At 42.2% G+C, this 144,179-nt stretch overlaps 4 protein-coding genes across 11 annotated transcripts in view; 1 reads left to right on the top strand and 3 right to left on the bottom strand.

The window, feature by feature from the left end:
* Positions 1-39,089: 39,089 nt before the first annotated feature.
* On the bottom strand, positions 39,090-66,559 carry LOC112253082 (wings apart-like protein homolog). 2 transcript variants are annotated; one of them, XM_024424983.2, is made up of 20 exons: positions 65,559-66,559; positions 65,084-65,469; positions 63,719-64,439; positions 61,849-62,153; positions 60,765-60,886; positions 52,302-52,397; positions 51,824-51,988; positions 51,039-51,175; positions 48,041-48,152; positions 47,567-47,800; positions 47,378-47,489; positions 46,877-46,974; positions 46,623-46,699; positions 46,305-46,477; positions 45,985-46,100; positions 45,420-45,707; positions 43,953-44,166; positions 43,752-43,840; positions 41,117-41,212; positions 39,090-41,018 (listed from the first exon to the last, which is right to left on the bottom strand). In XM_024424983.2, exons 2-20 carry the CDS (start codon positions 65,445-65,447, stop codon positions 40,953-40,955), a joined length of 3,585 nt encoding a protein of 1,194 aa, XP_024280751.1. In that variant the 5' UTR covers positions 65,448-65,469; positions 65,559-66,559; the 3' UTR covers positions 39,090-40,952. The 2 variants fall into 2 exon arrangements, with proteins under 2 accessions (XP_024280751.1, XP_024280750.1); XM_024424982.2 differs by having other exon boundaries at positions 66,230-66,559.
* A 2,499-nt stretch (positions 66,560-69,058) lies between these two features.
* LOC112253081 (serine protease HTRA1A-like) lies at positions 69,059-102,708 on the bottom strand. Its single transcript, XM_024424981.2, has 9 exons — positions 102,069-102,708; positions 90,309-90,408; positions 89,547-89,751; positions 74,769-74,963; positions 74,647-74,679; positions 73,945-74,059; positions 73,638-73,695; positions 73,280-73,375; positions 69,059-69,695 (listed from the first exon to the last, which is right to left on the bottom strand). Exons 1-9 carry the CDS (start codon positions 102,526-102,528, stop codon positions 69,527-69,529), a joined length of 1,431 nt encoding a protein of 476 aa, XP_024280749.1. The 5' UTR covers positions 102,529-102,708; the 3' UTR covers positions 69,059-69,526.
* A 6,467-nt stretch (positions 102,709-109,175) lies between these two features.
* LOC112253080 (pleckstrin homology domain-containing family A member 1) lies at positions 109,176-138,718 on the bottom strand. 7 transcript variants are annotated; one of them, XM_024424977.2, is made up of 13 exons: positions 138,580-138,718; positions 128,149-128,359; positions 125,693-125,749; positions 125,539-125,584; positions 122,842-122,939; positions 122,329-122,460; positions 122,048-122,188; positions 121,857-121,925; positions 115,946-116,010; positions 115,776-115,839; positions 115,534-115,623; positions 115,119-115,189; positions 109,176-111,168 (listed from the first exon to the last, which is right to left on the bottom strand). In XM_024424977.2, the coding sequence occupies exons 2-13, from the start codon at positions 128,287-128,289 to the stop codon at positions 110,943-110,945; spliced, it is 1,200 nt and encodes a 399-aa protein (XP_024280745.1). In that variant the 5' UTR covers positions 128,290-128,359; positions 138,580-138,718; the 3' UTR covers positions 109,176-110,942. The 7 variants fall into 7 exon arrangements, with proteins under 7 accessions (XP_024280745.1, XP_024280746.1, XP_024280741.1 ...); XM_024424978.2 differs by having other exon boundaries at positions 109,176-111,165; XM_024424980.2 differs by having other exon boundaries at positions 111,033-111,428.
* Positions 138,719-142,163: 3,445 nt separating this feature from the next.
* The window catches only part of vkorc1 (vitamin K epoxide reductase complex, subunit 1), a 2,996-nt gene continuing 980 nt past the window's right edge, over positions 142,164-144,179 (top strand). The window contains exons 1-2 of the mRNA XM_024424972.2: positions 142,164-142,461; positions 143,510-143,619. Of these exons, the coding sequence (XP_024280740.1) occupies positions 142,274-142,461; positions 143,510-143,619 (298 nt within the window). The 5' untranslated portion in view covers positions 142,164-142,273. The remainder of the gene's footprint in view (positions 142,462-143,509; positions 143,620-144,179) is intronic.

The raw sequence follows: 144,179 nt of genomic DNA, 5'->3' as shown, positions 1-144,179 counted from the left end.
ACAGGGCTTTTTTACTAGGATTAAATATCAGGAATTGTGAAAAACTGAGTTTAAATGTATTTGGCTGAGGTGTATGTAAACTTCCGACTTCAACTGTATCTACAACTTTAAATAAAATGACAAAAACAAGGTGGTGGGGGGAGGTGCAGTTACTCCAGGGGGCTAGTTACCCCTACTACCCTACATGTGTTGTTCTGCCTACATATCTCAGTACATAGTTCTTACCCAGCACTCCACAACACACTCAGTTTAGGAACACGTTGGGCGAGTCTAAGTAGTAAGGCGAAAGCAACCGACTGTAGACGGAAGTAGAGGAGAGAAGTCAGGGGAGGTGCATCAGCGACAGCATAAAGTCAGACACTGATGTAGTTTTCCAACAGCAAGGCTCAGTGCCACATGGCAGTGTTACCATTGTTTTAAAAGTTTTCCTTTGTAATGTTAAAATAAGCATGTCTCCAACACACACAAACTGTAAATACATGTGTGTACATTGTACTATCAATTGGGAAGAGAGACTCCAATATCACATTCAATTGTACATATCCACTGTATAAATGACTTGCGGCAAAATTGGTTCCAGTCTCAGTCACATTTGCATGTTTTAAACGAAACACCCTAATGATTGGTTGACAATAGAGCCTCCCACAATGCAAGCGATGTCTGCAGGACGAAGTTAGTGAACAGCAACTGCAGAACTTTGTAGTCGACTGCAGTCAAAACTTCATGACCTTTGATCACGTGGTTTTTGTAAAGTTTATCCCATAATGTAACACACTTCTGAAGGCACCTACAGTCCAGTTGAAGCTGAAAGCTTGATAATATTAAAAGGCCCAATGCAGCTGTTTTTAAATCAATATAAAATCATTTCTGGGTAACAAATAAGTACCTAACTGTAGCCTAATAGTGTTCTATTTTTTATAAACATCGCTTTATAGCTGAAAATTTCTCAAGCAATAATTTTGCTAGGACTGTCTGGAGTGGTCTGAGTGGGGAGAGCACCTGAAAGCTGAAAATGAACTGTCATTGGCAGAGAGATTTTGAACTCTTCTCTTATTTACCACCTGGTGATGTCACCAGGCAAGCTGAAACTCCACCCATGCAAAACCTGCTGATTAGAAGGTTCTGTGTAGATAGTTTCTGGTTGAAAATACAATTAGAAAATAACAATGATCACATTATTCACACTTTTACAGTGTTAGTTTCATCAGCTGTTGTACAATATATTACAAAGCACAGGAAGACTGCATTTTGACTGCATTTGGCCTTTAACTAACACTTTGACCATATTGCATCATGGTCCATGTGGAAAAACATGGATATTCCCTGGAGATCAAATCAAATCAAATTTATTTATATAGCCCTCGCACATCAGCTGATATCTCAAAGTGCTGTACAGAAACCCAGTCTAAAACCCCAAACAGCAAGCAATGCAGGTGTAGAAGCACGTAGATGTTGATCCTGTACCTCACTGTAACAGATTAGCACACTGCTAACAGATAAATGAAAAAACATATTAAAGAGAATTCAGAGGATCCCTCTGAGTGTAGTTTGCACTTTTCAAACGTCAACAGAACACACACAGGAAACAAAAATGTATCATTGCTCCCCTCACCTAGAGCCCCTCTACTTCTGGACGTGTACTACATATTTAAACTGCATACTATGTACTCATCGTCGCATACTATTAAGCACGTAGCCTGGCTGAGTAGGTGGTGCGGGCAGAGTGCGGGTAGATTTTTCCAAAGTCAACAGACAATGAATTTCTCTAAACTCTGAATAGAATAGTATAGGCCTACTCAGGCTGGTTATAGGCAGACTATTACATACAACCTATACTGTAGCCCATATAGCCCATCCATCCTATCTAAAAAGGACAGAAGACACAAACAGATATGGTTCCATTTAAACATATTAGTGAAACCAAAGTGTTGTAACATACTGTATATAAATTAAATCAAATAGCCTAGTACACACTAAAACTTTTCAAATGTTGCACAGAAAAACGGACAGTCGGGTACATCGCAAATTCAGAACCACTGGACAGCAACATAATAAACTAAAGCACTAATAATTGGGAACGAGATCAGAATGACTGCTAAGACTTGATTTATAGAATAATTAAAAAGATAGCCTTGCTTACAAGACTAAAACAATCTGTTCAACTCAAAAGGCCTGATTAACATGACATCTATAACGCAGACACATCTAGAGTCCCTGGTGCCGACACATTCACAAATCAAAAGATGGTTTAGTGTTTAGTTTAAAAGCTCTGACGAAGGCCAAGAGAGCAAGAAACACATTTCAATGAGAAAACAGAAATTCACTTTGAAAAAGTTGTTTTTAAAGATGTAGCCTACAATGCAACACTCATGACCATTAAATTGATTTTTGGTTAAAAAAATAAATAAAGAGTTCCCAGCACATGATATTCCCAGGCAGCCTCCCATCCAAGACCTAACCAGGCCTGATACTGCTTAGCTACCGAGATCAGGCGTGTTCAGGGTGGAAAAGCCACAAGCATATTGATTTTACCCATTTTCTCCCTGAATTAAGACCTTGGCTCATTGCTGCAACTCCCCAACAAACTTGGGAGAGGCGAAGGTCGAGCCATGCATCCTCCAAAACATGACCCGCCTGGCATCGGCACTTATCACACTGCTCTCTTAACCCGGGAGTCAGCCACACCAATGTGTCAGAGGAAACACTGTTTGACTGATGACCGAAGTCAATTTGCAGGTGCCCTGCTTTAAAAACCCGCTAGAGCGCGATGAGCCAAGAAAAGTGTACATTGATATATTCTTTCTACAGCTTATTAGCGTACACCTAATATGTTCCCCGTTGATGCTTATTATGCATTAAGGTTGAACCAAAAAATGTAACAAATACGAAATTAAATACAAAACAATTAAATATGTGAAATTAAATTAAACAATACTGTATATTGATACTAATATTATGTACAATATTAAATTATGTTTCTATATGATAACAATAGCCTAATATATTTAATATGCCATAACCTATTGTTTTTTTAATAGTTTCACTAATTCATTCTAGTTCACTTAATCATTATGACACACCCCTCACTATTCTCATTAGTCTGCATAACCTGGTTCAAGTATTCATGACATCACCCCGAAGAAGGCACAGTGATGCTAAAAACAATTACTAAAAACAACAAACGCAATGCGTCCATAGAAACCTTCTGTACGATTGTTGAAAAATGATGTAGGTGACCTGCTGAAAGACAAACAGAAACACAAATCCTATGATAACCTGAGTAGAGACGAGAGAATGGTTCTTAAGGATATAAAGTCAGATCCTTAGATTATCATAAAAAATGTGACAAAGGAGGATGAATTTGCAAACAAAACAAATGTGACTATGTGAATGAATGTCGCCGACAACTATCTAAAGGTGACTTCTATCGCAAACTGAATTATGACCTTACCCTAGAATTCCAGCATAATATCTCATCCACAGTGGAAAGCTGTTTGGATTCAGGATAAATCACCAAAAAATAGGTTGATTTCTATGTGAAATTTCCCAAGATATCAAATTTCTATACAGTCGCTAAATTACACAAACAAGTGTGTCCTAGACCCATTTTAGCAGCAGTCGACTCTGTGACATCCAACATTTCTAAATTTGTGGATTACCACATTAAACCAATGGTTGAGAATCTCCCATTTGAGAATCTCCCATTCTCCCATCCCACAGAGAGACCCTTGCTCCGTCTAATGATTGCATCTTACAACTTACTGAACTGGTATTGTCCAATAACTACTTCATCTTTGAGTCAGACTTTTTCCTTCAAATTCGAGGTGTAGCCATGGGCTCCCCCTTTCCCCCCCAACTATGCAAACCTGTATATAGTACAATTTGAGGAAGCACTCCTTTACAAAACAGACACACACCCTACTTTCTAGAATCATCCTATGGAAAAGATACACAGATGATGACTTTGTGCTCTGGGAAGGAAGTCAGCAGAAACTAAATTAATTCCAACCTCTACTAAACTAGAGCTCTGAATACCTCAAATTCACCATGCAGATGAGAGAAAAATAAACTACCTGGACTTATGTATTATCAAAGAGAATAATGTATAATGCATCATGACTTATACACAAAGCCCACAGACCGCAATACCTTGCTATGTGTGGATAGTATGCATCCTCTTCCCCTCAAGAATGTTATACCATATAGCCAGTTATGCAGGGTTAAATAAATATATGGCTACCAGACAGATTTTGACAATAATGCTAAAAAATGACAGATGAGAGGCTACAAGACAGATGAGAGGCTTCAAAATGAGAGGCTACAAGGACAAAACTCTTGATGCTGCAATGATAAAAATATCTCAAAAACCAAGAGGAATTACAAAAAACTCAACCAAAGAAAAACAATGCAACCGTATTTCGCACTAAGTACACCAAGAATTCGGAGAAAATTAAAGCAATCCTGAAAAAGCACTGGCATATTCTACAATCAGACAAAAAAATCTCACACCTCTTCCCCCCACTGGTGGTCTAAAAGCATGATCGCAATATTGGAGATAGCTTGGTGAGATCTGACATGCCCCCTGAGCCCACTCAGACACTCTTGACACCTATTCCAAATGGGAACTACAAATGTGGTTCATAAGCACAGTGCAAAAGCACTGTAAAAACATCCTTCAGACACCCACATACAGGTCTAAAAATCCCTGTTAGGGGTATCATCTCATGCAAGACCAAGGGAGTAATCTCATTGCCTGTTCATGTGGGAAAGCCTACATAGGACAAACGAAAAGACAATTAAAACAACGCATAGCTGAACACCGCAGCTCAATCAGGTGTAAGAACATTGACTATCCAGCAGCAGCTCACTTTGTTGAAGCTAACCATCCCATCTCCTCCCTCAAATACACAGGCATTGAGTATGTTGCTCTATCAAGGAGAAGAGGTAACATTGAGATCCTACTACTACAAAGGGAGGCTTACTGGATATCCTATCTAAAGACATTGACCCCTATTGGTCTGAATATTGACTTTGATCTCAGGCCCTAATAAACAATGATTTATTTTATGAACAAGTCTTATACATTTATATATTTATATATTTTCTACAGTTTATTAGCATACACCTAATATGTTCCCCCTGATGATGCTTATTATGCATTAAGGTTGAACCAAAAGATTACATGTAACAAATATGAAATCCGAAACAATTAAATATGTAAAATTGAATTAAACAATAATGTATGTTGATGCTATCATGTACAATATTATATTATGTTTCTATATGATAACAATAGCATAATCATTATAATAAACATTTTTTTTAACAGTTTCACTAATTCATTCTAACTAACTTAATCATTATGACACACCCCTCACTATTGTCATTGGTTGCACTAATTGCACTGTTTGTCTACATAACCTGGTTCAAGTATTCATGACATCACCCTGAAGAAGGCACAGTGATGCTGAAACATTGGTAAATACCCAATAAATTACTGTGAGTTTATATACGGAGTGTGCAACTCTCTTTATTTTGCTAGTTTATTCACCTTTAGTCTGCACTTCCACACAAACACATTTTTCTGGGTGTGCACCAGCTCCTGTTTTTTAATGAACAATTAATAAAATACTAGTAATATTAGTATTTTATTATTTGTTCATTAAAAATACATTGTTCTTTCCCCACTTTGATATTGGAGTATTTTGTGTTGAACATTGATTAGACATAACAATTCAATTTAAACAAACTTTGTAATATGTACAAAACATTAAGAACACCTTCCTAATATTGAGTTACATCCCCTTTTGCCCTCACTAAAGACTCAATTCGTCAGTACATTGACTCGACAAGGTGTCGAAAGCGTTCCACAGGGATACTGGCCCATGTCGACTCCAATGCTTCCCACGGTTGTGTCAAGTTGGCTTGATGTTTTGGGTGGTGGACCATTCTTGAAACACATGGGAAACTGTTGAGCATGAAAAACGCAGTAACGTTGCAGTTCTTGACACAAACCGATGCGCCTGGCACCTACTACCCTACCCTGTTCAAAGACACTTAAATCTTTTATCTTGCCCATTCACCCTCTGAATGGCACATATACACAATCCATGTCTCAATGCTAAAAAAATTCTTCTATTTTTTTTAACCTTTTTTAAAACTAGGCAAGTCAGTTAAGAACAAATTCTTATTTTCAATGACAGCCTGGGAACAGTGGGTTAACTGCCTTGTTCAGGAGCAGAACAACAGCTTTTTACCTTGTCAGCTCGGTGATTCGAGCTTGCAACCTTCCGGTTACAAGTCCAATGCTCTAACCACTAGGCTACCTGCCGCCCCAGTTCTATAACCTGTCTCCTCTCCGTCTACACTGATCGAAATGGATAAAATAAGTGACATCAATAAGGGATCATAGCTTTCATCTGGTCAGGTGGAAAGAGCAGGTGTTCCTAATGTTTTGTACACTCAGTGCACCTTGATTATATTCACTCCCTTGAGTAAAGACGTGTTGGAAACATACTTGGCATCGATTAGTTATGAGTCTTTGTAGGTAAGTCTCTTAGCCAGAATAGATTTCAACCCTAAGCTTTCTTACAGCTGAAGTGGGGTTGGACAGGCTTCAAACCAAATCCAATTTTATTGGTCGCATACACATATTTAGTAGATGATATTGTGGGTGTAGCGAAATGCTTGTGTTCCTAGCTCCAACAGTGCAGTATTATACAGTGCATTCGGAAAGTATTCAGACCCCTTGACAGCCTTATTATAAAATGTATTAAAACAAAATTGCTATCATTCTACACACAATACCCCATAATGACAAAGTAAAAAACAGTTTTTTTTATACATTTCTGCAAATGTATTTTAAAAAAAACTGAAATATCACATTTACATAAGTATTCAGACCCTTTACTCAGTACTTTGTTGATGCACCTTTGGTAGCAATTACAGCTTCAAGTCTTCTAGGGTATGACGCTACAAGCTTGGCACACCTGTATTTGGAGAGTTTCTCCCATTTTTCTCTGCAGAACCTCTCAAGCTCTGTCAGGTTGGACAGGGAGCGTCGCTGCGCAGCTATTTTCAGGTCTCTTCAGAAATGTTTGACTGGGTTCAAGTTCGGGTTCTGGCTGGGCCACTCCTGGACATTCAGAGACTTGTCCCAAAGCCACTCCTGCGTTGTCTTGGCTGTGTGCTTAGGGTCATTTTCCTGTTGGAAGGTGAACCGTCACCCCAGTCTGAGGTCCTGAGCGCTCTGGAGCATGTTTTCATTAAGGACCTCTCTCTACTTTGCTTCGTTCATCTTTCCCTCGATCTTGACTATCCTCCCAGTCCCTGCCGCTGAAAAATATCCCTACAGAGTGATGCTGCCACCACAATGCTTCACCGTAGGGACGGTGCAAGGTTTGCTCCAGATGTGATGGTTGAAATTCAGGCTAAAGAGTTCAATCTTGGTTTCATCAGTGTCACATTCTGACCTTTATTTCCTTTGTTTTGTCTTTATGTAGTATGGTCAGGGAGTGAGTTGGGGTGGGCAGTCTATGTTTGTTTTTCTATGTTGGTTTTTGTGTCGTTAAGTTGTCTCTGATTGAGAATCATACTTAGGTAGCCTGGGTTTCACTGTTGGTTTGTGGGTGTTTGTTTCCGTGTGTATGTTTGTCACCACACGGTACTGTTTCGTTTTTTGTAGATTTCACATAATTGTTTATTGTTTTTGTTCGAGTGTTCATTTGTCTTTATTAAAAAACACTATGAACACTTACCATGCTGCATCTTGGTCCGATCCGTATTCCTCTTCAGACGAAGAGGAAATCTGCCGTTACAATCAGACCAGAGATTCTTGTTTCTTATGTTATTAGAGTCCTTTAGGTACCTTTTGGCAAACTCCAAGCAGGCTGTCATATGCCTTTTACTGAGGAGTTGCTTCTGTCTGGTCACTCAACCTCATGGCTTAGTTTTTGCTCTGACATGCACTGTCAACTGTGGGACTTTATACAGACAGGTGTGTGCCTTTCCAAATCATGTCCAATCAATTGAATTTATCACAGGAAGACTCCAATCAAGTTGTAGAAACATCTCACGGGTGATCAATGGAAACAGGATGCACCTGAGCACAATTTAGAGTCTCATAGCAAAGGATCTGAATACTTATACAAATAAGGTATTTCTATTTTAAATTTTTAATACATTTGAAAAAAATTCTAAAAACCTGTTTTCGCATTGTCATTATGGGATATTGTATGTAGATTGCTGAAGATTTAAAAAAAATCAATTTTAGAATAAGGCTGTAACGTAACAAGATATGGAAAAGGTCAAGGGGTCTGAATACTTTCCGAAGGCACTGTAGGTATTCCTCTTGTCCAGATGGCATAGGGCAATGTGCAGTGCAATGGCGATTGTTTTAATTAAAAATAATAATAATTTCACTTCACTTTATTTAACCAGGTAGGCCAAAGGAGGAATAGGCTTTGGGGGTGACCAGTGAAATACACCTGCTGGAGCGCATGCTACGGGTGGGTGATGCTATGGTGACCAGTGAGCTGAGATAAGTCAGGGCTTTACCTAGCAAAGACTTATAGATGACCTGGAGCCAGTGGGTTTGGCGACGGATATGAAGCGAGTGCCAGCCAACGAGAGCATACAGGTCGCAGTGGTAGGTAGTATATGGGCTTTGGTGACAAAACTGATGGCACTGTGATAGACTGCATCCAATTTGCTGAGTAGAGTGTTGGAGGATATTTTATAAATGACATCGCCGAAGTCAAGGATCGGTAGGATAGTCAGTTTTACGAGGGTATGTTTGGCAGCATGAGTTAAGGATGCTGTGTTGCGAAATAGGAAGCCGATTCTAGACTACATTTTGGATTGGAGATGCTTAATGTGAGTCTGGAAGGAGAGTTTACAGTCTAGCCAGACACCTAGGTTTTTGTAATTGCCCATATATTCTAAGTCCAGAGTAGTGATGCTGGACAGGCGGGCAGGTGCGGGTAGGTGTATGCATTTAGTTTTACTTGTATTTAAGAACAGTTGGAGGCCACGGAAGGAGAGTTGTATGGCATTGAAGCTCGTCTGGATGTTAGTTAACACAGTGTCCAAAGAGGGCCAGAAGTATACAGAATGGTGTCGTCTGCGTAGAGGTGGATCAGAGTAACACCAACAGCAAGAGCGACATCTTTGATGTATACAGAGAAAAGAGTCGGCCAGAGAATTGAACCCTGTGGCACCCCCATAGAGACTGCCAGAGGTCCGGACAACAGGCCCTCCGATTTGACATACAGAACTCTGTTTGAGAAGTAGTTGGTGAGCCAGGCGAAGCAGTCATTTGAGAAACCAAGGATGTTGAGTCTGCCGATAAGAATAAGGTGATTGACAGAGTCAAAAGCCTTGGCCAGGTCAATGAATATGTCTGCACAGTATTGTCTTTTATCAATGGCGGTTATGATATTGTTTAGGACCTTGAGCGTGGATGAGGTGCACCCATGACCAGCTGGGAAACCAGATTGCATAGCGGAGAAGGTACGGTGGGATTCAAAATTGTCGGTGTGTTAACTTGGCTTTCGAAGACCTTAGAAAGGCAGGGTAGGTCTGTAACAGTTTGGGTCTAGAGTGTCTCCCCCTTTGAAGAGTGGGATGACCGCAGCAGCTTTCCAATCTTTGGGGACATCAGACAATACGAAAGAGAGGTTTAACAGGCTAGTAATAGGGGTTGCCTAGTTTTGCTGATTTGTATGTGTCCAGATTTTGCAACTCTTTCAGAACATCAGCTATCTGGATTTGGGTGAAGGAGAAATGGGGCAGGTTTGGGCAAGTTGCTGTGGGGGGTGCAGGGCTGTGGACCGGGGTAGCCAGGTGGAAAGCATGGCCAGCCGTAGAAAAAATGCTCATTGAAATGATCAATTATCATGGATTTATCGGTGGTGGCAGTGTTTCCTAGCCTCAGTGCAGTGGGCAGCTGGGAGGTGCTGCTCTTATTCTCCGTGGACTTTACAGTGTCCCAGAACGTTTTGGAGTTTGTGCTACAGGATGCAAATTTCAGTTTGAAAAAGCTAGCCTTTGCTTTCCTAACTGCCTGTGTATATTGGTTCCTAACTTTCCTGAAAAGTTGCATATTGCAGGGCCTATTCGATGCTACTGCAGTATGCCACAGGATGTTGAGTCATCTGTGGAACTATTGGGGCGGTATGCAATGGGTCTAGGGTGTCGGGTAAGGTGGAGGTGATATGATCCTTAACCTCTCTGGGATCGCCAACAGCCAGTGAAATTGCAGGGCGCCAAATTCAAAACAACAGAAATCTCATAATTAAAATTCTTCAACCATACAAGTATTTTACACCATTTTAAAGATACACTTCTCGTTAATCCAACCACAGTGTCCGATTTCAAAAAGGCTTTTCGGCAAAAGCAGAACATATCATTATGTTAGGTCAGCAACTAGTCACAGAAAGCATTCATCCATTTTCCAACCAAAGAGAGGTGTCACAAAAAGCAGAAATATAGATAAAATTAATCACTAACCTTTGACGATCTTCATCAGATGACACTCCCAGGACTCAATGTTACACAATACATGTATGTTTTGTTCGATCAAGTTCATATTTATATCCAAAAACCTCAGTTTACATTGGCGCCATATTCAGAAATGCCTCCAAAACATCCAGAGAAATTGCAGAGAGCCACATCAAATAACAGAAATACTCATCATAAACTTTGATGAAAGATACATGTTTTATATAGAATTAAAGATAAACTTGTTCTTAATGCAACCGCTGTGTCAGATTTCAAAAAGCTTTACGGCAAAAGCACAATATTCAATAATCTGAGAACAGTGTTCAGCCACAAAAGCAAGCCATACAGTTAGTTACCCGCCAAGTTGTGGAGTCAACAAAAGTCATAAATAGCATTATAAATCTTCACTTACCTTTGCTGATCTTCATCAGAATGCACTCCCAGGACTCCCACTTATACAAGAAATGTTCATTTTATTTGATTACGTCCATATTTATGTCCAAATACCTCTGTTGTGTTCGTGCGTTTAGTTCACTATTCCAAAGGCACAATGCGCGGGCGCAAAATTCAGACGAAATGTCAAAAGAGTTCCGTTACAGTTTGTAGAAACATGTCAAACGATGTTTACAATCAATCCTTAGGGTCTTTTTATAATAAATCTTCAATAATATTCCAACTGGACAATAGCGTATTCATTACTGAGGAAAAAGAGGGAACAGCGCGCCCGAGTGACCGCGCAGTAAACGACTGATTGGCCTCAGCTTAGTCCACTTGTTGAAACAGCTCTTATTCGACACCCTTCCACAATAGAAGCCTCAAACAACTTTCTAAAGACTGACATCTGCTGGAAGCCTTGGGAAGTGCAATCTGGCCGCATAGACACAGCATATTGGATAGGCAATCACTTAAATAAAACTACAAACCTCAGATTTCCCACTTCCTGGTTGGATTTTTCTCAGGTTTTCACCTGCCATATGAGTTCTGTTATACTCACAGACATAATTCAAATAGTTTTAGAAACTTCAGAGTGTTTTCTATCCAATACTACTAATATACATATATTAGCCTCTGGGACAGAGTAGCAGGCAGTTTACTCTGGGCACCTTATTCATCCAAGCTACTCAATACTGCCCCCCTGTCACCAATACGTTTTTAACTAGCCTCTCAAAGCACTTCAGAGCACTTCATGATGACATAAGTAAATACTACGGGGTGATAGTCATTTAGTTCAGTTATATTCACTTTCTTGGGTACAGGAATAATGGTGGACATCTTGAAGGAAGAGGGCGCCAATGATCATAATAATGGCGCCAGAGGGGATGGCTGCAATTTCATGGGCTCCTAACCAACTGTGCTATTTAAAAAAATGTATTTGCATTGTTTGTAACTTATTATGTACATTAAGTTGCTGCTACCGAAAATAGCTTCTGGACATCAGTGATTACTCACCTCGAACTAGACTAAGGTCTTTTCTTAAAGGAGTCTGACACGAAGGATATGGCCAAATCCCCATAATTTGTGTAAAGAAAAGACGGCCATACAAGGGGTGAAGGTCGGGGTGCCTTGTGACGATTTGTAGTAAAGTGATTAAATTGCCACTACAATCGGTTCTATTGTTCTATCACTGGAAAACAAAATGGATGATCTACGGTTGAGACTATCCTACCAACGGGACATTAAAAACTGTAAAATCTTATGTTTCACAGAGTTGTGGCTGAACGACGACAAGGATAATATAGAACTGGCTAGGTTTTCCATGCATCAGCAGGACAGAGCAGCTACGTCTGGTACAACGAGAGGCAGGGGTGTGTCTATTTGTCAATAACAGCTATACAGCTATAACGCAATAACGCAGACAAACTTAAATCCGTTTGACCTCATTTCTACGAGCATGTCACATGTGCCACCAGAGGAAAAAAAACTCTAGACCACGTTTACTCCACACACAGAGATGCATACAAAGCTCTCCATCGCTCTCCATTTATCAAATCTGACCATAATTCTATCCTCCTGATTCCTACTTAAAAGTAAAAACTAAAACAGGAGGTTCCAGTGACTAGCTCAATACGGAAGTGGTCAGATGACACGGATGCTACGCTACAGGACTGTTTTGCTAGCACAGACTGGAATATGTTCAGTGATACATCCAAAGGCACTGAGGAGTAAAACCACCTCAGTCACCGGCTTCATCAATAAGTGCATCGACGACGTCATCCTCACAGTGACTGTATGTACATATCCCGACCAGAAGCCATGGATTACAGGCAACATCTGCACCAAGCTAAAGGCTAGAGCTGCCGCTTTCAAGGAGCAGGACACTAATCCAGATGCTTATAAGAAATCACGCTATGCCCTCAGACAAACCATCAAACAGGCAAAGCATCAATACAAGACTAAGATTGAATCCTACTACACCGGCTCTGGCGCTCGTCAGATGTGTCAGGGCTTGCAAGCTATTACGGACTACAAAGGGAAACCCAGCCGTGAACTGCCCAGTGACGCGAGCCTACCAGACAAGCTAAATGCCTTTTATGCTCACAACACTGAAGCATGCATGAGAGCACCAGCTGTTTCGGACACCTGTGTGATCCCACTCTCTGTAGCCAATGTGAGCAAGACCTAACATTAACATTCACAAGACCGCGGGGCTTAAAGGTTTACCAGGGCATGTACTCAGAGCATGTGCGGACCAACTGGCAACGGTCTTCACTGACATATTGAACCTCTCCCTGACCGAGTCTGTAATACCTACATGTTTCAAGCAGACCACCATAGTCCCTGTGCCCAAGAATGCAAAGGTAACCTGCCTGAATGACTACCGCCCCGTAGCACTCAGATCAGTAGCCATGAAGTGCTTTGAAAGGCTGGTCATGGCTCACATCAACACCATCATCCCTAGACCCTAGACCCCCTCCAATTCACTTTCCGCCCCAACAGATCCACAGATGACACAATCACAATCGCGCTCCACACTGCCCTTTCCCACCTGGACAAAAGGAACATCTACTAGAGAATGCAGTTCATTGACTACAGCTCAGCGTTCAACACCATAGTTCCCACAAAGCTCAGCGCTAAGCTAAGGACTCTGGAACTGAACACCTCCCTCTGCAACTGGATCCTGGACTTCCTGATGGGCCACCCCCAGGTGGTAAGGGTAGGTAACAACACATCTGACTCGCTGATCCTCAACACCGGGGTATCTCATGGGTGTGTGCTTAGTTCCCTCCTGTTCTCCTTGTTCACACACGACTGCATTACCAAGCACGACTCCAACACCATGATTAAGTTTGCTGACAACACAACCGTGGCCTGATCACCGACAATGATGAGACAGCCTATAGGGTGGAGGTCAGAGACCTGGCAGTGTGGTGCCAGGACAACAACTTCTCCCTCAATGTGAACAAGACAAAAGAGATGATTGTGGACTACAGGAAAAGGAGGGTCGAACAGGCCCCCATTAACATCGACGGGGCTGTAGTGGAGCGGGTCGAGAGTGTCAAGTTCCTTAGTGTCCACATCACCAAAAAAACAATCATGGTTCAAACACACCAAGACAGTCATGAAGTCATGAAGACAGTCATGCACGACAACACCTTTACCCCCTCAGGAGACTGAAAATATTTGGCATGGATCCCGAGATCCTCAATAAGTTCTACAGCTGCACCATCGAGAGCATCCTGACCGGTTTCATCACTGCCTGGTATGGCAAATGCTCTGCATTTGTAAGGCGCTACAGAGGGTAGTGCATACGGTCCATTACTGGGACCAAGCTTCCTGCTATCCAGGACCTACATACTAGGCTGTGTCAGACGAAAGTCCAAATAATTGTCAGAAACCAGTCACCCAAATCACAGACTTCTCTCTCTATTACCTCACGGCAAGTGGTACCGGAGCACCAAGTCTAGGTCCAAAAGGCTCCTTAAAACTTCTTATGGCTGGGGGGCAGTATTGAGAAGCTTGGATGAATAAGGTGCCCAGAGTAAACTGCCTGCTGCTCAGGCCCAGAACCTAAGATATGCATATTATTAGTATATTTGGATAGAAAACACTCTGAAGTTTCTTAAACGGTTTGAATGATGTCTGTGAGTATAGCAGAACTCATATGGCAGGCAAAAACCTGAGAAAAAAATCTGGGGGAAAAAATGGGAAATCTGTGGTTTGTAGGTTTTCAAGTCTTTGCCAATCCAATATAAAGTGTCAAATTTGGTCCGATTGCACTTCCTAAGGCTTCCACTAGATGGCAACAGTCTTTAGAACCTTGTTTCAGTCTTCTACTGTGAAGGGGGAGCGAATAAGAGCTGTTTGACTAAGAGGTCTGGCAGAATGCCATGAACTAAGTCATGTGCGCGGCCGTGAGAGTGAGCTGCATTCCTTTCCATTTCTAAAGACAAAGGAATTGTCCGGTTGGAATATTATTGAAGATTTATGATAAAAACATCCTAAAGATTGATTCTATACATCGATTGACATGCTTCTACGAGCTGTAATGGAACTTTTTGACTTTTCGTCTGGACTAAGTGCCTGCGCCTCGTGAATTTGGATTTGTGAACTAAACGCGCAAACAAAAAGGAGGTATTTGGACATAAATTATGGACTTTATCGAACAAAACAAACATTTATTGGAGAACTGGGATTCCTGGGAGTGCATTCCGATGAAGATCATCAAAGGTAAGTGAATATTTATTAAGCTATTTCTGACTTCTGTTGACTCCACAACATGGCGGGTATCTGTATGGCTTGTTTTGGTGCCTGAGCGCTGTACTCAGATTATTGCATGGTGTGCTTTTTCCGTAAAGCTTTCTTGAAATCTGACACAGCGGTTGCATTAAGGAGAAGTATATCTTTAATTCCATGCATAACTTGTATTTTCATCAACATTTATGATGAGTATTTTTGTAAATTGATGTGGCACTCTCCAAAATCACCGGATGTTTTGGAAGCAAAATATTATTGAACATAACGCACCAATGTAAACTGAGATTTTTGGATATAAATATGAACTTTATCAAACAAAACATACATGTATTGTGTAACATGAAGTCCTATGAGTGTCATCTGATGAAGATCATCAAACGTTAGTGGTGAATTTTCTCTCTATTTCTGCTTTTTGTGACTCCTCTCTTTGGCTGGAAAAATGGCTGTGTTTTTCTGTGTTTTTCTACACAATCGCATGGTATGGAACATCCCAGTCCATGTGATCAAAACAATCTTGAAGCATGGATTCCGATTTGTCAGACCAGCATTGAACAGTCCTTACCACAAGTACTTCCTGTTTGAGTTTCTGCCTATACGAAGGGAGGAGCAGAATGGAGGCATGATCTGATTTGCCGACGGGAGGGCGGGGGAGGCCCTTGTAGCCATCCTGGAAGGGAGAGTAGCATTGGTCGAGAGTTTATGAAGCATGAATGGTGCAGGCAATGTGTTGATAATACTTTGGTCGTGTTTTTCCTCAGATTAAGACACTGCGGAGCCGGCGCAAGATATGGCTATGAAAATGTACCTCAATATAGGGATGATCTCAACTGTTACTCCAAGAAGATTGAATGACTGCTAGTTTTGTAGCAGTCGTTCAATCTTTTCGGTGTAACAGTTGGGATAATGGGACAATATCAGAGTACAATACATTTCTCATCCCTGGATTGAAGTATATTGTCCGAGTCATATTTCACGCCGGGTCCATTGCGTCTTAATCTTAACAGGAAGTCTGTCCAACCACAGTGCAGCTGTAAGCAAGCGTAGGAATCTATTCTGGCTAGTAAGACTAAGAGCTATCCATATCTGGAATGTGCAACATTTGCCCATTATTCTTTTCAAAGTTCTTCAAGTTTTGTCAAGTTTGTTGTTGATCATTGCTAGACAGCCATTTTCATGTCTTGCCATAGATTTTCAAGCAGATTAAGTCAACTTGGCTACTCAGGAACATTACCTGTCTTCTTGGTAAGCAACTACAGTGTAGATTTGGCCTTGTGTTTTGGGTTATTGTCTCCCAGTTCCTGGTGGAAAGCAGACTGAACCATATTTACCTCTAGGATACCTCTTTCCTTATGTTTGTGGGGGAATTTATCTATAGGAAGGGAAGAGATCCTTCAAACAACAACTTTATTATAAGATTTGCAAAGCTGGAACAGTTCAACAGTGCACAGTTAAGGTACAACAAATTATAGTTGGATCTCAGCTTTATAGAAAAAGTACAACCTCTTTTATCTGGCCGTCATTGTAAATAAGAATATGTTCTTAACTGACTTGCTTAGTAAAATAAAGGTTAAATAAAATAAAAAATATACGTGGTAGTTAGCAGATGTGTGGAAACGGGCAGAGCATAGTGTAAAATGCGATTTGGTTTGTCCGTGTAGATTAAGAAAGCCTGAGGTGATAGCGCAAGGGCTTAAACGTATAACTGCATTTTGTCACAGTTCACACTATAATGTGTTCCTTCCTGCAAGGTTCCACACAGCTGACTTCCTGCAGATAGTAAACCCACGGGATGTTTCACATGCTGTGGTCGCACCTAAACGGATCTTAGCTATATGCCCAGTCTTATGACTAAGTCACACAAAGACAAGTTTGTATCAAGTTAGAAAAAACGCTAGCATATAACAAGAGATTATTCTTTAAGCAGTAAAACACGAGATAGCATGACTAATTACGTAACTTTCCACAACATGTTCCATTCTGTTTCTTATTATCCTGAAATACTACCAAGTCCTTGCCTCTGACCAACATACCCATAACATGATCTAGCCACCACCATGCTTGAAAACATGTTTTGGAATATTTTTATTATGTACAGGCTTCATACATTTCACTGTCATAATGGTTAGTGTTGTGGAATAACTACAATGTTGTTGATCCATCCTCAGTTTTCTCCAACCACAGACACTTTGACATTATGGAGTATTTTTTGTAGGTCAGTGACAAAAACTCACAATATAAACCATTTCAATCCCTATTTCTAATGCAACAAAATGTGAAAAACATCCAAAAGGTGAATACTAATGATAGGTACTGTTCTATACAGTACTTAAGATTAAACAGATAATAGAAGAACAGGATGTTGTGATTTAACTTCTGTGTTTGATCACAGTGTCCAGCCACGTGTCTAGCATGGTAACGGCCTGATGTGGACCACAGTGTTCTAAATCAGGTGGTTACCATGACAAACACATGCTACTGGGTCTCAGTCCACTTTCAGCTTTCTGTTGTGAGCAAGATATTTGCCGCCACTGTGTTGCAGCTCTTATGGAAATAGCAGCATGGTCGATCCGGCGTGTGCAGCAGCCGTACAGCATTTACTGCGATGAGGCCACTTCAGAAGTCAGGGCATTCATTCTTCTTGCACTCCGAGAAGCAGAGTAGAGCTGTTGTGAAGGAAGTTGTCAGGGAAGGGAGTTTGTGTTTATACAGGACGTACCGCCCCACCTACCGTCAACCAATTATGTCAATGCAGATTGTTCAAAAATGTGGGAGGAGCACGGCATCGCCATACAGAGCTTGTTTGACTTCCCCAAGCCGCCAGAGTCTCCGCAATTAAGTCACATCCTCCATACGGAGCCTCCGGAGTTTAAAAGGGTCTGCATGGTCAATCGATGTCTACAGTGGCTGTACAGCATTTACTGTGATGTGGCCTCTGCAGAAGTCAGAGCATACATACTTCTTGCGTTTCGTGGGAGCTGTTATACACATTGAATAAATTGGTCTCTAGCACTCGTAATGATTTAGGGCTATTAGCTATAGTCATCCAGCTAATTACAAGCAACTGGCTAAACAAAAAGACAAGACCTTACCTATTCTGAGATGCTGGAGTCCGTTTTCCGGTGCTTGACATAGGAATTTAGCCAAGATAGCATGAAGTAAAAGCATCAAGTTCCTTAGGGCGCCGCACAATTCTCTCAGTGTTGTCCAGGTTAGGGTGGGTTTATGCAGGGGGTATTTACTTGGCTCACGACGCTCTAGCGACTCCTTGTGGATGGTCGAGCGCCTGCAGGCTGACTTCGTTCGTCAGTTGAACAGTGTTTTCTTCTGACACATTGGTGCACCTGGCTTCCGGGTTAAGCGGCCGTGTGTTAAGAAGCGCGGCAGCGCGGGTCATGTTTCAGAGGATGCATGACTCAACCTTCGCCTCTCCCGAGCATGTTGGGGAGTTGCAGTGATGAAACAAGATTGTAATTTGGGAGAAAAAGGGGGTAAAAAAAAAAAAACTTTGACTACCACCACCGATTTTTGTGTGCTAGCTATGCCACCAGCTTATACGAACGGCAGTTAGCAGTCACTTTTTCTAAACCTGAAAAGGGACAACTTCTAAGTGCTATGCAGTGAAAACTCCAATCCTAATCTAGCGCACCTGATTCTCATAAATAGCTGGTTAATAAACACAATCAGGTCAGTTACAACTGGGGTTGAAGTGAGAGCCCTGTTCGATTTCCTCTTCTATTAAAATGTAATGTAGAGTATATATATTAGTCTATGCATTCTCACCAGCATGTATGGGATTGACTTGCAGCTTACTTTTCCAAGAACACAGGGGACTCAATAATCAGTGTAAATATACATGCGTCTTTAACTATGTGTTGCCCAACTCCTCGAGTACCCCCAACAGCACACATTTTTGTTGGCGCGCAGGACAAACATACCTTATTCAACTAATTTAGAGCTTGATGATTACTTGACAACTTGAATCAGGTGTGCATGTCCAGGGCTACAATAAAAATGACTACTGCTGAGGGTACTTGAGGACTGGAGTTGGGAAACACTGTTCTAACTCAACCACAGCAAGTCTTTATGAGTGTGTGAGTTGTGCTTGACGTCTCGATCCTTCAACACAAGATGCACCTGTGATCATTGAAGTTTGTATATGAATGTACAAGCGCAGTATTTTTGGTGTGATAAATAAAGCTCTTGTGTTATGAGCTCCAGTCAGTCCCTTGCCTGGTGTGACCCAGAAACCCATGGCTGAACCACCAACTGTAAACATTGTGCTGAGTAACCAGAACCTATGGGATTTCCTAATTAGGCTGAGATAAAATAAAATAAAGAAAACATAATTGAGAGAGGGGAAAAAAAGGGGATAGAGGCAACAAACGGAGAACGTAGAAGGAGAGATAAGGGAAGGGAAGAGGAAGAGTAAGCCACCTCAGAGACTTCTCAAGAAGGCAATAACATGGGATAGATGGATGTTATGAAGCCTGGCCACAGGCGGGCTCCAGGCATAAGAAATGTGTTTTTAGAACTCAGTCTGGGTCTCAAATTACTGTTGAGAGTTACAATAGTAGAATACACAAGGTGCAGTTATGAAATGTGGTTGACAGTCACTCAATTGTCACTCACTAAACATTTTTTGGATTGGTAAATTAGTCTAGCCAGCTTTCTAAACTTAATCATGGACAAATTACTGACCAGGGATGAAGGGCACATACCCAGGGGCCCTGACCTCCAGGGGGCCCCATTAATTTTGTTATCCACTCCCACCCAGATATGCTTTTAACATGGCATAACTCATGGCAAAAAATTGTGAATTTCTGGAAATGTGCCAATATTTGCCAATCTCGCTTAGGGCCCCAAAAAAGGATTGAGCCAGCACTGCCTGGCCATGTTCCAACACAGAGTTCTGGGTACCTGCCTGTCATCATGCCAGCTCTACTCTGGGTCTTCCATGGATGTTGATCCAGAGAGGCCAGGCAGCAAGCCTGTGTCAGCTAACTCAGTAGAGGTAATGCATGTCTAGACCATAACCACAACCCCCACGGGCCCAACAGCCAATGAGTCCAGAGATTGCTGTGCCTCTTTCACTCTGGCAGCTCAGCATCTGAGGGGACGCTCTAAAGGCTCAGAATGAGAGGAAAAACAAAGACAAATCTAGAACATTTTATGTTGGAATATAGCTTGCTATTTCCTGATGTGTATTCAGCACGAGCACACCAACACAAAGGAGCCTATCTCGAACTGTCGGACATATTATATTATATCACTTAGGAGTCTAGGCGCAATTTGGATTTTGTCCACTAGTTGGCTGCAGTGCATGTGCAAAGTTTTAGACTGATCCAATGAACCACTGCATTACTGCCAAAATGTGCCGTATTGGTCAATTGATAAATCTTCAAGTACATAACTATAGAGAACATACAAGAATGATATGGTAATAAAAAATGTCAGTTTACACACTCCCAAGAATGTCATAAATGGTGAATAATTAGCTTCCCTACAGAAAAGACACTAACCTTCACACATCTAGATGGGAGGGGGGGACACAGCAGGGGTTCAAACTGTAGAACCCAGTTTCTATATTTGAATATAAAAACAGATTTTATCAAACAAAACTATGCTACATTTTTATCTCTGGGACCCTCAGGATGACAAATCAAAGCAAGATTACTGAGTGTAAGTACATTATTTACCTTCAGAGGTGAATGTATCAAACCAGTTGCCGTGAAAAAAGTTTGTTTTTGTGCACTCTCCTCAAACAAAAGCATGGTATTTTGTCACTGTAATAGCTACTGTAAATTAGACAGGTCAGTTAGATTAACAAGCATTTAAGCTTTCTGCCCATAAGTCATGTCTATGTCCTGGGAAATGTTTTTGTTACTTACAACGTCATGCTAATTACATTAACGCACGATAGTTCAACCATCCTGTGGGGGGGACACCAATCCCATAAAAGTTCATCCAGAGAGATCCTTACCTTTTCCTCAATTTGACAGTCTCGTCATGGCATTTGTAGTTCTTTATGAGAGCCACATTAGGATGTAATTGGGGGGGGTAAATACAGGTAACTATATTGATAAATGCAGGAGTGTAAAGTACTTAAGTAAAAATACTTTAAAGTAGTACTTAAGTTGTTTTGGGGGTGTATCTGTTCTTTACATTTTTGCCAACTTTTACTTCACTACATTCCTAAAGGAAATAATATACTTTCTACTCCATACATTTTCCCTGACACCCAAAAGTACTCGTCCAATTCACACACTTATCAAGAGAACATCCCTGGTCATCCCTACTGCCTCTGATCTGACGCACCCATTTAACACAAATGCTTCATTTGTAAATGATGTCTGAATGTTGGAGTGTGCCCCTGGCTATCCGTCAATTTGAAAAAACAAGAAAATTGTGCCGTCTGGTGTGCTTAATATAAGGAATTTTAAATGGTTTATACTTTTACTTTTGATACTTAAGGACATTTGAGCAATTCCATTAACTTTTGATACTTTGGTATATTAAAAACTTTTAGACTTTTACTCAAGTAGTATTTTACTGGGTGACTTTCACTTTTACTTCAGTCATTTTTCTATTAAGGTATCTTTACTTTTACTCAAGTATGAGAACTGAGTACTTTTTCAACCACTGGATAAAAGCCATATTGTCCTAGAGAGATTTACACGGTTATCAAAATGTCACGCCAGGGTAAGCCTACAGGAAACACAGCTCTTACTGTAAGTGTTTCTAAAATCCCCTATGGGAAAAATGAATGGTGGAAAAACAATTGGAACCATTTCCCTGTTTGACCGCTAGGTTTTATGGCTATTATGACTCATACTGTGGTACTCTATTCCTAGAGTTGTAAGTAGATTTAATTTCTTCCTGGTATGGTACGCTACCTTCTATGTGCACCAAAAACATGTGGTGGCCTAAACAAAACATATAGAATCCCTATTAATTTAATACAATCTCTGTGGTCCTAATAGTAAAGATTTGTCATTTAACTTTGAAAATCTATTACCTTTTAATGTTTCATTAACAATGTTTTCTTTGGATTGTAATTTGTATTTTATTTGACCTTATTTTGACAAACAATCATGGCTCCTCTAAGCCTGACTACTTGCACACGTTAAAGCACAATAACATAGAATGCCAGCTGCCGATAAACCCCACAGAAGAAGGGGTTTTCCCGCAGGCACTGTTTTCCCGCAGTTCTAATGATGGTGAGGGCCGGTGTTCGGCAGGCGGGAGTGAAAGACACCGTGTGCTAGCTTAGCCAGCTGGTCCCAATGAAGACTCCAGTACACAGCAGGTGGGAGGCGACACCGTGTGCTAGCTAACGAGAAAGGTAGTTAGAAAATGGTGTCACTAACTAGCATGGTAGCACACTGTGTCACAGCCTCCCCGCCTGCTGTACTAGCGGGAGGCGGGGCAACCGGTAGACAGTGTCCTTTGCCCCCGCCTGTCGGGCACTGTTTTCTCGCAGTTCTGTTAACGACGATGAGGGCAGGTATTCAGCAGACAGGAGCAAAGGACACTGTCTATCAGTGTCGCTCCCACCAGCTAGCAAGGAGGACTCTGGTAGGCGATGGTGAAGAAACTATGGAGTGCTCAAGGGTAGGGGGGGGGGGTCATGTAGGAATCTAATTCATGTAGGAATATAATTGTGGTCTGCAGATGCACACTATTGAAAAAATGGCCCTGTTACTGTCAAATCACACCACATTGTGGAGCATATTACACACATTTGAAATGAACAGCCTTCACCTCAGACAAGGGCCAAAGCTTCTTGATCATTCTAAAGCCCTTGAACCTGATTCTATGCCCTACAACTCACACAGAGCAAATCAGAGTGGATTTTCACCCAAACCCCAGTTCACTGGAGGCGGAAAAGTATCATTGCCTCTGAAGCAACAACATGAAAGATATATTCTCATCTTTGATGCCTATTGGATTTTGCAAGCACAATGCATTTCAAAGGATCTGCCTGGTGGAGGACTATTTTAGTTATTCTCTGGAATGGCTTCAGGTACAGACAACACACCTACAGTGTGAGTGTTATGATAGATAGATAGATAGATAGAGAGAGAGAGAGAGAGAGAGAGAGAGAGAGAGAGGGAGGGAGAGGGAGTGAGATGAAGGCATACAGTTGAAGTCGGAAGTTTACATACACTTAGGTTGGAGTCATTAAAACTAGTTTTTCAATCACTCCACACATTTCTTGTTAACAAACTATAGTTTTGCAAAGTCAGTTAGGACATCTACTTTGTGCATGACACAAGTAATTTTTCCAACAATTGTTTACAGACAGATTATTTCACTTATTATTTACTGTAGCACAATTCCAGCGGGTCAGAAGTTTACATCCACTAAGTTGACTGTGCCTTTAAACAGCTTGGAAAATTCCAGAAAATTATGTCATGGCTTTAGAAGCTTCTGATAGGCTAATTGACATCATTTGAAGTCAATTGGAGGTGTACCTGTGGATGTATTTCAAGGCCTACTTTCAAACTCAGCGCCTCTTTGCTTGACATCATGGGAAAATCAAAAGAAATCAGCCAAGACCTCAGAAAAAAATTGTAGACCTCCACAAGTCTGGTTCATCCTTAGGAGCAATTTCCAAACGCTTGAAGGTACCACGTTAATCTGTACAAACAATAGTACGCAAGTATAAACACCAAGGGACAACGCAGCCGTCATACCGCTCAGAAAGGAGATGCGTTCTGTCTCCTAGAGATGAACGTACGTTGGTGCGAGAAGTGCAAATTAATCACAGAACAACAGCAAAGGACCTTGTGAAGATGCTGGAGGAAACAGGTACAAAAGTATCTATATCCACAGTAAAACAAGTCCAATATCGACGTAACCTGAAAGGCCGCTCAGCAAGGAAGAATTCACTGCTCCAAAACCGCCATAAAAAAGCCAGACTATGGTTTGCAAGTGCACATGGGGACAAAGATGGTACTTTTTGGAGAAATGTCCTCTGGTCTAATGAAACAAAAATAGAACTGTTTGGCCATAATGACCATCGTTATGTTTGGAGGAAAAAGGGTGAAGCTTTCTTTCTGAAGACCACTGTCCCAACCGTGAAGCACGGGGGTGGCAGCATCATGTTGTGGGGGTGCTTTGCTGCAGGAGGGACTGATGCACTTCACAAAATAGATGGCACCATGAGGTAGGAGAAATATGTGGATATATTGAAGCAGCATCTCAAGACATCAGTAAAAGCTTGGTCGCAAATGGGTCTTCCAAATGGACAATGACCCCAAGCATACTTCCAAAGTTGTGGCAAAATGGCTTAAGGACAACAAAGTCAAGGTATTGGCCATCACAAAGCCCTGACCTCAATCTTATAGAAAATGTGTGGGCAGAACTGAAAAAGCGTGTGCGAGCAAGGAGGCCTACAAACCTGACTCAGTTACACCAGCTCTGTCAGGAGGAATGGGCCAAATTCACTCAACTTATTGTGGGAAGCTTGTGGAAGGTTACCCAAAACATTTGACCCAAGTTAAAGAATGTAAAGGCAATGCTACCAAATACTAATTGAGTGTATGTAAACTTCTGACCCACTGGGAATGTGATGAAAGAAATAAAAGCTGAAATAAATCATTCTCTCTATTATTCTGACATTTCACATTCTTAAAATAAAGTGGTGATCCTAACTGACCTAAGACAGTGAATTTTTACTTGGATTAAATGTCAGGATTTGTGAAAACTGAGTTTAAATGTATTTGGCTAAGGTGTATGTAAACTTTCGACTTCAACTGTACAGAAATGGTACTGAGCAATCAGCATACATCACACAGGGTTTCACATTTCAGTCAGAGATTCTGCCACCATGGAACAAGAGAGGAGAGGTTTTCCATCATATAGCGCTCTGGTCATCTTCATTGGCTCCAGTCAATGATTCCTTAATTGGTTTACAGCAGGTTTTAGAGAAATACTCTACCTGAGTGATCCCTGTTGTGGTTGGGATAGTAAACAGGAAGTTAACAAGCAAGGAAAGTAAATAGATGCTTTATATTCCTAACCTTGATCCATATCTACATGTTTCCCATCTTGGATCAAAACACATGTTATATTTAGTGCATCTCTGAAGGTTTACTCGTGTCTGAATCAGCTCAGTGGGAGGTCCACACCACTCTCACCCTGCTGAAACACAACAGGGATCATAGCAACATCGAATGGCAGATAAAATACACGAATACAGCCCAGGACGACTAGCGTACTATCACTGTTGTGATGCCCCCATAGTGCAGCGGACCAAAAATTAGATGCCACATCCACCCAGGAGGGCGGAAGGGTCCCAGGACCACGTGGTCCAGGCTGGGCTGGTGATGCTATGATGGAGAGGGTAATTAAAAGTGGAGAGAGAGCTTCATTAATACTGTATGAGAGAGAAAGAGGATGTAAATTTGATGTGAATCTGAATCCCCAGTGTTAAGCATCATTCCCTCTGTCGTCCCCAGCTCACTATGGACACACACTCAGGGGACCAGACAGCAGGGGTCAGGCTGTATACAAACACACCCACACACAAAGCCAAGTGTGTTGTTCCTCATAAACAAAACACCCATGCATGCACACACACACACCTTGATTAACCTTCTCCCGATTTTCCAATGAATAAAGCAGATAAACAAGCAATACTTTTTTTCTCATTTCTATTTGCCCATCTATGTTTCGTTTGTCTGAGATGGAGCGAATGAGAGGAATTGCATATGTGAGCAGGCGTAAAGGGGGAATAGATAGACGCATGAGAGAAGCAGAGTTATCTGTTCCTCCTGATGGTTAATTTGTTCCATGTGAAATACTTTTTTTGTGGTTCAGGTGTAGTTGTGCCTGAAGGGGGTGTTAAATTGGGCTAGACAGAATTAAGAAACTCTAACTGAACTTTCCATACTCTATGAAGCAGACTTAATGGAACCAAAAGCTTAGCAAGAAAGAGAGTCACGCATTGTTGTTTTCAGATTTCCAAGCAAAGGTTTTAGTCACGCATGACTCCAGGAGCAAAGGAGTTTAACATTGTTGACCTGTGCTACATGATCCCTTTATGCCATGTCAAATACCAGTATCTTCATTTCTATCTTCCCTTTACTGCCTAGCCCGTTAGAAGACCATTATTCTTCCTCCACCAAACTTTACAGTGGCACTATGCATTGGGGCAGGTAACGCTTTCCTGGCATCCGCCAAACCCAGATTCGTCCGTCGGACTGCCAGATGGTAAAGCGTGATTCATCACTCCAGAGAACGCGTTTCCACTGCTTCAGAGTCCAATGTGGGCGAGCTTGACACCACTCCAGCCAACGCTTGGCATTGCGCATGGTGATCTCAGGCTTCTGTGCAGCTGCTCGGCCATGGAAACCCATTTCCTGAAGCTCCCGATGAACAGTTCTTGTGTCCTGACATTGCTTCCAGAGGCAGTTTGGAACTCGGTAGTGAGTGTTGCAACCCAGGACAGACGATTCTTACACGCTTCAGCACTAGGCGGTCCCGTTCTGTGAGCTTGTGTGGCATATCACTTCGCGGCTGAGCCGTTGTTGCTCCTAGACATTTCCACTTCACAATAACAGCTCTTACAGTTGACAGAGACAGCTCTAGCAGGGTAGAACTTTGATGAACTGACTTGTTGGAAAGGTGGCATCCTATGCCAGTGCCACGTTCAAAGTCACTTCAGTGAGGCCATTCTACTCCCAATGTTTGTCTATGGAGATTGCATGGCTGTGTGCTCAATTGTATACACCTGTCAGCAACAGGTGTGGCTGAAATAGCTGAATCCACTCATTTAAAGTGGTGTCCACATACACTATATATGCAAAAGTATCTATACTCACATTTCTATGTGAATTTGGTTGGGCTGCCCAAAATGTTACATATTGCAGCTTTAAAGATCTCACTCATATGGATGCCTCACTCCCCCTACGTGACTTCCATACTAACTACAGTACAACCTACCACCCAGGGGGTGGCTGACCCTGCTCTGGAGAGCCTCTGGGTATGAAGGCTTTTGCTCCAAGCCTTGCACAGTATAAGGTGTGTTAGAGCAGGGCTGGAGCAAAAGCCTGACCAAACACAATGCAATTTTTCTGTAAACAAATTAACTACTTTCAGAATGCTTGTAGAGAAGGTTACTCAACACTGACACAAATGATTAATGATTGGTTGAAAGAAATTGATAGTAAGAAGATTGTGGGAGCTGGACAGTTAGATTTCAGTGCAGCCTTTGATATTATTGACCATAACCTGTTGTTGAGCAAACTTTTGTGTTATAGCTTTTCAACCTCTGCCATATCGTGGATTCAGAGCTATCTATCTAATATAACTCTTTAATGGAAGCTTCTCTAATTTTAAACATGTAAAGGGTGGTGTACCCCAGGGTAGCTCTCTAGGCCCTGTACTCTTTTCTATTCTTAACAATGACCTGCCACTGGCATTAAATAAAGCATGTGTGTCCATATGTGCTGATAATTCAACCATATATGCATCAGCAACCACAGCTAATGAAGTCACTGAAACCCTTAACAAAGACTTGCAGTCTGCTTTGGAATGGGTGACCAATAATAAACTTGTCCTGACATCTCTAACACTAAGAGCATTGTGTTTGGTACAAGTCATTCCCTATGTTCTAGACCTCAGCTGAATCTGGTAATGAATGGAGTGGCTGTTGAACAAGTTGAGGAGACTAAATTACTTGGTGTTACCTTAGATTGTAAGCTGTCATGGTCAAAACATATAGATTCAATGGTTGTAAAGATGGGGAGAGGTCTGTCTGAAATAAAAGGAGGCTCTGCTTTTTTGACACCACAGTCCAAAAAGCAAGTCCTGCAGGCTCTAGTTTTGTCTAATCTTGATTATTGTCCAGTCGTGTGCTGCAAGGAAAGACCTTGATAAGCTGCAGCTGGCCCAGAACAGAGCGGCACATCTTGCTCTTCATTGTAATCAGAGGGCTAATATAAATACTATGCATGCCAGTCTCTCTTGGCTAAGAGTTGAGGAGAGACTGACTGCATCACTTAATTTTATAAGAAACATTAACGTGTTGAAAATCCCAAATGGTTTGCATAGTCAATTTACACACAGCTCACACACACTTACCTCACCAGACATTCCACCAGGTGTCTTTTCACAGTCCCCAAATCCAGAAAAGTATTATATAGAGCCATTATTGCATGGAACTCCGTTCCTTCTCATATTGTCAAATGAACAGCAAACCTGGATAAAAAAAAGAGATAAAGCAACACCTCACGGCACAACGCATCTCCCCAATTTGACCTAGATAGTTTGCGTGTATATATTGATATGTATGATACGTGTGCCTTTTTAAAAATGTATTTAGTTCCGTCCTTGAACTGTTCTTGTCTATTAATGTTCTGTATTATGCCATGTTTCAAGTTTTGTGTGGACCCCAGGAAGAGTCACTGCTGTTTTCGCAACAGCTAACAGGGATCCTAATAAAATACCTGCATGCCAGTAGCTCTCCAGGAGGAAGGTTGAAGGAAGGTTGTCTAACCCCTGCTAGTTTAGCTGGACAGGAACCTCCCTCTGCGTGGCCTCCCTCGGTGTGGTTGTCTCACTCCTGTGTGGTTCAAGGGTGGCTGGTAGCACCTTAATTGGGGAGGACAGGCTCATAGTAATGGTTGGAATGAAATTAATGGAACAGTATCAAACACTGTTTCTGTGTGTTTGATCCCATTCCATTCACTCCATTCCAGACATTATTATGAGCCATGTCCTCCCCTCTCAAGCCTCCTGTGGTGTGGTTGTTTCCTCTGCCCCTAGGCACAGCAACTTCACAGGGCACCTAGCCAGAGGGGAGGATTAATATTAATTCCCTTTGAATAACTCAAAGATTCAATTATGCAAGATAATGCAAATAGAAGGTCTTTCAGGTCTGTTTTTCTTTTCAGAAATCCACCTCTTTAAATAGCATGCCCCTGTATAACGCTGACACATCTGTGTCTCCTTCAGTCATGCAGTTTTCTCTTTCTACTTCCTGTGTGACATGGGGCTGAATGGGCCTTTCTGTGATGTGTCTGGTGTCATAACTCTCCTGTAACGATGTGAAGGATCAGGTAACAGTGGGTCCACTCTACAGCGTGCTCTCGCTAGAGAGAGCGGGAAGTCGGCTGTTTTATGACGGTCGTAAAAATTCACTGCCTCTATGCTCTGTAGTGTTTGAGATTGGAATGTAAATTGTGGAACACAGAGAGACAATTGGATGTCAAAAGTTTGAATAATTAAACAATATTTCTATTTTTGAGAATGTGGGAGTGGTCTGTGGACACTTCTCATGAAGGACAGGAAACCCAATTTACTGTATCTCTGTTTGTGCACACTTATCAATTATCAGGTTTACATCTAAATGTTGTTAAACAAATGTGATTACATATAAAACTATTTGTGAAAAGATGAAATGTGATGTTAGCTTTCTAAATGAGAGTATGGATTTTCATATAAAGTTTAACCAGTCAGTGGCCACACCCCCGTGAGCCACACATTACATCAGGCATCATGGAACCGCCCTTTTCTACTCCAGAATAAAAGGACTCATCACAACATTTACATTTAGTCAAGATAGGGAGTTCCCACATTAAAATGGCTGGAACGCTGACATTTTCAACAGAGAATAAGTAATACTCGATGCCAAAGAGACCCACAGTAAGCCGGACGTCTCGAATGGTTAAGAAGACCAAAAAATATGGAGCTGACGCTACATGTTGAAATGGTTAAGAACTACAACTCTACCAAAGGAGAAGACCAGAGAACACCAGGGACTTTTTCTTTGTATCATGTAGCACCCAATGTATAACTAATTGTGTGTGTGATTATGTAATTCTGTGATTGATTATGTTAGTTAGTAAGTAAACAATTTAACCAATTTGTATATTGCTGATTCATGTTTTAGGCTAGAGTTTGTGCAGATAACCAAGGGTTTGAGACGTTCAAGAATATGACTGATGAGGTAATAATACTATATTAATACAAGAGTGTACCTGATAAGATATAAAAAAATATATTTTGAGTTATATTCGGAAATTGAAACTCTATAAACATATTCCCGTGGTGCCCCGACTTCCTAGTTAATTAAAGTTACATGATTAGTTTAATCACATAATTAAATTACACAGAGAATTGATTTGATAAGATACAGTCTTCACATTTAATGATAGTCAACAACACGATATTTGATGCTCCCATGTGAGGAATCTAAGATAGAATGAGGCATTTATTTTGATTCAGCCTATATAAATTGAAAAGCAGATTGCATTATACACCCGTATTATGTTAAACTGCAGGGGAGTTGTAGACAGGAATTATTAGTTGTGTGTGTTTCCCCATAGAAGTTGTGCTGGTGTCATGTATCTGATAACGTCTTATGAGTTGGTAAAGTTAGTGACAACATTTCTAGTACTTGGATAACAATCCAGCTAACTACAGAAATTTGAGAAATAGACACCTTGGGCCAAACATGCTATTTCTGTCTCCTGTGTTTCAGAACCGGGTAGACTCGGTCGTTATTAATTTCTCAAACGAGAACACAGAGCCAGCCGATTGAAATTTGCGGAGATATTAGCTTGACAAAGCGATAATTCTCTGTCCCTTGCGGTTTCAGTAGCGTGAGTAGCCTCTGTGTACTTCTTTGTTTACTGCGCGTTCGAACAGCCATTTTGTTTTTCCTGTGTCACGTTGAAATTCCTCCCTCTTGGGCGATGGAAGTCCCGCCCTTTGTATTTCTGTTTGACTTCAGCTTTCTGTGATCAGTGACCCCTGGCTGTGAAGAATCACCAATATATATTTTTTAAATAATTATTTAGGTGACACACAACATATACCATGTTTAACAAGTGGTTACTTATGATATCCAGCCAATCTCAAGTTATTGGATATCGATGTCTCATTCAATTAAACTAATTGGTAAAATTGCCAGACTTACCTTTTTCAAATGGACATGTTAAATAATATCCAAATCGATTGGTTTCTACAAATGAGACAATTTAAACTTTCCACATTAACCTTGATACAGCAACACTCTCAGGTTAATTAAAGTTTAATTCCCAAATAGCCTATACAGGTTTGATTTATCATTAACATTGATTAATCAGTCAAATTTGCTTTTGCAAAGCCCATTCAGTACCACCCAGCACTGAAGGAAGTCCCGCCTTCGTGGGAATTCCATGTGGCTTTGGCCTTAGGGCTAAGTGACCCTAGTGGTGACATTTGAACTACTGGTTACACTTATGATAATTCAGACAATCTCAATTGATTGGATATCATCGTCTCATTCAATTTAATACATTAATACGTCTAATAATGTGGAAGCTATCAGAGGGAGTGGTCCCCACTCCACCGCTAATTAGTGAACCCTCACCCATAAAAGGACTGATCTCTGACCTCAGCAGCAATACCACCCCTAACTATGCCATTAGCGGGAAAAACTACAGCGTGACTACCCAATCAAGCAACCGGAGGAGTCCGGTACTCAAAAGAGTGAAGATGATAGAAGGTTTCAGACTTTGCCTCCCTCATGTGTCCCTCGATCTTCTCCTCTTGGCCTTTCGGCCCCAATTTCCCCACAGGATGCTGCCAACCCTCTCCGCCCGGTCGACGCGGAACGCCTTGACAAACTCGTCAAGAATTTACCCACCTTTGACCCCGTTCCGGGTCAGCCAAACGATATTGAGACGTTCCTAGCTGACATAAAGGACGCATTGGATGGCTACCGGAATGCTACAGGTTCTGGCAGGGTTTACCTGTTGTAGCGAACATCAAATAGACACGTGACATGTTTCATTCGTCTTCAACAGCAACACATGCTAAATGACTATGCTAAACTTGCCACAGCCTTGAAATTAGAATTCAGTGGTTCTGCAACTCGCAAACACAATAGCTCACTGGCTAACACTGTCAAAGAAGATCGCAATTAACATCCACAAGCTTACTATCATAGGCTTTGTTCAGCTTACTTTGGCCTACTCACTGAAACAGGAATGGAAGAGCTGTTACCACTGAAACAAATGTTTCTGTCGAACATGTATCCCACCTTCATTACCTACTTGGAACCCTACAGCCCAAGTTTGCTTGCATATCTTATAACTCAGAGAGCTAGCAAGCACAGCTTTTGAGGCATCAAAAGCTTGAAATGCTAAGAGCCCTGACTACTCGGTTTTGAAGTTTGACCAGGAGCACTCACTCCAGTTAGAGGGTGTATTATCAGGTATTGGAGCATTGAGAGATGATGCACAACAATGGTTTCTATCACGAAACCACGACTCCAATAACAACCGAGATCGAAATAACAGTAATGTATGTCGCCATTGAAATGACTACCGCTACAATCGACCTGTTCGCTACCGTCATGCACCCAACCCACACAAAGTGTCAAGGCACAAGGGTAACCAAGGGTTAAAGGACAATCAAAACGTAGACCAATGTCCTCTAGAAGTTCCAATACATGATGAACTAAAGTGAGAAGAAATAGAGAAAAGGGTAAAAGATAAGTTACAAGGACTAGATGGGGATTTGCCGGACACCAGGTCCGCAGGAATTAACACCCTTAGCAAGGAAGTTAAAAATCTAATTTCTCCCGCTCTCACTCGAGACTCTATCCAGCAGGACATATAACTTGTTTACCCTGTGTATTTTACCAGCCTCGAATCTGAACCCCTGCTACTCGGAGCAGACTTGATGGATTGGTTACTCACACTGATGGATTGGAAAACCAACCATGTATGGTCACAAGACACAGTGCCTTCTCCACTGACCACACTGGCTTCCCTTAACGCTAGCTGCAATGCAGTCATCAACGAGGGGGATCTGTCAAAAGCACCCCTTGATATAAAGACGTTTCGAAACATCTTGGTGCTGAATCCGATCCAAGGAGATATTACGATATCTCGACACATTCAATCAGCCAATCTGATTGACAATTATTGTCATGATTTTGAGCCAGCAGTCTCTGTGAATGAGCAACTTCCCTCCTCCTTGCAGTCATGCAATACTGTAGTTGAGATGAACTTCTCTTGCCCTTCGGACACTTCCACAAGCACTGCGGCCGTCTCAGCAAGTAAAACATTGACGCGCAGAGTATACTCTGCTTCCAATGATACATCTTCCGCTTTGTTGGGGACTGTCACCCCTTACAATGACACTAATGGTGTCAGTCCCGCAACTGACCAGATGACTCCCACTGGTGAAACAGTTTGCGATATCACAGACAGATATCCTCATCTCAGTTAGCAGGGACTGAAGAGGTTGCCACACGTGGATGCTGTGGTGACTGACAGGCCTCGACAGCCACTGAGCATTTTGAAGCACATACACCTGGAGATTTGGTTGAAAGGTTACGGCCATTCTCATAACGCAGATGCTGACAACTTGCACATAGGGTCCGCCAGAGAAGATAGCAAATCTAGTTGTAAACTCCCCTATAAGAACAGTGAGGAGCAGACAGTCCCCTAAACGGGATAACCTTAGAACACATCTAAGATATTACTAAGATGTACGGACACTAGTTGTAAAAGAAGTCCAGTAGATGTTCCACCTCCAAGACAAATGGCAAAAATAATCATGCCTTGTCATGTGTAGTTTCATCTACAATGCAACTAGTAAAATGTTCTAATCATGTGTTCCAGTAGGATAACATTTCAGAATAAATTGGTAGGATAACTGGTCCCCTTGAGTACCAGTATCAATGCCAGCATAGTCAGTCCAGCAACAATCAGTAAGAGGATTAGAGCTCTCACAAGTCAAATTGCTATTGATAACAGCGATAGAGGAGTTAGTAGCCACTCAGATGGCAACACGTGTAAGGGAATCTCCAGAACACTCTTCTGATAGTTAACACACATGCAACTAATAAATAGAACCCTCCATTCAGGAGGAAAGTTATCAGAAGTCATGAACCATGATCACACCGCGTACAATTGGTGAGGTTAGCTCCTCCGTGGATAACATAGCTATGAAATTGACTCCTTTATACCTATCACCACTACAATGGTGTAAGACACATGAACTTGTAGTAAAATTACTACAGGTCCCCTTTACACATCTTGAGGTCGACATCAATTCTTACTGACCTCCAGGCAATGACCTGGAAATGATCTGATGACGTCAGACTCATTCTGAACAGATTACAGCCTACCCGAATACTTGGTTCCTTTCCCTTGGTATGTGCGCTTGTGTAAGCACAAACACACATGTTACATTTAATGAAGATTTATGCTCGGATCACTTAAGGGTCAGAACAAAATACCAACCTTAGTAAAGTTGAAAATGTACTCTAAGTCCTTTTGACTCTACAGCTACAGTACTCACCAGTTTCCCCACAGAGATCCATAGGTCATCCCTGTAGACTGCCCAAAGCTGGGTCCTTACAGCTGTAGACTTATCATGTAGTTATCATCTTAAAAGTGCCCTAAGCAAAACACCACAAATTAGGAACACCCTAGATATGGCTTTAGACAATGCCATTATAGGGCCATTTTGCCCAGACTTGAATGTATATAGAACACAGTCAAATTAGATGAAGAAGGTGTGATAACTATATTTTGTATATGTTTTGTTTATGCTTTCATTCCCTTTGACACTTAGGAAGTGATAGAGCCATAAACAAGTCCCCCATACAACCGTCACTTAGTGCCATAATGCCGCTCATTTGGGAAGAAATGTAATTATGTATTTCATGAGTGTGTGTGCGTTGTTAACATCTGCCTAAGTTACTGCCTAGATCAACCAGCCTGGACTAAAGGGTCCAGAAAGGCAATCCCAATCCGGACATCCACAGCCCATCCTTGTGGCGGCCTGCTCCATTTGCAGAAATCCTACCCGGGTTGACCACCAGAGGGGAACTGCAACGGCAATCACCAACCAGACATCCACTGCCCATCCTTGTGGTGGACCGCTCCGCTCTCAGAGAGCCTACCAAGGTCAACCACCAGAGGGGGACCGCAACAATGATCCACAACCAGGACATCACGTGGTCATTATTTTTATGTTGGTTTGCAACTTGCAGGATAAACACAAGATTGAACCCACCAGAGGGGGACTGACATAACTCTCCTGTGACGATCTGAAGGATCAGGTTACAGTGGGTCCGCTCTACAGCGTGCTCTCTCTCATAGAGGGTGGAGAGCGGGAAGTCGGCTGTTTTATGGCGGTCGTAAAATACGCTGCCTCTATGCTCTGTAGTGTTTGAGATTGGAATGTAAAACTGTGGAACACAGAGAGATATTTGGACATCAAAAATTTGAATAATTGAACAATATTTATATTTTTGAGAATGTGGGAGTGGTCCGTGGACACTTAAGGGACAGTCATGTCAAGTGTTTCATTTGGTGATCTCGTGAAGGACAGGAAATCCACATTACTGTGTCTATACTTGTGTACACTTATCAATTATCAGGTTTACATCTAAATGTTGTGAAACGTATGTGATTACATATGAAACTATTTGTGAAAAGATGAAATGGGATGTTAGCCTTCTAAATGAGAGTATGGATTTTCATATAAAGTTAGTCAGTGGTCACTTGTCAGTGGTCACAGTGAGCCAGACATTACATCAGGCATCATGGAACCGCCCCTTTCTACTCCAGAATAAAAGGACTCATGACAACATTTGCATTTAGTCAAGATAGGGAGTTCCCATGTTGAAATGGCTGGAACTCTGAAACTTTCAACAGAAAACAAGTACTACTCGATGCCAAAGAGACCCACAGTAAACTGGGCGTCTCAAATGGTTAAGACCAAAAAATATGGAGCTGACGCTACATGTTGAAATGGTTAAGAACTACAACTCTACCAAAGGAGAAGACCAGAGAACGTGGAGATCATTCCCACGTTGAAATGGCGAAGATATCTACAAAGAATAATTATTGACTGCAGCTGTTTAAATACTTTAGTCTGGTAAATGCATCCGATTCTAAGAACAATTCCGAATGGTACTTTGAAGTATCAATTCTAACTACGGCACTGTGACTTCTGGGGAACGCAAGCAGAGACTTTTCTGTCAACTCTCTCCAGCAGATAGACCGGCGACCACAGAGAGAGACAACAAGACATACGCTCGTAAATATGTCAACTGTAATTTCTTTTCAAATCAGCGGTTGTTCATATTCAAAGTATTAGCAATTTCTATGAGTGTAGTTATCAGCTATGAGTTTCCCGCTCTTCAGCTGTCCCCATCCCCTTTCCTTTGTATACCAAGCCGTCATATCGGTTTCATATAGTTTAATCGCATAATTAAATTACACATAGAGAATTGATTTGATAAAATACAGTCTTCACATTTAATGATAGTCAACGACACAACACTCAATAAAGGTGGGCTGGCATCTTAGGGGTATTACCAGTGCTAATGCAAAATAATACAACTAATATCTGGCTCTGGCTTCTAACCCAGCTCAATATCAAACATTCCAGCGCTGTCATCATCAAGGTGCATCCCATGGAATGTCCTGATCAGAGCAATTCCCTGGGTATCACAGAAACTTCTGACACTCAAGAGTGCCCCAAGGTATGTTTCTGACTGTCAGCCTCTCTGAAGTCAATAAAACCACAGCTATTTTATACTGTCAAGCTAGTAACTGGGTCTTCAGATGTGGTCTGCTGGCAGTCAATCAGAAAATTCTCCAGAACATGGCAGGGTAAATTAAACAGACAGCGGAACATGGAGAAGAGAGACCCCTTGAGAAGGGATCAAGAGAGAGAACGCGTACAGAGAGACAGACATTGATTGAGAAATGGAGGGAAACAAATATCATAAGCAAAGAAGAGGAAAATAATACTCAGAGAGGGGGAGAGCAGGAGTGAGACTACTTAGATTGCAGTGTGCACTCTCTGGTCCTGTGTGTTATTGTACAGTACATGAACTCGCCCTGAAGTTACATCTAGGGGATAGCATTCATGTTCACACCTTACACTCTAACTTTAAAAATGACAAAGTCTCTCACCTCTCCCTTTAAGTCCCTATCCACACCCTTAGCGTCAGGGTCAACTGTGTAAAAACATTTACAATCCTACTGGGATTATATCAGAGGAATAGGATTTAGGTTGATCCACCGTACTGAATATAAAGTCTGAATGTACAAGTTTGTAAGCATTCCCTGTTTTACTATGCATTGAAACCGTACGTGTTTTCAATCCCACAGGTAATCTGCTATGGCTGAACCAAGACACTCCATTGGGATCAGTTAGAGCATGGGTGACAGAGCATGGGTCGTCCATCTCCCATCAACACGGTCATGCGCGTGTACGCTCGAGCACACACACACCCTAACATCCCTCTTCTTCTCCACTGAATTAAAGACAGACTCACCTCCGAAGTGGGACATAGAAAAATAGAAACAACCCCAGCCTGGCTCAGATAGCTACCTAGCCCTCTATTAGACATCTGGCTGGTCTGAAGACATGAAACAACCCCAGCCTGGCTCAGATAGCTACCTAGCCCTCTATTAGTCATCTGGCTGGTCTGAAGACATGAAACAACCCCAGCCTGGCTCAGATAGCTACCTAGCCCTCTATTAGTCATCTGGCTGGTCTGAAGACATGCAACAACCCATTACAATGCAGGTCACACACACTTAGGAATACAGATAGGCTAGTGGCTCTTTCTGCTGTGCCAGTCAATTATTTAAGGTGCAAGATTAAAGAGGAGCCCCAAGTGTGTGTGTGGTGATGGTTGTGATGAAATAGTATATTTTTCACTGGTTCCCAGTGTATACTTCTGTGCAGGTGTATATCTTCTTAATTTGGCGTTTCAGGAGTGGGGTGGTTTTAATCACTCCAAAGTTGGCGTTTCGTGAGTGGTTTTAATCACTCCAAAGCTAGCATAGCATTATAAGAGCCTGTGGGAGAAATATCAGGCAGCACCACTGACGAGGAGACTCCTGCATGTGTGTGCACAGGCGCGTACGAGAAATACACTGAGCAATTATTCCAGTGTCAACAATGGTGTCTCCACCTGTTCACCACTATATTGAGGCACAGATGGTCAGTACTTCAGTGCTCATGCCACCTGGTGGTCATTCTGGCCAAATGAAAACCACAGAGAGAGAGGTGGCAGAGATATAAACACAGGAAGACAGACAGATTGGGAGACTGATCAATAGTATAGAGAAATTATAGCCGGATTTACATTTAGACCAACCGGAAAGGAATTAACAATCCAATTAGCCTCTGGCGAATACACCCCCCCCCCTTTACTCCATTTATGTGTATTCACATTTTATACACTTAAAGTAAACAGCAACCATCGCTTCTGATAGTCAAATTGAAATTCAGAGTAGAGCTCACTCTCATGTCTACCTGAAATTCAAACATATTCATGATGAGCTATGAAAAGAAATAACACTTGGAACTCTGGGCAATCCCTTCCATAGACATACTGCCCATCTTGACATTGCACTGAAACCATACATTTTCACAGCTTATGTTGGCATGTCTTGTCAGGTTCAGACATAATCATGTGTCCTGTATGTCTCCCATCTATTGACACCACTGTTATAAATGTCAGGTTGCCAGATATTCAAACAATTCTAAAGTGTTTTGTTGGTTAAAGAGGCTGGGGTATTAACACACGTCTCTATTAAAACAGCTGTCTGTCAAGCAGGAACAGGAGTCTAGAATGTCAATATGTGGTGCTTTAAGTATAAAATGCTTGTTTCTATTGTGCAACTCAGTCCGAGTCTGTCAGGGTGAATGAACAAAGAAGGGGGGGAGCAACACACACTCCCAGAAAGCACTCACGGGGATAAACAGAATACAGTCATGCATACAGTGTCTTTACACGACTACCTCAAGTTCTATGTATAAATGTTTGCCTCCTGAGGCTAAGCCAGTCAGTATGTTAATAGCAGAATGAATACACAAGTATTTCTCACACAATACCAGACATGAGAAAGATACAGTGGTGTACTGAAAGTAACTTTATATTTGAGTTACAATTATTTACATGTAATCAAAGACAACGTCCTCAAAACCGGTACAAACTTTTTCCGTCCTGCAGCGGTCTTTGTATTTTTTTGCTTTTACTTCAAAATGACAACTCAGAAATATTGTAGAAAATAAAAATAATCAGCTTCAGAAAAGTAGTCTAGCATTCTAACATCCACTAACCACTATTTACAGGTGTTTACATTCTGAAATTCATTTCATTATAGAAACCGTTTAACAACCAAACGGAAGCAAACAGAAAAACGGAACGGACCTAACTGAATTTGTCCAATAGAAACCCTTGTTTTGTTTGTAAAAACATTTTGCAACAGAATCGTCATTATGAATACATCCTAGATTTGCAACTCAACTTGCAGGTAACATGTCTGTTCAATTGCAGCTCTACAAATCAGAGCCAAATGAAATCTGTATGGCAGTCATTCAATCAGTATCTTATTGGAGCACAGGACTAGTTAGAGTAGCTGAAAGGAGGTTTAGGGGTACTGGTTCACCGCTCAGAGTAGGAAGGTCATGTCCAACATGATGACTTAAGACACAAGGGGCAGTAAAGAAACACTACCTACAGCCCTGTCCAGAGGCTACCACCACAAGCAGATCGGAAAGGATAGGTATAAGCAGTATGGTAGTTACTTCACTTTTCCCTCCGATAAACTAGGTAGAATTGTCACCATTTTACTATCCAGTGCTCACAGACTTGGGGGTGCCTAGGGGGGTTGGGGTTAGGACAGGGATCACCAACGCAGGGTACTAGGTGTGCAGGCTTTTGATAATTACTGCAGGGCTGGATGCAACCTGCACCCCCTGTCCAGGACCAGGTGGTGAACCCTGGGCTTGGTTCTGGATCAGCGCTACTTGAAGTGGTAAGATACAATGCCCACTAGAGGAGGCTGGTGAGGGGAGAACGGCTCGTAGTAATGGATGGAGTGAATGGAATGGTACCAAACGTGTGGCCATTCCAACCATTACCATGAGACCGTCTTCATTTAAAGTGCCACTAACCACCACTGACACCCACAGTATGGGCAAACAACAATGTTCAATGAGGATTATGCCAGTTGGCCGAGGTTTGGTTATTATTAATGTTAGTCCGGTTTACCAGGGTTTCTGGGAGTGTGATGAAAACCGTACAAACAGCAGTTAATATATCCAGCCACTTCAAGTGATGTGTTAGGTGGAACATGTAAAAGGTAAGGAACTGTAGAGACTTGAAGCATCTCACACAGCATAACCACAATCATAAAAACGACCAATTGCAAATTTAAAACACAAAACTCAGTTTGACTGTAAAGTCAAATTTGGAAGGGCAATGAGTAAAACAATTTTTTTAAAGTATTCAAGTGCCATTATTTAAAAACAAATACTTAAATAACATCAGTCATCCTGAACTGATGATTTCTTAAAATGTAGAATGATGTTACATTACATGACCTTGTGAGAATAACTTAAACAAGCATTGAAGAAAACTCCAGAAGATTTCAACTTGACCGCGAGCTTATGCAAATGGTCATAATCAGAACTGAAATTTAGCGGGGCTTTCTACAGTTCCCTTCCCTTTTCTACAACCATCACAGTCCATTGTGTTCGTGTGGTGTGTGTCTTGTTCTTCAGAATGAGAACACATGTTGAAGCAATGCCGGGGACACTGTTGGGACACCGATGATCTCTGGTGGATTCTCTGTACAGCCCGTCCTGCTGGGGATGCCACATCTGACATAACCTTGCTAAGGTTGCCAGATCTGGTGGGACCCTTGTTGGGTTGCCAGATCTGAAAAGATGTCCCCTTATCTGCACTCAAGAGTGCAAAGAAGAGTTCACTAACAGTGGTCCAGATAGTCTATGACACGAGAGATGGACTTATGCCCTGTGGTGCCAAATGCACACTGAAAAAGAGATTGGAGAGAAAGTTAGCTTGTATTGTGCTCCTATGTAAAAGGAGAAAGAGATGCTAGGTCATTATCAAAAGACGTCGCCTACTTACAGTAAGGTTCATGAAATTTAAGAACTTCTTCAGCATTTCTGTCATTATTGAGAAATCTCCCTTGGGAAGGTTTTCCCGCACAGTTGTCACATTAACCTGAGGAGAGAGAATGAAGCAAATACACATTAAGGGGCAAAATTTCCCTCTCTCAAAAATACGCAACCAGCTGAAATAACTAAGCAATGACAAGTTATTTTCAGCTCACCTTTCGGTGCATCTGCACAGATCTTGGTCAACTCTGCACCGATGTAGGTTGAGCAGAAAATGACTCACGAGGTGTTTAGGGGAGAAGGCTACTAGCTTTCCCACGAATTTCCATTTATTGATGGACTACAACGGTACTCAAGCTTTGAACTACGCTTTTATGTTACCTATATTAGTCAAAAAATAGTCATATAAATAGTTTAAATTAATAAAAATAAAAAACTTTGTGCTTTTATGTATTCTGCAATTGTATTGTGTCATATTAAGTGTAATAGTTTAACAGCCTTTGACAGACTCAAGCTCTCGCAAGTGAAATCTAATGCAGCATATATGCAACTGAACTGCAAATGAACTGGAATCAGCGATCAGGTTCTTTTTTCTGCTTCCTCTCATATTGTTATTTGTTTATCAGCTAGGACAGAGGTAAAGGGGAAAGAGAGAGAGTTGCTGAATAAGTGTTCCCGGATTCGATCACATGCTGCAGTGGTATAGGAGTTCGAGGCAGTGGCTTAGACCACCATAGGCCACGATTGGGTTATTCTATTCACCATGGACAAAGTAGAGCACTGCAGTTGCCTTTACTTTTCACTTACTTGTTATATATATATATATATAATTATTATTTCACCTTTATTTAACCAGGTAGGCAAGATAAACCTGGCCAAGATAAAGCAAAGCAGTTCGACACATACAACGACACAGAGTTACACATGGAGTAAAACAAACATACAGTCAATAATACAGTAGAAACAAGTCTATATACGATGTGAGCAAATGAGGTGAGATAAGGGAGGTAAAGGCAAAAAAAAAAGGCCATGGTGGCGAAGTAAATACAATATAGCAAGTAAAACACTGGAATGGTAGATTTGCAGTGGAAGAATGTGCAAAGTAGAAATAAAAATGAGGTGCAAAGGAGCAAAATAAATAAATAAAATAAATACAGTAGGGAAAGAGGTAGTTGTTTGGGCTAAATTATAGGCGGGCTATGTACAGGTGCAGTAATCTGTGAGCTGCTCTGACAGCTGCTGCTTAAAGCTAGTGAGGGAGATAAGTGTTTCCAGTTTCAGAGATTTTTGTAGTTCGTTCCTGTCATTGGCAGCAGAGAACTAGAAGGAGAGGCAGCCAAAGAAAGAATTGGTTTTGGGAGTGACCAGAGAGATATACCTGCTGGAGCGTGTGCTACAGGTGGGAGATGGTATGGTGACCAGCGAGCTGAGATAAGGGGGGACTTTACCTAGCAGGGTCTTGTAGATGACATGGAGCCAGTGGGTTTGGCGACAAGTATGAAGCGAGGGCCAGCCAACGAGAGCGTACAGGTCGCAATGGTGGGTAGTATATGGGGCTTTGGTGACAAAACGGATGGCAGTGTGATAGACTGCATCCAATTAGGTTAGTAGGGTATTGGAGGCCATTTTGTAAATGATATCACCAAAGTCGAGGATTGGTAGGATGGTCAGTTTTACAAGGGTATGTTTGGCAGCATGAGTGAAGGATGCTTTGTTGCGAAATAGGAAGCCAATTCTAGATTTAACTTTGGATTGGAGATGTAGGTCTGGAAGGAGAGTTTACAGTCTAACCAGACACCTAGGTATTTGTAGTTGTCCACATATTCTAAGTCAGAGCCGTCCAGAGTAGTGATGTTGGACAGGCAGCGATCGGTTGAAGAGCATGCATTTAGTTTTACTTGTATTTAAGAGCAATTGGAGGCCACGGAAGGAGAGTTGTATGGCATTGAAGCTTGCTTGGAGGGTTGTTAACAGTGTCCAAAGAAGGGCCAGAAGTATACAGAATGGTGTCGTCTGCGTAAAGGTGGATCAGAGACTCACCAGCAGCAAGAGCGACATCATTGATGTATACAGAGAAGAGAGTCGGTCCAAGATTATTGCCATCGTCTTTGACAAGATTCAATTTCTCTTCCTGATATTTTGCAAGGGGAAAATACTAGCACTGCACAGATAACACTATTAGCAAAAGGCTCTAAGGAAAACGCCACTCTAAGAGACCTACCATCAAGACAGAAGAATGGCACTGGTTTGCAGTAGCCTATACAGATGTAGGATCTTAATTTGATCAGCCTGTTGCAGGACAACATTCCTGTAATTTAAGAATTGTAGGCTATTTGAGGTTTAAAAAGGCTTCTGAAGTTTATAATTTCCACTTTGGAATTCAAGACATTTTCTGTAATGGAAAATCAAATCAACCACTAATGTCCAAGTATAATCCACATTTCCTGTTGCTACAGGATTATTTTCTTGCTGTAGCAAACTGGTTCAAATTAAGATCCTACATCTGTACTTCAAATCTGCAAACTTAATCAAGCCCTTTATTGATTAGTTGAATCAGGTGTGTTAGTGCTGAGATGGAACAAAAGCCTGCACCCCCAGTGCGAGGAATGAGGAACATGATTGTCGCTAGTTTGCCGGAAGCTTACCTGACTGCCCTGACATAGACAACCCAGGAGCAGAGCTGTGTAGGAAGCCACAATGCTGTCCTCCATGTGCTTCCCAGCATGCTGCAGAGCTACACCACCACAGAGAGAGAGAGGGTGAAGGAGAACAACACTCGACATGGAGTAGTGATACTATTGGAAACTGTTACAAAAAAATAATTTTACACAGACCCACATCTTTACCTTTGTTGAGATCCAGCTCCTCGTCTTCTTCGTCTTTCTTTGTGTCCTTTTCCTTGTCATTCTCACCGTCGTTGGTTTCTGCAGCGACCCACTGGATCTCGCCCGATGTCTCCTGCCACTCCCCGCTCTGGTCCTGGGGCTTGGGAGGTTCGCTGATGAGGTCATCAGTCTGCGCCTCAGCCAATATGGCTGCTCGCTCCCGCTCCAAGAAGAACTGTGGACGGAGGAAAAGACAGTCAAACTCCTCCCAGACAGACATTAGCTTGGTTGCCGTCAAATTTCTTTACAGAGGAAGAGAACATGATGCTCGTGAAATCTGCATGTCAGTGGTAACAATTAGTTGAAATCCACGACGGCCTAATTATTGTTTTCTGGCACATTCATTCATTTCCTTTAGAGTGTTTCACAGTCTATTTACTGTGCTTTGACAACTGAACAGCAAGTGTTGACTAGTTTATAAAAAGGTGTCCAACTGACTGAATAAAGTCAATCTCCTATATCCCTTTACCATTGTTAAATCATGCAAAGTAGTTATATGTCCACATTATCGCATTGGGGCAAGTAAACCAAAGGATTTCCTAGGAGGTCGGGTTTTGCCAGACAGTGATGCTAAAAGTGAGTGACTCGTCTAGTCGGTCAGTCTGACCTAACGATCGCGTCGGCGAGAGAGACGTTTATTTGGCTCACTACTTTGCATAGGCTCCTGATGTGCCTAGGCTTTTTGGTGATTATCTGCAGATAAAATATGACAACATTCAATGAAGATGGTGAATCATCATTGCAGGAACAATAGGTAGAGGAGAGCCTCATTCTGGTCCAAATTTGATCATTAGGGCCCTCATGAAATCCAGGCATTAAAACAGAATTCAACAACATTCAAAAATGTATTGACCTTAGTAGGGAATAAACTAAATGTAAATGTATAGATAAGTGATCTGAGAGCAAAAACCTGACAAAATATAGAAATTTGGGAACCTGGAAAAAACAAAACAAATTTGACAAAACTAAACGGGATCAGGCAACAAATAAACAGATTTTATAGGGCCCTACCTAATGATCTATTGAAATGAATTAAATCAGAACGATATAACACTTCACTAAATATTCCTGATCATATAGGCCTAGACGATATCCAAAATAACTAAAAATACACGTAATTCATACATTTTTCAGTAATTTAAATTGTAAAAAGTAATGCCTTTCGACAATTCACAACACATTTTCCAATCTGGGAGGTAAAGTCAATAATGTCGCTGTGTATTTCTGATGGAATCAAGGCATTAGAATGTACCAGAGGACACCAAAAGAGCTCATTCGGCAAAAAGGAATTCAGCCGGGGGCTACGCTATGTACTTGTGGAAGACGCAGACAAATGCACAAGAGTAACTCAATTACCCGTGTTTTTCAATCTTCTTGCTACAAATTCCCTTCAAAATTATTCTGAAGTAGTAATAACAGAACTATTACCTGCACCAGAGCAGCCAGGGCACTTGAAGAGGAGCCCTTGGTCTTCTTCTCAGCCTCACCCTCTGTAAGGGCTGCTGTAGCTGGATCTGTGGAGGCTAGGAATTGTTCAGGGTTCTGGGTCTCTTCTCCCCCTGCCTCTCCCTGGATGCCTTCAGGGGTCTGGGTCTCTTCTCCCCCTGCCTCTCCCTGGATGCCTTCAGGGCTGGTTGAACTGGTGAACTCCATGTCCACCAGACAGTGGCGGTTTCTGGCACTGTACTCCACCAGGTTAATCAGCAGACCCAAGCCCTGTACCAGCGTGCACACACACACAGGAGGAGAGGAGCGATGCTGTTAAAAAGGCTCAAGGACATACACTTCATTGAGACCCATAATAAAACATTGAGCACAAACAACCTGCAATTACTACATTGAAGCTTCGGTTTTAATTACTACCTAGGCATTCATTAAGTGGCACTTCAATGAAGTGGGTACACAGGAACCACATGTTTCAAAGATGGGTACAAGTAACTGGATTTGTGTAATCATTTCCATGCAGGCCTACAACACACACAGCGCCTCTCACCAGGACTCTGATGTCAAAGCGTTGTTCCTGAGGTATGTAGCGTGGGACCCGTAGGACACAGTTGAGTGCTGTGATGATGAGCCGGTCCTGCTCTCCAGTCTTAGTGCTTCCCCACTCTAAAAAAAAACCACAGTACAGTCCAGAGTTACCTCTCTGCCGCCACCCTGCAGCTAGCTGGGGTGTGTTATGAGGACTCTAGCACAGCTGGGATGCGATCAAAAGAGACGAGGAGCAGAGAAACAAGGCACTAGGATTGGGAACGCATTGCGCTAGCTACAATGTTGCTCGATGTAGAGGTCATGTTGATGCAGTGATATTACCATTGTCGTGGGTGAGATTGAGTAGCACCCCTATGACTGCCCTCATGCAGTCCTCAACGGCCTTGCCCACGTTGCTGAAGCTGCAGTGGGGCAGCGCCGTGCCTGACGAACACAGAGAGCTGTTCACCTCCCGGCTGTAGCGCTGAATCATGTCCTCACAGTACCGCAAACCTCTGAGAGACATGAAGCAAGAGAGAGAAATGAAGCAAGAGAGAGAAAGCGAGATGGCGAGCGATAGAGAGAACGCAAGATGGAGCGAGCGAGCGATGGAGCAAGCGAGCGTGGGTGTCAAAAGATTAGCATGCGTTTCAGTCTCACCTGGCAGAGGACACTATGAGCTGAGAGTCCTTGTAGGCGATCAGGTAGCCCTGGTTCTCTGGGTTCTGGACAGTCACCTGCAATGGAAGGACAGAAAGACACACTAGACTGATGTTGAAATGCCTTTTCAATTGTCAAATCAAAGCTGGTCACATGAAGCAGAGAGTGCAGAGTCAATGTACTTTCCCCTCTTGTATTCAATGAATGGATTTCAAACCTCTGAGCCTGCCAACACTCCTTGATGTTGTACTTACACTGTCCAGTACTCTTAGACACCTCTCTGCCCCCCATAGCGATGACACCAGCTTCTCCTTGTCTTCCTCTTGGCTCAGGTTCTGAACACATTCTTTCACTGCAGAAGACAATAATTCACATGTATGCCAATAACTATGTTCTAACAAAGTTAAGATGGCCTAGATAAGATGCAACTTATGAGACTTCCTAAGTGAACATATTATTATTATTATTACTATTATTATTATTATTAAGTAGTGACTTGTATTTATTTGATCATGAATGTTGAATAAAACAACAAATGCAAAATATTCAAATAGTTGCAGCTATTTCAATGTTTAACAGTATATGAAAAGTGTATTTCCCAGTACTGACTTTTACATGAGTCCTTTTTATTGCTGTAGACTTCACTGCCAGATGAGACCAACTCAAAGTAAAAGGGACAAATCAAACATTTCATAACCTACCTGGCAGCCTTAACAAAAAATAAACTCAAGTCAAAACTGTTACAACACACACACCTTTATCTACAATGTGGTCCAGGCCTCCCAGTAAGCGCAGCTCCTCTTTGAACCAGTCCCCGGCCCTCTTCGAGGTCAGAGACAACAGGGTCTCCATGGCCAGGTGACACGACTGTAAAACAAACAAAGTGCTATAGAAATCCAACTCACCATCATCAATACAAAGACATTCTGATTGACCCCGCGTACCGTGATGTTCTCCAAGTCCAGGTGCTTGTTGTGAACCGTCTCACATAGCTTGCGGATCTTCTCCTTGACCTTGGTCATCTCCTTGGCAGTGAGCTGGTCCTGGTGGTGGCCCGAGTGGTCGTGCTCCAGCTCCAACAGTCTGATCATCAGCTCCAGACTGGCCCGGTCCAGGTCCATGTTTAACCTGTCTCTGCTTAGGATGTACATCAGAGAGGCCGTACACAGGGCCAGGTTCTGGAGAAGAGTGAAGGGAGAGCGGCGAGGGGACACAATCAGTTCAAAAGACCTTAAATATTCTCCTTGTTTATTAAAATTCAGGTTCAATAGCAAAATGTGAAGTGTCTACAGGACAAATAGGTCATCGCCACAAATAAGCTGAGGTAGATTTATTGAAATACACTGATTTTGTTACCATTAGTTTGGGTCAGTTACTACAGTTTGAGTCAATTGTGGTTGTAGACGTCAGATTCCTACCGGATGCAGCGGGGCATCATTCAACATCTTGAAGACCTGAGCCACCTTCCCTCTGGCCCGTAGGTGCATCCGGAAACTGGGCATTGCACACCTTGCGGCTAGACTGATTATACTAGAGAGAGGCGCAAGAGAGGGGGAGAGTGTTTGAAGATGTTCGGAGGAGAAGAGCACATAAAAGGATTAAGTGGACAAGTAAAAATAATGAAAGATTCTTAAATATATATATATATAAAAAATTGCTCCATGTTGTCCTCTTGGATTGAGCACTCAGTGCCTTCGGAAGGTATTCAGACCACTTGACCTTTTCCGCATTTTGTTACATTACAGCCTTATTCTAAAATGTATTAAAATTGCACCCCCCCTCTCAATCTACACACAATAAGCCATAATGACAAAGCAAAAACTGGTTTAAAAATATATATCACATATACAGTTGAATTCGGAAGTTTGCATAAACTGAGTTTAAATGTTTCACAATTGCTGACATTTACTCCTAGTAAAAATTCCCTGTCTTACATCAGTTAGGATCCCCACTTTATTTTAAGAATGTGAAATGGCAGAATAATAGTAGAGAGAAGGATAGATTTCAGCCTTTTTATTTCTTTCATCACATTCCCAGTGGGTTAGAAGTTTACATACACTCAATTAGTACTTGGCAGCATTGCTGAACTTGGGTCAAAAATTGTTGAACTTGGGTCAAACGTTTCATGTAGCCTTCCACAAGCTTCCCACAATAACTTGGGTGAATTTTGGCCCATTCCTCCTGACAGAGCAGTTGTAACCGAGTCAGGTTTGTAGGCCTCCTTGCTCGCACACGCTATTTCAGTTCTGCCCAGGAATTTTCTATAGGATTGAGGTCAGGGCTTTGTGATGGCCATTCCAATACCTTGACTGTGTTGTCCTTCAGCCATTTTGCCACAACTTTGGAAGTATGCTTGGGGTCATTGTCTATTTGGAAGACACATTTGAGACCAAGCTTTCACTTCCTGACAGATGTCTTGAGATAAATATATTTTTACTCCTCATGATGCCAGCTATTTTGTAAAGTGCACCAGTCCCTACTGCAGCAAAGCACCCCACTACATGATGCTGCCACCTGCGTGTTTCACAGTTGCGGTGGTGTTCTTCGACTTGCAAGCCTACCCCTTTATCCTTCAAACATAACGATGGTCATTATGGCCAAACAGTTCTATTTTTGTTTCATCAGACCAGAGGACATTTCTCCAAAAAGTACAATCTTTGTAGCCATGTGCAGTTGCAAAACGTAGTCTGGCTTTTTATTGGCGGTTTTGGAGCAGTGGCTTCTTCCTTGCTGAGCGGCTTTTCAGGTTGTGTCGATGTAGGACTCGTTTTTACTGTGGACATAGATACTTTTGTACCCGTTTCCTCCAGCATCTTCACAAGGTCCTTTGCTGTTGTTCTGGGATTGATTTGCACTTTTCGCACAAAAGTACATTCATCTCTAAGAGACAGAACGTGTCTCCTCCTGAGCGGTATGACGGCTGCGTGGTCCCATGGTGTTTATACTTGCTATTGTTTGTACAGATGAAAGTGGTATCTTCAGGCGTTTGGAAATTGCTCCCAAGGATGAACCAGACTTGGAGGTCTACAATTTGTTTTTCAGAAGTCTTGGCTGATTTCTTTTAATTTCCCCATAATGTCAAGCAAAGAGGTGCTGAGTTTGAAGCTAGGCCTTGAAATACATCTACAAGTACACCTCCAATTGACTCAGATGTCAATTAGCATATCAGAAGCTTCTAAAGCCATGACATCTTTTTAAAAAGGCACAGTCAACTTAGTGTATGTAATCTTCTGACCCACTGGAATTGTGATATAGTGAATTATAAGTGAAATAAATCTGTCTGTAAACAATTGTTGGAAAAATGACTTGCACAAAGTAGATGTCCTAAACGACTTGCCAAAAGTATAGTTTGTGAACAAGAAATTTGTGGAGTGGTTGAAAAATGAATTAATGACTCCAAACTAAGTGGATGTAAACTTCTGACTTCACATTTACATAAGTATTCAGACCCTTTAGTCAGGACTTTGTTGAAGTACCTTTGGCAGCGACTACAGCCTCGATTCTTCTTGGGTATGCTTGGCACGCCTTTATTTGGGAAATATCTCTCTTTCTGCTCTACAGATCCTCTCAAGCTCAGTCAGGTTGGATGGGGAGCGATACAGCACAGCTATGTTCAGGTAGCTCCAGAGATGTTCGATCAGGTTTAAGTCTGGGCCACTGAAGTACATTCATACACTTGTCCTGAAACCACTCCTGCATCGTCTTGGCTGTGTGCTTAGGGTTGTTGGGTTTGGGTTCGTGGTCACCTCCCTTACCAAGACCCTTCTCCCACGATTGCGTAGTTTGGCTGGGCAGCCAGCTCTAGTTAGAGTCTTCCGAACTTCTTCCATTTAAGAATGGAGGCCACGGTGTTCTTGGGGATCTTCATTGCTGCAGAAATGTTTTGGTAACCTTCCCCAGGTCCGTGCCTCGACAAAATCCTGTCTTGGATCTCTATGGACAATTCCTTCAACCTCATGGATTGGTTTTAGCTCTGACATGCACTGTCAACTGTGGGACCTTATATTGACAGGTGCCTTTCTAAATCATGTCCATTCAATTGAATTTACTACAGGTAGACTCCAATAAAAGTTGTATAAACATCAAGGATGATCATTGGAAACAGGATGCAGCGGAGCTCAATTTCAAGTCTCTTAGCATAGGGTCTGAGGAACTGAATACTGCTTTTTATTTTTTAAACATTTGCAAAAAATTCTAAAAACCTGTTTTCACTTTGTCATTACGGGATATTGTGCATAGACTAAATGAAGAAAATTCCTCAATGCATTTTAGAATAAGGCTGTAACACAATAACATTTGGAAAAAGTCAAGGGGTCGGAATTCTTTCCGAAGGCACTCTCTGTGTGTGTGAATATGGAAATGTTAAATAAGAGCTCTTTTTGCCAAGGTGGACAATGTTGAGTGGGTTTATTTTACCTAAGGCATCGTGTGTTGAGTGGCTGGCTGCTCTTCAGGCCTGTCTCCAGGTACTCAAAGTCATCAGTGAACTCCTGGTTTTCACCAAACTCTACCACATCGTTGAAGTGCTTCACATTATGCACAACCGTGTACAGCTACAAGGGGGAAGAGATAATGACTGACATTTACACAAGAAAATGGCACTGAACATTGAGCAAAATAACCATGATTTAAAATTGTTATCTAATGCAAGTGTCTGTGTGCATGTGTATCTGTCCAAAGAAAAAAAATATATAACATTTTCACAGCATGCAAAGCGGCTCCACTCGATTAGTTCCATTAGCTGACTGGGATAATACTCCCTTATCAATAACTATGTGTGTGTACGCAGGGCACCAGAGGTTTTCTAAGGCGAAGACACTGCCCAACAAGATCGATTCGGTTCAGTTCCTCTTGGTAAGGGGGATGTGCAACCAACTGTCTGGTCAAGAGCACAAAGACAAATCTGCTAGTTGTGGCTAGGCCTTAATGAAACAGCATGCTCCTCAGGAACCCTCCTGCCCATACTGTGTTTAAAATTAACAAAGACAAGCTTTACACGGCGCTCTAAAATGGACATCAACAGTCTAAACTGTGTTTGGAATGAATAACGAGAGTGGCCTGCGGGAGAGAAAAAAATAATCCATACAAGCACACAAACGCAAATTGTGAAAATGGCAGATAAGTGGTCGGGTGATGTTAACAGTGCAAAGATCATGCCGACTGTTGAGGGAGTGAAGCGTCACCCAGCATGCCTGGCTCACCTCCTTGTGTTCCTTCCTGCATTTGAGAGCTGTGACGATGTCCTGGTAAGGCTGAGTGGGGATGGTCACAGACTTGATGACTTTGGGCGGTGGGGGAGGCGCTTTGAACAGACCGTCGTCTTTGTGAGAATTGGTGTCCTTGCTACTTCCGCTCGATATGCTGGCCTGGAGAGGGGAATAAATCAAAAAGCAAAGTTAGAGACAAACAAAATCTAGTTCTAGGTGCCCTTGGACAATCTAAAATGTCTCCTATTGGGACATTTTCAAAGTCTTGACTAAGCAGAACACAGCTAATATGAAATCTCAAGTAGGTGACGCTGCTATTTGGGCAATGCATTATTTCTAGGACAACGCATTGTTAGACAACGCATTGTTATTGGCTTACTAGAGATCGCAAATTCAATACAGGGTGTGCGTGCGTGAATCTGTGTGTGACCAGTGTAAGGCAGAGCCCTGGCAGTCCTAGAGTAGTTCTCACCGGAGCAGTGTGTGCGCAGGCAAGGGGTGGCAGGGGAATCTCCTCAGGCTCAGGCTGGTTCCAGTGGCGAGCATTGTACACAGCTTTAGCAGGGGACTGCACAACACACAACCACAGGAATAGGGTAAGTACAGTAGCACTGGGAATGATTACAGTACAGCTTTCAGTAGTAGTAGAAAGGATTCATGATGAACTAGCAAAACAAACCTAGACTTCCTCAGTTTTGTGAAACAGTAGGTACTAGATAAATCTGACTTATTATTAGCCTCATCACAATACCATAGGAGCTAATAGCAGAGAATTGTATAATAAACAACTTCATAACGTCTAGACTTATGAAGCTACGTGGCTCGTTTCATCAAGTTGCTTTCTGAAGACTCCTGGACAAAAACGGTCACTTCTTTTCACTTTGACCAAAACAGACTTCCGAAATAAATACATTAGTCCCCGAAATTGCACCTTGGGGACATTTAAGTTCATCTTATACTATTATCCTATCATCTCCACGACTCAGGAAGCTCACTTTAATAAAAATTCTATCCATTTGGAGAAAAAAAACATTAGATCGGCTATAAAAGTGGTGAGTTTGTGATAGAAGGAATACAAACATCAGACATGCTTTATGTTTTAATGATACCGAATAGGTCTACCTAAAAAATGGGTATGTTCAGACACTGCATTCTAATGGAAAACTATCCATTTTTGAAGTCGTCTAGTGCAGGGTTTAGCAAACTCGGTCCTGGAGCCCCCCCTTTGTGCACGTTTTAGATTTTGCCCTAGCACTACACAGCTGATTCAAATAACCAACTCATTATCAAGCTGTGATTCTTTGAATCAGCTTTGTAGTGCTCGAGCAAATAAAAAACATGGACCCAGGTGGGCCCCAGGGCCAAGTTTGGGAAAACCTGGTCTAGTGCATGTCCTGAATATGACTTGCCTATATTGAGAGGTGTTGTGATTAACACAAACCATGTGTTTGGTTTTTTTTAGCTATGAAACCAGCAGACCGATTGGTATCAAAAAAACATTACTTGCATCATTTCTCACCACCACCACCACCATTCCTTCCCCTCACCACCACCACCTTCCCTTCCCTTCCCCTCACCACCACCACCACCACCACCTTCCCCCTTCCCTCACCACCACCACCACCACCTTCCCTTCCCCTCACCACCACCACCTTCACCTTCCCCCCTCACCACCACCACCTTCCCTTCCCCTCACCACCACCACCTTCCCCTTCCCCTCACCACCACCACCACCACCACCACCTTCACCACCACCACCTTCCCCTCACCACCACCTTCCCTTCCCCCACCACCACCACCTTCCCATCACCACCACCACCTTCCCCTCACCACCACCTTCCCTTCCCCTCACCACCACCACCTTCCTCACCACCACCACCTTCCCCTTCACCACCACCTTCCCTTCCCCTCACCACCACCACCTTCCCTTCCCCCACCACCTTCCCTTCCCCTCACCACCACCACCACCACCTTCCCTTCACCACCACCTTCCCTTCCCTTCACCACCACCTTCCCTTCCCTTGCCCTTCACCACCACCTTCCCTTCCCTTGCCCTCACCACCACCTTCCCTTCCCTTGCCCTCACCACCACCTTCCCTTCCCTTGCCCTCACCACCACCACCTTCCCTTGCCCTCACCACTCACCCACCCCTTCCCTTGCCCTCACCACCACCCCTCACCACCACCACCTTCCCTTGCCCTCCTCACCACCACCTTCCCTCACCACCACCCCTTGCCCTCACCACCACCTTCCCTTCCCTTGCCCTCACCACCACCACCACCATCCACCCATGGTTGGAGAACCTGGTGGAAACAGTACCTGTCAACACATTTTGGACACACCTACTCATTCAAGGGTTTCTTTATTTTTACAATTTTCTACATTGTAAAATAATAGTGAAGACATCACAACTATGAAATAACACATGGAATCATGTAGTAACACACATTTTGGACACACCTACTCATTCAAGGGTTTCTTTATTTTTACAATTTTCTACATTGTAAAATAATAGTGAAGACATCACAACTATGAAATAACACATGGAATCATGTAGTAACAAATCAAAATATGTTTCATAGTTTATGTATTCATTATTATTATTCTAGAAAATAGTCCAAATAAAGAATAAAATAAAAATAAAATCCTTGAATGAGTACGCATCCAAACTTTTGACTGGTACTGTGTGTGAGATATATATCACACACACTATAAAATATTAAGAACCCTCCTAATATTGAGTTGCACCTGGTCAGTATGTCATGGAAATAGCAGGTGTTTGTAATGTTTTGTACACGCAGTGTAAAGTACTCCTATTTGTTCTGGACTCCAAGTGAATCGGCAAATCAACCAATCCCTCATGTCCACAGACTAATCCATCTTTCCCAGTCTATCACAATTGTGCTACATCTTGTTTTACTGTGATGTCCCAAGGGTCTTGAAACACTATTTGTACCTTGTCTACAGATATTGCCCAACAAATAAATATTTTACCTAAGATAATCATATATAATCATATTTTCCATGAATAGACTGTGGTTTTTCAGATCTAACAGTACTGTTTGTAGGTTCATCTGAACACAGACATTAACAACCACTGCTAGACCTGACTGCAAATGCGAGCTACCGAAAGACAGTACAAAAAGAGATGATCTATTGATTCTGTTTCTTCATTGCAATCTTTTCACAGAGCTGACTGTTCAATGCCCCATACATTGCACATTATTTGTGTGTAGCGGGAATTTTAGTTTAAATTGAAAAGAATGGATTGATGCGTCAAATGTTTTGTATCAGTTCATATTGTGACATGAAATCTGTTCCAACTGTCTTGAATTTTAAGCTGTATGTTGTCAAACCTCTCAACCTGAAGTGAAACTGATATATTTTATGATTCACACTAGTAATTTTAAGCCATGCATGGTTTTTGATTGGCGGCAGACAACCTAATTAATTCCTTTCTCTTTTGAGTAATTGCCTTTTCCATTTTTGTGGCAGAGCTACAATGATCCGTTTATATTTTTGCATGTTCCATCAAAACAAGTATGTGAGTAAAGTATGTCAGACCCAAAAAAAGAATGACGGAGCTGATGGAAAGAGCAAATGTCTGTAAACCTTTCAAATGTCGACAAAACAAAATACGCTAGATATGGGTGGATAATTTGTCGTCTGTGAAATAGATCATGTGACAAATGGCAGCGGAAATAATTTATTACTTAATTGTTGATAGAATAACTAATGTCTTGGTAAATTACTCAGACCCCTTCACTTTTCACAAAAAAAAATCCTCAATCTACAAACAATACCCCATAATGACAAACCTGTGGTAAATTCAATTGATTGGACAGGATTTGGAAAGGCACAGACCTGTCTAATAATGTCCTACAGTTGACAGTGCAAGTCAGAGCAAAAACCAAGCCATAAGGTTGAAGGAATTGTCCATAGAGCTCCGAGACAGGATTGTGTCGAGGCACAGGTCTGGGTTAGGGAACCAGAAAATGACGAAAGCATTGAAGGTTCCCAAGAACAGTGACCTCCATCATTCTTAAATGGAAGGTTGGAACCACCAAGACTCTGCCTACAGCTGGCCGCCCGACCAAACTGAGCAATCGGGGGGGGGCCTTGGAGGTGACCTCTGTGGGGATGAGAGAACATTCCAGAAGGACAACCTCTGCAGCACTCCACCAATCAGGCCTTTATGGTAGAGTGGCCAGGCGGAAGCCACTCCTCAGTAAAATGCACGTCAGCCTGCTTGGAGTTTGCCAAAGGCACCTAAAGACTCTCAGACCATGAGAAACAAGATTCTCTGGTCTGATGAAACCAATAATGAACTATTTGGCCTGAATGCCAAGTGTCACGTCTGGAAGAGACCTGGCACCATCCCTACGGCGAAGAAAGTTAGTGGCAGCATCATGCTGTGGGCATGTTTTTCAGTGGCAGAGACTGGCAGACTAATCAGGATTGCGGGAAAGATGAACGGCGTACAGAGAGAGATCCTTGATGAAAACCTGCTCCAGAGCACTCAGGACCTCACAATGGGGCAAAGGTTCTCCTTCCAACAGGACAACGACTCCAAGCACATAGCCAAGACAACGCAGGAGTGGCTTTGGGGACAAGTCTCTGAATGTCCTTGAGTGGCCCAGTCAGAGCCTGGACTTGAACCCGATCGAACATTCCTGGAGAGAACCGATAGGCCCCAATAAGTACACAGACGATGCAATCGCCATCACACTGCTGTCATGACTGGCCTGTGAGGATCAAGTTACTGTGGATCACAGTTCTACAGAGATCTCTCTCACTCCCGCAGAGGGGGAGAGGTATAGAGGGATTGAGGTCTGTGTCTGAGTTTACAGCCCAAAACTAAAGAACATCAAAGGAATGGCTTGATTAGAGTGTCTAGTTTGAGAAACAGACGCCTCACAAGTCCTCAACTGGAAGCTTCATTAAATAGTACCAACAAAACACCAGTCTCAACTTCAACAGTGAAGAGGCGACTCCGGGATGCTGGCCTTCTAGGCAGAGTTGCAAGAAAAAGCCATATCTCAGACTGGCCAACAAAAATAAAAGATTAAGATGGGCAAAAGAACAGACACTGGACAGAGGAACTCTGCCTAGAAGGCTAGCATCCCGGAGTAGCCTCTTCACTGTTGACGTTGAGACTGGTGTTTTGCGGGTACTATTTAATGAAGCTGCCAGTTGATGACTTGTGAGGCGTCTGTTTCTCAAACTAGACACTAATATACTTGTCCTCTTGCTCAGTTGTGCACCTCCCACTCCTCTTTCTATTCTGGTTAGTGCCAGTTTGCTCTGTTCTGTGAAGGGAGTAGTAGCAGATCTTTAGTGTCTTGGCAGTTCCTCGCATGGAATAGCCTTCATTTCTCAGAACAAGAATAGACTGACGAGTTTCAGAAGAAAGTTCTTTGTTTCTGGTCATTTTGAGCCTGTAATCGAACCTGCAAATGCTGATGCTCCAGATACTCAACTAGTCTAAAGAAGGACAGTTTTATTGCTTCTTTAAAATCAGCACAACAGTTTTCAGCTGTGCTAACATAATTGCAAAAGGCTTTTCAAATGATCAATTAGCCTTTTAAAAATTATAAACTTGGATTATCTAACAAAACATACCATTGGAACACAGGAGTGATGGTTGCTGATAATGGACCTCTGTACGCCTATGTAGATATATTTAAAAAATAATATCAGCCGCATCCAGATACAATGTCTCCACTATCTGATCAATTTGATGTTATTTTAAAATGGACCAAAAAAATAAGTGCTTTTCTTTCAAAAACAAGGACATTTCGAAGTGACCCCAGACTTTTGAACAGTAGTGTACATATTACCTCGACTAACCGGTGTCCCCGCACATTGACTCTGTACCGGCACCCCTTGTATATAGCCTCGCTATTGTTATTTTACTGTTGCTCTTTAATTATTTGTAACGGTTTCTTCTTTTCTACATTTTTTCTTAAAACTGCAGTGTTGGTTAAGGACTTGTAAGTAGGCATTTCACTGTAAAGGTCTACACCTGTTATATTCGGCGCATACGACAAATAACATTTGATTTACCATGCACTGGATAGATACAGCAGGTGTAAACGGTACAGTGAAATTCTTACAGTGCAGAGTACTGTTGAGGAACTGTTGCTGAATTGACTGTTGTTCAACTGTTGCTGTATGACTCAGCTACTGTGGCTGGTGCAGTACCTACTCATTATTGGAATTAAAACAAATCTGTTGGTCCTCTTAACTGGCTTAATCACTCATTTTCATGGTCAATCTAGGCATGTCAATTATGAAATGGTGCGACTTTCCGCTTGATTTGGTAAAATGTTTGAGTGGAGGAGAGAAGTTCTTGTGACGTTTCTGAAGAGTCATGTAATTAGGCCCGTCCCATTCATCTGCCTGGCAAAAAAAAACACTTTTATATATCCAGTGAAGCAAAGCAGACGTGATCCTGTCATTGATTCCAGCACAATTATCCCTTCAAAAGAGAATGTTCTCTGGCTGCTCACTCACCCTTGAGTGCTTGAAACATATTGAACATATCGTCCCCAAAGTGACAGCAATTGTTGCTCGTATCAGTGTTACCTCATGAGCACAGCTACACACACAAACAAAAATCTCCATCTCTCACACACACACACACAGAAACAGACTTTGTAACTTCCTCATAGGGATGTGAATGGTTAACCGTTAAATCGATTAGCCGCCGAAGATGCATTTGACAGGTTATCGGTCTATAGGTTAATTTGCATAATGATGTGTATTAAATTGGTGCGTGTGTATTTTCATTAGTCGCTAAGGATCTTAGTTGTCACACGCGCACAGCATACAGAGCCTAGTTTGAGGAGAGGAACGGCACAGCACCTGTCAGACAGCACCAGAGCACCTCCTTAAAAAGCTACCACAGGAGTAAAACATTATTTTATAAGCACCAGTCATTGTGCAATGTGCCAATACCAACAATTCTAAATGCAATAGTGTTAAAAACAGATGGCCACGATTAAAAATAGCCATATTTATTTCTCAACGTAATTCAAGCGCACCTCTCATTCGAGTGCATAGGCTATAATCAACGGTAGGCAGACTATCAGCGAGTCACCCACCACTTTGCAACTTGAGCTTGAGGCAGTATAATTGTTGGAAACCTAAATAGTTAATTTTACTTCAACTAATGAGGCATGTCTTTCTTACCTTGCTTCAAAGTAGCCTAGCGAAATCCAACTAGAGAAATGTGGAGGCCATTATTATTATTTTAATAAAGACATCATTTCTCTCCTGTTCTATTGGTTTTCATATCAACTTTTTCGTTAGTCCAGAAGCACCATCCTAGTCATATTAGCAACCCATCCGAGTGGTTGCTATTAGATTCTCCATCTTCCTAAGTTTAACGCTCGCATTAGCTGCACTGTTTAGAACTGGGTTTTCCAGCTAATTGCATTTTTTTATTGCCGTTTTATTAGCGGTTTCATTCCAAGAGTTGCATGTTCAATAATAGGCTATAGCCTTTTGACTAAGACGATAGGCTTGCTATTGTCCGTTCCTTGTATTTTTATTTTTTTTTTTTTTTTTACCTTTATTTAACTAGGCAAGTCAGTTAACTTCTTGGATATAGGGGGCGCTCTTTTAATTTATGGATAAAAAAAAAGTTCCCATTTTAAACAAGATATTTTGTCACGAAAAGATGCTCGACTATGCATATAATTGACAGCTTTGGAAAGAAAACACTGACGTTTCCAAAACTGCAAAGATATTATCTGTGAGTGCCACAGAACTCATGCTACAGGCGAAACCAAGATGAAACTTCAAACAGGAAATGAGCAGAATTTTTGAGGCTCTGTTTTCCATTGTCTCCTTATATGGCTGTGAATGTGCCATGAACGAGCCTAAGCTTTCTGCCGTTTGTCCAAGGTGTCTGCAGCATTGTGACGTATTTGTAGGCATATCATTGGAAGATTGGCCATAAGAGACTACATTTACCAGGGGTGCGCCCGGTGTCCTTTGTCTAAATTGGTGCGTAATCTTCAGCTGCAGGCATTTTCCCATGGAATTCAGAGGAGAAAGCACACTTCCACAAACGATATCATCGAAGAGATATGTAAAAAACACCTTGAGGATTGATTCTAAACAACGTTTGCCATGTTTCAGTCGATATTATGGAGTTAATTTGGAAAAAAGTTTGGCGTTTTGATGACAGAATTTTCGGGGTTTTTTGGTAGCCAAACGTGATGTACAAAACGGAGCGATTTCTCCTATACAAAGAATCTTTTTGGACAAAGTGAACATTTGCTATCTAACTGAGAGTCTCCTCATTGAAAACATCCGAAATTCTTCAAAGGTAAATGATTTCATTTGAATGCTTTTCTTGTTTTTGTGAAAATGTTGCCCGCTGAATGCTAACGCTAAATGCTACACTAGCGTTCAATACTGTTACACAAATGCTTGTTTTGCTATGGTTGAAAAGCATATTTTGAAAATCTGAGATGACAGTGTTGTTAACAAAAGGCTAAGCTTAAGAGCTAGCATTTATTTCATTTCATTTGCGATTTTCATGAACAGTTAACGTTGCGTTATGGTAATAGCCTTGAGGCTATAGTCACGATCCCGGATCGGGGATGGCTCGACGCAAGAAGTTAAGAACAAATTCTTATTTTCAATAACGGCTTAGGAACAGTGGGTTAACTGCCTGTTCAGGGGCAGAACGACAGATTTGTACCTTGTCAGCTCGGGGATTTGAACTTGCAACCTTCCGGTTACTAGTCCAACGCTCTAACCACTAGGCTACCCTGCCGCCCCATGCATGCATAGCAGGCTATTTTCTGTGGGTCGCCTAATTTTACTGTTGGGAAGAAACAGAACTGTTTGTTGACCAGTTAACGAGGTTAGGTTAGCTGGCAGCAAAACAGACAGAAATGTGCATCTCTCCTCCCTCACCTTTTTTGGTCCACTGAAGATCTTCCTGCCAATGTCCTTGGATGTGTCCCCTTGTTTTCCTGAACGACCCTTCTGCTCTTCAGACCCACCAAAGTTAGAGTCATCAGAAAACTCCAGAATATCTGAGTGGGGGAGCAGCACAATGAGGTTAACAGTGTATTTCTATCAGGTTGGTTCCATCTACAATAGAAATCCAGTTACATGGTGAAGGAAAACTGACAGTAAGCAAAGCATGAGCCTAACAAACTATCATTGTTCGCGCACACACACACACACAAACAACAGTCGTGAAGAGGGCACGATAATGCCTCTTCACCCTCAGGAGGCTGAAAAGATTTGGCATGGGCACTCAGATACTCAAGAGGTTCTAAAGCTGCACCATTGATAGCATCTTGACTTGCTGCATCACCACTTGGTATGGTAACTGCTTGGCATCCGACAGCAAGGCGCTACAGAGTGTAGTGCGTATGGCCAAGTACATCAATGGGGCCGAGCTCCCTGTCATCCAGGACCTCTATACCCAGGCGGTGTCAGAGGAAGGCCCTAAACATTGTCAAAGACTCCAGCCACCAAAGTTATAGACTGCGCTCTCTGCTACCGCACAGCAGGTGGGGCCAATGCAACAAGTCTGGAACCAACAGGACCCTGAACATCTTCTACCCACAAGCCTGCTAAATTATTAGTCCAGGTAGCTATTGGTTAACTATCTGCATTGCACAAACTTAACTCATCACATACGCTGCTGCTACTGTTTATTATCTATCCTGTTTCCTAGTCACTTTATCCCTACATATGTACACATCTACCTCATACCCCTGCACATAGACTCTGTACTGGTACCCTGTGTATACAGCCAAGTTAACATTACTCATTATGCATCTATTCCTTGCGTTATCATTTTTTTCTCTTTGCGTTGGGAAGGGTCGTAAGTAAGCATTTCACTGTTGGTCTACACCTGTTGTTTATGAAGCATGCAACAAATATTTGATATTTTGACAGTATGACATAGCCTCTCTCACCTGTTTTTCATACAGCTAAAGCCTTTTTTACCTATAGACAAACAAACATCAACAGTATATATCACCTGTATTGCTGCTGCTCTGGCTGTCCTGAGAGTCGCTGGGCTGAGGGCTATGCACACTAACAGCCATGGCTGCTACCGCCACTGCTGCAGCCTCCTTGGCCTTCCTCTTCACTTTGACATGGGTGCCATCCTCTTCGTCGCTGTCGCTCTCGCTGAGGTCGTCAAAGCCAAAGTACTTGATCTTGTAGCTGCTGCCGCCGGCCGTGGGGTCCGCACCATCCTCCCCCTCCTGGTCACCCTTGTCCTCAAAGCCGAAAAATTCCAGCTTGGTCTCCTTCTTGGATTTACTCTGGGTGGTGCGGAACCTGATGTTACAAGAGGAGAATCATTTAATTTCAAATCAGCAGCTGACATGGAACACATGAAAACATAGTCAAAGGATTCAAATGTCTTCTAAAAACAAAAGAGGTGCTTAAATTGAGAGAACAGAATCACCTAAGTCTCAATGTAGTAGAAAAATTTGGTAAACCACATATAGAAAACAATTATAGGGGCAAACTAAAGTAAGTGGGTATAAGAGACATTACGTGCTCAACGGTAAATGTATACCAACTTTCAAAAGTTTGGGGTCACTTAAATGCCCTGGTTCTTGAAAGAAAAGCACATTTTTTGTCCATTAGAATAACATCAAATTGATCAGTAATACAGTGTAGACATTGTTAATGTTGTAAATGACTATTGTAGCTGGAAACGGCTGATTTTTTATGGATTATCTACATAGGCGTAGAGGCCCATTATCAGCAACCATCACTCCTGTGTTCCAATGGCACGTTGTGTTTGCTAATCCAAGTTTATAATTTTGAAAGGCTAATTAATCATTAGAAAACCCTTTTGCAATTATTTTAGCACAGCTGAAGGCTGTTGTGCCAATTTAAAGAAGGCGACTCTGGGATGCTGGCCTTCTAGGCAGAGTTGCAAAGAAAAAGCCACATCTCAGACTGCCCAATAAAAGATTAAGATGGGAAAAAGAACAGACACTGAACAGAGGAACACTGCTTAGAAGGCCAGCATCTTGGAGTCGCCCCTTCACTGTTGACGTTGAGACTGGTGTTTTGCGGGCACTATTTAATGAAGCTGCCAGTTGAGGACTTGCGAGGTGCATGTTTCTCAAACTAGACACGCAAATGTACTTGTCCTCTTGCCCAGTTGTGCACCAGGGCCTCCCACTCCTCCTATTCTTGTTAGAGCCAGTTTGCGCTGGTCTGTGAAGGGAGTAGTACACAGCGTTGTACGAGATCTTTAGTTTCTTGGCAAATTTCTCACATGGAATAGCCTTCATTTCTCAGAACGAGAATAGACTGACGAGTTTCAGAAGAAAGTTTTTTGTTTCTGGTCATTTTGAGCCTGTAATCGAACCGGCAAATGCTGATGCTCCAGATACTTAACTAGTCTAAAGAAGGCCAGTTTCATTGCTTCTTTAAATCAGCACAACAGTTTTCAGCTATGCTAACATAATTGCAAAAGGGTTTTCTAATGATCAATTAGCCTTTCAAAATGCTAAACTTAGATTAGCTAACACAACATGCCATTGGAACACAGGAGTGATGGTTGCTGATAATGGGCCTCTGTATGCCTACGTAGTATTCCATAATTGTTTTTAAAGAAATCTGCCATTTCCAGTTACAATAGTCATTTACAACATTAACAATGTCTACACTGTATTTCTGATCAATTTGATGTTATTTTAATGAAGAAAAAATCCAATTATTTTCTTTCAAAAAAATGGACATTTCTAAGTGACCCTAAACTTTTGAACAGTAGTGTACATTTGTACAATATCAAGCAAGTAGTACCAAGCATGTCATGAAGGACCAGTGGGAGGGAGGAGTTAGAGTGTACTGTCTGGACCACAGCAAGTGGAGTCGTTTACCTGTTGGGTTTGGCTGGAGGTACGTCTGCCTTCTTCCTCAGCCGTCCCACCTCCCCCAGGTCAGTAGGGGGTGTGCTGGTGATGAGCTCGTCCATGCTGCGCTCTATGGAGTCCTGGATGGTGACGTTACACACCGACAGGCAGGATGGATGCAGCACCGTGTAGTCCCGTACCCGACCCCTGCCAGCAGGTTTGGCCACCGTTGTGCTAGCATTAGCACCGCCGCTACCGCTGGCAACGGACACACTGTTGGACTTCAGTGCAGCCCGAACGCTGGCGGCTACAGGCAGTTTGACGTCGCAAGCAGTAGAAGCATCTGGAACGTCAGAGGCCTTGTTGGGTTTGGGACGGATGTATTTCCTAGTGTTGCAGGGCCTGAGGAGGAACGGGGAGGGGGGAAGGTTGTCAACAACAGGCTCGGCCGGGGCCTCCTGTTGAGCACTTTTCATCCCAGCTGAGAGCCCATCCTGGGAAGAAGAGAACTGTGAGTCTCCGCTAAACCCTGGTGCCTCAGCTGAGTCTTTTTCCTGGAGAGGGTCCATACTAGTGGAGGAGGTAGAAGACCTCTGGGTCCCTATTAAGCTCCATTCCACATAGGGGTCCTTGGGCACAGTCTTTGTAACAGAGGACTGAGCAATAGGCTTCTGGTTACTGTCCGATTTACTTCTGTACAAGGACTGGCTACTCTTTTCTGCACCCTCATTAGACAATGTTTGCTTGCCTGTGAGCACAAAGCAGATGAAAGAGCAAGTTAACAGAAGGAAGCATTATACATTCTACACAAGCATTATATTGTAAAATACAGTTTCAGACTTTGTTCAACACGGGTTGTTTGGTTTGTATCATTTCTAAATCAGGTATTCTAAATGAAATGGGTACAGACCTGAGACAATAGTGTTACAGTAAAGCCTGATCTCTCTTTAGAGAGCTATCAGGGAGAGACAAAGACGAGATAAGCTGACACAGAAGCTGCCAGCAGAGTGTAACAAGCTCACAAGGGAGCCCTTCACTTTATCTGCTCCAGAAATATCCACACACCACCGCTCTCATCATAAGCAATATCACAAGGATCAAGTGAAGCAGTTGTCCTTACATAATAAAAAACGCAACAACAAAAAATGAAATACAAGAGACATGCATGGTGTTCTTTAGCTACTGTAGACATACAAGTATTCTACAAGCACCTGTGGAAACATGTTCCCACCAGACACAACGCACACATCAGCTCTACTGAAGGTGGTTGGTGCTGCAAAACACTAGCACTTTAAGACAGACACAGGCTCAAGCTAGACTTTTGAGTGCCTCCTCCCATGAAAACATGTTTAAAGCCAACAGTAAGTCAGTTTTCTTGCATCCAGTTCTTACCTGTAGCTGTGCTGTTCCTACTGTTATCCACTGGGACTGTGGTTGTAGCAGGTGGCGTATTACTGGCCTCACCTTCAGCTGGTTCAGACTGGGGCACACTGTGGGAGGTGACAGGATTGGACTCATCGTCGCTGTCAAAACCAAAAGGATCCTCTGAGCTGTCATCATCCTCAATGCGGGGCCTCTTGAGTAACTCGACTACCTCAGGCTTTTGAAGGGGCCGCTTGGAGCCCAGCTGGGCCTTGTAAGTGGTTTCTCCCCATTTGGTGCTCAGTGTGGCCTTCTTGTTGGAGAAGACCTCATCAAATTTGGAGTTGGCCTCCCCTCCCTTACGGCTGTAGGTTTTACCAAATCTGGATGTCATGTTGATGTATGTTACATATTCTCTGTGGGTGTAACACGAGAAAACAATAACTTTAGTTAACTAGAACAATATTTATCTCATGCAAAGCTGGTGGGTGGTGTGAAGGCCTACCTGCAAAATAGATTGGATGTTGTTTTTCCCTGAATACAGTTTATAATGTAGTAGCTGATTAAATCAAACGACTAGCTATCCGCTTTAGCTCTGCCGCTGAGGTTCGAGATTACGTTGCTAATAAATTAGGTGTGATGGGGGTCATTGCAATGATGGATTCACTAAAACCACAGTAGCTACCTACAGCATCTAATTAGCCGACTAAGCTCAAGCAATGTTAGTTTATTCGGCTAGATAGCTATCCAGCTCTAGTTAGCTAACGTTTCCTTTCAACACTGATCTCAATCTATGATATTGTCAGCACTAGTAACGTTAACAGCTAGTTAACCAGCTAACTAGTTACACATTGAAATTAAACATAGGCGCGATGTTGCGTAGCAAGCTCACTGGCCAACTAGTAACGCTCAACTCATGACACCGCTGACTGGGCCAATGTAAGAAAAAGACCAGCATTAGCTATGTATAGTACTTAGCTAACGTAACTGCTAACTGTAGCTAGCGATGTTTACATGTCTAACGCGTTAAACGTTTGCTAGCCAGCAAATGCAACGTTAAAGATGTTATTTTCTGTAACAAAAAGGTGTCGAAATGCATCTCTCAAAATTAGGTACCTAGTTACATATTAAAACAAGATATGGTCCGAAATGCGCTTTAAAACACCGAAAACACACCTCTCTCAACTCAGTGGGACCGCTTCTTCTGCACCCGGCTGGGCCTAGTCTGACTCCGGCGTACTGTAATCGCACAAAACAAGCCTTAACTTCGTGAAACAACGATAGCTACCGTTTACAAATACGACGCAGATGTACCAGGAAAAACACGCGTTTAAAGAGCTACATTGATAACCGAAATTGTCATGAATTCCTCCCAGATTCCGGACTTATTTTATTTTACAGCGCCAGTGACTGCCATTAAAATTTACCCTCCCTCTGACTTCGGATGTGGCCAAGAAAATTGCGTCACTTCTCCACAAGATAGCCGTTGACCAATCATCGAATATAATGTTTTGTAGTGCCCAAGCGACTTTGACGAGTTGTGTCAGTAAACGTGTGTGTGATTGGATAAAAACTTAAAGAAAAGTGTTTTCGATGGAGCGCAGAGGGTGTGCGAATACATTTCTGCATAGTTCTGCAGAAGTATACTGCCCCCAGTGCGGAATGAGCACATAACTACTGTAACGCCATAAAATCTGATATTTGAGATCAGTGTTTGTAAATCCTAACGTCCTTCCTTGACGATAAAATAAAAATGTGCCCTTTCTGGAAAATCCAGTTTACCTGGTTGACCAGCTTGGTCAAGCTTGACGAGCTTGGTGAGCTGGTTGACAAGCAGTAGCGGTGCGTGCCTCCACTATTCCACTATTAGCCTACAACCTACCCAATAGTTGTGAGCCAAGTACAAATTCGAAACAAAGTTGTAGCATGTATAAAGCATTTTAAAATACAAATAAGCTTTGGCACTGAACTGGGATCAAGATGTATTTAAATGAACACTGCTTCATGAACAGCTTTGGGGCAAGTGGTCAATGCTGAAATCACTGGCTATTACTCAGACTTGAAGAACATGGAACAATTGTATGGCCTGTAGGCCTACGTCTGAGCGAGGAGAATGTAATGATTGATGTACAATCACAGAAACAGCAGAGGAAAGTTAATGTAGAACCACAGGAGGCTGCTGAGGGGAGGATGGCTCTTAATAATTCCTGGAATGGAGTAAATGGAATGTTATCAACCACATGGAAACCACGTGTTTCATGTGTTTCCAATATTCCATTCCAGGTGTTACTAGGTGTTACTACCTCCCCAATTAAGGTGACACCAGCCACCTGTGTGTAGAACATGACTCATTGCGACTGGTAGAGATTGCCAGGGGACTAATCTAAAACACAGGTATCATAACCCCTAGAAATCAGTTTAGCTCAGCTATGTGCATGACATCACATGGTGATGGTTAAAAGAAAGTGATTTCGGCCTCCAAAGAAAAGTATTTGCATAGGTTCCTCTGACCTATAGATACTACATCAGGCTAACAAGTCTGAGGACTATATGATCAAACTAAAATGATTTCTGGATTAGACATGGACAATGCTTAGTCTAGGTAGATACATTTAAAATTCAACATTTTACACTACAAGGTCTAGCCAAATGTTTCTATCTAGATCCATCTCTGAGTTTGATTACACATGTAACCAATCTAAGCCAATTAACACATATTGACACAGCAGGGCTAATACACAAGAGGCATGAGCTAATGCCGTCATGGCCCTTATGACTGAATGTTTGGACACAAACCCTGGCTTCATACATAGGCACGCCCTGCCCTTCACAGCTGAATACACCACTAGACTTATGGAGTCACATGTGCTTGATGTTTTCACTGTCTCTGGGTCAGTTAGCCTTCACATCACTCTGCAAAAACATTGTTCCAGTGGGGTTGCTATCAATGGAACACTTTCAAACATATGTGTGATGGAGACAGAAAAAGTCTAGTTGAATCCTTTATTAAGTATTTTCATTGTGTATAAGGATGTAATGCTTCATAAAACCATTAGATGGTGGCAGTTGCTTAACTTGCATTTCCTTTTTACGGTTATTGAAATGCACTGTTTCTTGATACACATCTAACGTATCATGGTAGATCCGCTCTCCTATACATTTTACTCTGTGTAACATGTGAATACTGCATTGGGAAGATTACAATCCTGAGCCACAACATCTGTCCTGCACTAGGTTGGCTCAAGTGGTCTCTGTCATTTATGCCCAAGGATACATCCTTTTTATGCTATTCATCCACTGAAATCAGGTATAATCTAGGCCTACATCAACTGAAAACCATCACTTTTTGGGATAATATAACATGTTGTTCCCTATACCCAAAATATTATTGTATTTATGATAACACACACACACACAAGTGCATACAGTAGCCAGTTTACTGTGATCATGTCCTGCCCATAACCTGCTTGCCATGATGTCTAGAATGTGTACCAGTCCTCTTACATGATTATGTTATGCCTGTAGGCTATGCCTATGAAGTGATGGCAGGGACTTTTAATAATACGACTGCATCGTGATGTATTGGTAAAGGACTTGGGTAGAGTGTCTTCATGTGAGTGTCTCATCATCCGTAGGACCTCATCTGGATCACATTGGTTGACCATTCTCCTCCCTGTGAGGTCGGCCTACAGCCAGGGCCCCTGGCCCAACTGCCACACCAGGCCAGTATCAAACCCTTATGGAGGCAGTACAACTAAATTAAAAAACAGCCCCACATCAAATGTCTTCCTCGTGAGTGTGTGTGTCATGGCAAAGCTCATACTCACTCAAATAAAATATTGTAAACCTAATCTCAGTCCGAATGCAGTCCATCACAGTGTGTGTGTGTAAATGAGCGAGATACAGAGAAAAAGAGAGAGAGTGCTTGAAAAAGATTGTCAATGAGAGACGTGAGCACTGCATGTTGATCCTTACATTTCCAACATTAAAATTACAATCATAAAACGCAGTTACAAGTCTTTATTATCTTCTTCGTAAATGTCATCGACAAACAAACCATAAAACTACAGTACTTAGGTAAGGAATTTAGAAAACAATAATTGCACAACTCGCCCAGAGCTGCTCTCCACATTGTTTTAGATTGCCATGGTGGGCCTCCATCTGAACAATCAGTCAGTATAAAACAACAAAACAAGCAGATCACAACAGGTCAACTGGCTTGTGTTTAACAGTAAACAGTAGTAGAAGCGTATAATAATATAAGTGTAATATACATGGATGAGGAATTACAACTCTGCTGAGATGCTCTATACAAGCGTTCCTTTCCAAGGCGGTCTTAACCTGGCTGGACGCATGGCGCCACAAAACCCTAAAGGCCACAGATACTCCATGGGGTGTGATTAAAAGCACACGTCCATATAAGGTCTATTGGGGATGGTAATGAGCACCAACTCATTGGTGGGGCTGGGGGGGTCAAGGGTCGATCTCCATGGGAGTGATGGTGATGATGGTGTCCTCGTTACCACGGCGAACCACCACCTGCAGCGTGGTGTCCTTCTTGATGATGGTGCTGACGTCGGTTGCAGAGGTGATCTGCTGGCCGTTGATGGAGATGATCACATCATGCTCTTTCAGACCGCCACTAAGAAGAGAAGGTCACATCATAATGAGAACTACAGAAAGAAACATGCTGGATGGAACGGTTAGGTATAATGCTGGGCAATATGGACAAAATATCAAATCAGAATATTTTTCACATTTTTTACAGTAATTTATGTTTTTTAATAATAAAAGTTCTAAATATTCTTTATGAGTAGTTCATTACCCAAGACCCAAGAGTGGCAACTCATAACCCAATAGAAATCACATATAATTTTTCTCCAATTTAATTGTTTCATTACTGTTCAATCCAACTTCAAACCCCAAAAATATTTTCAGCAGTTTAAATCCATTTCTTGCACTTTTGTCGTCATTTCCTCAATGTGCACAACATTTTTAAAATAGAAAAACAACTAAATGTACAATGTTTAAACCACATCAGGAGACCACTTTTAAAGTTGGAAAAAACATTAAACATGTTTTTGATTTTTGAGTTTAAATGGCTACTTGATTGATGCAAATAATCATGGTATCATTCTGTCCGGTAGGGATAGGCTACTTTGTAGCTAGTTAACATTTAATACGGTTTTGGGGAAAGCCTTTCAATCTACCAGAAGACGGTTAGGTCTATCATTAGCACTGCTATATTTTTCCGGTTCCTTCATTGTTTCAAAGCTGGATGTTTAACTTCATAGTAACGTTAGCCTATAGACAAAAATCGCACCATAGAAACGTGGAGGCAATTATTTTATATGACTTATATGCGTTCTCCTGTTCTATTGGTTTTCTTTCATCTTTCTTTCATTGTCTAGCAGCCAATGGCATTATCCTAGTCATATTAGCAACCCATGATAGTTCTAATGGATTTCATATTTACATCTCTGTCCATGAAACCACTTGCATGTGCGGTGTGCATTTTAGAACACTGTTTTCCTGCTATTTGTATTTTGGAACATTTGCAGATGGGCCTACCACTGTGAACCTTGCTGCAGTGAAAATGTGTAGAAATAATAGTTTATCAACATTTTAAGCTAAACATTCTGAAATATTCCATCAGACGTATTAATTCATATGGCGTATACGTACCTCTACTGCACTACGTTGATACGCACCGTGGTAAGAAGTGAGCGTATGGTTATAATGCGTACACCATTCACTACAACACTGCTCTTACTACTGTACATTTAGCAACCTAGCTAGCCAGCAAACTAGCAATTGGCGGCTAACAAGCTTTATTTCAGCCACAACTTGCTAAGAAAAGACAAACATAAAGTGTAATTATAGAATGCTTGTAGAAAGCAGCATGTCACCAACATCTTGTTGCATCTATCTGACCATGCAGACTGAACAGCAAGAAAGTACTCGTGACTCCATGGTTAAGCAACTGCTCTCTCCTTGAGTGACAGGGGGCACAAGCCAAACATTGAAATACCGTTATAGAAGGTTAAGTAAAAACTCAAACTGGTCCATGCATCAATACCGGTATATAGTAGGCTGTCGCATCTTTTGACCAATTGGAAAATAATGTGTTAATTGTGGATAATCCTTGAAGAAAACCAATGGTCCAAACCTCATGTCTCTATCATAATCAGTTCAACGTTTATTGGCGTTTTAACCTTGTAGGATTGTCAAAATTAAGGTGACTAAATGGGGGCCAGAGAAAAAAAGTAGTAAAAAATATAAAAAATAAACAGGAAACTAGCATCGCGTCAGCTAGGCTGGATGCTGTGCGAGAATATATGGTGCTTTCAAGACAACTGGGAACTAGCTGAAATCATGATGTCAGTGATCTTCAGATCGGAAAGTCTGAGCCAGAGTTTCCAACTTGGAAATCCGAACTGGATGACCGTTCATAACTATTTTTCCCAGTCGGAGCTTGTTTATTTCTGAGTTCCCAGTTGTATTGAACGGTTTATATACTCGTCATATTTCATATGCCACGTTCAAAACAACTCTGGACAACTGAGAACTTGGAAATCTCTGACTTCCGACTGCAGTGCTTTCAAGATAATGGGGAACAACTGGACAAACTAGCTCTGAAGGGGAAAAATAGTTTGAACTGTCATCCAACTTGGAAAATCTGCATTGTTCTAGAGCTCTGAATTTCTGACCTGAAGACCACTGATATCATGATTTGACCTCATTCTTTTCCGAGTTCTCAGTTGTCTTGAAATCACCATTAAAACAATAAGGGTAAGATAGATGTCGAATTTGAGACATGATGTAGTATTCTCATATTTTAGTATACACTGTTCATATTCATTTGAAGTTCCTGTTCTTTTTCAAAGACTTCTCACAAAACAAGCGCATCTCTGTGAAATGTAAATGGAGCACTGAGCGTCCCGCAAGCTTTTTATTTTCAAAGCCTTTTACATTTAATTAATCTTGTGTCATGCTAATTTTGCTATTTGCGACCTGCGGAAACAACTTGAAGATGGCGACCACAAAATGTAAAATCTGTCAACACAGCTAGGTGCTTATTATGAGATGTAATTAGGTTATGAAATCCGACTTTTTGGACAAAATCGTAATGTATGTTCGAGGAAGACCCCACTGAACGAATCCAAACATTTGTCTTGGTAAAATGTATTTCATAACATAAGGAAGGAAAATGTCATCACCAAAGCACATATTCAACCACTCAGAGCAGAGTTGGTGGACACCCTATATATAGTAAAATGCAATATACCGCTCAGTCCTAGCTATAAGATCATTTTAAGGTATAGACTCAATATTGGTCTTTATTGCACTGACAATCAGCTAAGAATGGATTCCATTGGCCTTGTTGCCTTTCACACATTCTATGATGCCTTACTTTATAGTGCTACAATGAACACAAATTGACCCCTTTCACATATCCTTCATCAAGACCACAATAATTACAGTAAGTCAGGTGGAGACTGCTTTGTGCAACACACTCCCATAGGCCAAACACACCCAGAATAGAAATCTAGTAAAACTAAATTGCACAAAGACTGGAGCGGTTACCAGAAGTGATATCAATGCCTCCAATTTGCACACAACTACTCCTCTAATCACACATGTGAACAGTGGCCGCCACCACCACTTATAATACAGCCACACTTCCACATTCTCCTCATACTCCTCAGGAAAACACGACTAACACTTATACCTCCAATGAAACACAGAGAGTGTACTAGGGTTGGGTGAGTGGTCCCAGGAAAACCACAGCATAACCCTTGCTGCTTGAGGGAGGAAGGGGATGGCTGACCTCAGTGTCCCCCAACCCCCAACCCCTCTCTGGTAGAACTGTGGTCGGGAGGGGATTCTTGAGTGGGTGAACAAGAATTTTAAAGTGAGTCTCAGCAATGTTTTAGTAAGGGGGGTTGTGTGTGTGTGTGTGTGTGTGTGTGTGTGTGTGTGTGTGTGTGTGTGTGCGCACGTGAAAACTGGAGAGAGAGTGTGAATGTGAGTGAGTTTGTGTGGGGAGAGTTGGGCGTTGAGGGTCTATATAAATTTGAAACATGTGTACAGTCAGCGGAAGGAGCCAAAGCAAATATCCCTTAGCACAGAAAAAGTCAGACAACTTGTCCTCACACTCATAAGAAACCCCCACTGTTGGTGAGACGGAGTGAGTTTCTACTATCCCTGTTAGTTTGTACTTACGCCGCGGCCGGCGTTTTAGATATCACCTCCATGACGTACGCTCCAGAGGTGACATCGGGGAAGTCTTTGTGTCGAACCTTCAGCTCCTTGGTTAACCTACAGAGTGAAGGGGAAGAGGTGCTCCGTTTTAAGAAGAAGTCCTCTGTTTTCCGTATCAAACTGAAATGCAGTTCACCAGGTCCAGTTCAAATACATTCTTTTTGACAGCATTGAATAACTGCATTTTCCAGTTTAGTGTACACATTCACAGTCTCAAATCTTTCTTTGCACTTATCGAGAGTTGACGGTCCTAGAGAGGAAAAGTGCCATCTTTATCCATTTCATTGCAAGTATAACCAGTGACTAAGGATCTACTTACGCTGGGGTGAGTGTCATCATCCTCACACCAATGTATCTCTTCTTTGTCACAGCTCTTCCTACGGAAACACAAGAAGAAAACCACCAGGTTTGCAATGGGGTTTACCTTTTTGACTTGGAAGATGTTTGAGTGATTCTGAACCTAGGCCATGGGCTAAGATTAATTATAAAGGGGCTTGAATCAAAACGTCTGGAAGTGTTTATGGTTATCCTCAAAACATGTGGATAAGAGTGTAGACAGGACCTTACACTAAGGGGACATATTTAGATGTTACACACAGGATGACCATAGGGATTTAACGTCCTACCTCGGGACAGTCTGTTGTAGGATTCAGTCAGGAACTCTTGGATCTTGTCGGAGGGGATGGCGAATGAGATACCAGCCGTCACTTTCAGAGTGTTGATCCCGATCACCTCACCATCCTTCAATAACACAGTCAATAATAAAGTAATTCATGTCGTGTCTGAACCAGACTGACCAGAATCACTCATGATCAAATAAAGTGACACATTAATAACACCGTAACTGTAGGGGGTGCGTACTGGCGGCAGAGAAGTCAGGCGCAGGAGAGCAAAAACTGATTTACAACGGCGCAGTTTAATAAACAAAACCACCGTAAACAGAACAATAAATCAATGGGTAAACAAAACCCGTTACACACCAGCATAACGTGTACAAGCACTACAATAAACAATTCCGGACAAGGACATGGGGGGGAACAGAGGGTTAAATACACAACATGTAATGATGGAATTGAAACCAGGTGTGTGGGAAGACAAGACAAAACATATGGAAAATTAAAAGTGGATCGGCGATGGCTAGAAGACCGGTGACGTCGACCGCCGCCCGAACAAGGAGAGGGACCGACTTCGGCCGTGACAGTAACACGCAATCACACAGTTGCATACAGTCTCAAAATATTACGTGCCATCATTCAGACACATTATCTGCTGTCTATTAGACATGTACAAAAACTGTGTAGCTGTCAATAAACAAACAGTATTCTCACCAGATTCACCAGAGGGCCTCCTGAATTACCATACTGTAAACAGAAAAGAAGATTACTTCAGTTCTCAGTTCACAATCCTTGGTGATGTGTGTGTATGTGTGTGCATGTGTTCACAGACTCACGTTGATAATAGCGTCTGTCTGAATGTATTCCATTTCAGAGTTGCGTAGGCCCAACTCCTTGCCCCCTCGTTGGGTTGTGCTGACTATCCCTGTGGTAACTGTGTTCTGGAGGGAGAAGGGGCTTCCGATGGCCACCACAAACTCCCCAGGCCTCAGGTCTGACGAACGCCCCAACATCAGCACAGGAAGCTTGATCTGTAGAGGGGACAGGTTAGGGGGAGATATTTAATAGGTACACATCCCTCAGTAACATTGATAAGCAGCAGCACTAGAAACTGTGGGCCGTAAAGCTATCCTTCCCCACATACATACCATTGGAGGCTCCTCAGAGGAGGAATGGAAGGACCATCCTCAGTGAATTTCATAAAAATGTAAATAGTAAAACATTGAAAAAGGTATCCTTTTTAGATAAAACTATACTGAATATATTAATTTCACCAAATTGTCTATAGTGGCCTCAATAGCACTGTAATGAGTGCGTTGAGAGTCAGGAAGCAAGTACAGGGAGTGAGTGTTTTAATAAATAAATAAACCAGTAAACATGAACCACAAACAATGCACCGACATGCAATAGAGTCAATAACACCTGAGGAAAGAACCAAGGGGAGTGACAGATATAGGGAAGATAATCAAGGAGGTGATGGAGTCCAGGTGAGTGTCATGAGGCGCCGGTGCGCTTGACGATGGTGACAGGTGTACGGGATAATCAGCAGCCTTATAACCTAGAGGCTGGAGAGGTAGTATACGTGACAAGCACTCTATAGGGTAGCACCATGGTATAGCCGGAGGACAGCTAGCTTCTGTCCTCCTCTTGGTACATTGACTTCAATACAACACCTAGGAGGATCAAACATAACACTTTGGGGTATAAAAAATGACAAAAAGTTAGGTGCTTTGCCAAATCTTATACAGTATGACTTTCATGCCTTGTTGTAAACAGGATGGGATGCATGCTTTTGAATATTTTTATTCTGTACAGGTGTCCTTATTTTCATTCAGTCAATTTGGTTAGTATTGTGGAGTAACTACAATGTAGTCCATCCTCATGTTTCTCCTATCACAGTGCATCTCTTTTATTAGTGGCCACTGGCTAGTACCTCATAAAACAGTACAAATCCATTCACGTTAAACTCTTCAACAACTGAGACTCCATCGTAAGGAAACCATGAGCCAGAAACAGTGCCTAGACAGACAGAGGGTATACTTATCCATCCACAGTTTCCCTGTCTGCATGAAATCATCTCCCTTCTGTCCAGTCATAGCCAATGAGTGTATGGTCATAGCCTACGCGTCGCCACATCACGTTGAGTGTGTGGTTCCCAACACACCACCCAACAAACTCCCGACAACAGCACAATCTTGAGAGACCTTTCCCGGTTGTTCCCCTGTATCCATTTTGTTTACCCTGGGTTATAAATAGAGTCACAGTGTGGAAGCTAAGGTAACTGAGACAGACTGGCCAACAAGCCAAAGATACACACAGACAAAAGTCTCTGTATGCAAACACAGAAACAAGTCCTGTAATCAACTACCCAGGGATATTCATAGTGCAGTGCCATCATAAAATATGATAACACTACATTTTCCTTTCCAATATGGTGTACACACTTGGTTATTACACGGTGATTGTCATCTCTGCGGAGTGACGACACAACATAAGGGCCACTTTTGACTGCTGACCGTTGCCAACAATAGCTGAATAGGTCTTTATACAGTATTAAATCCATCTAACACTATAAGACGCCATTTTAGCTTTTTGGGTTGCGGGAACTGAGTGCGAACTTGACCCCTGAGGTGTAGCCTAGGTATTAATAGAAGATGACAGTTAGAAGATGAAAGTGCATAACCCCATCACCCCTCCCTCTAATTTCTTTCATCCAGACTTGACACCGGAATAGCAGTCTGTGAACTGCTATCCAGTCTGGACTCCCCACCCTCACACACACACACACACCACCCCGTACCTTGACCCCACCGAGTTAAAGGGATAAGCAGATGGAGGGAGGAAGTGAGAGAAGTCAGCCCGATCTGAATCCCTAACACTGAGACGGTCTACCAACCGCTTGCTGTGGTGATACTGGTAATAACAGCGTGATCATTATAAAATCGTCCTGTCACTTATTGAAATGTCTCAGCCCAGTGAATAATGAAAAACACAACTTGACACACACCTGCACATATCCATCTGCTTACACACAATGTGGCCACTGATTTGTGGGTGGTACAGTCATGCGTACACACATTAACTCATACACTGTGGATGTCAAGGCTAGCTGATATGAGCCCTTGAGGGTGGGAGTGTCTAGGTGTGAATAGGAATAAAACAAACATCAAATGGCATGACTATTCATGTGTGAGGACTGTTAGTCTAGCTATCACCTACTAACCACTTGTACTCAGCTACTTTTTGATACCGAGTCGAATACTGTATATGTAATTTTGGTGGTTCTGACTTTCTCTTGACCGTAAGTGACTCACCAGGTTATTTTGGACCATGGGCTGGCCTTAATGCATTAACACTCATCCAGAGTTCTATACTGACTTTTTCCACTGGTGGCACTGTTGCACCAAACTTTTTCAGTTGTGGCACCAGCACATGATTTGGTCACACAATTTTTTAAAATTACAAACAATGAGAATTGATCTGGCCTGTGTCCCATAATGTTCTTGCATTCCATACAAAACCAGGCTAACGATGGCGAGCCATCTTTCAAATTAGCTTGTGTTCTTTGAGTTGGGTAGATGAACTCTAACAGCAAAGAAAAGAGACTGTTAAAATAAAGTGCAAAATGTATTTATTGCAAATGTCAAAGTGCCATGTGTTATTTTCTATGCAACCTTCCAGAGGGTAGAATATGAAGTATACTTGATACCAAAACGATACAACGGCAATAAAATAGAGAGCTGGACTGTCATTTCCCACATTTTTTTGCTCTCAAAAGCACCCGTTTTAATAGAAAAACAACCAAATTGGATGTTATATGTCAACAACAATGCTTAAACCAAAATAGGGAACCTTTTTTTGAGGTCTGGATAAAATCTGAGAAATTTAGAATTTTTAGTGTAGTACCCCTTCTCATTCAGGTTCACACCAGCCAGACAGTTGTATTTGGCTAGCAGTGTTTTTGTAGGATACTTGTGATGGTTTTCAAAACAAATGTCCACTGGATTGATGCAAATAATCATGATTCTGCCAGGTAGGCATAGGCTACTTTGTAATTAACCTTTAATTGCCTTTCCATCTACCCAAAGACAATTAGGCTATCATTAGCATTGCTAATGGCTACAAACAGTGGTAGACATATAGTCTACATGGCTAAACGCACCGCACATAGTAAGGCTCGACATTCAGTTAAATTTGCCAGTAGTACACAGGGCCAGTGCCCTGCAACTGAAAGCTACTGGCTCAAAGCAACAAAAATACTGTCCCAGGTCAAGACTTGACAGGAAACTGAATGATGCGTGCATAATTTCAATGGCAGGTCATTTGATCTTTCATACAACAAAAAAGCCTATAGAAGAAAAAAAATGTATGTAAAGTAAGTATGCATTTCCACTTGAAGAATAATGCCTTTTTTAATAAGAATACCCAATGGCATTAAGCATTGACATTCACATAATTTCTTCCTTCTAAAATACACTGAGTGTACAAAACATTAAGGACACCTGCTATTTCCCAGTCATAGACTGACCAGGTGAATCCAGGTGAAAGCTGTGATCCCTTATTGATGTCACTTTTTAAATCCACTTAAATCAGTATAGATGAAGGGGAGGAGACAGGTTAAAGAAATATTTTTTTGCCTTGAGACAATTGAGACATGGATTGTGTGTGTGTGCCATTCAGAGGGTGAATGGGCAAGACAAAATATGAATGTGCCTTTGAAAGGGGTATAGCAGTAGGTGGCAGGTGCATCTGTGAGAAGCACTGGAGTAAACATGGGCCAGCATTCGTGTGGATGCTTTCGACACCTTGTAGAGTCCATCCTCCCACGAATTGAGGCTGTTCTGAGGGCAAGGGGTGGGGTGCAACTCAATATTAGGAAAGTGTCCTTAATGTTTTGTACACTCAGTGTATGTCAGAATAATGTGGGAATTGCCTGACTAAATAGACAGCATGTTCTCGACACAAAAAAAAAGCTTAGAGGAATCCATCTTTTTAATAATTTACATAGCCAAGATTAAAAATAGCATTATTAAAATGGCCTAATCTTTTCACTGGCCCAAGCTGGCCACAACAGGGATGATTGACTGGTCTGGAGGTTTTCCAAAACCTCCCATTCATGTCAAGCCCTGACACACACAGACAGGGGCATTCCCGTGCCATTGTTGCCTCTTTAGAAAGTTTGTTTTATGTTTTGTCAATTGCACATTACAGTTTGAATAAATCATGAAGATAAAAAAAAAGCAACCCGTGAACCAAAAATGTACGTGACCAGATAAATTTGTTTCACTGGCACTCTTGCGACCATCTAAAAATGTGTGTCGCACTGCCCAGTCAAAAGGTTGCAAAAGCGACTGTTTTGGTCACAGTATCGAACCCTGTCAACCCATGACAATGACCTCATTAAGGAGAGGTGGTGAGAGGGACAACAAGAGGAGCAGTCAACCCTCCCCTGCATTGGCCGTCCCTAACATCATGTGAGATGCTTTCAATTAAATGCACTACTGCCTTGTTCTAGATCTTAACTTCAAACTTTCAATTGAAATTTCAACCTTTCTATTAATAAAAAAATACCCATTTCCCAAGGTCTCCACTGGCTCATACAGAAGATAACTGAGAATGGTACAATAGGCTTTATCCTATCATCTCAACCAAAATTGTACTGTACATCTAGAGTGTCTGCCATGTGAGATGGTGGAAGGACCAACAAGGAAAATACCTCCTTTGTTGCTGTAGACAAGTCTTTGTTTCAAATTACAGCTTTGGCTGTTTGGAATCACTTAAAAACCCATTACATTAACTTTTATGACTTGAACCCAGGTGCAAACTTGTCTTTTGTCAAGCCTCACGCTTTGATGAACTGTCGCTAATAATTTCAAAGGCGTATGCAAACCTGAGAAAAAGGGTTACTTTTACAGCAACCCAAACAAAAAACAACTGTAAACAGCACAGAGGCATGCCAGTGAAACACACACACCCTCTGTTTGGTGATTAAACCTATAACCACTTCTAGAGTCTTTGCTGTGATCAATACTGTGCTTTTCTTATAGGGGACTTCAAGGCAATACGCAAATTGTAGTGTATTCAAGGTTTTAAAAAATGCTTCTAAAGTTAATAATTTCCGCTTAAAAATGTCAGACTTGATTTGCGGTAACAAAACATTTATCTAATAATGTATCAACACCTACAAAATGTATTATAATCCACATAATAATTCACGTTTCCTGTTACTGCAGGATTATTTTCCTGCTGTGAGAAGCAGGGTCAAATTAAGACAGCGCATCTGTAGGTATTATGTTAACTTTTTAGTCCTATGCTACCATGCATACATATCATGGGGCCACTAGCAAATGGTGTGACCGTGTGTGGGTGAATGCTACTTTGGCTACACATAAACTTTGTCCCAACATGATAATACCTGCAGAACCATCAGCTCTGGGGATCAATATGTTGCACATGTTGTTGTAAATGCCACAGCCAACACAACAGCAAACACATGGTCATAAACTCCCTCTCTGTTCCCAGCATGATTTACAGACACCCTGGAAGACTGGATGGCATCTCACCAACGGGCGGCTAGACACCACACGCCTTTAATCTGTGGGCCATGCAGATCTGATAAGATGCGGTTGGGATGTATGGGTCTCTCTTCCACTGCATCGCTGGCCTGGAAACAACCATCTACAAACTAGGCCTTGTCTGGAGCATCGAATAAAAGAGCAAGGCCAGTCTGCTTCCCTTGGCCTTCGTCCCGACACGCTGCTTCCGCAAGGATGGAAGCAATTGTGGGAGAGCGAGTGAAATGAAGGATGAGACGAGGATGTGATTAATTTTCCCTCTGCTTCTTTCTGAAGGACGCCACTCTTTCCACTGAGAAACAGAGCATGTCCTGGATGTCTCCTTAACAGGGACCAATAAGAGCCGTGGTCCGTCTAGCCAGCGCTAGTCATCCTACCACCCTTTAGGAGGTGGACGACCTGGGGAACATACAGACTAACATTGTGCTTGAGTACTGAGACACATATACTCACTGTATTTATTGATGAGGATGTGGTGTCTTTATTTGGTTGGGTGTGTTTAACTGTCCTCAGTCTGTTGACATGACTTCCATGAACAAAATCATCTCAAATATTCTAAACTGAGGACACCGACAGTGCGCTACTTTGCACCACAGACAATTGAGGAAGTGAGTGAGGGAGTGGATAGGGTTAACAAGCTGCTCTTTCCCCCGCATGATGACTTCTAGCTTTATCTTCCCAGCGTCACATCACACAGCCATCTCATTAGCCTATTAGATCACTTAGCTTTGCAGACATATGGATCTGTTTTCCAGGCCACATTCCCTCTGTCTTTGACTGCCTCTCCATCACATTCTCTCTCTGTCAGAAATGAATGTAGCACTTTTCCCCTTTCTCCTTCCCATCCTCTGAAGTCCCAACTTCTGCAGACAGACTCATGTAGCTGCAGACGTGTAATGTCTTCCCCAGAGACGAGGGTACACCACACAAGAACGGACCGACCCAGCCTCCAATAAACTCTGCTTCTCATGAAGCACTGAGGGGGAAGAGAGGGTATTCTACATTCAAAGAGTCAACTTTCAAAGCTCACAGTCATAACCATGTGATTGATTCTCTCTCAGTGTGCTGATATGAAATAGAAAGTTTGACAGAAGTCACCCATACTCATGACGCACACTTGAGGCAAGAGAGGGCCAGATGGAGGGAGAGTGAGGAAAAGAGGGAAATAAATACATACTTAAAAGAGTACAGACCTGAAGCCCTGAGGCCAGAACTGTGACAACTTACTGTATTTTTCATACAAATTAGGAAATTCCAACCTTTCCTTTATTTTGGCCTCTAATTATCTCCCTCTCTCTCTCTCATCCTCTAATTACTCTCTCACTGACACTTTCCATCTCTAGTCGACTCTTTCCCTCACATCCACCCTCCCCTGCCGTACCCACTGTCTCATTAGCTGGGGTGTCATGAGTCAGACCCCCTCCCCTCTCCCACTAGCCCATAGCCTCTGTCCTGTCCCACTGTGGGGGTTAGTCATAGAACTGGGACTGTGCCCACTGGGCAGACTGGGTAGACACTTTCTCACACAGGAGAGAAAACTGGGGCAAAGATTTCAACAGCTGTCTTAGCTATGTAGCCAGAGTGGGGCACGGGGTATATGGTCAATCCACAGTCAGGTACTGGGCTGTCATGGTCAACCAGTAGTTGGATGGTAGTCTTACCACAGGGCACAAATCATTCGACTTTTCAGTGTCTTGAAACAGTTTTTTGAGAAGTAATGATGCTGTATTTTCCATCCATAATCTTTTCTTCAGACGTCCATGGATCACTGCTTTGGGTCTGATATCACCTTCCAGTTGTCTAGTATGTGTATTGAATGTAGACCAGAGTGTATAGCACAGTAGTCTTCCAGGGCCAGTTTGGGGAACCACTGTAGGCCGCATAAAAGAAAACATAACCTTGTGCTTGTCTTGGCGTTTTGGCCGATGCTGTGTGCAGCCCTGTCCTTGTCGTGAGTGTCTTTTCAGCTGTGCATTGAAGCGAGGGAATGCTCTGCGAGCCATTCTGCGGTGCAGTTACTCCTAGCCTGTGGCTTTGACTGGGTGCCAGACATTCCTTCATATGGCTGTCGAATATGATTCATGTGGGATGTGTATCCCACTAGTCCACAAAGCAACAATCTCTCTATGTTACTGTACGCTGCCTCGGCAAAAACCTTGCATGGCCTGCCTCCATGCCATTTATGAGCAGAACTTTTGCTATCAAAACTATTTGCTCATTGGAGCATGACATGGGTTTTCATCTGCTGGTAATGAGTCTTTGCAGAATGTATTCCAAGTTAATTTCAGAGAACACCACTAGCTCACATTTGCTAGTGGTGTCTAGATTTGCAGTTGTAAGATATTGGAAAGTACTGCACCAAGATGGCTGCTGTTGGCCTGGAAGGCTGTACTTAAAATCCAATCTGCCTCCTGGGAGTTGAAACTCTCAATGTTATTCCCACTCACGCTCATAGGCAGGGATTAAATAGCATGGGAGCTACTGTGTAAAAGTCACACTCCTCAAACCCTCTTATTTATGCCACTTATAATATTCCATAAAGTTTCAATTTGAAGGAATATTGTGAAGATTGGCAGTTACTAACCTCAATTCCGGCTTTAACTTTGACTCATCTGCCCTGGGCTCTTTCTTCAATTCCGGGCTGCCCATGAGAAAATGTCGGCAACAAAACAGGCAGGAGAGGGGGAGTCCAGGCGAGGTGTAGACAAAGGGAAAACCGGCCACCTCTTCTCCACATTCTATTGGCCAATGGCTTGGTAATAAGATGGACCTCCGATTGCAATTTTGCTATCAATGTGAAGCTTGTAACTGCAATATTCTCTGAACATGGCGTTCAGACAAGATGCCCCCCATGGCTATCCAACTCAATGGATTCTCCATTCACCGAGCAGACATGACAATGAATTCAGGGAAATCGAGAGGGAGAGGGTTATAACTCTTCATCAACAGCAAATGGTTTGCTGAAGTTTCGACCCATTGTTCACCGTTCTTGGAATACCTGATGGTCAAATGCTGACCCTTCTGCCTTCTGAGAGATTTTTCAGCTGTTAGCATGACTGCTGTATATATTCCACCTCAGGACAAGAAATACAACGAGCTGGGGCTTAACAAACTGTACCGGAGCAATAAGTCTGATACCAACAGGCTCCTGAACAGCTTCTATCCCCAAGCCATAAGACCGCTAAATAGCTAACAAAATGGCAACAGGGACTGTCTGCATTTATCCTTTCATTTATTTTTTATTTTTGTACTCACTCACACACAATCACATTGACACTCACACACTTAGTTTGCTCACACACATAACATGCACACACATTCATACTGACTCTACACAAGCACACACACTCACATATAATCATAGTATATGCTGCTGCAACTGTTTATCATATACCTGATGGCTAGCCACCTTACCCCTATATCTACCCCTACCACTCCAGTATACCTGCACATTGTTAATATGGTAAAGGCACTGAACCACTGTTTCATACAAAGACTGCGCCGAAGAACATGGCTGACGTTCTACATTCTCCCAACCAATTGTGCAATTTTCTTTATTTTTGGGGGGCGTATTGTGTACATAATGTTGCTGCTACCGTCTCTTATGACCGAAAATAACTTCTGGACATCAGAACAGTGATTACTCACTGCGGACTGGAAGAAACCTTTTCCTTTAACGAGTCCGTCGAGAAGGATATCCTGCTTTCACTGGAACAGGCCCAGATCTACGCCTTTTGCGTGAAGAAAAGACACGAAGAAAGGGGACACAGAAGCCAGAGGCGAGCGAGTAAACTCCCACTGCCTTCCATTCTCCTTGCTAATGTGCAATCATTGGAAAATAAAATTGATGACCAACTATTAAGATTATCCTACCAACGGGACATTAAAAACTGTAACATCTTATGTCTCACCAAGACGTGGCTGAACGAAGAATTGACCATACAGAGCTGTCAGGATTTTCTATGCACCGGCAGAACAGAGATGCTACCTCTGGTAAGACGAGGGGTGGAGGTGTGTCTTTTTGTCAATAACAGCTGGTGCGCGATGTCTAATATTAAAGAAGTCTCAAGGTATTGCTTGCCTGAGGTAGTGTACCTTATGATAAGCTGTCGACCACAATATCTACCAAGAGAGTTATCATCTGTATTATTCGTAGCCATCTATTTACCACCACAAAGTGGAGCTGGCACTAAGACCGCTCTCAACAAACTCTATAAGGCCATAAGCAAAGACGAAAATGCTCACCCAGAAGTGGCGCTCCTAGCGGCCCGGGGACTTTAATGCAGGCAAACTTAAATCAGTTTTACCATTTATTTTACCAGCATGTCACATGTGCAACCAGGGGGAAAAAAATCCTAGACCACCTTTACTCCACACACAGAGATGCATACAAAGCTCTCCCCCGCCCTCCATTTGGCAAATCTGACCATAATTATATCCACCTGATTCCTGCTTACAAGCAAAAACTAAAGCAGGAAGTACCAGTGACTCGCTTAATACGGAAGTGGTCAGATGACACGGATGCTACACTACAGGATTTTTGCTAGCACTGACTGGAATATGTTCCGGGATTCATCTAATGGCATTGTAGTTGCATATTCCTGATTTCCCTGAAAAGTTGCATATCGTGGGGACTATTCGAGGCTAGTGTAGTACACCCTGTGGCGTACTGCACTAGCTTTGAATAGTCCCCGCGATATGCAACTTTTCAGGGAAATCAGGAGCCAATACACACAGTCAGTTAGGAAAGCAAAGCTTAGCTTTTTAGAACAGAAATTTACATCCTGCAGCACTAATTTAAAAATGTTTTGGGACACTGTAAAGTCCATGGAGAATAAGAGTACCTCCTCCCAGCTGCCCACTGCACTTAGACTGGGAAACACTGTCACCACTGATAAATCCACAATAATCGAGAATTTCAATAAGCATTTCTCTACGGCTGGCCATGCCTTCCACCTGGCTACCCCAACCCCGGCCAACAGCTCTGCACCCCCCACAGCAACTGCCCCCGCCCCCCTTCCCCCAAATCCAGACAGCTGATGTTCTGAAAGAGCTGCAAAATTTGGATCCCTACAAATCAGCTGGGCTATACAATCTGGACACTCTCTTCCTAAAATTATCCGCTGCCATTGTTGCAATCCCTATTACTAGTCTGTTCAACCTCCCTTTCGTATCGTCTAAGATTCCTAAAGATTGGAAAGCGGCCGCGGTCATCTCCCTCTTCAAAGGGGGAGACACTCTAGACCCAAACTGTTACAGACCTATATCCATCCTACCCTGCCTTTCTAAAGTCTTCGAAAGTCAAGTTAACAAACAGATCACTGACCATTTTGAATCCCATCGTACCATCTCCGCTATGCAATCTGGTTTCCGAGCAGGTCACGGGGGGTGCACCTCAGCCACGCTCAAGGTCCTAAACAATATCATAACCACCATTGATAAAAGACAGTACTGTGCAGCCGTCTTCATTGACCTGGCCAAGGCTTTCAACTCTGTCAATCACCGTATTCTTATCAGCAGACTCAACAGCCTTGGTTTCTCTAATGACTGCCTCACCTGGTTCACTAACTACTTCTCAGATAGAATTCAGTGTGTCAAATCGGAGGGCCTGTTATCCGGACCTCTGGCAGTCTCTATGGGGGTGCCACAGAGTTCATTTCTCGGGCCGACTCTTTTCTCTGTATATATCAATGATGTCGCTCTTGCTGTGGGTGATTCTTTGATCCACCTCTACGCAGACGACACCATTCTGTATACATCTGGCCCTTCTTTGGACACTGTGTTATTAACAAACCTCCAAACAAGCTTCAACGCCATACAACACTCCTTCAGTGGCCTCCAACTGCACTTAAATGCTAGATAAACTAAATGCATGCTCTTCAACCGATTGCTGCCCGCATCCGCCCAAAAAACTAGCATCACTGATTGGGATGGTTCTGACTTAGAATATGTGGACAACTATAAATACAGTTGAACTCTGAAGTTAACATACACACCACAGCATGATGCTGCCACCCCTGTGTTTCACGGTTGCCATGGTGTTCTTTGGCTTGCAAGCCTCCCCCTTTTCCCTCCAAACTTAAAGATGGTCATTGTGCCCAAACAGTTCTATTTTTGTTTCATCAGATCAGAGGACATTTCTCCAAAATGTATGATCTTTGTCCCCATGTGTAGTTGCAAACCGTAGTCTGGCTGTTTTATGGTGGTTTTGGAGCCGTTTCTTCTTCCTTGCCGAGCTGCCTTTCAGGATATGTTGAACAGGCAGTTAAACCACCGTTCCTAGGCCGTCATTGAAAATAAGAATTTGTTCTTAACTGACTTGCCTAGTTAAATAAAGGTAAAATAAATAAAATAAAAATATACGACTCGTTTTTACTGTGGATATAGATAGTTTTGTACCTGTTTCCTCCAGCATCTTCACAAGGTCCTTTGCTGTTGTTCTGGGATTGATTTGCACCAAAGTATGTTCATCTCTGGGAGACAGACTGCATCTCCTCCTGAGCAGTATGACGACTGCATGGTCCCATGGTGTTTATACTTGCGTACTATTGTTTGTACAGATGAACGTGGTACCTTTAGGTGTTTGGAAATTGCTCCCAAGGATGAACCAGACTTGTGGAGGTCTACAATTTTCTTTTCTGAGGTCTTGGCTGACTTCTTTTGATTTTCCCATGATGTCAAGCAAAGAGGCACTGAGTTTGAAGGTAGGCCTTGAAACACATTCACAGGTACACCTCCAATTGACTCAAATGGTGTCAATTAGCCTATCAGAAGCTTCTAAAGCCATGACGTCATTTTCTGGAATTTTCCAAGCTGTTTAACAGCACAGTCAACTTAGTGTATGTAAACTTCTGACCCACTGGAATTGTGATATAGTGAATTTTTTTGAAATAATCTGTCTGTAAACAATTGTTGGAAAAATGACTTGTGTCATGCACAAAGTAGATGTCCTAACCGACTTGCCAAAACTATAGTTTGTTAACAAGAAATTTGTGGAATGGTTGAATAACGAGTTTTAATGACAGTGTATGTAAACTTCCGACTTCAACTGTACCTCGGTGTCTGGCTAGAATGTAAACTCTCCTTCCAAACTCACATTAAGCATCTCCAATCCAAAGTTAAATTTCGTAACAAAGCCTCCTTTACTCACGCTGCCAAACATACCCTGGAAAAACTGACTATCTTACCAATCCTTGACTTCGGCGAAAAATTGGAGACTTATATCTCTCTCACTAACTTTTAAGAGTTAGCTGTCAGAACAGCTTACCGATTGCTGCAGCTGTACACAGCCCATCTGTAAATAGCCCATCCAACCAACTACCTACCTCATCCCCATATTTTTTTGTGTTTTTCTGCTCTTTTGCACACCAGTATTTCTACTTGCACATCCTCATCTGCACATATATCACTCCAGTGTAAATTCCTAAATTGTAATTGCTTCCCCACTATTTGCCTATTTAGTGCCTTACCTCCTTACTTCATTTGCACAGGCTGTATTCAGATTTTTCATATTGTGTTATTGACTGTACGTTTGTTTATCCCATGTGTAACTCTGTGTTGTTGTTTTTGTCGCACTGCTCTGCTTTATCTTGGACAGGTTGCAGTTGTAAATGAGAACTTGTTCTCAACAAGTAACCTGCCTAAATGATTACCGCCCCGTGGCACACACGTCAGTAGCCATGAAGTGCTTTGTGAAAGGCTGGTCATGGCTCACATCAACAGTATCCTCCCGGACACTCGAAACCCACTCCAATTCGCATACCGCCCCAACAGATCCACAGATGATGCAAACTCAATCGCACTCCACACCTCCCTTTCCCACCTGTACAAAAGGAACACCTATGTGAGAATTCTGTTCATCGACTACAGCTCAGCATTCAAACACCATAGTGCCCACGAAGCTCATCACTAAGCTAAGCACTCTGGGACTAAACACCTCTCTCTGCATCTGGATCCTGGACTTCCTCGCAGGCCGCCCTCAGGTGGTAAGAGTAGGCAACAACACGTCTGCCATGCTGATCTTTAACACTGGGGCCCCTCAGGGGTGTGTACTTAGTCCCCTCTTGCATTCCCTGTTCACCCACGACTGCATGGCCAAACACAACTCCAACACCATTATTACATTTGCTGACGACACAACAGTGGTAGGCCTGATCACCGTCAACTATGAGACAGCCTATAGGGAGGAGGTCAGAGAACTGGCAGTGTGGTGCCAGGACAACAACCTCTCCATCAATGTGAGCAAGACAAAGGAGCTGATCGTGGACTACAGGAAAAGGCAGGCCGAACAGGCCCCCAATAACATCGACGGGGCTGTAGTGGAGCTGGTCGAGAGTTTCAAGTTCCTTGGTGTCCACATCACCAAAGAACTATCGTGTTCCAAACATACCAAGACAGTCGTGAAGAGGGTACGACAAAACCTTTTCCCCCTCAGGAGACTGAAAAGAGTTAGCATGGGCCCCCAGATCCTCAAAAGGTTCTACAGCTGCACCATCGAGAGCATCCTGACCGGTTGCATCACCGCCTGGTATGGCAACAGCTCGACATCTGACCGTAAGGCGCTACAAAGGTTAGTGCGAATGGCCCAGTACATCACTGGGGCCAAGTTTCCTGCCATCCAGGACCTATATAATAGGCGGTGTCAGAGGAAAGCCCATAAAATTGTCAGACTCTCCAGTCATCCAAGTTTTAGACTGTTTTCTCTGCTACCGCATGGTAAGCGGTACCGAAGCGTTAAGTCTAGGACCAAAAGACTCCACAACAGCTTCTACCCCCAAGCCATTAGACTGCTGAACAATTCATAAAAATCGCCACGGGACAATTTACATTGACAATAAATAATACAACCTGAAACTTGATCTTTGTTATGTAATGGGAAGCACACAACACAGGCGAACTACCACATTTTTGCAACTGTTTCTAAGTGTAAAATTCTTCCCTATGACAGTATATTAATGGGTTAAGTTGATCGAATAAAGTAATTTGACCTAAATTCTGAAATGTTGAGCTATGTCTGTGACCTCTGGTGTCCCCTCTTACCGGTGAGTCGATCTTGAGGAGTGCGATGTCGGACTTCTCATCCATGTCTTTGATATTGGCGTCGTAGGTTGCGCCACTCTTCAGCTCCACCTTTACTCGATGTTTATTGGCCACAACATGGGCGTTGGTCACAATCTGTCCATCCTCTGACACCACAAACCCTGAGCCACTGGACACTGCCACCTCCCGCTTAGAATATGTCATCCTGAGAGAGAGGGAGAGAGGGAGATAGATATGCAGAAAGGGAGAGAAAGAGAGAGAGATACATTTATAGAGAGAAAGGGAGTGATTCATAGAAATAGGGAGGAGAAGGTGGATGGAGAGATGAAAACAGGGAAAGAGGATGCAAGGCAGAAGGAGAAGTATGTTAAAAGGGAGGGTTTTAACTTAAATGTTTTACCAACTAGTGTGGTCTCACATCCAGGTGGGTTGTAAATTAAACTCTGGTATGTGTCTACAGATATTCAAGGACGAACACATACACACACACACACAGCTGTGTTTTCGTGACATTTCTGGACTTTTTGGAGTGTAAAAGTTTCACCTTTAAAAATGATATTTTCCCTAACCCTAAACCTAACCCTAATCCCAAAACCTTAAATCTAACCCTTCAATTTAAAATGGCATTTGAACAAATTCAGGGACCTGAAAAAAGTTATTGTTTTCCTACCTTCTCAGGACATTAAGGTGAAGTGTTAGGACATTGGGGTCCTGATAATGTAGGAAAACAAGTACACACACACACACAGGTGCCGCTCTTACTTGCGATAGAGTTCAATGTGAACCACGGCTGGGGCGATCCTCTCCACCACGTCAGCGATAAAGTTGTATTTGTGTCTCAGACTGTTCGGGTTGTCCTGGGCTAGAAACACATCAACAGAGACAGGACGTTGGGATAAAAAAAAATGAACTCAAAAACAACCACAAACACAAATACAACGAAATGATGTAACAGCAATGCAAGAATAAGCCCAGTATATGAAACTGGTCCCAAAGAGAAATGGAAAAGATGACAGTCCATTTGTGGCATAGACAGAGTCTTCCCTGAGCTTCTGTCTCTGTCTGTAAGTGCCTTTGACTCTTCTGCAAGGAGATAAGTCAGAAAATGTTGATGACTGACCATGTAATTACATCATACTGAGAAGGCATACAAGTATTTTTCCAGGCTGTGAATTACAGTAAGTCTTCTCTGAAGATTATCATAGACATTTGGCTTTTTAAAGATAAGATAATCATGTTTCATCTCCTTCATCTTTCCACACCCCTCGAGTAATTATGTTTCAAATAAAGGAAGAAAGCACCATAGAGGTTTTGTCATACAATCCAAAACCTTGCTGTAGTTTGCAAAGGTTGTTTAGTTCAATTATATTACATGGGAAAGAGACGCCCATAAGCCTAGCAGATGGGTTGTGAAAAAAAAAACTTCCTGCTTGAGGCACAGTTAAACCAACACAAGAGTAGAATGAGCACAGTCTTGGCATACTGTATCCTACTTAATTATATGTTGAGAATAGCCCATTTCTTTCCTGTGTAGGAAGGGAAATTCCATGATAACATCCATATCCTCAGGATAGCTGTAATTTGCCCCAAGATATGGGGATAGTATGATGGCATATGTCCCTGGTTCAAATGTTTAAGATATGAGTGCATCGGTCCGCGGGCCTGCTCCGGTATCTAGACCTGAGATCAATCTGAAGTATCTAAAGAGGTCATCTTTACCACTTGACCTCTTCATTGTGCAATGTTATGATGATACTTGGCACGTCCTCTTGACACAGACAGACTGATTTGTTTCCACAGACACATCATTGCATTGGAAATGAAGGAGAATGGGGTTTTGGCCAGTTGATGACGAAATCTTTCTTGCTGATTTGGGAAAATCACAAAGCAGATGTAGTCAGTGTGTGGTTCTTCCATAGCAGTGCAGGTTACTATTGCCAGTGTTGCCTCGTCTGTAGACCGTGACAGGATATTTCTTAATGAGACACTCTGTCTGAGGAGCTGGGGCTCAGATCAGGTCAACGACTGCTGGGATGAAGTCGACCGCTGGACAAATAGAAAAGCATATGGACCAAGGATGAGAGCATCTACTTGAACCTCAACTCCCTCCAAAATCCTGAATATCATTGGAATGCCTTTGAAAAGGAGTTTTAATAACTATCGGTTTTTACTGTTCTGAAATGATGGAGGACAAATGCATAAGCCTTACAGAACTACATACATACAGTATGTTGAGTCGACCCACAGTTCCATATGCATAAGCCTTACAGAACTACATACATACAGTATGTTGAGTCGACCCACAGTTCCATATGCATAAGCCTTACAGAACTACATACATACAGTATGTTGAGTCGACCCACAGTTACATATGCATAAGCCTTACAGAACTACATACATACAGTATGTTGAGTCGACCCACAGTTACTGTCTGCCAGGAATTGACAGAGTAAAATAAATACAAATTAAAGATATCCTATGTACGCACACGCACACACAGTTAAATCGAGATAATGGCTTTTTGATTGAAGTGTTCTGACCCGAGGCAGGCATGCTTCACTACAGACTGAGAGAGAGGAGAGAGAGGGGGACCAGGGGAGACGCTCTTAAACAGCTATACAAGCTATACATAGATTTAGGGTATTCAAGCATCAGGCTTCAGGTCTCATTTTTAATTGAACAATGTCATGTTGATGAAATAAATCAAAACTTAAATTCTACAGAGGCAAAGCAAAGCCTATCCTATCAGGGTGTAGATGTAGCCTGTCTATTGCGGCTCCCTGAAAGGTAGTCCTTGTTGTCCTATCAGTTACCTTCTTCTGGCCTGGCCTGGCCTGGCTGTCTGGCTGTCTGGCTGTGCTCCTGTAGCCTTTAACTTCACCTCCTCAGAGGTGGGGGAACCAGACGAAAGAGTGGAGGAGGATGGGGGTAGTATAGTTATCCTAAATGATTCTGTAGTGCCACATCTTCTCTTGACTTGTCTCGTTAAGGCTATGCAACATATAGCAATGCACAAAACCACTCATAAGTTCATACGGCAGGTAGCTCAGTGGTTAAGAGCATTGGGACTGTAGGCTAACCGTAAGGTCACTGGTTCGACCCCCCCGAGCTGACGAGGTGAAAAATCTGTCGATGTGCCCTTGAGCAAGGCACCTAAACCTATTTGCTCCTGTATGTCACTCTGGATAAGGGCATCTATTAAATGACTCAAATGTTTAAAAAATGTAATGAAACAATGTGCTTGTCATGCTGTCCATGGGCCAGCTCAGTAACCTCCTGTCAAAGAGACATTCAATCCCTCTATTAGACACACTGTGTCCATCTCCCTATAATTCCCATATGTCTGCTATACAAACTCACTGACCTCTGATTCTTGTATCAAGCACTCCCCAACACACACAGGTCTGCCTGCCTGTCCACACTGTTGCTGCTTTATGAGTTTTTCCATAAGGAAGCTGCTCTTCCTTTCCCCCATCCTACGGGCAGAGGGATTGGGTTGCAGTGTCAGTGGGGTTGTATTCCCTCTGCGGTATTACTGTAGTCCAGGTCCCTTGCTGCAAGGCTGTGGTGCAGCAAATGCATTGGCTCCACTGAATACACACTCACTAAGTCTTTGAAAGGGTCCCCTAAGTCACATGAAACATATTCCCTGATCTGTGTGAACATACACGGAAAAGCCCAATCCCAATTCAATCCCTAGACCATTGTTTCGTGGTAACCCTACTGATGAATTTAAAGTGCCAAGAGAGGAAGGGGAGAGGGAGAGAGGGAGAGAGAAAGAAAGAAAACAGAGCGCTGAAAGGAAGAGTGGCAAGTGAGAGGCAGAGATGAGAAGGCTGGGAGAAAATACTTGTACGATCAGCATACTGTACATGATCCACCAAGCATAATCACAGACAATTTTCATTCTCTAACTGTACACCAACACAGCTTGCCAATGTAAAGCTAGCAAGCCCCAATCACTCACTAGAGCTATGCATTATGTTGCTGTTCCTTTGGGTGTGTATTGAAATGAAATGCATGAAAAGGTTGTTCTCAACATCCTAAAATCAACATGTTTATTCTTTTACCTCTTGTAAAATATCAATACATCTCAAACGTGTTTCTGCAGGCCATATATGCCATTCTGTGACTAAATTAAATCATTAAGAAAACACACAACGGGCCCACGGGACAGCAAGATTTGACCTGAATCGTGTGCCAGCTCAAACAACTTGCATAATCGACAACTTCAGAAAACAGATTCAAATGACATCATGCACCAGTGTAATTGAATGTGTTTGCTTTAAGAGAGGCCATTGAGGCCAGTGGTCCGGAGCCTCTCTTTACTTGGCCAGGGGCCTTCATGTAGCTTGGCACAGAGCTGCACTCTGTTTTCTTAGGCTGTCTGGAGCTGGAGAGGAGCTGGATCAAATGTTTGCATCCCAAATGTTTGCAAAATCACTGAGGAGACACTCTCTGACATAACTTTGGCATGCCTTGTGTGTCCTTGTGATGGAAAAGGTAAACATGTGGAGATATTAAAAATAGATAGTCTACTGTCATACACATACTGTACATTATGTGCCTGCACACGTACATTAACTGTCTGACAATGAATCATCTAGAACCCAAAAGGGTTCTTCAGCTGTCTCCATAGGAGAACCCTTTGAATAACCCTTTTGGGTTCCAAGTAGAACCTTTTCCACAGAGGGTTCTACCTGAAACCAAAAAGGGTTCTCCTATGGGGACAGCCGAAGAACCCTTTTGAACCCTTGTGGTCCAACTAAGAACTAAACACATGGGGCCTGATTCTGACTTTCCTACGCACTCCTTTCCTTGTCACTTCTCAGTAGTTGGAATTCAGACTAACATGAAGATGTGTGAAGGACTTTGCAGACGTGATTCCATTCCGCACGCTGAATAAATGTAATTCAATCGCTGAAAACCCTCCCACTCGCTGGACAAGAGATTTTCATTCAATGTGGTTTTCAGTACATTTATCTTAAGCCATCCCTTTAAATACAGTGTACCTTTAATTAGAATTTTGTCGACAGGTTTAATAGAATATATCGAGAGAACAGGTTCAGAATATTAGCAATCAATGAAAGAAAGCCATCTATAGTATATGCATATGAGTCTTTGTTTCAGCACCAATTGGTACTTTTAAAAATACCCTGATCTTGTAGATTATTTAGGGGTTGGAAAGTATTTATGAATCATAAAAAAACAGACTTGGAGAGCCTTTGGCATGAAAGAAAAAAACAGTGTTTTGATCCATTCTGAAAATTGCCACACTCAGTTCTTTAACCCACGGTAATGTTGGAAGATAAGTGTACATAGAATTATAATAGGGAGAATACTGCACAGAGGAAGCAAATTAAGGTAAACTAAACAATGGAATTATATGGAATGATAATGTAGGCCATACCAACTGAAGGGAACTAAAAGTACATTGGCAGTTGAATATGTGTTATTAAGCCTACTGACAGACGATACTGATAGAGGCTAATATTTAACATGATAGAAATAGGAAATGTCGGAGTAACTCATAATTAAAAGATTCGAGAGTACCCATCCCTGCAAGTTAAAAGGTTGTACAATTTAAATTCTGCATAATGGCACAGCATTTCATAAACTTTACTGTGGGAAAGTTGATATGTGAATATGCTTCAGTTTGCTCTCATATGACTTTTTTCACACTAAGATTGAATCATACTACAATGGCTCCGACGCTCGTCGGATGTGGCAGGGCTTGCAAACCATTACAGACTACAAATGGAAGCACAGCTGCGTGCTGCCCAGTGACACAAGCATACCAGACAAGCTAAATCACTTCTATGCTCGCTTCGAGGCAAGCAACACTGAGGCATGCATGAGAGCATCAGCTGTTCCGGACAACTGTGTGATCACACTCTCCGTAGCAGACGTAAGACCTTTAAACAGGTCAACATACAAGGCTGCAGGGCCAGACGGATTACCAGGACGTGTGCTCCGGGCATGTGCTGACCAACTGGCTGGTGTCTTCACTGACATTTTCAACATGTCCCTGATTGAGTCTGTAATACCAACATGTTTCAAGCAGACCACCATAGTCCCTGTGCCCAAGAACACAAAGGCAACCTGCCTAAATGACTACAGATCTGTAGCACTCACGTCCTTAGCCATGAAGTGCTTTGAAAGGCTGGTAATGGCTCACATCAACATCATTATCCCAGAAACCCTAGACTCACTCCAATTTGCATACCGCCCAAACAGATACACAGATGATGCAATCTCGATTGCACTCCACACTGCCCTTTCCCACCTGGACAAAAGGAACACCTATGTGAGAATGCTATTCATTGACTACAGCTCAGCGTTCAACACCATAGTACCCTCAAAGCTGATCACTAAGATAAGGAACCTGGGACTAAACACCTCCCTCTGCAACTGGATCCTGGACTTTCTGACGAACAGCCCCCAGGTGGTGAGGGTAGGTAGCAACACATCTGCCACGTTGATCCTCAACACTGGAGCTCCCCAGGGGTACGTGCTCAATCCCCTCCTGTACTCCCTGTTCACCCACAACTGCATGGCCAGGCACGACTCCAACACCATCATTAAGTTTGCAGACGACACAACACTGGTAGGACTGATCAACGACAACAACGAGACAGCCTATAGGGAGGAGGTCAGAGACCTGGCTGGGTGGTGCCAGAATAACAACCTGTCCCTCAATGTAACCAAGACTAAAGAGTTGATTGTGGACTACAGGAAAAGGAGCACCGAGCACGCCCCCATTCTCATCGACGGGGCTGTAGTGAAGCAGGTTGAGAGCTTCAAGTTCCTTGGTGTCAACATCAACAACAAACTAGAATCGTCCAAACACACCAAGACAGTCGTGAAGAGGGCACGACAAAGCTTATTCCCCCTCAGGAAACTAAAAAGATTTGGCATGGGTCCTGAGATCCTCAAAAGGTTCAACAGCTGCAACTTCGAGAGCAACCTGACCTGTTGCATCACTGCCTGGTACGGCAATTGCTTGGCCTCTGACCGCAAGGTACTTCAGAGGGTAGTGCGTACAGCCCAGTACATCACTGGGGCAAAGCTGCCTGCCTTCCAAGACCTCTACACCAGGCGGTGTCATAGACTGTTCTCTCTACTACCGCATGGCAAGCGGTACCGGAGTGCCCAGTCTAGGACAAAAAGGCTTCTCAACAGTTTTTACCCCCAAGCCATAAGACTCCTGAACAGGTCATCAAATGGTTACCCGGACTACAGTGCCTTGCGAAAGTATTCGGCCCCCTTGAACTTTGCGACCTTTTGCCACATTTCAGGCTTCAAACATAAAGATATAAAACTGTATTTTTTTGTGAAGAATCAACAACAAGTGGGACACAATCATGAAGTGGAACGACATTTATTGGATATTTCAAACTTTTTTAACAAATCAAAAACTGAAAAATTGGGCGTGCAAAATTATTCAGCCCCCTTAAGTTAATACTTTGTAGCGCCACCTTTTGCTGCGATTACAGCTGTAAGTCGCTTGGGGTATGTCTCTATCAGTTTTGCACATCGAGAGACTGACATTTTTTCCCATTCCTCCTTGCAAAACAGCTCGAGCTCAATGAGGTTGGATAGAGAGCATTTGTGAACAGCAGTTTTCAGTTCTTTCCACAGATTCTCGATTGGATTCAGGTCTGGACTTTGACTTGGCCATTCTAACACCTGGATATGTTTATTTTTGATCCATTCCATGGTAGATTTTGCTTTATGTTTTGGATCATTGTCTTGTTGGAAGACAAATCTCTGTCCCAGTCTCAGGTCTTTTGCAGACTCCATCAGGTTTTCTTCCAGAATGGTCCTGTATTTGGCTCCATCCATCTTCCCATCAATTTTAACCATCTTCCATGTCCCTGCTGAAGAAAAGCAGGCCCAAACCATGATGCTGCCACCACCATGTTTGACAGTGGGGATGGTGTTTTCAGGGTGATGAGCTGTGTTGCTTTTACACCAAACATAACATTTTGCATTGTTGCCAAAAAGTTCAATTTTGGTTTCATCTGACCAGAGCACCTTCTTCCACATGTTTGGTGTTTAAAGCTTGGGAATTCTTTTTGTATCCAAATCCGGCTTTAAACTTCTTCACAACAGTATCTCGGACCTGCCTGGTGTGTTCCTTGTTCTTCATGATGCTCTCTGGGCTTTTAACGGACCTCTGAGACTATCACAGTGCAGGTGCATTTATACGGAGACTTGATTACACACAGGTGGATTGTATTTATCATCATTAGTCATTTAGGTCAACATTGGATCATTCAGAGATCCTCACTGAACTTCTGGAGAGAGTTTGCTGCACTGAAAGTAAAGGGGCTGAATAATTTTGCACGCCCAATTTTTCAGTTTTTGATTGTTAAAAAAGTTTGAAATATCCAATAAATGTCGTTCCACTTCATGATTGTGTCCCACTTGTTGTTGATTCTTCACAAAAAAATACAGTTTTATATCTTTATGTTTGAAGCCTGAAATGTGGCAAAAGGTCGCAAAGTTCAAGGGGGCCGAATACTTTCGCAAGGCACTGTATCTGCATTGTGTGCCCCCCAACCCCTCTTTTTACACTGCTGCTACTCTCTGTTATATGCATAGTCCCTTTAACTATACATTCATGTACATCCTACCTCAATTGGCCTGACCAACCAGTGCTCCCGCATATTGGCTAACCGGGCTATCTGCATTGTGTCCCACCATCCGCCAACCCCTCTTTTTATGCTACTGCTACTCTCTGTTCATCATATATGCATAGTCACTTTAACCATACCTACATGCACATACTACCTCAATAAGCCTGACTAACCGGTGTTTGTATATAGCCTTGCTACTGTTATTTTCAAATGTTTTTTTACTGTTGTTTTATTTCTTTACTTACCTACACACACACACACACACACACACACACCTTTTTGTTCGCACTATTGGTTAGAGCCTGTACGTAAACATTTCACTGTTAGGTCTACCTACACTTGTCGTATTCGGCGCACGTGACAAATAAACTTTGATTTGATTTGACTCCAGCAATTCTAATGTCAAATTTATTTGAAACAAGTGTCAATCAGATTAGTCATTGACCTAGCTCTTATCAATAGCTCTTATCAAGTTGCATGGAGTATGTTATTATTGTTATCAGAAAAAAAGAAAGTAGATTTTCCACTTGGAACCGGTAGGTTCGCTAGACCTTATTCATGGTTTCCTCGAGTGTAAAGGTGGTGGAATTAAGTCAAGGTCAGAATACAGCATATTTGAAGACATACCTCTGCATCACCTTAATTTAGTCTAAACTACATGACCAAAAGTATGTGGACACCCGCTCGTCAAACATCTCATTCCAACATCATGGGCATTAATATGGGGTTAATATGGAGTCCCCCCTTTGCTGTTATAACAGCCTCCACTCTTCTGGGAAGGCCTTCCACTAGATGTTGGAACATTGCTGCAGGGACTTGCTTCCATGTAGTCAAAAGAACATTAGTGAGGTTAGGCATGATTAGGGCTGGCTTGTAGTTGGTGTTCCAATTCATTCCAAAGGTGTTTGATGGGGTTGAGGTCAGGGCTCTGTGCAGGCCAGTCAAGTTCTTCCACACCGATCTCGACAAACCATATCTGTATGGACCTTGCTTCCTGCATGGGGGCATTGTCATGTTGAAACAGGAAAGGGCCTTCCAAAAACTGTTGCCACTAAGTTGGAAGCAAAGAATCATCTAGAATGTCATTGTATGATGTAGCATTAAGATGTCCCTTCACTGGCACTAAGGAGCCTAGCCTGAACCATGAAAAACAGCCCCAGACCATTATTCCTCCTCCACCAAACTTTACAGTTGTCACTATGCATTGGGGCAGGTAACGTTCACCTTGCATCCGCCAAACCCAGATTTGTCTATTGGACTGCCAGATAGTGAAGTGTGATTCATCACTCCAGAGAACACATTTCCACTGCTCTAGATTCCAATGGCGGTGAGCTGTACACCACTCCAGCCGACACTTGGCATTGCACGTGGTGATCTTAGGCTTGTGTGCGGCTGCTCGGCCAAGGAAACCCATTTCATGAAGGTCCTGACGAACAGTTCTTGTGCTGATGTTGCTTCCAGAGACAGTTTGGAACTCGGTAGTGAGTGTTGCAACCGAGGATAAACATTTTTTTCACGCCACATGCTTCAGCCCTTGGCTGTCCCGTTCTGTGAGCTTGTGTGGCCTGCCACTTCGCAGCTGAGCCATTGATGCTCCTAGATGTTTCCACTTCACAATAACAGCACTTACAGTTGACCGGGGCAGTTCTAGAAGGCCAGAAATTTGACAAACTGACATGTTGGAAAGGTGGCATCCTATGATGGTGCAACGTTGAAAATCACTGAGCTCTTCAGTAAGGCCATTCTTCTGTCTATGGAGATTGCATGGCTGTGTGCTCGATTTTATACACCTGTCAGCAATGGGTGTGGCTGAAATAGCCAAATCCACCAATTTTAAGGGGTGTCCACATACATTAAATATATAAAAGTATCTCTATCCACAATGAATAGCAGGTGAATAGCACACTATAAAGGGAATTCCATTCCATTTCGGGTCGGAATCGGGCCCTTGGAGCACATCAAACACACAAACACAGTTAAAGATCACTGGCTCATCTCTCTACCACCTGTAGGTGAGTTGTGAGTGTGAAGGTTGTCTTTGTACTCTCCTCAGAGACACAAGGCACGTGCAATTAGAATGTTGAGGGAAATAGAAACCACTTAAAAGGCTGCCACAAATCTATTAATGTTATGATATTTCTGTGCTTTGTCAAAATGGGTGGGGTTATATCCTTCCTGTTTGGCCCTGTCTGGGGGTGACCTCGGATGGGGCCACAGTGTCTCCTGACCCCTCCTGTCTCAGCCTCCAGTATTTATGCTGCAGTAGTTTATGTGTCGGGGGCTGGGGTCAGTTTGTTATATCTGGAGTACTTCTCCTGTCCTATTCGGTGTCCTGTGTGAATCTAAGTGTGCGTTCTCTAATTCTCTCCTTCTCTCTTTCTTTCTCTCTCTCGGAGGACCTGAGCCCTAGGACCTGAGCTCCAGGACTACCTGACATGATGACTCCTTGCTGTCCCCAGTCCACCTGGCCATGCTGCTGTTCCAGTTTCAACTGACCTGAGCCCTAGGACCATGCCCCAGGACTACCTGACATGATGACTCCTTGCTGTCCCCAGTCCACCTGGCCATGCTGCTGCTCCAGTTTCAACTTCCACCTGACTGTGCTGCTGCTCCAGTTTCAACTGTTCTGCCTTATTATTATTGGACCATGCTGGTCATTTATGAACATTTGAACATCTTGGCCATGTTCTGTTATAATCTCCACCCGGCACAGCCAGAAGAGGACTGGCCACCCCACATATGCTCTCTCTAATTCTCTCTTTCTTTCTCTCTCTCGGAGGACCTGAGCCCTAGGACCATGCCCCAGGACTACCTGACATGATGACTCCTTGCTGTCCCCAGTCCACCTGACAGTGCTGCTGCTCCAGTTTCAACTGTTCTGCCTTATTATTATTCAACCATACTGGTCATTTATGAACATTTGAACATCTTGGCCATGTTCTGTTATAATCTCCACCCGGCACAGCCAGAAGAGGACTGGCCACCCCACATAGCCTGGTTCCTCTCTAGGTTTCTTCCTAGGTTTTGGCCTTTCTAGGGAGTTTTCCTAGCCACCGTGCTTCTACACCTGCATTGCTTGCTGTTTGGGGTTTTAGGCTGGGTTTCTGTACAGCACTTTGAGATATCAGCTGATGTACGAAGGGCTATATAAATAAATTTGATTTGATTTGATTTGATTTGATATTTCATAAGGAAAAAAATGTCTGGGATGGATAGATGGTCTGGTTTATGTTGTGTCCCACTGACTCTGATAACAAGTGTCTCCGTTTGCAGGTCAGCTGCACTGGCTGAAACTGAGGACTCACAGAGTGGAGTCCAAAGAAAGAAAAAATACATTATCCATGGTGAAGTCAGCAACAATGACCTATTGCATTAATTATGCTACTTTAGATAAATTAATTTGGAGGGTTATTCCCATGTGACTGTACGCATACCAGAGCTAATCCATACCGTTAATAACAAGTTAATAGAATTAGTGACTTAGTTCAAACAAGCAAAACTAAGCAAGGATTACTGCTTTTCATGTGTGAATGAACAAAAACCAGCGCATTTCAATGGTAGCCTTTGTTTTACTGTTAAAGGACACTTGATGTTTGTGCCCGTGGGATGCATAACCAGCTGCCACATCTGCATGTTGTTGCCCACCAGACTGTCACACACGGATTCCTTTCTGGTGAGAATTCATGACTCTAAATATCAGCAAGGCTGAATCTTATTTGATATAGATTGAATGGAACAATTATGCGTAATCGAGTTATGCTCACTGATTTCAAGTTAGGAAGCCACCAGTTATAATGATTATGAAATACACACGAACAGCACATTCAAGACAAGACGGTGAAATGGGAATTATATGTATAATATTCTTCAAAGACTTTACCTTTCCCACAAGCTCCCCGTTGAATGAACATAACAGGTGGCTGCTGAAGTTTCAGTGCCCGGTTGCTGACTCTCTTGAGCTCGCAGATGTTACGGTAAGATACACCGTCGCTACCACATACAGGGTCCGTGGTTTTGCAGGCGCAAACGCCGCTCTTCCCTCTTCTTCTGACAGTGGCAGAGTACCCCACTCCGCCGGACACAAAACACTCCAACCCTTCTCCGCACACCGGGTCTCCAAGCTTTCCATTGCCGCCGCACGCTTCGCCCTCTCCAGAGGCACACACGGGGCAGCAGTTGCAGTGGTCCAGGACTTGTCCTGCTAAGCACTCCGCTGGCATACGGGGACACATCGCCTTGTGACAACGAGTGGGACAGCTGATAACGTACCTATTGGAGATCTGTGCTTCAGCAAGTAGGGATGCCAAGCAAACGGTTACGCACAATATTGACCAAAACATGGTGGTTTACTGTGAAACACAGTTTCAAAATATGGGAAAGTAAACAAAAAGTGTCCGGGCTTCTCTAAACTTGCAGTACTTTGGTACATGTGAGCTGAGGAGTGTAGAGCAGAGCAGTTGATGTAAGGGATTAAGACAAGCTCCACTTCCACTGTGCACCAATAAGCAACTGAGTTTTTTTAGCTGGCACTGCATTTATATAAAAGCCTACTCAATTCCACATGACCCGGCACACTTTCTAGGCAATAACAATACGCATTTCTATGGTTGGTGTGTGTGTCACGTGCTAAAGGGAAGCGCTTTGGTATGTATTCATACCTTTTTTCATTAGGCCTATTTGAATTAATTCTATTTTTAAATAGACGAAATTTAGAATATGCTACACATTTGGAATAGGCCTATCCTGGATCAAAATGTGATTTTATGGGAAGCCATTGCATGTTTTATTAAAAACAATGCAACTGCATTTGCATCTGAGCTGAATAAATCACAATTAAAAAAGATATCTGAATTGAAAAAATTGTTAATGACACAAAAAGCAAACACTTTCTTCAGACTAGGTAGTGACTACTCTTTTCAACCTAGTCTGAGAGCATTTCGTATTATTCTGTACGTAAATCCGAGAACTTTATTTAGTATAATATGTGACGTTTCGTATGCTATGCAGTAATTTGAGGATGTCCATCGCCCATTTCGTATTATATGTTACGAATTAGATTCGAATTTGCAACCTATGGGACATATGGGATTTGACTCCAATTTCATTCAGATTATTAAAATACTATACGCCAATACCTCGCCATAGTAATAACAGGCAATACCTGCTATGTTCCTTTGAGAATCATTCGAAGTAGCAGGTAACGTGATCTCGTCTCACCTTCGCTACTTTTATTGTCGATGGAGCCCCTGACACACACAAAAAATAGACCAATATCTCTCAATTCTACGGATCACGTCAATTTATTATACACCGACAATATCTTACTTTATCTAGACAATGTACTGCAATTCCTCCTTAAAGCTTTAAAAATCATGGACAAATTCTTCATCTCAAGTTGTAAAATAAATCTAACCAAATCTGCCCTACTGCCTCTCAAGACCCCGATGAGGACTCCATCTCTACTTATGAAATCCCAATCGTTTCCCATTTTAAATATCTGGGAATAGATATACAGTATTTCCTTACTTCCTGAAATCATTGGCAGAAACTTTAACAGAACACTCAAATCAATTCAATATCCCAGTTGCTTTAACTTGCAGAATATCTATTGTAAAAATTCATATACTGCCACAGCTGAATTTCTGTAGCTCAAATGCTTCCCTTGTCTCCCCCTTCTGGCTATTGTGATAAAAACCATAGTGCAGTTTCAAAATGTATATGGCAAGGTAAGTGATTCCAGATCAAATGAACAAACTTGCAAAGAGGGAAAGACGTAGGACTATCCATACCAAACTTAAAACTGTCTCCTATTGCCCTGGAAGAGGTGGTCTTCACTGATATATCCCTTAAACAAATGTAAACTATGCTTTGGTCCTATTATTGCTCACACAATTTCTATGGCATGCCCATACTCCAAAATGTCACTATAACGCCTTGCGATCTGGGGGGCGACCTTTTGCATCAACCCAATGGTCGAAATGTTGAATCCTTCTCTTGCCAATATCATGGACAGTAATGGTTTGAGAAAATTCCAAGATTTGAAAGACACATACACTTATTTAGAACTTAGGTCAGCTACGCTGGCCAATGGAGCACCTTTGGGAAATCCAACTACCGAACCATCCAATGATGGGATTTAGAAATAAATTATCTGGGCTCCCGAAAGGACTGATCTCTTATAATACGATGAACAAAAATATAAACACAACATGTAAAGTGTTGGTCCCATGTTTCATGAGCTGAAATAAAAGATCCCAGAAATGTTCCATATGCACAAAAAGCTTTTTTTCTCTCATATTTTGTGTACAAATTTGTTTACATCCCTGTTAGTGAGCATTCATCCTTTACCAAGATAATCTATGTACCCGACAGGTGTGGCATATCAAGAAGCTGATTAAACAGCATGATCATTACACAGATGCACCATGTGCTGGAGACAAATAAAGGCCCCTCTAAAATGTTTAGTTTTGTCACACAACACAATGCCACAGATGTCTCAAGTTTTGAAGGAGTGTACCATTGGCATGCTGACTGCAGGAATGTCCACCAGAGCTGTTGTCAGATAATTGAATGTTAATTTCTCTACCATAAGCCGCCTCCAATGTCATTTTTTAGAATTTGGCAGTACATCCAGTTGGCCTTACAACCACAGACTACGTGTAACCACGCCAGCCCATGTTGCATGTTTTGTTTATACTTTTGGAAAGCTGATATTCTGAGCAAGCCATGAAAAGTACTTGAACAGAATATGGAACAATATGACCTTGGAATCCCATAGTCCGAACCATCAACATAGACATTTAAAGTTTGTTTGCAGACTCTATTTATACGAAGGAAATGTTTTACGGTGAAATTGGCCCCAACTTCCAACTACTCACCGTGTCTCCTAAATCAGGTAGGCACATTCCTCCATATGATGCGGGAGTGCCCTGCAGTTAAATGCTGCTGGTGACAAATTACAAAGTAAATATTCAATGCATTGCATCTATTATGTTACTTAACAATGACACTTTAGCTCTTTAAATATCTCAAACAATCAGAGATGATTACTGATGGCATGCAGCACAGCCACAAAACTGATGTTGGCTCTTAGATGGCAATCACCTCACGCTCTCCCAATGCGCCAGTGAGTACAGGTACTGTTAGAAGTTATAACGTTAGAATTATCGACAGCGAGACTGAATGGTGCTGGTCAAGAAACATTTGAGGCCTGGACGAATATACTTGACTCTGTAAAGAATAATCTCAGCTAAAGCCCAACACATACATCACATGCAAAAAAATATTACAGCTGTAATCGCAGCAAAAGGTAGCGCTACAAAGTATTAACTTAAGGGGGCTGAATAATTTTGCACGCCCAATTTGTCAGTTTTTGATTGTTAAAAAGTTTGAAATATCCAATAAATGTCGGTCCACCTCATGATTGTGTCCCACTTGTTGTTGATTCTTCACAAAAATACAGTTTTATATCTTTATGTTTGAAGCCTGAAATGTGGCAAAAGGTCGCAAAGTTCAAGGGGGCCGAATACAGGGATATTTTCTATGGTTTAATGATGGACCAATACTCAGGGCCCAGGCAAGGCACTGTAGAGCAGCTTTAAGAAGCCTCAAATGTCAACGCAAATTAAAACATATTCAAGGCACTGTAGAGCAGCAGCCTCTAAGGTGCAGAGTTGCGTAACCGGGTGGTAGCCTGCTAGTGATGGCTATTTAACAGTCTGACGGCCTTGAGATAGAAGCTGTTTTTCAGTCTCTCAGGCCCTGCTTTGATGCACTTGTACTGACCTCACCTTCTGGATGATAGCGGGGTGAACAGGCCGTGGCTCGGGTGGTTGATGTCTTTGATAATCTTTTTGGCCTTCCTGTGACATCGGGTGCTGTAGGTGTCCTGGAGGGCAGGCAGTGTACCCACGGTGATGCTTTGGGAAGACCGCACCACCCTCTGGAGAGCCCTGTGTTTGCGAGCAGTGCAGTTGCCGTACCAGGCAGTGATACAGCCCGACAATAAGCTCTCGGTTGTGCATCTGTAAGTTTCTGAGGGTCTTAGGGGCCAAGCCACATTTATTCAGCCTCCTGAAGTTGAAGAGGCGCTGTTGCGCCTTCTTCACCACACTGTCTGTGTGGATGGACCATTTCAGATCGTCAGTGATGTGTACGCCGAGGAACTTGAAGCTTTCCACATTCTCTACTGCGGCCGTCGATGTGGATAGGAGCAGTCTCCCTCCGCTGTTTCCTGAAGTCAACGATTAGCTCCTTCGTTTTGTTTACATTGAGGTTATTTTCCTGGCACCACTCCTCCAGGGCCATTACCATGTAGGCTTTCTCGTCATTGTTGGTAATCAGGCATACTACTGTTGTGTCGTCTGCAAACTTGAGTTGGAGGCGTGCGTGGCCACGCAGTCATGGGTAAACAGGGAGTACAGGATGGGGCTGAACAAACACCTTTGTGGGGCCTCTGTGTTGAGGATCAGCGAAGTGGAGGTGTTGTTTCCTACCTTCACCACTTGGGGGAGCCCGTCAGGAAGTCCATGACAGTGTGCAGTGCAATGTCGATTGCATCGTCTGTGGATCTATTGGCGCGGTAAGCAAATTTAAGTGTGTCTAGGGTGTCAGGTAAGGTAGAGGTGATATGATCCGTAACTAGCCTCTCAAAGCACTTCATGATGACAGAAGTGAGTGCTATGGGGCGATAGTCATTTAGTTCCGTTACCTTTTCTTTCTTGGGTACAGGAACAATGGTGGACATCTTGAAGCAAGTGGGGACAGCAGATTGGGATAGGGAGAGATTGAATATGTCCATAAACACTCCAGCCAGCTGGTCTGCGCATGCTCTGAGGATGCGGCTAAAGACGCTGTCTGGGCTGGCAGACTTGTGAGGGTTAACACGCTTAAATGTCTTACTCACGTCAGCCACGGAGAACGAGAGCCCACAGTCCTTGGGAGCGGACCATATCGGTGGCACTGTGTTATCCTCAAAGCGGGCGAAGGCGTTTAGCTTGTCTGGGAGCAAGATGGTGTTTTTTCCCCTTTGTAATCCGTGAATGTCTGTTGTCCCTGCCAACAGTGGCGATTTTAGCATGTAAATCTTGTTGGGGGAAAAAAATATATATGTGGCTTGCAAGGCCACTACACTACACAACACAACACTAAACAATACATTATTACACTATAACGGTGACAAACAGTGCCCACAAACTGTAAAGCTGTCCCAACAGCAGTCCCAACACCTTACCACTGCTACAACTGGCTATCAGCAGCATCTTGTCTGGCAGCGAAACAGTTCATTCATCCTCATTTAATGCCTTTAAAAAAAACATAGCTGATTTGGCTGACTTGCTTAAACAAATGTTGATTTCTACTGACAATTGAAATGTACAAACTATGGCATACGGGGACAACAAGCGAATAAGAGGCAATCGGTAATTTTGATTAAGACATTAATGAGCAAGTTAGGATGGATGTAGTCAATAACTATTTGTTCAGCACTTTTGAAATGTACAGCGAATTCAGAACATGGGTGTTCTCCCTGTACACCAAGTCAGAACCACGGGATAAATAAAGCAGACAATGAAAGCTCTTACAATATTCGATGATTACATTTCTCTAAAATAGGTTATAGGCTACATGTACACCACAAAGTTAGAACAGCAGGCGAAATTAAGAGGGGAAAATAGACCAAATTATTAAGGTGTGGCACATGGGCTAATAACAGCTTACTACACAACATACACTTAGTATTACTTTCTTAGCTACAGTATACATATCTCCCTGGCATATTACATCATTTATGCAGCAGCATATAAGACATTTTTGGAGCCACCTTGTTGTGCTGTGCTCACTTGAACAGGAAGGTGGAGCGGCGGTCCTTCCTGGCGGTCCTTCTTGGGTACATTTTGTCATCAACGTCTGGCATTCTATGGTGCTTTCAAGACAACTGGGAACTCAGAAAAAAGGTTGAATCATGGTGACATCATTGATCTAGAAAGATGCCCAAGTTCCCAATTTACAATTCCGAGTTGGATGACTATTCAAACCTTATTTTCTCAGTCTGAGCTAGTTTTTCCCCCCGAGTTCCCAGTTGTCTTGACTCACTGAAGTCCGAGACTTCTCAGTTCTGAGTTGAATTGCTACTCCACTTTGTCTCTACTGACGTTTTGCCTGTTTGATTGCCTTACGGAGGGAATAACTACACTGTTTGTATCCGACCATATTCCCAGTCACCTTGCCATGGTTAAATGTGGTGGTTTGCGCTTTCAGTTTTGCGCGAATGCTGCCATCTATCCACCATTTCTGGTTTGGTTGGGTTTTAATAGACACCGTGGGAACAACAGTCCCTATACACTTCCTGACGAACCCAAGTCACCGTGTCCGTGTAAACGTCAATGTTATTCTCTGAGGGTACCCGGAACATATCCCAGTCCATGTGATCAAAACAATGTTGAAGCATGGACTCCGATTGGAGTCTCTCCGAAGCCCAACAAAAGTCACTGTTGCAGGCCAATAAAAGCATAAACAGACTGGGCTACCTCACCCACTTCTTACTGGCCCTGAGTCAATCCAGATGTAGTCGTTTCTGTTTTCCACAAGCAACCGTATGGCATCATCATTGGTCACTGTGAGCCTCCATTCAACTAAACACAACTCATACCACCACACCCTGTTCAGACTTGACAGGTCAATGATTGGACACACAAATAATGCTGACTGACCATCATTACCAAAGTTCAGTCTGTATAGGAGGGAGTCAAATGTAGTGGCATTTCTACCCTGGGAAGAAAGTTAACCGTGTACATTTCACCACCAGGGGGCAGAGTGGTCATACAATTAAGTGTGAGGCTACGTAAGAGCAGTTGAACCATTTCTTAATTAAATCAACACATGAATCAACACATGAATCAACACATGAACATTATCAAAGTATTTCTTTCAAGTCATCCACGTAATAAATAGCAACACAATTAAAATCTAGTACACAAGACAAAAAGGATTAGAATAACATTTTATTTTTATAGAATTTATGGCACTTTAGCAGCTATATGGTTTTGCAAAACCACTACTGAGAGCTATTGAAATAAGACCTTTGAGTAGTATTGTTGGGTTAACCTCCACTACCTGGCAATACAGGCACAGGGAAGTTCAAACGGAAATATACATCTTACCACATCATTTTACACCATAAAATAAAACCATCCCATACAAACTGTTGAAGAAAACCAATGTTATCACACGCACAAAACAGCAGCTGTCATTGTCATAACTCAACAAATAGGGCAGCAGTCATTAAAATGGTTGAAGCCACTGTACAGTATACAGGTCTGAGGTCAGGCAGGTTTGGTGACCAGTATTTATTTAAACATCATCTCTGCAAGACACTCTGGCCATCCCTTCCCTAGTAGTGACTACTGTTGACTTTGGTCCCGTACTGAAGCCACCTCACTCTGTCGCTCAACTCACTCCCCCACTAAGCTCCTATTGGTACAAGTCCGAAGATAACCCCAAAACAGTACCCTGCAGGATTAGGCAAACATCCGTGGATCGTTGCACGAAATGAGTGCCTTTTGCTTCCCTTTGATATGTTAAGTAAAAATTGTGCACCAACAACACATTTAAGTCTGTTATATTAAATGAAGTAGCCTTTAACATAGACAACAAAGAATTCAATAAATCAGATTTTTTTGCATCTGAATAAAGACTTGCTAAAGTTGAAAATGTACTCTTTATGACAGAATCCTAATTAAGGTGATTTTTTTTTTTTTTACCACTTTATACTTCTCAAAAAAGGCACAGAATTGGTGGAATGACCCACATGGCTTGCTTTGGAGCTGCACAGTCCTCTCGTACCAGTCCACAGTGTGTGCCAACAACTTTCTAACTGTAATACTATGGTGTGGATCTTGAGTGGGATTGTAAAATCAGATGACGAAAATGTCTGTTAGAATAATTTGGGTCATACACCATACAGTAAAGTAAAACAATAAAGACGACGTTCAATAAGAACAACAGTGAATGTATGAAATGACCAGGCATGATTATTTCTGTAGCTTGACAACTATTCCCTCAGACAATATAGCTTGCTCCCTTAAAATATACACTCACTAGCACACATATTGTTGAATTAATCTTTGTGTGTAGTCAGGAGTTGCATGTAAAACTCTTCATTGCATTTTAAATCTAAATGTGTAGGCGAACATTAACATTTGATCTGAGATGGGAGAAAATGGCATATCTTTGGCATAGAGCTCAGTGTGAATCCCACCCCACCCCACCCACACACACACCTGATTGCATGACTTTATGCATGTGTACACAGGCCTCAACTTCAACTGAGCAGATGACTAACAATGAAACACCAGGAGAGAACGCAACCCCTCTGTCCCTGAGTGACTTTCAACTCTAATATCTGACCAGGGTTGACTAGTTGGGTTAGGTAACAAGATGGATGGAGGTCAGACATATTATACAGTCATTCACTTTGGCATGGAGTCCAGTTCCTGCTTTCTGCCATTTCTATCCAGATGACTTCTGGTCAGTTTGGTGGAGGAGACCAGCACCCCCCTGGTTCTGCTTCTCTCGGTTATTCAAAAGCACTCCTCTCATTTCCTCCATTATCACACATCATCTCCTAGTTTGTTGGTAGGGGTCAGACTTCACTGACTGGCAGGTCGGTAGGGTCCAAGTCAAGGGGGGGGTTCTGGTGTGTAGCCCTCAAAGGTGCTGCACTGTCTCCATGGCAACTCGAGGGTGGTGGCAGCAGTCACTTGGACAGGCGTGTCTCCTGCAGTGACAGTCGGGCGTGGCTGGGTCGTGGCAGGAGGCTCATGAAATGCTCGCTGTCCCACGCCAGGCTCCGGGCGTGCGCCGCCCGCGACAGCAGGGCACTCTGGGTAGGGTGGCACTGCAGATATGGGCGAGCGAGGGACGGGGGGCCCCGGGTGGCTGCTGTAGAATGTGGAAGAGGAGGAACAGCCACAGTGCTCCTGCTGAGAGAGGACAGAGGGGTGTGTCCCATAGAATCACAGTCAGACAGGCACCAAGGGTGGTGACGAAAATCTAATTTGGAAAACAGTTGTGAATAGAGTCAGTGGCAGACTTGTGGTGTAGCGGCTGATGCAGCAGCGGTGGTACTAGTAGCAGACAGTAGAATTGCTGGTAAAACTGTGACGGTGGTAGTGCAAGCAGTAGTAGTAGTAGCAGTAGTGCTTGTTTTTTTAAAGTTAGTATTTCACTGTCATTTCACTCTCTGTAAAAACAAGAGGGGGTGAGGAATAAAGAAAGACCATGTCAGTGGCCAGTTGGTGGTGTTGTTACGGATCTGCCCCTTTAAAAATATATATATTTTACATTTTTGCCTAAAATGACATACCCAAATCTAACTGCCTGTAGGTCAGGCCCTGAAGCAAGGATATGCAAATTATTGGTACCATTTGAAAGGAAACACTGAAGTTTGTGGAAATGTGAAAGGAATGTAGGAGAATAACACAATAGATCTGGTAAAAGATAATACAAAGGAAAAAAAACATTTTGTGTAATCATCTTTGAAATGCAAGAGAAAGGCCATAATGTATTATTCCAGCCCAGGTGAAATGTAGATTTTGGCCACTAGATGGCAGCAGTGTGTGCGAAATGTTCTAGACTGATCCAATGAACCATTTAATTTCTGTTAAAAAAAATTGTATCAAGACTGCCCATGTGCTTAATTTGTTTATTATTAACTTTATGTTCAAAATTGTGCACTCTCCTCAAACAATGGCATGGTATTATTTCACTGTAATAGCTACTGTAAATTGGACAGTGCAGTTAGATTAACAAGAATTTAAGCTTTCTGCCAATATCAGGTATGTCAATGTCCTGGGAAATGTACAACCTCATGGTATTAGCCTATGTTAGCTCAACCGTCCCGTGGAGGTTGTTAAGGAGGGAGCAAGCGAAGTAGCACTTATTAGATGTTAACCCAATCCATTCACCCAGCAAAAACAGTTTGTGACCATAAATAAAATAAAGCCCGATTGCCCATGCTGGCATTTCAAATCCCCCCCCCCCGATCAGTTCAAAATGATATGTAAAACATCAAAGTCATCATAATTCTGTACCATTAATTCAAACATGCAGTCGGACAGAGAACATGTAAAAATGTGCAGTACCAACCGAAAGTTTGGACACACCTACTCATTCCAGGGTTTTCCTTTACTATTTTCTACATTGTACAATAATCTTGAAGACATTTCAAACTACGAAATAACATATATGGAATCATGTAGTAACCAAAGAACGTGTTAAACAATCTAAATATATTTTATATTTAATATTCTTCAAATAGCCACCCTTTGCCTTGATGACAGCTTTGCACACTCTTGGAATTCTCTCAAACAGCTTCACCTGGAATGCTTCTCCAACAGTCTTGAAGGAGTTCCCACATATGCTGAGCAGTTGTTGGCTGCTTTTCCTTCAATCTGCGGTCCAACTCATCCCAAACCATCTCAATTGGGTTGAGGTTAGGTGATTGTGGAGGCCAGGTCATCTGATGCAGCACTCTCCTTCTTGGTCAAATAGCCCTTACACAGCCTAGAGGTGTGTTGGGTCCTTGTCCTGTTGAAAAACAAAATGATAGTTCCACTATGCCCAAACCAGATGGGATGGCATATTGCTGCAGAATGCTTTAGTTACCATGCTGGTTAAGCGTGCCTTGAATTCTAAATAAATCACTGACAGTGTCACGAGCAAAACACCCCCGCACCATCACACCACCTCCTCCATGCTTCATGGTGGGAACCACACATGCGGAGATTATCACCTACTCTGCGTCTTACAAAGACATAGAGACATCTCAAATTTGGACATGTCACACCAAAGGACAGATTTCCATCGGTCTAATGTCCATTGCTCATGTTTCTAGGCCCAAGCACGTCTCTTCTTCTTATTGGTGTCCTTTAGTAGTGGTTTCTTTGCAACAATTAGACCATGAAGGACTGATTCACACAGTCTACTCTGAACAGTTGATGTTGAGATGTGTCTGTTACTTGAACTCTGAAGCATTTAGAGGTACCTACCTGCAGCAGAGGTAACTCTGGGTCTTCCTTTCCTGTGGTGGTCCTCATGAGAGCCAGTTTCATCATAGTGCTTGATGATTTGTGCGACTGCACTTGAAGAAACGTCAAAGTTCTTGACATTTTCCAGATTGACTAAACTTCATGTCTAAAAGTAATGGACTGTTGTTTCTCTTTGCTTATTTGAGCTGTTTGTTCCATAATATGGACTTGGTCTTTTATAAAATAGGGCTGTCTTCTGTATACCACACCAACCTTCTCACAACAAAACTGATTGGCTCAAACGCATTAAGAAGGAAAGAAATTCTAGGGTTGCTACTTTGAAGAATCTCAAAAAGAAAATATATTTTGATTTGTTTAACACTTTGTTGGTTACTACATGATTCCATGTGTGTTATTTTATACTTTTGATGTCTTCACTATTATTCTACAATGTAGAAAAGAGTAAAAATAAAGAAAAACCCTGGAATGAATAGGTGTGTCCAAACTTTTGACTGGTACTGAAAGAGCAGTTTAATTACATGACTTGAAGCAGACCATTCAACAGAAACACCTACACCATAACGGCCTGTGTGAGAGCAAACAAAGGGCTACGTGATTCTTCAGGTATGCTAGGTCGGTTAGTTCATGAGCTTCCAAGTGTACATATACAGTGGATGTCATCATACAAAACATACACAACACAAACATAAACAGCTAAACAGTTATTTATGTGAAGATGATTGTGGTTTAGCTCCCAAAGATAAAGTTAATTCTCATTTTCGAAATAAAGTTTGAAGTTAACTGGGTTATGCAAGTCGACGGTGTGAGAGTAAACAGAAATACAGGCAGCGGACAGGAAGTAGAACTAGTGACAGGCAGGATGTGAGACGTCTAAGACAGGTATACAGCTGCAGGAGACTGCAGAGACACAGAGAGAGAAAGAGAGACAAGGAGAGTGTGAGAGCACATATGAAGTGATATAGACAGAAACAGGTCTGTACAACATTTTTTACACAACACTGCAGCACATCTTAGCGAGGTAGCGTCCCAATTTACTTTTAAATCCATCAGGGGAAGTGAACAAGTGCACACTAAGGTAAGATTCAAATCAGGCTGGCTCCAATATACACCCCTTGGACAATTAGAGCAACTTACAGGAGCAATTAGAGTTAAGGTGCCTTGCTCAAGGGCAAAGACAAATCTTTCACCTAGTCGGCTCCTAGCGACCTTTCGATTACTGGCCCAATGCTCTAAACCGCTAGGCTACCAGCGGTTAAGAGCGGGATGAGTGGGTGTGGAAGTGAATGGGAGGCCGTGACTAGCTGCAGAGGTCCAGGGAAGTTAAAGGGATACTGGGAGACTGTGGTTCTACTTACTCAGAGTCAGATGAACTCTTGGATACCATGTTTATGTCTCTGCGTGCTGTTAGCAATGCTAGTTAGCATTGTGAGCCAATGCTAACTAGCATTAGTTGTCATGACAAAGTCTACAGGTACGGTAGCATTGCGAAACTACCACTAATGTCCCTAACACAGCACACAGAGATCTAAAAATGTATCAACAAGTTCATCGGACTCTAAATTCCAGAGTTTCGCAGTATCCCTTTAAGCTACATTAAGTCAAGGGAATGAGTTTATGGGACTAACCCCAGAGCTGAGGTAGAGCATGAACAGGATGACAGGAAAAGCAAAGAAGCAGAGGTAGAGGAGAGAAGGTCTGAGTTGGAGTTACAGAATGGGCAGTGGGGTGGAGAGGTTAGAGCCCACACAGGGAGGTCATTTACAGTTTGGTTTTTAGGGAGGCAGAGTGGTGACTCTCCAGTCCACTCCATGACATCAAAGACCAAAGGTTAGTGAAAAACAACAGTACAGAGAAGGAGCTTTGGGGAACAGGAGCTGACATACGTGCTGCACTCCCCGATTCGGGCCGTATACCTCTGTATACAGGGGTTCGACAGCCGTCTGGCTTGCCGCATCTGCAACAACACAGTGGACAGCTGGATTAGAGCAGGTTGGGAAGGGCCAGGCTTGCCCACAGTACAGGGGGAAAAGAGAGGGAGTGGAAGAGAAAAGAGGAGATGTGGCGACTGCACTACCCATACTATGCCAGGGGGGCTAACACCTACAGTAGAAGCGGGACCAACCTCTACCTTCTGTAGTGAGTACAGAAAGTGACACATACTTTACACTCCTCATTGTTTGTGTGTGTTGGGCTGCCATGAACACGTGACACAAATAGAGAACAGATCAATGTGTTTCTACTAAGGACCAGACAGACGGGAGCCCTATAATCCCAGTGACGTGGTGGGTGGTTACGTACTGTGGCTGCAGATCTCCCAGGTCCCCGCAGGGCTACGATGGCCCCAGAGACAGCCTTGATCCAGCTGTGCATCTCCTCTGGACTGTCAGCCTGCAGGGAGAGAGGAGACAGGGGACAAAAGGGGCAGATTGTAAAGGGGGAAAGTCAGAGGTGAGAGAAATACATATACTGAGTGGGATATTTCTTAATATTAATCTAGACATATGTCATAGAAAAAATAAATATGTTTAATCTCTTCTCACCTGAATGTAAAAGGTCCTAGAAGTGGTGACAACCTCAAAGAGATTATCCCTCATCATGATGTCACTGGAAAAAAATAAAAATAAACAGTGATCAAAATTAAAGTTACATGCAATATATGTGGATGTAGAGGCTTCCTTCAACCATGACAATGCTGAGAGTTGTGCAGTACCTCTGTTTGCACTCCTGAACTTTGTGGACCTCCTTCAATGGAATAATTCTCAGAGGGTCCTTCTCCTGGAGAGAGGGGGGGGTCAAGAGGAAGATAAGTAATTACATTATATTTTAAGAACCCCAAATTAATAACAAACTGTTTTAACGTGCTATAGCTCAGTTCTGGTGACTTTTTAAAATGACATTCTACTCCAAAATGACGGAAATGCTGACGATCTAAAATATAATGTCCACTTCCAGAATCGAGCTAAAGAACATATTATTATTATTTTATTTTTTTCACCTTTATTTAACCAGGTAGGCAAGTTGAGAACAAGTTCTCATTTACAATTGCGACCTGGCCAAGAAAGCAAAGCAGTTCGACACATACAACAACAGAGTTACACATGGAGTAAAACAAACATACAATAGAAAAATAAGTCTATATACAATGTGAGCAAATGAGGTGAGATAAGGGAGGTAAAGTCAAAAAAAGGCCATGGTGGTGAAGTAAATACAATATAGCAAGTAAAACACTGGATTAGTTGATTTGCAGTGGAATAATGTGCAAAGTAGAAATACTGGTGCAAAGGAGCAAAATAAATAAATAAATACAGTAGGGGAAGAGGTAGTTGTTTGGGCTAAATTATAGGTGGGCTATGTACAGGTACAGTAATCTGTGAGCTGCTCTGACAGCTGGTGCTTAAAGATAGTGAGGGAGATAAGTGTTTCCAGCTTCAGAGATTTTTGTAGTTCGTTCCAGTCATTGGCAGCAGAAAACTGGAAGGAGAGGCGGCCAAAGGAGCAATTGGTTTTGGGTTAAAGTATTTGTAAAAAAATATTATAACAAAGGAGGGGGACCAACCTCTACCCTCTAACCTTAAGTCCATATTGTCAGGTATGCTATTAGCAATAAGCATTATCACCTGTAGCCCCACTAATGCAGCATAGTGGCTATAAATAAAATAAATAGGCTGAAGCATGGAGTTGCCTATCTGCATTTACACTGGGCTAATCATTAGTAGAGTCCTGCATCTGTTCGGATACCCATGTTCCCGTGAGTGAGCCATACATTTAAAACAAATTGCGCCGATCTGACCCATATTACGGGCGCAACAAGTTGTCTTCCTATAGAGGATCACTGGGTCCGTATTTTACATTCAGAAAACAGGGTTGTTGTTGTTCAGGGAATGAGTATTAAAAATAGCAAAATTGCCAGGTGACTGGAGTGGGCTGGCTGGGCATTTGGATAACGTTATTAAATTACTGAGATCAACACCATGACATTCAGTCACGAGAGGGGGAAGAGAGGGAGACATAAGCACTGGAAATCCACACAGAACGTTAAGAATGGATTTCCTACCGCCTCGCTGTCCTTTTCCCCCGTAGGATTCCAAGTTGAAGAAGACCCGTTTTGAGCTCCTTACTAAGGGTTAGTATATCCCTGATAATGACCCTTTTCGTCCAGTGGAAAAACTGAAAACTATCTGTTACTGGCAGAGAGATGTGGAACTCTTTCTTATAGGTCTATTAACTCATTAACCGCCTGGTGATGTCACCAAGAAGGCCAAAACTCCATCCCACCAAAACAGCCTGAAATGTCAAGCAGTCTTTTCAAACAGCTCTTACACTAAAAGGGCATTATTGTAATTTTCACAATATTATACCAAACTCAGTGTGGACATATATTTTTAAAAGATATATATAAAACAAAAAAATAAATGTTTGAGTACACTGGGCTTTAACCTCATCTGCCCATTCCTGCTATTTACAGGGTTACCGTGGAGACGGTGATGGATTTTTACTAAAACCAACCCCCCTCCCCACACACACCAATGTAGCTTCTCTTTCAACATTTTGCTACGTTACAGCCTTACTCTAAAATAAATTACACCCAATAACCCTTAATGACAAAGCAAAAACAGTTAATTTGACATTTTTGAAAATGTATTACAAATTCAAATCTAAAATATCACATTTACATAAGTACTCATAAGTACCCTTTATCTGTATCTGTACAAAATCTGTATTTTGGGTGCCGATTTCCGATAATTTTGTTATTATCTTTTATACCTTTTATTTAACTAGGCAAGTCAGTTAAGAACACATTCTTATTTTCAATGCCTGCCTAGGAACTGTGGGTTAACTGCCTTGTTCAGGGGCAGAACGACAGATTTTCACAGTTAACTAGTCCAACGCTCTAACCATTGCAGAGTAGCCTGCCTGTTATGCGAATGTAGTAGAAGCCAAGGTAAATTGCTAGCTAGCATTAAACTTTTCATATAAAAAAACAATCAATCAAAATTACTAGTTATAACTACTGATCCAGTTTAGCAGGCAACCACGTGAAATTGTGTCATTTCTCTTGCGTTCACTGCACGCAGAGTCAGGGTATATGCAACAGTTTGGGCTGCCTGGCTCATTGCGAACTAATTTGCCAGAATTTTACATAATTATGACATACATTGAAGATTGTGCAATGTAACAAGAATATTTAGACTTATGGATGCCACCTGTTAGATAAAATACCAAACGGTTCTGTATTTCACTGAAATAATAAACGTTTTGTTTTCGAAATGATAGTTTCCTGATTCAATCATATTAATGACCAAAGGCTCGTATTTCTGTGTGTTATTATGTTATAATTAAGTCTGATTTGATAGCGCAGTCTGACTGAGCAGCAGCAGGCCCGTAAATCAATGATTCAAACAACACTTTTGTGCGTTTTGCCAGCAGCTCTTCGCAAGCACAGCGCTGTTTATGACTTCAAGCCTATCAGCCTAATGGCTGGTGTAACCAATGTGAAATGGCTAGCTAGTTAGCTGGGTGTGCGCTAATACTGTTTCAAATGTCACTCGCTTTTAGATTTGGAGTAGTTATTCCCCTTGCGCTGCAAGGGCTGCGGCTTTTGTGGAGCGATGGGTAACGATGCTTCGAGCGTGGCTGTTGTCCATGTGTTCCTGGTTTCGAGCCCAGGTAGGGGCAAGGAGGGGGACGGAAGCTATACTGTTACACTGGCAATACTATAGTGCCTATAAGAACATACAAAAGTCAAAGGTATATGAAATACAAATGGTTGAGAGACAAATAGTCCTATAAATACTATATTAACTACAACCTAAAACCTCTTACCTTGGATTATTGATGTCTCATGTTAAAAGGAACCACCAACTTTCATATGTTCTCATGTTCTGAGCAAGGAAATTAAACGTTAGCTTTTTTACATGGCGCATATTTTACATGGCACACATTTTTACATGGCACATATTACTTTCTTCTCCAACACTTTGTTTTTGCATTATTTAAACCAAATTGAACGTTTCATTATTTATTTGAGGCTAAATTGATTTTATTGATGTTTTATATTAAGTTAAAATAAGTGTTAATTCAGTATTGTTGTAATTGTCATTATTACAAATGTAAAAAATTAAAAGGCCGATTAAATCGGTATCGGCTTTTTTGGTCCTCCAATAATCGGTATCGGTATTGAAAAATCATAATTGGTCGACCTCTACTTTACTCAGTACTTTGTTGAAGCACCTTTGGCAGCGATTTCAGCGATGACTCTTCTTGGGTATGACACTACAAGCTTGGCACACCAATATTTGGAGAGTTTCTCCCATTCTTCACTGCAGAGCCTCTCAAGCTCTGTCAGGTTGGACGGGGAGTGTCACTGCACAGCTATTTTCAGGTCTCTCCAGAGATGTTCGATCAGGTTCAAGTCCGGGCTCTGGCTGGGCCACTCAGGACATTCAGAGACTTGTCCCGAAGCCACTCTGTTGTCTTGACGGTGTGCTTAGGGTCATTGTCCTGTTGGAACGTAAACCCTCACCCCAGTCTGAGGTCCTGAGAAGGTTTTAATCAAGGATCCCTCTGTACTTTGCTCCGTTTATCTTTGCCTCGATCCTGACTAGTCTCCTAGTCCTTGCCGCTGAAAAACATCCCCACAGCAGGATGCCGCCACCACGTTTCACCATAGGGATGGTGCCAGGTCTCCTCCAGACATGACACTGGGCATTCAGGCCAAAGAATTCAATCTTGGTTTCATCAGACCAGAGAACCTTGTTTCTCATGGTCTGAGTCCTTTAGGTGCCTTTTGGCAAACTCCAAGAGGCTGTCCTGTGCCTTTTTACTGAGGAGTGGCTTCCGTCTGGTCACTCTACCATAAAGGCCTTATTGGTGGAGTGCTGCAGAGATGGTTGTCCTTCAGGAAGGTTATCCCATCTCCACAGAGGACCATCGGGTTCTTGAGCACCTCCCTGACAAAGGCCCTTCTCCCCCATTTGCTCAGTTTGGCCAACTCTAGGAAGAGTCTTGGTGGATCCAAACTTCTTCCATTTAAGAAGTATGGAGACCACTGTGTTCTTTTTTTTTTACCCCCCTTTTTCTCCCCAATTTCGTGGTATCCAACTGTTTTTAGTAGCTACTATCTTGTCTCATCGCTACAACTCCCGTGCGGGCTCGGGAGAGACGAAGGTTGAAAGTCATGCGTCCTCCGATACACAACCCAACCAAGCCGCACTGCTTCTTAACACAGCGCCCATCCAACCCGGAAGCCAGCCGCACCAATGTGTCGGAGGAAACACCGTGCACCTAGCCTTGGTTAGCACCCTGTGCACCCGGCCCGCCACAGGAGTCGCTGGTGCGCGATGAGACAAGGACATCCGTACCGGCCAAGCCCTCCCTAACCCGGACGACGCTATGACAATTGTGCGTCGCCCAACGGACCTCCCGGCCGCGGCCGGTTACGACAGAGCCTGGGCGCGAACCCAGAGTCTCTGGTGGCACAGCTGGCGCTGCAGTACAGCGCCCTTAACCACTGCGCCACCCGGGAGGCCCCGCCACTGTGTTCTGGGGACATTTAATGCTGCAGGCATTTTTTGGTACCATTCCCCAGATCTGTGCCTTGACACAATCCTGTCTCGGAGTGCTACAGACAATTCTTTTGACCTCATGGCGTGGTTTTTGCGCAGACATGCACTGTCAACTGTGGGACCTTATATAGACAGGTGTGTGTCCTTCCAAATCATGTCCAATCAATTGAATTTACCACAGGTTGACTCCAATCAAGTTGTAGAAACATCTCAAGGATGATCAATGGAAACAAGATGCACATGAGCTGAATTTCAAGTCACATAGCAAAGGGTCTGAATACTTATGTAAAAAAGGTATTTTTTTTTTTGTTATATAAATTTGCCATCATTTCTAAAAACCTGTTTTCGCTTTGTCATTATGGGGCACTGTGTGTAGATTGGTGAGGAAAATGTGTTATTTAATTCATTTTAGAATTAGGTTGTAACGTAACAAAATGGGCAAAAAGGGAAGGGGTCTGAATACTTTCCGAATGCATTGTATATTATACTCTGGGAATTCCCTCCCTATGGCACTCTTAACTTGAATGCTCCTCGAGAGGAATATTTCTCTCACACACAAGCTGACTAGGTAAATAGATAAACTATTTTACAATGGGGTGGTCTGATTTTTCTATTTATTATTTGTTTTGTTTGCAGAGGAAATGTAAATGTGGACTGTTTTAGCCACTTCAAAGTGCACCTTGGACAATTATTATTTAAAAAATAAAAAATAAAAATGTCATGCACGGGTCTTTTGGACTCCTTTCTGTTGAGCAAAACCAACTTTCAAGGCCTTATTGATACAGTATTATTTGGAACGCAAAGAAGACAAGGGAGAAAAACTGTCCTTGGGCATTGTTGATGATAAATAGACACATGCTGGAGAAAAACATGGGCAAGCATGGAAGTTCTTCGAGGAGTGTGTGTGTAGTAGGGCACATAGACAAGGACATGCTAGGACATGTGTAGCAGAGGCACAAGATTCCAGGAACATGAGGTGGAGCATGCCAGGACAAGCGAGTGTGTGAGTCATAAGTCATTCTAGTATGCTTTCCAGTGTTGATGAAATGGACTTACCAGGTCTGATTTGAAGTAACTCATTGAGTTCTCCTCCAGTAAGAAATATCTCCTTTTCCAATTCCTCATCTGGGGAAAAAGAGCATAAAAACACACATTCCTTCTTCATTCTACTGCCCCCCTACTGTAACACTCCAGACCTCAAACTAAGAGCCCCCCTACTGTAACCCACTATAGTCCCCTGCACTCACCACAGCTCCCTGCTTCACACAATAGCCAGACTTGATGACCGTCTTGTCTTGGGTCGGCCTTCCCAGGAAGTATGGCAGCTGGTTGTGGGATCTCTGCAGCAACTCTCGCTCGGAATCCTCCTGGCCCTCTCCCCTTTCCTGCTTTTGGGTTGGGAGGGGGGGTACACCTGAGTTGTGTAGTCCCATAAAATGGTCTGTAGATGCTTAAACTATCAACTGCAACTCTACTGAAAATGAACTAACAAGGGTTAGGGATAGATAGGGGGGCTAGCCTTGCCTACCTGCATCTGAGTTATGATGGGAACTCCCCCGATGATGTCAGTCCTGTAGGAGACCTGCTTCTTGGGTCCCAGGTTGTCCAGAAGGGCTTTCTGAGTCTCCACATTCTGTTGGCCATCATAGGACTTTGGCACCTGCAAGAGAAAATGGTGTGAAAAAACATTCCTAACATGTACAGGATACCTTGATTCCTCCTGTTTTACTACTTTTACTGATTACTCCTGCTTCTAGCTCTGTGGTCGAACCAGCGACCTTTCGGTTACTTGCCCAACGTTCTAACGGTTAGGCAACCTGCTGCCCAGAATGGTTTCTCCTAACAATAACCATCCTGCCAATCACCCTCTTGACTATCACACACATGGGAAATCTTGAGATTTTACTCACTTTACTAGGAGTCTATGACTTCAGTCATTAACAGGAAGTCCATTTTCTAAAGAGGACTAGGCTATGTATTCTTGTGTGTGAAACAAGTCCTCAGCAATAAAAGACAGTGCAGCATTTAGTGAGAGACTCACAGTGATTTTGGTGGCCTTATTGAGAGCGTTCACCCAGTCCACCAGGTCCTGCTGATCATTGGCCTGGAGGAAGAATTTCCTCATGCCAGCATTGATGACTGAGAAAGAGGAAGGGAAATACCAAGAAAGGGATGGAAGACATCAAAAATAGGCTTAATAGGGAGTGACACATTCAAAAGATTAAAAAAATAGCACAAATATATATATACATATAAAAAATAAAATTGGGTCCCTGGTGACAACATAGAAGTTAAAAGGCTGTAGCTTAATTAGAGCTGGTTGAGAGGAAATAGAGTGGATTGTCCAGCTTGCTCTCAGACTACACGTAACATAGCAAATGTAAATCCGGGACACTAAAATTAGTATGAGATTTTCCATTTGGTATGGTTACATAAGACAGGTTACTTAAGGCAAATAATAGAAAATGCTCTGACCAGGTTGGATTGTATGCTGTTCCTAACAGGACAGGGCATAGCAGGAGCATTGGTCCATTATATGAGAGTGGAGAATTGCATCAAGGCAATCATCAGCCCATTCTAATGACCTTCCACCAATATGTTAACAAAAGGGGCTCAAGACTATTACAAATTACACACACCAGTGATTCTGGCACAGAGTGCTCCTGTCGCCATCTTTCATTATATCTTAATTATTTTATCCCTCCCTTCACTTTCCCGCTTTCACTTTCAGACCATAGGGTTAAATTACATTGCATTATAGCCTGGGTGATGGTGCAGCGAATAGCTCTAAGCACTAGAACTTTGTGACACAATGGCCATCATTCTTTTTAGTTTCTATGAGCGTGGGTGTGCACGTGTGTTGCTTGCACCAGTGACCAAACAGACTCACACTAGCTAGTCAAACTTGTACATGCCATAGGTTATCATTCCATCTGGTCGTGCCGGTCTTGACCGCATCAAATCGATGTAATGAAGCTAGCTAAGATAACCAGCTATGTTAGCCAGCTAGCTCGCTAGCTACCAAGGCGAAATGAGGCTATTTTGATGCACTTCCCGTCCTTGTCTAAAACTCCATTCAAAATCAATCATTTTTTTATTCTCGTAACTATTCGAATACCAACGTCCATTTGGATAATCGAATAACCATCCCTAAGTCCCACTTGTTCTGACCACACACAAACCGCAGTGATGGAAACTGAAAGGAGACATCATGACCATTGACTGAACATTAATGGTGTGGAATGAATAAGTGACTCAATGAGTGGGAGGTGATTAGTAAGAGGCTGTCATGCCATGGGCATTTTGTTAAACCTACTGACAACGAGATCATGGAAAAAGAAAGACGAGGTTATAAATCAATCCAAAAGTGACAGAATTGAAACAAGAAGAAACCAAAATCGTACCAATGTGGCATACACGGGTGTGTATGCCACATTACCACATACAATTTACCCCACTATAAACTGTAAGTCTGGCTGAAGGGGTGTGTAGACCAAGGGTGGTGGGGGCTCTCAAAGGAAGTGAATAATAAGCTGGGAGGGCGATATCTAAGATCTGACTCACAGCTGCGATCACACACAAAACATGTGTGTTGTTGAGTCACACAGCTGGGCCACAGCATCAGAGCCACACACACACACGGACAGGAATCCTAGCTTGCCACTGATCCTTGTTTGACTGTAAGCCCATCTGGAAGTATGACAGCCTTTCCCAAATGACTTTTCCTGAAAACACCAATTAAGAGCTACTTTTAAAAGACATGGGAGTTAGGAAGGGGTGCGATGGTAATAAATGTGGAAATCAACAAAAACATGGCATGCAAACAGTGGCTTAAAAATACCCCAGACTTTTGAGAATGGGTTCCGATTCGGATGCCAGCATCCTGTCAAAACCCCAACACACACACACACAACGGTGTGGTGATGACGGGGTCGGTTCTGTCACACACACACACTTGTGTTTCCTTCTATTGAGGGCGAAGGGGGGAATGCTGACACACACACACAGGCCAAAAAGAGATTGTATTTTAAAATAATAATTTCAAACCTTTTATTGTATTGAGACATTATCACATAGGCCTATGTCTGTTTTTTTGTTCGTGGGAGTACTTGGGAACAGAAAAAAATTAAATTGGTCCGTGGGCCGCCAGTTGATGACCCCTGATGTACAGTATCCTGATCAGCTGCTATCCTGCATGTCTCTTTTGGATAAACTGCTGAAGCTATGCAGGGTTGTCCGTAGCGTGGAGACAAGCCACAGGAATATCAAGCTGAGGTGATAGAGGTGAGAGAAGGGCAAGAAGGAAGCATTCCTCCCTTAGGTTCAAGTCAATCTAAACGACCCAGCCTTGTGTACATGGTGGCATCTGTCAGGGCAGACCTTGAACTGAGAAATTCTGGCTCTGAGAGATGTCACTGTCATGTCAATCCTGAAAAAAAGCTGGATTTATTGCTGAACAGAAACATGGACTCACCTACCCCCCAATATCATTAGTCATTTCAACTCATGCAAATGGGAAAAAGAGACCATGGCCATATAAATAATGGAAGTTTTGGTGTCCAGTAACATTCTAAATCTAGAAACTAAGTTTGCTGAAATCTGTATATCTATAGCTGTGGTTTAGTATGAGTTTAAAAATACTGAAGGTCATGAAAAAAGTTGAGCCAAGTTACAACCACTTCCCTATGAATTGAGCAGAGGAACTGAGAGGAAAGAGAATAGTTGTCCTCAATCTTACCGAAGCAATACTCTGCCTTGGGTCTCTGCTTAGTGGCGTCGCTGACCTACGAGGCAAGAGAAGTACAAAAACCTAAATTAATGAATTTAATATCCCTTTTTCAACAAGCACCTATAAAATCGATTATTTGCAAATTCTTCAGCAAATCTCTTACCTTGGAGATGTAGGTGAGTTTGAGTGAGCCAACACAGTCCGCACTGATGGGCAGGTTCTAATGGAAAAATGTGGGTGAGGAACTATTAGATACCATTGAATACTGTCCATTGTTGCAAACCCTGACCTTATAATATGCGGGGGTGCTCTCATATTATGTACTTGGATTACTCTAAAGAAGAGCGACTTGGTGGTTGGAGGGGACTGGATGGGGGTGAGAACTTGAGTAATCAATTCAAGGTTATTCCATTGTTGATAATCTAATACAAGAACAACATTTTTTAGCAGGTTCAATTTTTCAGCAGGTTCAATTTATAAGCACTAACAGAATTTCAAACTCTAAGATGTGTTTAATGTTTGTGGAGTGTCAGTGCAGTGGAAATATATTAAGTCATTTTCAGAACCACCAGTAATTGGAACAATGGCATACTGCTAACTTTTTTGCATTCAGCCCCGTTTCACACCAACAAGCATACTCAAAATGATATGTATACGGAACAAAAATAAAATGTAACATGTAAAAGGTTGGCCCATGTTTCATGAGCTGAAACCAAAAAGATCCCTGAAATGTTCCATACGCACAAATAGCTTATTTCTCTCCAATTTTGTTTACATCCCAGTTAGTGAGTATTTCTCCTTTGCCAAGATAATACATCCACCTGACAGGGGTGGCATATCAAGAAGCTGATTAAACAGCATAATCATTACACAGGTGCACCTTGTGCTGGGGACAATAAAAGGCCACTCTAAATGTGCAGTTTTTTCACACAACGCAATGCCACATGTCTAAAGTTGAGGGAGAGTGAAATTGGCATGCTGACTGCAGGAATGTCCACCAGAGCTGTTGCCAGCAAATTTAATGTTCCTTTCTCTACCATAATCTGCCTCCAACGTAATTTTTGAGAATTTGGCAGTACATCCAACCAGCCTCACAACCACGCCAGCCCAGGACCTCCACATCCGGTTTCTTCACCTGCGGGATCTTCTGAGACCAGCCACCCGGACAGCTGATGAACTGGAGGACTATTTCTGTCTCCACAAACTCCTTTTGTGGAGAAAAAAACTAATTCTGATTGGCTGGGCCTGGCTCCCAAGTGGGTGGGCCTATGCCCTCCCAGGCCCACTCATGGCTGCACCCCTGCAAAGTCATGTGAAATCCATAGATTAAGGCCGAATGAATTCATTTTAATTGACTGATTTCCTTATATGCACTGTAACTCAGTCAAATCTTTGAAATTGTTGCGTTTATATTTTAATTCAGTAGAGAGAGAGTTGAGAAAGAGAGAGATTATTTCAAATGCCCATCCCTACAAGTAACATCCACAGACCTGGGTGATTCTCATGTTGAATCCAGTACCCTATTTTTCTCAATCCTAGTTATATTAGCAACCCATGCTCGTTGTTGCATCTTTAGAGCTCCCCTCTTTCTAAATTTCTAACAGATATTTTAATCTGTCACATGAAACCGCTTGTATGTGCAGTTCGCTTTTGACAACAGTATTTTCCCGCTAATTGCAGTGTACCTAGTCGATCTGTGCAAGAAAATAGCCTATTCCAAACAGACTCTGGGACAATAGATCCCATATTCATACAAGCAGTAGGCCATGGCAACATCAAAAAACAAACTTTAAAAAGCAACCGATCAGAACGTTTTGCTGAAAATGTTGCTCAACTTATTTCTTCACATTATAAGCGCAGCAATGCGCACCAGGCAGTAGACTACACACGAATGTTCATTCCATAATGCAATTAGCGGGAACACACTGTAGTCAAAACCACACTGCACATACACGCGGTTTCATGTGACAGAGATTAACCTATAGACAGATAAGCATGACTGGTCAAATGTACTTCTATTGACTGGTATTTCCATCAATGAATAGGCTACAAAGCATTATTTTGCAATGGGATTTTTTTCCCCCCTTATAGCGGACAATTGTTCGGTGGCAGCCCTGGTACAAACACTGTCTGAGGACATGAGTCTCATTACGTAACACTTTTACAAGTTCCTGTAAAAAACCCAATCAGTTTTTAAATAACATTTTATTCACCTATGAGGTATCATCTAGAGTAGTAAAAGTTATTTTATTCGCTTATATGCCTTCAGACTGGGGTTCTTATGTTCAAAACACTCATTACCGAAACGGCAAAGAAGCTCAAGTTGGGGAAAAAGTCTGATTTAAAGTTATAATAAATGTTATTATTTTATTTGGTTTTATGTTTACCTCAGGTCTTTTCATTAGGGGAGCAATGTTGAAAAATATTTGAATTTGATTTGTGTATTACTTTTTTGGACTGCTGCAGTAATGACAATGTTGTGGAAATTGTGGTCAAATGCATATTATCTGATCAATAAACATAATTATGAATAAGAACATATGCTAATCTCAGTAGTGAAAAATGACAGCTGGGTCATTCTCACAAAACTAATGCTAGCCATCAGTCGTACTGTGTTACCTGAGGGTTGTCCATGTACCACACCAGGCTGCCCGGTTGGGTGTCCAGGATGAAGTAGCGACGCAGGAACTTCCCACTGCTCTCGTTTTCCTCGATGTCCAGGAAGCCACAGATCCGGTTCTGCCGATCCACGTAAGGCATCTCCCAGCCGGCACATTCCCTGGCCCAGGGGCCGGGAGAGAGGAGGGGAAGAGGGTAGATGGAGGACAGCCTGGAGGGAGGAGAGAGAAGGTACTGAAGAGTTGCGGTCTAGTGCTAGAAAGCCTTGCCTGCCTCTCTGCTACTCTGCCCCCTGGTACTGGCTACACTCGGGATCATGTGACAAACTTCAACCCCGCCTCCTTTATCCCTTTCCATCTAGCCTAATCAGTTTCCCTCGGTCACCCATTCTACCATCCCCCTCTTGCTCCTTTTTTCTCCTCCCTCCGGCTCTTCATTCACATCTGGTAAGCCTTTGCAGTCTTCCCAAGCCTTTCCTTCTTTTACCTCCACAAAATCAGAGCTGAGAATTATTAGCCCAGGTCTACTTAAGTTATTCATTCATTTCCTAGAAGGTAACCGGACAGAGATCACAATTTAATTTACAGTACAGTCCAGGAACTCAGTCATCAACACAACAATCAAATACTCTGAGGAGCTGGGGTGAGCAATATTTAACCCAAAGACTAAGCAGCCAGCCAACTAACTCACTGACATCTCCTGGTGGATAAAATTGTATTACAGATATCAGCTCTCCAACTCAAAGACTAGTGAAAGATTAAGACATGCAGTTCAAAGTAAAAATTGTGGGGGCATAATACTGTATACATTGCTGTAATTTCTGATTGAAGGAATTGGAGTTATTAACAGACCTTTGAGTCCACGATAAAGGACCCTCTTTCTCTCCCTACCTCTGCCTCAGATAAAGAGTCTGGGACATTATGAGCATTGTGTGGGAGGATAGGGGTAAAGCTGGGACAAAAGGCCTGCTTGTTGTGCATTGTGTAAAGGGCTGACGACATCAGGGCTAGCCCCCGCAGCCCCTGGAGTCATTCAGTAGACACACGCACAGACGCTTGACGAAACACTGTCAGGGCTGATTCTAAACATTGATTTTAAAGAGTGTATAAAGGGGAGGTTCAGACTAGCTGGAGATGCTTCTTGGTCAACAGTGACTGGAGCATGTGTACGTCCACACTTACACAAGAGTGCATCAAATATGCATCACACTCACTCAAAATGGATTGGAAATAATTTGGCAGTCAACTTTTAGAAGGTTAGGCAACTGCTGACTTTTGAGAACTCCTCTGGTTTATTGCATAGCACATTGTATACATTTTGCCAAGTTGTTAGAAAAGATTGTAATGCAAGCTACACTACTGGTCAAAAGTTTTAGAACACCTACTCATGCAAGGATTTTTTCTTGTGTGACTATTTTCTATAGTGAAGAAATCAAGACTATGAAATAACACATATGGAATCATGTAGTAACCACAAAACAAAATATATTTGAGATTCTTCAAATAGCGACCCTTCGCCTTGATCACAGCTTGGGACTCTTGGGATTCTCTCAACCAGCTTCATGAGGTCACCCGGAATGCATTTCCATTAATAGGTGTGACTTGTTTCAGGTTAATTTGTGGAATTTCTTAATGCATTTGATCCAATCAGTTGTGTTGTGACTAGGTAGGGGTGGTATACAGAAGATAGGGCTATTTGGTAAAAGATGACAGTCCATTACTTTAAGACATGAAGGACAGACAATACGGAAAATTGCAGTCGCAAAAACCATCAAGCGCTATGATGAAACTGGCTCTCATGAGGACCGCCACAGTCATGGGAAGACCCAGAGTTGCCTCTACTGAACTTATCCTCTGCAGCAGAGTTATCAGCCCCAGAAATTGCAGCCCAAATAAATTCTTCAGAGTTCAAGTAATAGACACATCTCAACATCAACTGTTCAGAGGAGACTGCGTGAATCAGGCTTTCATGGTCGAATTGCTGCAAAGAAACCACTACTAAAGGACAACAATAAGAAGAAGAGACTTGCTTGGGCCAAGAAACACAAGCAATGGACATTAGACAGGTGGACATTTGTCAGTGGGACTATCATTTGTTTTTCAACAGGACAATGACCCAACACACCTCCAGGTTGTGTAAGGGCTATTTGACCATGAATGAGAGTGATGGATTGCTGCATCAAACAACCTGGCCTCCACATTCGCCCGACCTCAACCAAATTGAGATGGGTTGGATGAGTTGGACGGCAGAGTGAAGGAAAAGCAGCCAACAAGCTCAGCATATGTGGGAAGTCCTTCAAGACTGTTGGAAAAGCATTACAGTTGAAGCTGGTTGAGAGAATGCCAAGAGTGTGCAAAGCTGTCATCAACGCAAAGGGTGGCAATTTGAAGAATCTCAAATATAAAATATATTTTGTTTTGATTAACACCTTGTTGATTACTACATATACGTGCAGGATATGCTGTGTTGGCAAATATGCGTATGCAGCTGTAGGTTTTAAAACCTCCACTCTAGCATTCATGACACACATCTTTCTATCTTCATACTTTTATTTGGGTTTCTATGCAAAGTATATGATTGAATGTTTCTTTGAGCCTGCAGCTAGTTACTTGAAATGAGACAATCATGCATAAACATGATTCAAAAATGTGATTCACTGACAGAGAAAGTTAATAAAACACTAGCCTCCTGAGCAGGTAAATTGACATTTAAATATCTGGCTAAGCTAGTTAAACTAACATTGGCTAGCTTTCAAAGAATTTATTAAATGTGACCCGTTTCAGGAAAGTAGGCACTTGTCGCGGGTCACTACGTCACAGGAAAGCCGTTTGAACAAACCTTTTTATTTATTTTTTATCAAAATGTGTTGTTTTTTTGGCAGAAATGCCTTCTCGAACGTGAACTTATGTGCCTTAATTACAAACGTGTATGTCATTTGTAAATACGAATAAAATTGTTAAATTACGAGCCTAGTTGGTTTAGCCACAGAAAAAGATTAAACTTGAGTGGGCTGGACATGCTGAGAGATGAGTATGGATTGGTTTGCCATTTAGCACCATTCTGTCTATTTGAGATGGTCAGTATATCTAGGTAATCCTGTCTAATGCAGCTTTAAAAATGTATTGCGTAGTAAAACTGTATAAGCCTAATGTCAAGTTAAAGTGTACTGTTAGCTAGCTAACGTTAGCTGGCTGGCTTGCTAGTTAACGTTACAAATATTTTTTGCTCATATAATTTAAATAAACAAGTCATTAGGTGTAGGCCATAAGTAAATAGGTAAAGTGGGACAAGACTAAAGAGTTAAATCGTGAAGATGTTTCCACCAAAGGACAGGTATTTTCATATCCCTGGTAGCAAGATGTTATCTATTTTTGCTAACTTTCTATTAAAAATGTTTTGTAGTGAGATTTATTTATTTTGGGATATGAGTACCGAGTATGTACACTTCAGACCATTTTATTGGAAAACTACACAAAAATGTTAAAGTTACATTTTTTTGTGATCCAATACGCAATAGCATCATTTGGTTGTAATCCAGACAAGGTAAAAAATTATCTACAGTATGTAAAAGATGATATTTCAAAATAAGGTATGTATTTTTATTTGTAATACATTTTCATAAATCCAGTTTTTGCTTTGTCATTTTGGGGTATTGTAGATTGATGAGGATCAAAAACAATTTAATCCATTTTAGAATAAGGCTGTAATGTTCAAAAATGTGGAAGTCAAGGAGTCTGAATACTTTGCGAATGCACTGTGTGCAGTGGTTCGTAGGGGCAGGGGGTAAGGACTTCATTACAGGATGCTAGGGCAAGGGTATTGAACAGGACAATGTGGTAGTGGTGGTGGTGTGGCTGAGAGGAGGGGTGCTAGTGGTGGATGGAAATGGCCAAGTGATTGAAAATCTGATAGAAATCAAATACCTGGTGTGCCTGAATGATGCCGAGGGACCAGGATGAATGTAGCCAAAAGGAATGTTTGGAGGAAAAAGGGGGAGGCTTGCAAGCCGAAGAACACCATCCCTACCGTGAAGCACAGGGGTGATAGCATCATGTTGTGGGGATGCTTTGCTGCAGGAGGGACTGGTGCACTTCACAAAATAGATGAAATCATGAGGGAGGAAAATGATGTGGATATATTGAAACAACATCTCAAGACATCAGTCAGGAAGTTAAAGCTTGGTCGCTAATGGGTCTTCCAGATGGACAATGACCCCAAGCATACTTCCAAAGTTGTGGCAAAATGGCCTAAGGACAACAAAGTCAAGGTATTGGAGTGGCCATCACAAAGCCCTGACCTCCATCCTATAGAACATTTGTGGGCAGAACTGAAAAAGCATGTGTGAGCAAGGAGGCCTAAAAACATGATTCAGTTACACCAGCTCTGCCAGGAGGAATGGGCCACAATTCACCTAATTTATTGCGGGAAGCTTGTGGAAGGCTACCCGAAACATTTGACCCAAATTAAACAATTTAAAGACCATGCTATCAAATACTAATTGAGTGTATGTAAACTTCTGACCCACTGGGAATGCAATGAAAGAAATAAAAGCTGAAATATATCATTCTCTCTACTATTATTCTGACATTTCACATTCTTAAAATAAAGTGGTGATCTTCACTGACCTAAGACAGGGAATTTTTGCTAGGATTAAATGTCAGGAATTGTGAAAAACTGAGTTTAAATGTACTTGGCTAAGGTGTATGTAAACTTGCGACTTCAACTGTATCAGACACACTACCGTTCAAAAGTTTGGAATCACTTAGAAATGTTCTTGTTTTTGAAAGAAAAGCAAAAAAAATAGTCTACTAAAATAACATAAAATTGATCAGAAATACAGTGTAGACATTGTTCATGTTGTAAATGACTATTGTATCTGTATTTTTTTGTAGTTGTATTTTTTGTTGTTGTTTTGTTGTTGGATATAACAGACTAAAAACACCAAGAAATCAGCTCCAAGTGATTTTCATTTAAGAAATCTGTTCAAGTATTCCCATGGATAATAAAGAGAAACGTGTGATCACATAGAAATGTAAGCAAGGTTTGAAATGATTACGTTTTAGTCAAACATATCCTTTGTGCTTCTATCGGTCAATTTGCTGTCTACAAATTATTTGTAATTATTATCATCCGGACCCCCGACAATCCACTCAAGAAGAAAAAAATACATAATAATAAAATTGTCCCGCTACTGAATTTAGTTGATGATTGCTGCAGTATAGTGTATAATTCGGCAGCCCAGATCTCACTGGAAAGACTAGATATCATACAGGGGCAAGGACTATGTAGTGGGGTGTTTCAGACCTCCCTAGTGTCTGGACTACAGATTGAGATGGGGGATATGCCATTGCAGATTAGGAGACAGCAGCTGGCAATGAATTATTGGGTCAACCTACAGGGACATTGGGTGTCTCATCCTGCAAAAGGAATTCTACAGGCATGCTGGGAACATGAGCGAGGACAGAACGAACACGAGATTTGGGTGGATGGGTGATACTCAGGCAAAGAGAGACGGGACTGTAAGGAAGGAAGTTTAGCCTCACGGTAGCTATTCCTGTGAACCCACCATGGCTACTCCCACCTCCAGTAGTTGATCTAAAAGTGTTGGAGAGACTACGGAAAGATAGTGAGTGGTTTGATCCATCTGATTTGTTTAATAGACATCTGGATAATGTATATCAGGATTTTGTGGCCATTTACACTGATGGCTCAAAAGATCCTAGGACAGGACACTGGGTCAGCATTTGTAGTGCAGGAAAGTGGGGTGGCGGTCAGGAAACCTATTACAGATCACCTGGCTGTATATATGGTGGAGCTGATGGGTGTAGTGTTATTGCCTTGCAGTGGTTGGAAGAAGGCAAGCTAGACAGAGTAGTTACTTGCTCTGACTCATGTGCAGTGTTGATGAGTCTGCAGTCCTTTAGCTCACGTAGCAGACAAGACCTGCTGTATGAGGTACTACAAACCCATGGCAGGGTTAGACAGATAGGTATGCAGACATGTTTTCTTGGGTCCCAGCCCATGTGGGGGTGAAGGGGAATGAGGTAGCTGGTGTACTGGCTAAACAAGCACTTAGTAGTGGGGATGTTGTAGTTTCAATGAGCAAGGCAAAAAGATTGATATGGACAGTGATGGTGCAGAGATGGCAGGAGCAGTGGTATAGGGACACTAAGGGAAAACATATATCCCAAATACAGAGATAAGTCAGGGAGGGGAGGACGGCAGGAAGAGAGGAGGCTATTTTTACAAGACTACGGGTGGGACACAGCCGGTTGAATAAGACTTTAAATGTTATAGGAAAACATCCAAAAGGAAAGTGTGATTATTGCCAGGAAACAGAGACAGTGGAGCATTTATAAATGTTATACTGTAGGAAACCATCCAACAGGAAAGTGTGATTATTGCCAGGAAACAGAGACAGTGGAGCATGTATAAATGTTATACTGTAGGAAACCATCCAACAGGAAAGTGTGATTATTGCCAGGAAACAGAGACAGTGGAGCATGTATAAATGTTATACTGTAGGAAACCATCCAACAGGAAAGTGTGATTATTGCCAGGAAACAGAGACAGTGGAGCATGTATAAATGTTATACTGTAGGAAACCATCCAACAGGAAAGTGTGATTATTGCCAGGAAACAGAGACAGTGGAGCATGTATAAATGTTATACTGTAGGAAACCATCCAACAGGAAAGTGTGACCGGCAAACTGTGCCAAAATATCCTCCAAACAACGGCTGTATCACTTTTATACAACGGTTTACCAACATATTCAAATAATGATTGAACATTTTGATGAATTTATTCATAATATTTCATCCTTCCACAAGATATAGTCCCGACCCAAATCTAGGGTTTTTACCTAAGCCGGCTGGTCGTTCGTTCTATCGGTTCGGTTGCTAGAGACGCGACCCAGTTGTTCGTTCTAAATGTTCCATTCCCATAATGGCTGGCAACGTTCTTATTAGAGGTCGACCGATTAATCGGAATCGCTGATTAATTAGGGCATATTTCAAGCTTTCATAACAATAGGAAATCTGTATTTTTGGACACCGATTTGGCCGACTTAAAAAATATAATATTTTTTTACACCTTTATTTAATCTTTATTTAACTAAGCAAGTCCGTTAGGAACACATTCTTATTTTCAATGATGGCCTAGGAACGGTGGGTTAACTGCCTCGTTCAGGGGCAGAACGACAGATTTTCACCTTGTCAGCTCGGGGGATCCAATCTTGCAACCTTACAGTTAACTAGTCCAACGCTATAACCACCTGCCTCTTGTTGCACTCCACAAGGAGACTGACTGCCTGTTACTTGAATGCAGTAAGCCAAGGTAAGTTGCTAGCTAGCATTAAACTTATCTTATAAAAAACAATCAATCAATCATAATCACTAGTTAATAACTACACATGGTTGATGATATAACTAGTTTATCTAGCGTGTCCTGCGTTGCATATAATCTGACTGAGCATACAAGTATCTGACTGAGCGGTGGTAGGCAGCAGCAGGCTCGTAAGCATTCATTCAAAGAGCACTTTCGTGCGTTTTGCCAGCAGCTCTTCGCTGTGCGTCAAGCATTGCGCTGTTTATGACTTCAAGCCTATCAACTCCCGAGATGAGGCTAGTGTAACCGATGTGAAATGGCTAGCTAATTAGCGGGGTGCGCGCTAATAGTGTTTCAAACGTCACTCGCTCTGAGACTTGGAGTAGTTATTCCCCTTGGTCTGCATGGGTAACGCTGCTTCGAGGGTGGCTGTTGTCGTTGTGTTCCTGGTTTGAGCACAGGGAGGAACAAGGAGACGGAAGGAAGCTATACTGTTACACTGGCAATACTAAAGTGCCTATAAGAACATCCAATAGTCAAAGGTATATGAAATACAAATGGTAAAGAGGGAAATAATCCTATGATTCCTATAATAACTACAACCTAAAACTTCTTACCTGGTAATATTGGAGACTCATGTTAAAAGGAACAACCAGCTTTCATATGTTCTCATGTTCTGAGCAAGGAACTTACATGGCACATATTGCACTTTTACTTTCTTCTCCAACACTTTGTTTTTGGATTATTTAAACCAAATTGAACATGTTTCATTATTTATTTGAGGCTAAATTGATTTTATTTATGTATTATTTTAAGTTAAAATAAGTGTTCATTCAGTATTGTTGTAATTGTCATTATTACAACAACAAAAAATAATAATAATACAAAAAATTAAATTTAAAAGAAAATTTAATTGTCCGATTAATCAGTATCGGCTTTTTTTGGTCCTCCAATAATCGGTATCGGCGTTGAAAAATCATAATTGATCTACCTCTAGTTCTTATCCCATGCTTTCTAGCTAGGCAACTACGGCTAATTTACAGTTACATCATAAAGTACAGCCATAATAACAGCAAAGTAGCTGCATTTGCATTTGTTTAAGCGGTTTTCTAGTGACATTTGTGTGGAGCTAATGAGGTGCAATTTCGCCTGGTTTAGAAAATGTGCTCACTCGTCAGGACACTGTTGTTCAGAGGAACTAGCCAACAACACAGCTAACACAATCACATCAAACTGAAGCTGGAAAGACTGCAAACTAGCTGCACTGTTTCATTTTACCTTTTTTCAAATTACATTTCTTTGTTTGTATATATATATATATATATATATATATACTTTTATAAAGAACTTGGAATCCATGGACAGGCTCTGCGGCAGACCATCAGAGCAGTTTCTCAAGCAGCTGAAAGAGGCAGCCAGTGGATCTGGATCAAACGGAAGGACCCTTGCTGGGCTATAACTTCATGACCCCCCACCCCCACCTGAGAACCCAATTCAGATCCCTCCAACTTGAGGAGGGCATATGAGGTATGCGGTCAGCTGTAGGGCTGGCTCAGGGAAGAGGACGCCCCTGCCTTGCATTGTCCCGTGGGACATCTTAATTGGGCATGGGACACAAGCTAAGGCTTGATCACCCTTTAGCTGGCCACCTTTGATGAGGGTGTTTAGTGATTAAAAGGCCGAAACCCCCACTGATTCGAAGGCACACTACTGAGGATGTGTCCCAAAATTGACATCTTAACCCAGTCTAAGAAATAAACCTCCCATGCCACTCTGTCAACATCAAGGCAAATCTCATGTGAGTGCATTCCATCTATTGGCACAATGGACAGTTTTTAACATCTCGTCCTGTGTTTTATGATTCATAAAAATGATGCCAGCTGATTCATGATTTCGACTAAGAAACGCTGCCCGTCTTTCTTGTCCCGACATGTCCATTACTATGGGACAACTGGAGATCGAATTTGAATATTGAAACAATGTTGCAAATATCGGGGAGACAGACAATAAGGTTTATACAAATCTCTACTGTTGAAAACTAAATGTTAGTCTAAAAGAAATGTGAGATAATGTCCAGATGCTTTTTATAGTGGAGATCAAGTTTATAAAGTGCCTGGGTGGGGCTGACGAGACAGTGGATTGCGCAGTCAGATGGAACAGAGTAAATAGGCATTTTAAGGTCATAGATTTAGCAGGTGGTAACTTGTGGAATAGACACCAGCTGGAATGCGGTTTTAACCAATCAGCATTCAGGATTAGACCCACGCCTTGTATAAAGGAGTTTACTGAGTAGAATGTCACTAGATACCGTTTCAAATATTTGTTATATTTTTTTAAAGAAATGGGGCTGGCTGGATTTAGTATCTCCCAGTCTCTGGCCCACAATCCAGTACAGTATGTGGGGGTAATCCCGAGTGGCGCAGCGGTCTAAGGCACTGCATCTCCGTGCTTAAAGCGTCACTACAGACACCCTGGTTCGAATACAAAATGTATCACAACCAGCCGTGATTGGGAGTCCCATAACCGGCGCACAATTGGCCCAGCGTCGTCCGGGTTTGGACGTCATTGTAAAGAAGAATTTGTTATTAACGGACTTGCCTAGTTAAATTAAAAACGACGTTGGATGCCAACCACCGATAAACCCCACCGAAGAAGTAGTAGTCGTTTGGCTAAACAAACGTTATAACGAATTGTGGCTTTTATTTAGGAAGTATAAGGCTAGTTAGCAGCAAAAACACAACACACTTCTCGTGTAGTGATAGTTCTACTTTGCAAACTACTGCTTTACCCAACTAGTGAAACACAGAATGCAGCGGACGGACTTTTTTCTCCTTCACTAACGTAGTTAGCTAACGTTACTGGCCTGGCACAGAATGAGCTCTGACAACTAGCTCTAGTTAGCATAACTGTAGCTAACCCATTCATAGACGCTAACTGCTACGGCTCAGACGGGTTTTCGAAAGGTAAACGTTAGCTAACAAACGCACTTCAACTGTTCGCCAGCTTCACGTCAAGGCTTTAACTATAGCTAGCTAGCTACCAAAACTTTGTCTCGAATAAACGTTTACATGTATATTTGGCGGCTTGCAACCAGTGCAACTTACTCAAGTTTTCTTCACACAGGAGCTCATTGATTCAGCCTCTCCTCTTGTTATGCTGGGTTGGATGAGTTCCCACTCACTGTATAAAACGTAGCTAGTGTTACTAACTTTAGGCTGCTACTGTGTGTGTGTTAAACATGGATTCTTTGCCCCATCTAGCGGCCACAATCAGAACTGCTTTTTATAAAATAAACAATTGCAAAGCGAAAACTTTATATTCAGCATAATTTCCCGCTAAAGTACCCTCGTATCTCCTTTGCCTGATCTAATTGCCGTCACATAAACTAAGTGGCGTGTATTCATGGATGGACCCGAAAAATAACAAAATAATGTATATTTCGTCTCTGTGCTTCATAATTTTCCTTCAATTCGCAAGAGGCTGAATGGGTGCTGTCTGGTGAAAAATGATATGATATTGCTGGCGCCCATAGCGTTGAATAAAGGGAAGCCGGTGAGCGTTTGGCCTCCCTTGATAAAAAATAATAAAATAACCAATCAGTGTTGAGTTAAACTGAGCGAACTCAACTGTGAATGGTCCTGGAGCACCAACAAAAAGTGTCAAGGGAAGACAGCTTGGATTTGGCTTCACACCATTCACATCACACCAAAATCCAAATGTAATTTACAGACAAAAATGGAATTGTTGCATCTCCTTTTGTTTGTGGCTAGCTAGCTAGCTAAAATTGTCCCTTTCCTACATTAACCGTGGATGGAGATAGATATTTGGACTTCATTCTCTGTACTGGCCAATGATTATAATGGCAATTCGGATCCAACCATAAATACATACATTATGCCCCTGGCCTGAAAGGCTTGAAGTTCAACATGTAGCTAGATGTAGTAGGCTAATGTTAACTCTCGAGCTGCACAGCGGTGCTAGAGGCGTCATTACAGACCCTGGTTCGATTCCAGGCTGTATCATAACTGGATGTGAGTCCCATAGGGTGGCGCACAATTGACCCAGCATCGTTAGGGTTTGGCCAAGGTAGGCAGTCATTGTAAATAAGAATTTCTTCTTAACTGAATTGCCTAGTTAAATAAAGGTACAAAAATACAAATAAACTAGCTGGCCTGGCATTATAGGCAGGTAGCCTTGGACAACAAAAACTAAAAGTGTGTACTGTATGACATAGTCATAGACCTTTTAGGCAACATGAAAGAGGAGGATGGCATTGACGTTTCTCTACAAGTAGGGTGAGTCAACACTACCTGTGCATACAGAAATCAGTACCATGGCCAGCAACGTCATATTTAGCTTTGTTTGGACTAAATCGTTTTTTCACTGTTTTAAACTAAGCATAGGTGATTAGATGATGTTGCAGTTGAAATGGCGCAGGAATAGTGGAGGCAGTGCCAGTTCTTTGCAACTTGCAGTAACTCTCCCTGGTTCTAAATCAATAGTTGTTTAGTTGGCCGAAAATCTCGGAAACATTTCATGTTTGTTACATTAAATATGTTTTGTGGACTTCACCGACTAATGTTGCTTTCCGGTTTAGTGAAGAAACAAAGCTGTGGTTTAATTTATTCTGCCACTGTGTCTTCTTATTGTCTCGGCCTTAGGCCTATATTACACGGTGTCATGGCATATGAAGTAACAGGTTATAGAGCAAACAATGCAATTATCATAAGACGGGTTTTAAAAAAAGGCTTTTAAGGCTTTTATTCCTGGCTTGGCTTTTTCAGTGATTTACCCATGCACCAATACTGCTTCAACTACACCTAATCATTTAATCCATAAATCGTAAGAGCCGATTAATGATTTTGTGCCTGAATAAAAGAGTTGGCTGCGCTGTGTCGCCCCCCATGTGAAAAGCAAACGAAGTGTAGGCTGTGTAAACGGCCCACATCTCTGCTGCAGCTATCAAAGTCCGCACCCTGGAGGCCATGGCATGCGAATGTTTATTTTCTTTGTGGAGTTCTGTACCACCTCTGGCGTAACATCTGCATTGCCGTCCAATTGACCAGTGTGTTGTGAACAATATTAGCGTGAGCAACGATAGTGTAATCGATGATTCATCTTCAAAATAAAAGTCCCCACTAATGCAAACGGATAAAAATAGCAGAATCATGCCACAATTGGACTAGATGTTATATACATTTAACAAGACAATTATGTGTTAATTTGACCCACTGAAAAGTAAAAATCAGTTGAAATCTCACATATTTGCATTGGGGGCATACTTTATTTCTTTATTTAACCAGGAAGGGTTACAGTACAGCCTAACATATGGATTGTGCATGAAATTGGGTATCAGCCTACTCAGTGACACTCACAGAACACAACTGTGTAGAGTTGACACAAATATTAGTGCCTTAGCTCTTATTGTGGGACTCTAAAACTACTGAAATTAGCAACATTTAGCTCACCAGTCAATCTGTGTATTGAACATTCATATTGCAATGTACAGCCCAACCTATGGATTGAGCAATCAAATTGCCATCAATAAAATCGAATTGTGTACATTGTCCATAGCTTATGCATGCCCGTACCATAACCCCACCGCCACCATGGGGCATTCTGTTCACAACGTTGAAATCAAGAAAACCGCTCTCCCACACAATGCCATACAGTTGGTCTGCGGTTGTGAGGCTGGTTGGATGTACTGCCCAATTCTCTAAAATGACGTTTGGGGCTGCTTAAGGTAGAGCAATTAACATTCAATACTCTGGCAACAGCTCTGGTGTACATTCCTGCAGTCAGCACGCCAATTGCAATTTTCGTTCAGCTCATTTTTAATATTTTTTATTTAACCTTTATTTAACTATGCAGGTCAGTTATTAAGAACAGTGGCTGCTGCCAACACACTGACAATGACACTGACTCAACTCCAGCCACTTTAATAATGGGAATTTATGGGAAATGATGTAAATATATCACTAGCCACTTTAAACAATGCTACCTTATATAATGTTACTTACCCTACATTATTCATCTCATATGCATAAGTATACACTGTACTCTATATCATCGACTGCATCCTTATGTAATACATGTATCACTAGCCACTTTAACTATGTCACTTTGTTTACATACTCATCTCATATGTATATACTGTACTCGATATCATCTACTGTATCTTGCCTATGCTGCTCTGTACCATCACTCATTCATATATCCTTATGTACATATTCTTTATCCCCTTACACTGTGTATAAGACAGTAGTTTTGGAATTGTTAGTTAGATTACTTGTTGGTTATTACTGCATTGTCGGAACTAGAAGCACAAGCATTTCGCTACACTCGCATTAACATCTGCTAACCATGTGTATGTGACAAAAAATTTGATTTGATTCGATTTGATTTGAACAAATTATTATTTACAATGAAAGCCTATGAAACATGAAACATGGGACCAACACTTTACATGTTGCGTTTATATTTTTTTCAGTGTATATAGTTTACACAAATATTAGCTCTTGAATGAATTTGAATTGTTTACAGTTGTGTTGAATTTATATAACAACATTCCAACATTGTATAGCATTATCTAGGCCAATTGTGGCATGATTCCACAACTTCTCACCGTTTGCATCAGTTTCAATGGGGGACTTTTATTTTGAAGGCGAATCGTTGATTCCAAAAATGTTGCACACACTGTCGTTCACGACACACACCGATTCTCTGACTGGCGACCAGCCGGGATTGAAAAGGTTGTCCGTAGTAGGCTCGAATAACTTAATTGAAAGGCAATAGAACATGGCATCGAATAGTTGCAGTGGAGTTCCCAAATGGGAGAGAAAAACACGTTTGTTTCTTTGTATCTTCGGTTTGTTTTTGTCATTCTATGCTCTGCACGTTGAGATTTCGCGAGAGAGGGACCCTGAGTATCGGGCGATGTGCGACCTGGGAGATTCTGTGAGCTGCTCTAAAGTTTTCACCTCGAGGTAAAATAGTGGAGAATGTATTTTCTTCATGCATAGGCCTATAGTTTATTGATGTGTTTCGGAGCCGTTTTCATATTTATTAGTAGCCTAGGCCTATATGTGTGCGATGTTGGGCAATGAACGCACTTCTATAACTCAACCAGCGTGCTAAACACAATTATCGCAGTTCCGTAGCATACGAATAGACAACGTTGTTCATATAATTCATAGATAAAGATGATCTATTATATTTCAAAGAGTCGAGTGACCACTCTAACAATGGAAATACATGGCTTCGAAGATGGAAGGCAGTCGGGAGGAGAGATCAGGTGGAACCATTCTTGCCAATGACAGGGCAGATACGCGAGTGAACAAGGGGCACAACTCCCGATATAAAGTAGTTTGTTTTTTAATTGCTGAAATGACACGTGCGTCTTGTTATCAGGGGATTCGTAACAACCGAAGGATTACGAACCTTCTATTCGATCAAATAAGCCTCACGTAGCAAATTAGCAATTACATTTGTTGTTTACCAAATAAAAAAATTCCTCACTTCGTGGTTATTTTCGTAAAATCTCTCGCTTCGCCTCTTCCTGTAGAATCTCCACCCCCTCTCAATGCCACGTACAGCCTACATTTTTATCTGGGCAGCACTGATTGCACTGCACAGGGCCTTATCATTTTTTAAAGTTTTTATTTATTTTGATGACCTGGAACACATGCTGGCTTTTAAATGATTTACTCTTTTTTTGTTAGGTGAATCTTAGTCAAGATGATACCAAAGAAAGTCTATTTTTCTATCGCCTACTTATTATTTTCTATAGCTTGGGTGTGTAGTTTAGTCTTTGGTAGAATCTTGAATTAAATTGTGGCATTCAGATTAGACAAACAATTCACACATGACAGATAGGATACAGTGCATTGTAGTATTTCTAAAAATAGGCCTACACAGTCACAGTAATCAATTTTAATTTAAAAGCTGCACTGATGCCACACAATGACATGCTTGTATCATACTTATCACATTATTCATGACAAAGTATTGTGTTTTGCCTCTTTTTTTTGTCAGATGGGGACGTGGTTTTGGGCTTGTACAGTTCTTCTTTGCTAAAGACAGTGTACTGAATCAACCCAACAGTCTGTTGGGGATCATTTTCTACACATTGCAACTGGCTCTGGGTAGGTCAAATACTCTATGTAGGCTACTCTCTTGTGAGTTGAGATGTCTGTTTCTGATCAGTTTAGGCTAACTTTTGACTAACACAATACAGCTCAACTGACCAATTGTCACCCCCCTTTGGATTGTCATTAGCTGACACCGTGATGACAGCTAATCTTACTGGGTTGGGGGTCCATATATATTTTAGTGGTTATTATTTTGAATTATCACTAGGCTGTACACAATAATGTCTTATCAAGTGCTTTTTAGGGTTGGGTTCAATTTAAATTCTTGAATTTGCTCATTAAGTGGAGAATTTACATTGAGTTCAATTTGAATTTGAAGATTGTTGAAATTCAAATTGAACTCAACATAAATTCTCCATTTAATGAGCAAATTCAAGAATTTAAATTATGGAATTGGTATTAGACTGTTAGAATTGGAATTAAATTTGTAAAAATGTTTTTTTTTTATTGGAATTCAATATTTGTATATTTAATTGAATTAATGCACTTAGTATAACCAAATGTACTAAATGAATTGCATTGAATTATATAAACTTGTATTTCTATATTTCCAG

The sequence above is a fragment of the Oncorhynchus tshawytscha genome, linkage group LG06 (assembly GCF_018296145.1).
Source record: "Oncorhynchus tshawytscha isolate Ot180627B linkage group LG06, Otsh_v2.0, whole genome shotgun sequence".
Lineage (NCBI taxonomy): Eukaryota > Metazoa > Chordata > Actinopteri > Salmoniformes > Salmonidae > Oncorhynchus > Oncorhynchus tshawytscha.
This window is presented reverse-complemented; position numbering and strand designations above follow the sequence as displayed.

Bases quoted from the DNA above. Each gene is read 5' to 3' on its own strand.
- LOC112253082 (XM_024424983.2), bottom strand. From the start codon at position 65,447: ATGACATCCAGATTTGGTAAAACCTACAGCCGTAAGGGAGGGGAGGCC. The intron at 51,989-52,301 runs GTGAGAACTACT...TCCCCTCTCCAG, and splicing joins CCTGCGCACACACTGCTCCG to GCCAGCATATCGAGCGGAAG. The intron at 46,478-46,622 runs GTGAGACTGAAA...CATGTCTCTCAG, and splicing joins CTCATAGTGTCCTCTGCCAG to AGGTTTGCGGTACTGTGAGG.
- LOC112253081 (XM_024424981.2), bottom strand. From the start codon at position 102,528: ATGTTTTGGTCAATATTGTGCGTAACCGTTTGCTTGGCATCCCTACTT. The intron at 74,964-89,546 runs GTAAGAGGGGAC...TCCCCTCTACAG, and splicing joins TCCTCAAGATCGACTCACCG to ATCAAGCTTCCTGTGCTGAT. The intron at 74,680-74,768 runs GTGAGTCTGTGA...TTCTGTTTACAG, and splicing joins AGACAGACGCTATTATCAAC to TATGGTAATTCAGGAGGCCC.
- LOC112253080 (XM_024424973.2), bottom strand. From the start codon at position 128,289: ATGCCTTACGTGGATCGGCAGAACCGGATCTGTGGCTTCCTGGACATC. The intron at 122,461-122,841 runs GTGAGTCTCTCA...TTTCTCTTGCAG, and splicing joins ATAAGGCCACCAAAATCACT to GTGCCAAAGTCCTATGATGG. The intron at 122,189-122,328 runs GTAGGCAAGGCT...CCAACCCAAAAG, and splicing joins CCATCATAACTCAGATGCAG to CAGGAAAGGGGAGAGGGCCA.